The sequence below is a fragment of the Pelodiscus sinensis genome, chromosome 2 (genome assembly GCF_049634645.1).
Source record: "Pelodiscus sinensis isolate JC-2024 chromosome 2, ASM4963464v1, whole genome shotgun sequence".
Classification (NCBI taxonomy): Eukaryota; Metazoa; Chordata; order Testudines; family Trionychidae; genus Pelodiscus; species Pelodiscus sinensis.
In genome coordinates this window covers 37,666,418-37,798,636 of record NC_134712.1, presented here as the reverse complement: position 1 = coordinate 37,798,636, position 132,219 = coordinate 37,666,418, and the positions used below count along the sequence as shown (strand labels likewise).

The 132,219-nt window shown below is 44.2% G+C and overlaps 1 protein-coding gene across 1 annotated transcript; it reads right to left on the bottom strand.

Annotated features, from left to right (window-relative positions):
• Positions 1–35,601: 35,601 nt before the first annotated feature.
• NIPAL2 (NIPA like domain containing 2) lies at positions 35,602–105,149 on the bottom strand. Its single transcript, XM_006123921.4, has 11 exons — positions 104,745–105,149; positions 84,520–84,588; positions 78,001–78,172; positions 58,908–58,967; positions 55,615–55,736; positions 48,686–48,782; positions 47,018–47,153; positions 42,338–42,426; positions 39,998–40,061; positions 38,333–38,427; positions 35,602–38,005 (listed from the first exon to the last, which is right to left on the bottom strand). The coding sequence occupies exons 1-11, from the start codon at positions 104,847–104,849 to the stop codon at positions 37,893–37,895; spliced, it is 1,122 nt and encodes a 373-aa protein (XP_006123983.1). The 5' UTR covers positions 104,850–105,149; the 3' UTR covers positions 35,602–37,892.
• Between the last annotated feature and the right edge of the window lie 27,070 nt (positions 105,150–132,219).

Here is a 132,219-nt window from a genome sequence, read left to right as displayed (position 1 = left end):
AATAGGTAAATATACTTTCTAATGCAACAAATGAAAATAAGTTTGTTTTTTACTTGCCTGCCTAGGAAAGAGTTGTGTTATGCTTTTACATATAGCTTCAATAACACTTTAAATAGTTGAAGAACTGCTCTAAATGTATGGGGTATCAGCTGTTGCAGGAGAGAGAGAGAACCTTGAACTCAACTCTTGAAAGTTAGTCTTTAGTTCTTCTTTACCTCTAATGACAAATAATTATATCTTACAACTGTTTTCTTTTGCTAGTTTGAGATTTGAATGGTTCTTATTGTGAATTTAGTCCTTGTGAAATGTGCTGGAATCTGCAGTTTGTTTACAAGATTGGTACAGCAGGAGAAATTTGTAGTAAGAGCATCACTGTACAGTCCCAGTATCTCTCTGTCTCTCTCATTCATTACTGTTTACATTTAAAAATCTCTAAAGTTGCAGCCATTCTTGAGTTAAGGACCTTTGATAATTGTAAAATGGACAATCATGGGGAGTTTGCTAATACAATTTGTAGCTAACACAAAGAAGGAATGGAGTGTTGATACGGAGGAAGTGCAGAATATCACACGAACAGATTTGGATGTCCTTGAAAATTGGAGTAGTAGAAATGGGATGAAATGTAATAGTGCAAAGTCAGTCATGCACTTAGAGACTGCTAAGAACATTTGCTATAAACTGGGTATGTGTTACTTGGGAACAACAAGAGAAAGACCCATGTGTATTAATTGATCACAGTATGACTATGAATTGCCAGTGTGATGCAGCTGTGAAAAAGGTTAAGGCAATTCTAGAATGCATCAGGAGAGGTATTTCCAGTAGAAATAGGGAAATGTGTTCACAAGGCCCTTGTGAGACCTCACTGGAATTGTGTGCAATTCTGATCTCCTGTGTTGCAGAAACATTAATTCAAATTGGAACAGGTGCAGAGAAGGGCTAGGTGGATGATCATAAACCTGCTTTGTAAGAGAAGACCTAAAGAGTATGGCTTGTTTATTGAACAAAAAACAAGGGCTGAAGGGAGAAATGATTGGTCTCTAAATTTATCAGAGAGATGAACACCAGTCAGGGAGAAGAGATAAGTTCAGAGTCTGTAGTTTAATTTGGGAAATAAGTGGATATAAATTGGCCATCATTAGGCTTAGGCTTGATATCAGATGGAAGCTTCTAATCATCAGAAGAATGATGTTCAGCACAGCAGTGCTTCTTTAGAGGCTTTCACATTATCTTTAATTGGTTAACTGATTAATGGGGGAGCTGATACCATCGCAGTGGTTCTGGAGTAGGGACATGAATAGTTATCTGGGTGGGCTGGAGCAGCTCTCTGCCCGCCCTGGGCAGGAGCCTGCTCCAGCCCCGCAGTACAGGGGCTGCTCCAGCTGGTCCGGCCCCAGCACCTGTAACAGTGAAGCCTATTTCTGGATGAGAGTAATGTTCTATCAAGGACTTCCTTCCAGGCGGCTTTAGATGAGGCAGACTCATCTCACATAGGCTGTGTCTACACTGGCATGAATTTCCGGAAATGCTTAAAATGGAATACTATTCCGTTTTCAGTTTTTCCGGAAAAGGAGTGTCTACATTGGCAGGCTGCTTTTCCGGAAAAGCCCTTTTTCCGGAAAAGCGTCTGTGGCCAATGTAGACGCGCTTTTCCGGAAAAAAGCCCCGATCGCCATTTTTGCGATCGGGGCTTTTTTCCGGAAAAGACTACTGGGCTGTCTACACTGGCCCTTTTCCAGAACAGTGTTCCGGAATAAGGCCTTAAGCCCGAGCAGGAGCAGAATAGTTTTTCCGGAATAGCGGCTGATTTTGTACAGTAGAGCATCGTTGCTTTTCCGGAAATTCAAGGGCCCGTGTAGACAGCTCGCAGCTTATTCCGGAAAAGCGGCTGATTTTCCGGAATAAGTGGCCCAGTGTAGACACAGCCATAATGTTTAAAGGCATTGTGATGCACAGAACTTCCTGACTACAGGTCTCTGGACTTCCACCTTAAGTCCAGTAAACTGTCCCAGATCTTTCTTTCTATGCCTCAGGGTTTTCTGTGGAACAGACAAATTCCAGACTATGTAGCCTGATGGACGCCAGAACAACTTTAAAGTCCTTGGGATCCATTGGACTTGATAGTCACCAACACTCCTCACATCCTCACCTCGCTTCAGTGGTGGCTGAACCTTCAGAATGTCTGGGCTGGGGTCCCCTTCTCTACCCAGCGACCAACTCTAGTCCTAGTCAAGAACATGTCAGCAGTGGGCTGGGGCACTCACTTAGGCAATCTTAGGATGCAAGACCTTGGGACTCTTCAAAGGGTTATTCAGCCAGCAGAAGCCTCTATTCCTGTTGTACTGGACTATCTCCTTAATTTAAAGCAGCAAGGCGTGGCGGTAGCTTTCGTAAGAGTACACTTGGCTATCTCAGCCTTCCATTCCGGCTTAGCGGGCCAATCTGTGTTTATGGATCCGATGGCCGCCTGTTTTCTAAAGGGCTTGGACAGACTTTGTCCTCAAGTAAGTCAGCCTGTCCCCCAATGGGACCTTAATTTGGTACTGTCTAAATTAATGGGACTGCCCTTCGAACCTCTAACAACATGCTGCCTCTTGTATCTTGGAAAGTGGATTTCCTAGTGACTATCACATTGTCCAGGAGAGTTTCTGAACTCAGGGCATTGATGCAGAGCCTCTTTACACAGTCTTTTATAAGGACAGGGTCCAGCTAAGACCACACCCAGCCTTTTTACTTAAGATGGTTTCAGATTTTCATGCCAGCCAGAGTATTTTTCTACCGTTTTTTACCCGAAGCTACATAATTTCAACAAGGAACACGTGCTCCACTCCCTTGACATTTGGTGTGTCTTGGCCTTTTATCTGGAGCATACTAAATGGTTCAGGATGTCCACCCAGTTGTTTGTGTCCATCGCGGACAGGATGAAAAGCATCCCAACTACCTCTCAGAGAATCTATTCGTCACAACCTGCGTTGGGACCTGTTAGGATCTTGCCAAGATCCTGGCTCCTCCACTGACTGCCCATTCTGTACTAGGGATGTTGCAATGCATTTATTTTGATAACCTGTAACCACTGAAATTATGCCATTACCCACCTTCCAGAGTGGATGCAAACTTTGGAAGGGTGGATCTGAGATTTTATTTAGGTAGACTCTGAGTCCCATCTCCTGGGAGAAGTGCTGATTGGGTGTCACCTAAAAGGAACACGCTTCTGTATCATAGCTAAAAGAAACACCGTTACAGTCCATAACTATTTCTCTTTTTTTGAGTAGACCCACCCTCCGTCCCCTTTGCATTGAAGTCTCTATGGGCATTCAGGGCCCAGGAACCAAGAGGGGTCAGGGCAGTGCTGCTTCATATAGCCAGGGAAGGAGACACTGCCACAAGGTATGAATATCATGGATACTGCTATGCAAACTCTTTCACTCTGATGCACTGGGCATGCACATGCTTTAGTGGAACAACATCTGTATATCATCTTGAAGGGCCTCTGCTACAGTAATAATTTCTTTATGGAGGGGATGGTATGATGAGATTGCCTACAATCACATGTGGTCGATCCATGACTATGACTAGCAAATATTTCCAATGGCCGGAAATGGGACACTAAAGGCGGATGACTCTGAATTACTTCAGTGAACAATTTCCCAGATATCTGACTGGTAGGTATTACCCGCAAACTCAGGATCTAATTGATTACTACATTGGGGGCCAGGAAAGAATTTTCCCCCAGGTCACATTGGTGGAGACCCTGGATTTTTTTGCCTTCCTCTGCAGTATGGGGCATGGGTCACTTGCTAGTTAGAACTAGTATAAATGATGAATTCTCTATAATTTGAAGTCGTTAAACCAAGATTTGAGGACTTCAGTAACTCAGCCAGAAATATGGGCTTATTGGAGTGGTGAGTGAAGTTCTGTGGCTTGGGATGTGCAGAAGACTAGACTATATGATCATGGTGGATCCTTCTGGCCTTATAGTCTGTGTTAATGTACTGTAGCCTATATACAACATGACAAAACACACTTACCAACTAGTGGGAGTTATTCCTAATTGATATTTTTAAATAGCTGTACTCGCTCTTAATATAGAATTACATTAATTGAAGTTGATTCTTTAGATTAAAACTGAAAATCCAAACTGCTATTTTAGTGACTATTATACTTTCTCTACAGATGATATTTGTAAATGAATTCAAACATTTAAGTTGTAAATAAAAACTGCAAATGCAGGAATTGAAAATTTTTTCTGGAGCCTTTAAATATTTTAAGTTCACATTTTAAAGATTTCCTTTTTTACATTGCATTGCATAATTTATTTAGCCTTTACTTGCTTAAACTTAAACATAGTAATACTTTGTATTTTATAGGAAATCTCAGACTGTGGAAAAGGGGTTGCTTTTCCATAAGACTAATCAGTACATTTCTAGTAGTGATTAGATATTGATTTGTTAGAATTTTCCTTTAGGTATTGCCAATAATTACACACCCAGTGCACTAAGTATGAGGTGAATGAATTTTTTTATATGGTTCACCTGAGTATTGTATGCTCCACTTGTTCTTTAATGAATTACAGGCAGTCCCCAAGTTACGCGGCTCCGACTTATGTCGGATCCGCACTTACGAACGGGGCTTTCTCGCCCCGGAGCTCGCAGGCAGCGGGACCGCCCAGAGCGCTGGGGTAGAGCAGCTGGGGTGCTGCCGGGTGACCTACCTGGCAGCCCAGCTGTTCTGTCCCAGGCTCGAGATTCAGCCGCTGTTGAAATTGATCAGTGGCTGATTCCAGGAAGCTGGGGGCAGAGCAATTCTGCCTCCAGCTTCCTGTAGTCAGCCCCTGGTCAGTTTCAGCAGCAGCGGCTGAATCTGGAGCCAGTTCCGACTTACATACAAATTCAACTTAAGAACAAACCAATAGTCCCTATCTTGTACGTAACCCGGGGACTGCCTGTACACTGTTTGTATCACTTTGTCATCCCAGCTAGAATTCTGACAGTGTGGTGTTTACCTATGATACAAAGGAACAATAGGGTGAAATAGAAAACTCTCAAATTGTTTACAACTGTTTCTAGATCATGTGCATTAGAGACATCTGATTAAGTGGTCTTCATTATGACCATAAACTGAAACAGTAATTTCATTCAGAACATTCTGAAGATTTACTGTTATATAGCAACTGTGCACTAGATGGCCCCATAGGAAAAAGCTTTATTCTTCAGTTCTAGGCTTCATGTGCTCACCATGTCATTGTGAACACCATTACAGCATGTAGCTACGTACAAATAAACCCTTAAATATTACAGTCTGTGTGGCTGTGGTGATCAGGTGCACCCCTGGTAATGCTGGATTTAATGTACTTTTGCTGAGAGACCTCAACTGGATATTTCTAAGATAAGAATTTCCAGGCCTTTGGTTTTTGGAGGGATGAATTATTTCTTCCTATTTGTTTCTTCTATGTGAGTTTTCCTGCCTGGAAAGAACTTTTTTGTCAGGGTCTTTCCATCTTTTCTCCTGTTTATCTTTCTGCTAGTAGATCTTAGGTTCACTGAATCTCCCCAAAGCTTTTTTTTAACATCTGGAGTTTTTTTTTCCTTTCTCTCATACTGGTAATTCTTGCCAGGTTTTCATTTTGACACTTCCTTTTGCTTTTCTTTGATTTTCATGCTCTCTCTCTGATTTATGATTCCTTGTTATTGGTGAGCCAATGAGCAGAAAAGTAGTGTCCAAGTGCATCCTGTTCTGTGTATCTTGTAATATTGTTATACAGTTGGTTTCACGTTCTTACACAATTGTTTTTCTTTAAGCCCATGATTTATGTTTCTTTGGGACTTCACCCTCCCTGTAAAAATGTAGTTTAAGCCTGATCAGTTAAAAGTGCTTGAAACTCTGAGCCAAAGTTAATAAAAAATAGAAAGAAAGAAAAAATATTGTCATTCAGTGTTCCAAGGAAAAAATTTTATTAGCTGTGGTTGGGATTTCCAGACCTCAGTGCCATGAGGGTGACTTAGTCATAAAGACTGTGTCAACACTGGATAACTAAATCAATTACTTACACACACACACACACACACACACACACACACACACACACACACACACACACACACACACACACACACAATTATACACTATGTCCACACTAGCCCAGTTGACTCATAGGCAATTTTGTCACATGTCTATGCTTATGCTGTTTGTTCCATTGCAGTTACTGTCCTTTGGGCAAATGTCCACAGTTTCTAGCACTGAAGCAGTGACTTTGGGGACATTTGGAGAAATTCCTTGAGGAAACACCCCCAAAATCTTTGGATTTCCATGCCATTTCTTGACAACTTTCTCAAAATGGAGACCTAGATGAATGCCTAGTTCTTATTCCTTGTTTAGCAAGAAACTTTTGGCTGAAGAGTTTGAAAAGCAATTGAGCAGCAGCAGAGGGTATTATGGTAGGACCTGCAGTGTGTCAGAAACAGATACCAGCAATTTCTGCTGCAATGATTATGCACACACCCATCTCTGGAGCAGTTAGATGAATTCAGTACTTGAAGAGCTGAAGCTTATGGATCCCACTCTCTACATGCTGTTACTATACAGTCATATAATGAAAATAAAACCCACAGCTTACTCCCACCACCATGACTTGGCCCCTGCTAAATACCTTCTACATAAGCATTAGCATTATCAAACCTCATCCCCCCCAAAAGCACAAATCAACAGCTTTGCAGAGACTCGGACATCCTGCAAATCTGGGGACAGAAGAGGTGGGTGTTAAAAGTCTAAGAGGTCTTCAAGGGAGATGCTTGTAAATTAACTGGTCTAGGCTCGGTGCTTCTGCTGATCTCAGCTATAGCCACATGTTGGGGCAGAGAAAGAAACCCAAGTAAGTAAATCCCAAACCGTTTAGGCTTTGTAGCTCAATTCCAAGAGTCTAGATACTACCTAGGAACCAACAGGCAGCCAATACATGCCATAGAGCACTGATTTCAAGCTCTCACATAAGATAAGGTTCTTAAACATTGGGCTACAGTGTTCTGTACTAGATCAAATTTCTGGGCTGTCTTAGGTGTGGTGCCCTGCAGAGCATGCTGCAATAATTAGGTGTGTATGTGGAGTATACTCACAGTAGCATACTTGCACTATATGCTCTGGTAGGGACTATCTTTTTTGCTCTGTTTACATTGTGTCTAGCACAATGGGATCCCAGTCCATGAGTAGGGCTCCTCAGTATGATGGTAATAATAATATTACTAGCAACAGCTGCATCATCTGTAATCTCTTAGTCAAACGAAGAGTGGGGTGGAGGGGGGCCATTCCTAGGCACTGCTGGCAATGATCATTTCACAGTAACTAGGGATCCAGCAACACCTTCAGTTTGTGTGCTATGGTAACAAATAGCAGGCAGGCACCTTCCATAAATGGAGCAGAGGTCACCCTGGCCATATTTTATAGTTGCTCCTCAACCTACAAAGCTTACCTCAGTCTTATTGTATGTATGCTCGTTCTCATCCATGTGTCAGCCTCCGCAAACATTAGGCCAGCTGTTCAACAGCACAAGATAGTGAGACAGACAGGCCATAGAGAGCTGTGTTCCATTTGCACAGTGACAGATACATAATCCATAACTTCTCATGAATCCCTTGGCAGTCCTAATATACATGCTTTACTATTCAGGAGTAAGTGTTCATCAGTATTCTTAAATGGAGTAAATTCCTCTCTAATGTGTGATTCTTATTCAATTAATTAGGCTAATATGTCAAATAAGGTTAATAAATTAAAGGGCTCAATTGGAAGTGTTTTGGGTATGGGGCCCCTCGGGATTAAAGGGTTAACCACATATATTTTTTCCAGTAAGAAATTTTGTTATAAAAATCAATTGCATCCAGGTTTTCTGAATATTTTTACAATGCAATAATTCTTGTAAATTAGTTGGCAAATATATCAAGGGTCTCCAAATCTTTCCAGAGAGCAGATGAAAATAGGCATGAGTGCAGCAAGAAGAAAGTCCAAAAAGTCTGCAAAAAAGAGGAAAAAATAGAATCTGCAATCAGTTCATTTTTTAGGGCATGTCTGTTACACTACGGCCCTATAATGATCTATGTTAGCTAATTACTGTAGTGGTTGTCATCCGTGCTAACCTTCTGTCAGTGTTGTATGACCTCACCAGGAGTGCTTCCACCAGTTGAAGAGGAGCAGTGTATGTGTGTGGGGTGGGGGAGTTTGAGAGCCAGGGCTCTTACCTCCACACAGCTCTCCACCAGGAGCTCAGCTGTCCCTGGACTCTTGGCTCCCCACTCTTAATGGGGGGAGGGGAGAAGAGAGGAGAGGCAGCTGTCCAATTTCTCAGATCTCTGAGTGGAGAGCCAACAGCCAGTATAAGTAATGCAGTGTCAACATGGACACTATGTTGTCCTAACTACACCAGCGTAAGCTCTTGGCTTCTTGTGGAGGTGGAGATATGTGAGTGTGATAGGGAACTTTAGATCTATAGGACAAGGCTATAGTGTATATGCTGACATAACTAGGTTGACATAAGCTGTCTTACATCCACCTAATAGTGTAGAACAGACCAGGCCTTATAGCCTACTTTTATTCTTTAGGAAGTAGCCTCCAGAACCAGGGGTGGCCCGTCCATATAGGCAAAATAGGCTGTTGCCTAGGGCGCCAAGTTAAATGGGGCACCAAATGGTGGCGCAATATCATTGAGAGGTTTGGAGGTGGGGGGTGCCGATTGCTGGCAGCTAGTCTAGGACCGCCCCTGTCCAGAACTGTAACTGAAGATCATGGCAACCCACTAAAAGTCACCAGCAGCTGTCTTTTAATAAAAGGCTCTGTCCAATCTGTCTCAAGCAGATGTGCTCAGTAACCTGCCACAACTGGTGAACCTTCAATGAGAGGAGTACAGCTAATAACCCTGTGCACAGATTTGCACAGCATCCCTTCTGGATGTTGTGGGATGAAGGCATATAGTATGAGAAAAGGCTCATTAATCCTGACCTGCTTTTGTTTTTAAAATACATCAGCAATAATTGGTTAGGTTAGTAAATGTGTGGGCACATAGCCGTTCTTTGGTTCCATTTGAGTTGCCCAGTAAAATTGAAAGCATGGAAGAAGCAATAAGTCCCAGCTTAGGGCCTGATCCTCATTTCTCACAGGATATACCCTGTCCATTAGATGTCAGTTTACTATAAAACTGGACCTAATCATCACTGAAAGGTGCTAGTACATAGCTGTTTGCCTCTTGGCGCCACAAGCAATGCACATGCTAAAAGGGACCTGGATTCCTAATGTATGAACACTTAAATTGGCCTCTTCCATTGTAGGGGAAATAAGCAAATAACTTGCTTTATTTATACCTAGATGATGGTTCAGAAAACTTGCAAGTAGATTTACATTTTAAATCTCCAAAGGTCAGTAATGTTTTTAATGTAGTTTGGTAAAACACTGTAATTTGAAAACTATTTTTTTTAGAAGGGGAATTTTAATAGGTTGCCATATTTTATCTTGTAAAAATGCCTCCGTTGAGTTCCTTTTTATGTAGCATTATGGCCTGTGGGTGCATTGATGAAAAAACATTTCAGATGTAGTACACAGTAAAATAGATCACCTCAGAGATATGGCCATTACTCAAAGGAATCAGGAAATGCCTAGCTACACTATGGATTATCAGAACATTAAAATACTTGTTTACCCCAGATGTCAGTCGTTCCATATGACTCTGAAGGAAGGCATTTGAAAACATGATCTCTCACTCTGTCTCTTTCTCAAGGCTGTCAGAAGCAGCTAGCATTGTTTTCGGGCCAGGCTAAGATAGGTCATACCTCTTCCAGTGTTTATCATTAGAGATTGCCATGTGCATGTAATATTGGAATTATTTCAGTCAGAACTCATAGTAGGCAATGTGTACTTGCTGAGGAATTGGAGGGTACCTTCAAGAACTGTAACCAACTAAAGCGACGAGGAGTCCTGTGGCACTATATAGACTGACAGAATTATTGGAGCATAAGCTTTCATGGGCAAAGACCCACTTCGTCAGATGGGTCTTTGCCCACGAAAGCTTATGCTCCAATAAATCTGTTAGCCTATAAGGGGCACAGGACTTCTCGTCGCTTTTGCAGATTCAGACTAACATGGCTACCCCTCTGATACTTGTAACCAACTACAAAACTAGAGACCGGGCTTTCGTACTATTTTTTGGATTTGCAGTAAATCTGACTTTTGGACCAATGTGGATAAATAGGGGACAGTGAAAGCTATTTGTGTTGTGTTTTGATTCTTCTAGCTTAGTCCCTATGGTGATATTGAGCTACTTAATGTCTTCAAAATGGTAAGCTCTCTGGGACCTGGGACTATTTTGTTCAATTCCGTACGGTCCCTTGGAGGAACCCTCTTCAGTGCAACAGCCCTTCTCGGGGGTCCACTCTGTCTCTGGGTGAGGGGTAAGCCATAGGCCTCTCTGAGCATCTCTTAGGGAGTCCACTTGCTCTGGATCCCTGGGGTCTCCAGACCCAGAGGGCATAATGCATCCCTAATCTCTAGACTGGAGTGACTCTCAGCCAGAGTGAAACAGAAAGGTTTATTAAATGTCTGAACATAGCATAGGAAATGCTTCGGGCCTCAGGCCTAGCATTCCTTAACACAGTACTTCTAGGACTCTCTAGCCCTCAGGTAGGCTCTGTCTGCTCTCTCCCCAGGCCAGAAACCCCCTCTTTCAGCTGGGTATTTGATATCATTGTCTCCCCAAGTCCCACCTCTGCCCTTTGTCTTCTGTTCCAGCTAAACAGGTCACTTGGGTCTCCGCTCCTCTCAGCCTCTCCTCTCCTCCATCCTTTGTTTCCCCACTGGCTGGAACCGGCTGGCCAGGGTCCTCTCTCCGCAGCCCATTGTCTACATCCCACAGGCCAGAGCTGGCTGTGATTCCTGAACTAGGCCTCTGGGTCACCAGGTCACTGGTTATCGAAGTCCATTCTCCAGGCTATTTGTTGGCCCTCTGTAACAACAAACTCCCTCTCCCACGACTTCATTAAACCAGTAACACATAGGAAAACTGAGTCCTCACGCTCTCTGCATAGGGTTGCCAGGTGTCTGGTATTGACCCAGACAGTCCGGTATTTTCACCTCCTGTCCGGTAAAAAAAAAATGCAGAAAATAGCGGACACCTAAAATGTCTGGTATTTTCTGATTTTTTCCTGGGCAGGAGGTGAAAATACTGGACACCTGGCAACCCTACACACACTCAGCAACTGGGCCCAGCCCCCAGACCTCCCCCCCCCACAAATCCCCTTGAGCCCCCTAGACCCTCCCACTTACCTGCTTCTGCAGGGAAGCTGTCTTCTGGAAAACAAGATGGCTGCTGGCAAAAAGCTTCAAAGGCTTTTCTTAAAGGGGCCATGCTGGTTTTTTTAAAATTATTTTTATATTTTTTCTGCTTAATAACTCTTGGGATCCTTTTTTTTTTCTCAACAACTTTGGTCTCCCCCTTTTTTTTCTCAACAGAATTTTTCCCCAGGTTTTTTTTTTTTTTGGAGGGGGAAAGGGGTGTTCGGTATTTTTAGTTAAACAGTCTGGCAACCCTATCTCTGCATGCAAATAATTGAAAACAACAAGAAATCTCCCTGCTTCATCACACTACCAAAAATACTTTTAAAATTAGATGTTAACTCAGGTTTCTTAAAAAAATTTCTACAAAACAAGAGCTCAAGCTGATGTTTTTCTGTTAGATTCAATGCAGAGACTGCAAAAGCATCAGTCTAAGCAATAGGTCTCAATACACGTGGTCAGATTTCATTTTTGTCTTCAAAGGAGAGGGAAGAATGTATCAGACTCACCTTTTGGTACTGAACATAGCAAGGTCTTGTCAACTAGTTCTTAGGGAGTATTTGGAAGCAAGTTGCTTTATGTCAAAGATCATTTGACCTGTCTGATAAGAAAAGGTCTAAACTAGTAAATGATTGTCAGGTTATAAAATTAACTTTCATATTCTCAGAAATATAAACTAGCTTACAGGGATCTATAGGATAACACATATAGTCCAATCTCTCTCAGCTTTCCCAGTTGAGACCAATGTACATTTAACACTCCTGTCTTCCTTCCAAAATACAACTTCGATAGAAGCCTGAACCAGTTTTGTTTTCTGGTATTAAACCTTGCTTCTAAAGACATGTGAGCAAATTACAAGTTGCCCAACACAATTCCCACCTCTCTTCTACTCAACAATGGAATCCCTTTGTATCCCAAAGCACCGAACCAAAAATCATGTAATTATTCAGGGTTTCTCCCTTGAGTTTTGATTGGTAGCATCAAAAGATATTTTTTTCAAGGTGTGTTCTAACATTGGCAGATATTTCAAATGTTCATGTCACTACCCATTCCTCCCTCTATTTATTTCTATGATTCATAGGACCTCATCATTACGGTAAATACAGTTTTCTCCCATGTGATATTTCTTCATGCACAGAATATTTGGGAAAAATTTCAGACACAGGCATTTTATTATCCCTTCTAGGCATCTGGTAAACATTTTATCCAAATCTCAAGCAAAAACATCTCCTAGAAAACTCAGTTGGATTATGGTTCCCTAATACATTAAAAATGCTTCCTATTTGCATAAAGCTTTCCATTATAATTACATCTAACTTAATACTATTTTCAAAGCAAGAATGGCCCTCTAGTATCTCTGGCTTTACATCTAAGGTGCTTGCTCCTTCAAAATCCAATGTGTCGGGCAGAAGCACACATTCTGAACCGATTATTCTCCTCTAAAATATAAAAACCTCAATCTCTGTTTCTTGGCAATTCAAATCAAACCTAATGCTGAAAGAAGGAAAAAACTGAGAGGCAGAGCGTGGAATAGGAACCAGCAGTAATTCAGAATGCCAGCTCACCCAGCTGAAGAACCCACATGGATCTTTTCATGATCCAAAGAAACTGGACCAAAACTCTCACCATAAAATCAATCGCCTGGAAATAAAAACCATCAAGCCTTCTGGGCTTTTCCTATTTAATTGAGGGACAGGTGGTGCAAATAAAACTGGAAAACCCAACTGCAATAGTATGTATAAACATTGTCTCTCGATCAAGGAATCAAAGAAATATACTAGGTTTGGTTAATGAGAATTGATGACTCCCTAACAGGGAACAATGAATATTTTGTTCCCGACCAAATGACAATTTTTAAGATAAAAAAATTGGACTGAACTGAAACAGCAATGAGATTCTACAATATTTAGTTCTTCCAGGTTATATCATACAGGGCAGAAAAAGTGGTTGCCTAGAGTAGCAAAATATTAGGAATAACATGATATTTATTATGACTGTTCATTATGAGATTGACTGTGAACTGGGAGGTTTGTTCATGTGTTAGTTTGCTTAGTATAGCAGAAACCCTAGAGCTGAGTCAATCCTGAATGTTCTGTTTCTAGCCAACTTTCCAGCAACCACAAACCAATAGGACTCCTAGGGTTAAGATTTCTACCTTTTTGCCAATTGGTAAGGTCATGCTTTATTATTCTGCTAATGCAATTTACTTTTCTTGGATTTTCTCATGACCTTTTCCCTGTATTTGCCACATCATTTTTTATTCTTTCCTATGTCACCAGGCCTTTTCTATATTTCTCATATTGTTCACTTTCATGTTGTATTTTTGATGTATATGCCCATGTGAGTAGTCTTGCCAGGACTTCTTTATTCCCAACCAATACAATCCAAGTTTTAGTTGTTGATCCTGCACATAATGTCACAGGTGCATAACTTTAGACATGTATAGAATTACTCGTGTGTAATTCTCTGCAGGATTTAAATATTTATTTTGTATTTTATAGCAAAATTCTATATTAATAGACTGCTCAGCTTATACCGGTAAGCAATCAAGTCAGCAACTATCAGAATTTCAGTTTGCCTGATGCTCCCTCTATCAGACATTCACATTCCATTTCTCAAATCTGAAGGTATTGTATCAGCCAGTTTATCCCCAAGCAACTAAGGTCCTTGTGTAGTATCTTGTACTTTTCTTGTTATACCTACGCTAAGCACATTGTCATAATTGACAATTACACAGATAACGAGAACATCCTTAGTTATATTAGATAACATTAAACATGTAGAAGGGATCTGACACTTCTACTTATTAAGTTAAATAGGGTTGTTTCTCTGTTTTATTCACCCAGTGATGTTTCTTCACTTGTGCAGACTGTGAAACTCAGAGGTTGGGGCTGTCTTTTTATTATGGGTGTGTAAAAGGCTTAGCCCAGATCAGAGCCAGTAGCCCCTGCGATAACAATAAGCCTTCACATTTTAGTGCATAAGAAGTTAACTTCTAACTGGTGGGGCAAGAAATGTCTTCTTGTTAGGTTTGGATTCTTCCATAGTAGCCTACTACAGCATTTTTATACTGTTCTCTACCTAGAGTGTCTGGTTCTAGACAGTGTCAGTGACATGCTAATGGTAGGCTAGATCACCAGTCTTAACTCAAATGTAAATTTCTATGTTGATTCAATATCTTTTTATTGACCCACCCACTTTTTATGCTTCGTCATAAGGCCATGCAACTCTCAATGATGGATCTGGAAGTTTTGGTAGATTTTATTAGATAAATTCTCTTCTCGCTAAGGAATGTGTTTGAATGTTTTCCCTACTCATCTAGCAGGCTAGTATCTATATATATTTTGAAGATTTGTGTATCTGTTGGGCTGTGAGTCTATTTGCCTGCAAGTCCATTTGGTCAAGAATTCCTCCTAAACAATAAGAGCTAGGAAACCCAAATTTGGTATGCAGCTTCCTCTTATCCTAACTTAAAAGCAAGGTCAGAGTTTGGCTGTGCCAGGAAAGTGGGATATGCCTGGAATTCGATTGTTTTCCATAACATGGAAAGGGAGGGGGCTGACTGGAAGGATGCTATACTAACAGTCACCACTGGGAGCAGTGAGCACAGGGGATAATGATACTGCAAAGTGACCAGGAGTGGCCCTAGATGAGCTGCCGGCAATTGGAGCCCTAGGTGAAATGCGCGATCAATACATAATCAGCGCCCCCGCCTCCAAAGCCCTCAATGGCCGTTTATCTTGGCGCCCTAGGCGACCGCCTAGTTCGCTTGTATTGATGGGCTGCCACTGAGAGTGACCGCTGAAGGAAGTTGCACCACCAAGGGAGTGGCCTGCTGGGGATAAAGATCACCAACTTGCCTGCTACTGGCCCAGGTATGTGGCTCCCCTGCTCCAAATGCCTATTCCCCCAGCCCTCGGTCCCAGGGTCAGACTGAACGGCGAGGGGAAGCCCAGCTAGTTCCAATATTGCAGCCCCTCCTCAGGAACACTGCTGGGACTGGGGCTGGGCAGTGCAGCCCTGGTCCCCACCTCAGAAGCCACAGCCCACCCCACCCCAGCATCACTAGGCTGCCCAGCATGGCCACAGCCGGCCGACCTGCACAGCTACCCCCTGTCCCTGGGGAGTGCTGATGAAAGGCCTTCATGGCTTCCCTTGCACTGGCGGGAGGCCTGCACAGATATCCTCCAACCCCTGGAGAGCCTATGTGACCACCCCAGCCCCAGGAGGCCTGTGTCCCCCCCCCCCCCAGTCCCTGAGAGGCCTGTGTAGTCCCCCAACCCCTGGGAGACCCGGATGTCCCCCCTGGCTCCTGAGAGGCCTGAGTGGTCACCTTGGTCTCTGGGAGGCCTGCACACCTCCCGGTCCTTAGGAAGCCTATCTGGTCCCCCTAACCTCCAGGCAGCCTGCATGCCCCCACTATCCCACTGTTGGGCCAGACCCAGGCAATGTTGGCTAAGTTTCCTAGTTATTAATATATACTATTGGGCTGTGTCTACATTGGCAAGATTTTGCACAAAAGCACCTGCTTTTGCACAAAATCTTGCCACCTGTCTACACTGGCCGCGAGTATTTGCGCAAGAACACTGACGTTCTAATGTACGAAATCAGTGCTTCTTGCGCAAATATTCTGACGCTCCCGCTGAGGGATAAGCCCTCTTGCGCAAGTATTCTTGTGCAAGAGGCCAGTGTAGACAGGCCACATCAATTTATTGCGCAAGAAAGCCTGATGGCTAAAATGGCATTGGAGCTTTCTTGCGCAAGAGAGCGTCTACACTGGCACGGATGCTTTTTGCGCAAAAGCACATGCCAGTGTAGATGCAGCCTTGGTGTGATGGTGGCACCTATTTGACCTAGTCAAGATCATGACCCCATTATGCTTGTCAATACCCCGAGAACATTATTTTTGTATGTGTATACCTCTGAGGAATAATTAGTGTCAGTATTTATTGTTGTATCTCACTCATTTTTTCTCACAGAAATACACATAGAGAGAGGTATTTATTTGGTATGATTCCTTGGTTGACTCCAGTACTCATACAGAAGTATAACTAGTTTGCACTTTCCATGTGAGCAGATTCCACTCTGCCTGGAGCTAAGCTAAGCTCCAGCAGAACTCCTACAGAGCATAGCTATGGATGGCTTACTCTGTGGGCAGCAGTTTATCGGAATGCTTCAGTCATGCCATGGAACCATCTGCTCTGAAGAACTGATGCTATAGAGCACACTTCTGCACAGCTATGAAAGCCACAGAAACTTATCATAGTTTGGTCAGGGCTCGACAATTGCTGTTTCTACTCACCTGTGGCAAGTAGATTTCAGCCGGTCGCCCCATTCACCGGCAGCGCGTGCATGCGCAATGCAGGTCTTGTGCATGCGCAGTGTGAGGCTGATGAGTAGATTTCGCCGCCATTTGTCAAGCCCTGGCTATGGTATATAACCTTGCCTCTAAATCTTTGTTTCCTATGACCAGTTTGCAGCCATTCTGAAGCCAGTGTGACTCATCATACAACTGAATTGTTTGCACATGCAATCACCAGCTGTACATGCAAGGAGTTTAGTAAAGCAATAGCATTCTACTGCTGTCAGGGCTGATTGATTCCCACTCTGGCAACAGGAGGGCAGAAGGTAAAAGCCCACAAGAGACCTTAAATACATGGCCTCTATAGCCGTGGTGTCCAACCTTTTTAAGCACAAGATCATTTTTTGAATTTGTTAGTCCAGGATCTACCTCAAACCCAAATACTCCTGCTCCACTCCTTCTCCAAGGCTCTGCCCCACCCCTTTTCTGAGGCCCTGCCCTCCTCACTCTGTGAAGATGGATTACAGGGGCCGTGGACAGAGTGACATCAATGCACCCCTGCCTATGTCTCCCCAACTCCGCACAATAAGCAGGAAGCTCCCAGGGGGCAGCTCTGAGACTCTGGGCAGGAGCATCAGGGCAGTGGGGGGGAGGGGCAGCTGAAGTGCTGGCACTTGATAGTCTCTCAGCCAGCCAGTCAGGATCACCTGTCAGAGGCTCCAAGATCTGCCAGTAGACCCTGGTCTACTGGTTGGTGACCACTGCTCTATAGGCTCTGCTTACAAACACTCCCCAGATTCACTGACTTTGGGCAGTAGCTGCCACTACCAAGTGAAAGCCCTTTCTTCTTGAACCAAGGAAGGAAGCGCTTGGACTTCTGCCAGAGGGGTAGCCCCAAGCTCTTTTACCACAAGAGAGCTTGGGAAAAAAGAGAAACCAAGCTGCTGTTTCTGGTAGCTGTCTTCTCAGTCTGAGGCATGCATACACAGACACTGACCTGTTTTCTTCCAGGACACGAGAATCAAATTATCACCTTAAAAAGGTGATTTAATAACAAAAACAAAAAGATATGCTTGATAAAGCACACTTGGTTGATAGGTGTTACAGAACAACTGAGAAAAAAAAATTAAAAACACAGAGTACATATTCTAGTTAGAGCTTACATAGTGAATGGCGGGTGGGAGAACACAGGGATTTTGCATAGAGCTTAATCAAGTAACCAAAACAAAGAAAAATACTCTGATTGCAACAGAATAGACTTCCACCCCCTTATTTACTCATGATCCCTTCACTGTCCAGTCCACTCCCATGACCAATATTCCTTGTAGGCATGCTAATTCCGATTACTGCATGTTGCTCTCTTTAGCCCTTAATTTAGAAGACACACAAAGGAAGAGCAGACCAGGTATCTAAATACAATTCAAATTTCAGCACTGTATCCCATTGGTTTTTCTGGCCTCCTGCCAGCACCCTTTCTAGCTATGTGATGGTATGTCTACACAACTGAATTGTGTCGGAAAAACTTGCGGAACATCCACACCTCAATTGCGTTCTTCCAAAAGTAAATTGAAAGAACAGAGAGGTTTTCCCGACATTGGTACACCTCTTTCTACAAGGAAGAAACCTTTTTCCAAAAGAGGTTGTTCAGAAAAAGGTGTGTGTGGACGGGGAGAAGGGTTTTCTTTCGGAAGAAGAGGCCTTCAGGAAACAACACAGATGCCGTGGTGGACACTTCATCCAAAGTAATCACAACTCCATACTTCCTGTCTCCTGGCCCCTCTCAAAGCTGCAGGTACCCTGGACAAGCCTTGTGGCAGGAAGCCGGCTTTGGAGCAGAACCCTGATTGCGTGGCTCTCCCTGCCACAGACATTCGGTGCTATGTCCAAGCCACAAGCCCCCCGTGACCTCCCTGGACCTCGCAGGGAGCAGCCTCAGGGGTCCCAGGACCCACCCAGGGGGACCAAGAGGCAAGCACTTTCGTTGTCTGGAGCAGAGCTCTTGTCCCTCCTCAAGCTGTGGGGCAAGGAGGACACCAGGCAGGATCTCTGGTGAAATGCAGATGTAGTCGAGTGCATGGCTGGGTCCCTGGCACAGCGCGGACACCCAGCCTGGACCTAGGAACAGGTCCGATGTAAGATGAAAGAGCTCCATCAGGGATATGTCTGGACCAGAGAGTGCAGCTGGTGCTCAGGGGCAGGACCCCACATCTGCCTCTATTATCAGAAGTTGCACCAAATCTTCCCCACCCATCATTGTCAACTCCAGCCTCGAGACTCCCACGGTCGCCCAGTGGGAGAACACGGTGGCAGAGGAGGAGCAGGAGGAGAGGAGACTATCACCCTGTCCTTGCAGCCATTGCCAGTCAGCCAGCATGTCTCCCAGGCCTGCATGGACGTCGGGGAGGGATCTTCAAGTGAGTGCTCTCACTTTGTCTCACACACACAGGGTGGGGGAGGCAGGTGTACGGAGGGGGGTGGGAGTGTTGTTCAGGCTGCTCGGGCTGGACATCGGGCTATCTGCACACGTGCAACCACGTGCAGTGTTAGTGTGCGTCACGCGGACCCAGCAGGCAGCCCCTGAACATGGGTGGGATCCTGCTGCCAGGCTCAGGGGAGGCAACACACGTCTGACCATAGGGGAGAGGGGCCCTCCCAGCACATGTCACGGCTGGAAGCAGGCTAGCCACTAGGGCACAGGTATGACTCCATACATACCGAGGAGTGCCGCACACAGCACATGGGCATGTCTGCACGTGCAAGGCATCACCCGCTCCCGGGGGCAGCGCTGTGACCCCCAGATGTGTGTGTGGACCCCAGGGAGGGCCAGGCTGCTCCCAGCTCCTCTGCCCCACAGGGGGGATCCCACTGTAGCTGGACACTTCCCTTCCATGCTGGTCCATAAGGGGGTTGGGAAGTGGGCAGCACAGTTCGCTGGGCACCTCGGGGCCCCTGTGAGGCATGGCCCATTGTGGAGGCCACACATGGCCTTGCTCCTGGGACTTCCCCCTCCTCTGGCCCGAGGACTGTTGGTTGCTGCTCACAGAGGAGGGCCTGGCCCCAGGGACAGTCTCTGCATGGCTGACTGACCACTTCTCCCTCATTGTGTTCTCCACAGCCGGACCAGCTGGGACTGAGGAGCGCGCCACTCCACCACAGCCAGCCGCCAGGGCCTGGGGGACCCAAAAGCACGCCAGGGTTTATGAAGACCTCATGCTCCAGCATGTCAGCATCCTGCGCAACATGCAGCAGACCCTGGCACAGACGATCCAAGAGGACACTGAGTGGCAGAACCATGTATGGGACCAGCTCATGCAGCAGTGCGATAGCATGTGTGCCGTCATGTTGTGCATGATGGCACATCCACCTCATGCCATTGCTCCTGGCTTCCACCCTCCTGCCCCCTAACTATGCCCATTCCCCCTCTGCCTGCCCCCCATGCCATGTCCATGCCCCCTCCCCTGTTGATGCCCATGCCTCCTCCCCTAGCAATGCCCATGCCCCCTCCCTCTGCCCCTGTCCCACCTGCCCTCCCTGACCCTGCTCCAGCCCCCGCTCCTGCCCACACCCCTGTTGTCCCAAGACCCCACCAGTCCCAACTCCGACGAGGTCCCCGTACCCAAGGTGGGACATCTGGCTGCCCCCTCTCCCTCCAGATTATGAGCCCCCGTCCCCTCCAGGTTATGAGTCCCCCTTCTCCTTCACACCTTTGTTTAATGTTATATCAATACAGATTTTGTTGTGTTAAAAATCAAACAGGTGTTTTTATTGAGAGGTCAGGGAAGGGGTGAAAGGCGGGGTTGTAGAGGGGAAGTGATAGGGCAGCAAGCCAGAGGCCCCTATTGGGGAGGCCATGGACAGAGTTACTGGGGTGCTTGGGAGACCCTCTCCCTCAGGGCCTCCCGGATTCGCATGCTGGCCTGATGGGCCTGGTGGATGGCAGCTGTCCTCAGCTCCTCAAACGCTCACCCCTCATGACTGACGTCTGCTCCCCACCCCGGGAGGAAGCCCTCCCCCGTCTTCTCCACAATCTTGTGGAGGACATCCCTCGAGGATGCTGTGCTTCCCCACATCAAGGCATGTCAGCAGACACCTGAAACGTGCCTTGAGGTGGCTGAAGGTGCACTCCACCTGAATCCGGGCCCAGTTCAGGTGGCCATTAAATTGATCCCTGCTGGGATCCAGGTGGCCAGTACAGGGTTTCATTAGCCACGGCATGAGGGGGTAGCTTGAATCCCCCATGATGCACAATGGCATCTGCACGTCCCCAACTTCAAATTCACTGTGGGGGAAGAATGTGCCCACCTCCAGCTTCCCTGACAGGCTGGAATTATGAAACACGTGGGCATTGTGTGCCCTGCCCAACAACCTGACAAAAATGTCCATGGTGGTTGACCAGGGCCTGCAGCACCATAAAAAAGTAACCCTTCCTCTTAATGTAGTGGGCCGCTCGATGCTCTGGTGTGTGGATCAGGATGTGGGTCCCATCAATGGCTCCGGCAAAGTTTGGGAACCCAAGGGCAGCAAATCTGGCCACGATCAGATCCAGGTCTCCCAGACGGATGACCATCCGCAGCAGGATCGAGTTGATGGCCCTCACCACCTGCAGAAGGAGACAAACACACCAAACAGCGAATGAGAGAGGAAGTACCTGAGCCCTTAGAAGGTACCCATCTCCCTCCCACCTTGAAACACCCCAGGAGCTACCCCCTATGAGGCCGTCCCCTCCAGCAGCAGGGCTGTGTGAGGGTGGGATGGCACAACCCCCCGGAGATGAGGCTTCCTCCCAACCCCCACTCAACCCGGTATATCCCCAAACCTCCTTTTCCCAGAGTACCTTATCTCCATAAGGAGGGCCCCAACCGTGGATTTCCCACACCAAACTGGTTGCCCACCGACTGATAGCTGTCTGGGGTGGCGAGCTTCAAGAGGGAGATTGCGACCAGCTTCTCCAGAGGGATGACAGGCCTCAGGTGCATGTCGTGTCTCTAGAGAGTGGGAGTGAGACAGGCACACCGCTCCAAAAAGGTGACCTTCCATGTGTGGAAGTTTTGGATCCACTGCTGGTCATCCTTCCGCTCTATGACCAGCTGGTTCGAACTGGTGTCGTGCCTCCAGAAACACCTCTCCACAGTGAGGTGCAGTTGCTAGAGTGTAGATCCCACACCCAGGGAAAGGGTCCCCAGAATTAGGTCGGAGTCGAGCTCGTGCAGGACTAGGAAGGCAGCTGGCACAAAGTGCTGCAAAAACTTCAGCATGGCCATGTGGGCCCATCGCATGCCCAGAGGCAGCGCCGGCTCTATGGCTCAAAGGAAAACACTGTGGCATCCAAAAAACAAACAAACCCCAGGGCAACCACAGGAGGCACAGCGAGAGCTTTGCTGTCCCTGGAGGAGGTAGCAAGCAGGCAGCAGAAGTAAAGAAAGGGCTGTCCAGGGAGGTCCCTTTAAGCACGTGTCTCTGCAAGGCTCTGGTACCAGCACTCGGAAGCAACTGGTGACCTAAAGCCCTGGCTGAAGTGGTTCCGGGTGGCCTTTTATGTGAGAGAGAGCGTCCAATCAGTCTGGACGCTCTCTTTTGAAAAAGTAGATCCCTTTTTCACTGCACTTTTGTGTGGGGACACTCTCTTTCGGAAGATGTTTTTTCAGAAGATCTCTTCTGAAAAAGCTTCTTCTGAAAGAAGCCTGTGGTCTAGACATAGCCTGAGTGTAACCCTTTAGTCACTGAGTGCTGGCCAGCCCTCCTCCTACCCATCACAACTGCACATGAGTATTAGTTGATTTCCAAATGCCCAGACTTCTCTCAACTCCACCCCTTTTTCTCCAGAAGAAGGTGCCACTGTTACTCAGGAAGGGTTATTTCCATGTCAAATGGCAATGGCCAAATCTCTGCTGTTTTTGGCTGACAGGTTGATTGGGGTGTGGGTGGGAGGAATTACAAAGATATTTTTAATATAATGGGGAAAGTATTTTTTTCACTCTCCTCTCACTCAATAATCGCTGAAATTCTGTTGCTCAAACTTTCCGAGAAAACAAAAAAACACACAAGTTCAAGCAGCTTCCAAGCCTGGAAAATCTTAGCTCCAAAGGTGACAGTTTCATAGAGCTATGATGAATGAAAATGAGGTTATAATGGAACCCCCTTTCCAACCTTAACTTCTATGCCCATAATAGCTGTTCATACAAACTATTTCCCAAGTAAGTAATCGTTACAAGGTGAAATTTTTTTAAAATATAGCTGCAGAGAGAAATTGTTGTCTATACCCTAGGAAGAAAAGAGGTATCTTCAGATGAAAGGTGAACAGACAAAGCAGAGCAATACTGAAAGTCCAGTCTAGGTAAAATGTGGCAAAGTCGGTTCCTGCAACATGAATGGAAAGAATACATGGTGGGGCAGTGGCCCATGCTAGATGTGGGATGGGATGGGAGGGGAAGTGGGATGTCTGTGAGACAGACTTGCTGCTAGAAAACACAGGTTGGACCCCATGGGAGGACAGATTTAAGCTCAATACTGAAATCAATAGAGAAGAGAGATTTAGGTGTGGCTGAAAATTTCAACAGAGATTTTCAATGGAGACAGCAGCATACAAAATGTGCGGATTGCTAGATATGGAAAGAGAAGCAATGTTCAGGCCTAAATACCATAGCAAGGGTCAAGCTGTGGCATTAATGGAAGGCCTGAGCAGAAGAGGGAGTGTGAAGTGAATGAGCAGTGTCTGGGGCTGCCTTCCTGAAATTTAGCTGCAGCTGAAAACTCCCTTTTCCCAGGGAAACCAGCAGGGACTGGGAGCCACTCGCTACCTCTGAAAGTCAGATTGTAAATGTTTGAAAGTTATGTAATTCTAGCATGTTGGACAATAAAACCTCAAGAGGGTCCCCTTACAGAATTGCAGGCTTTCCTTAGGCCCCTCTGTTCCGTGTTTAGTCTCCTTGTGCTTCTACTTCTTTGAAGGCCATGGTTACTACTGAAGCTGTCTCTTTGGAAGAGGTGGAGCATAAGGGCATCTAGCAACAGTGTAGGAAGTAAGTTTATGTAATGGTTTGACATTTGTACCATGGAGAGACTCAGTTGTGAGTAATTGTCATGACTAGCCATGTCTGCATGTGCTCACAGCTATAGCAAAATGCACAATACTAAAGCACTTTTTTGTTCTCTGTGGCAAACTATTATACTTAATAGTTTTGTAAGTGCTGGTTTGGGTGGGTGGAGGCATTCTTACAGCTGTAGGGAGGGAGCAGCAGTGCTAACAAAGCAGAGATGGTACTCTTGTCTGTTTTTCAGAATACTTTTGGAGATAAGTCAACTTTGCATGTTATGTACACGGAGAAACAAGGTTGACTCTTTCCTAGATGTATTTTATATCTATTTTACAACTATATATAGAAAGTGATGGGAAGAGCGAGAACACAGCATGATTACTACACCTACTGACTATATTATTGGTTATGCTGTGCTGTCTGCTAACGCATGTGGGTGTTGATAGTTGACTTTGAGAAATTTAATGAAGGTTGCCAATGGAAATTTTGACATTCATGATGATAAATGTGCGGAGCCTTTAAAGGAAGTCAGACAGCTGGACCGATTATAAAAGCAAATCTTTTTTCTGAAAGAAAAGTTTAATCTTTCCCTTTCTTTTTTTCGTTCTTTGTTTTCTTTTCTTATACCTTTGGATAATGCCAGTCATTTCTGGGGGCCAGTAGTTGAATTGCTCTCCTACTGCTGACAAGATAAAAAAGAGTATTGTCATCTTTATAAGCTGAAATGCCTAGAAGGAGCAGTCAGGCAAAGCCTTTGCGAATATTGCAAATGGAATCCTTGACATCTGCACTCTAGTACCATTCACAGTTAAACTGAGAAAAAAGAGGCTGTATATCGATGAATTCTAGTCAGACTCTTGTTTTACAGCTTTTTCTGAGGCACCAAGCACTCTTAGCATCTTAGTTTGCGCAGCTTCTGTGGTCCTCCAAGCTTCTGGAGATGGGGATGAGCTCCCACTTTCAAATGGAAGCTGAAGCTGAAGAACACGTGAGAAAGGTGTAAGGTAGTAGACACATACCTGGGGACTCCCAGAGCTGTGAGCCACTGTTACCCCTCTGCCTCTGCAAAAGTGAGGTCTGCTGGTGATTAGATTGTATCACTAGTGCAAGGATGTGAATACAGAGATGTTTAGGGTCATAGTTAATGTGTAGGGTGTGAATACAGAAGGTGCCTAGCAACCTAGTGAGGGTATGAATAAGGGGAAACCTAGGATCACAGTAGTTCTCCATGCAGCCCCAATGATTTTGGAAACACTGCACTGGGATGTGTGTGGCTGGCTGACAATTTCATTGTGTGGTTGGCTTTTGTGCAAGTGTCCTACAGGAGAAATGCACTCTCATTTTTGTCAGTTGCAGAGGGGAAAATGTACCTCATGAGCGCTTCATAACACTTGTGCAGAGCAGAGCCATGACATAGTTTTCAATAAGGGTTGACCACTGGTAATTAACTTTTGCCTGCTACCAAATATTAATGTTGATTAAAATGGATTAGCTGTGGTAGTGGTACTTATAAAACCACTTGCATCTATCCAATCTCTGCTCCATCACTTGCTGCTGCTAAAATTGTGCCTGAATCTTTATTGCACCCGCAACAGTAGAAGCACACCTCAGGCTGAATTGACTTTTGCCTTGTAAATGCTGCTTGTGGATTGCAGAGGTTGCTATAGCACGCCAGCCCAGAACTGCCTCTCTCCCCGTCTCACAGTCCGGTCACAAAGAGCTGATGTGATTTCTGGTCAGTATGGAGAGGTTTGCTTTACAACTTTGGATGACTGTAAATCAAGACTGTGTGTAACAGAATAAACTGGACTATGGAATCACAATGAGACAGAGGTGGCTTCTCAGTGAAAGAGTCCCAGGAGGGAAATTCCCCTGACATGGGGCTCTGTGCCTCCCCTCCCGTGGACTGTGCATATTGCAGTAATCATGGATAAGGATCCTGTTGTGCTAGGCATTGTACAGACGCCCAGCAAACAGCAATTGAAAACTAAGTCAAGAGACAACAGGTGTGGATAACAGCGTCAAGGGCAACCTTGAGATGCCTGTGTACCTTGGCTGCCACAGCCCCCTGGAGCTCTTGCACTACTGGGGAATACACAGGATATAATCTTGCCTTTTTTGCCTGGCAGCTGCCACAAGAGACAGCGGAAGGCTTTATGGCTGCTGAGCATTCACTTTACATGGGTTTAGTCAGGGTGAAGTGACCACAGAGCAAACGCACATACATTTCCTCCTACAGCACAGGCTATACGTACCTGGCAGGACTGCTGTAGGCGCTGTCTGTTCTCTGTGCTAAGGCACTGAACTGTCTGTTATAACCTAATTGTTCTAAAGGCACATGGCTGAAAGGCTCACAATATTTCAAACAGCTTATACTAGCCATTTGATTGCTACAATGCAGCCAGCAGAAAACATCAGAATCGTGTTCTCTTGTCTGGTGTCTGTATTGCAAACATTACAATTGGTTGAACTATGATTACAGTTTCTAGTGTCTGATGGTCTGAAAATGGAGGTGCTTAAATTCAACTGTTTTGTTAGTTCTTTCTTTAGATCATCTGACCCCATTTTTAAATGGCAGTATGTGCTGTGGTGGGAGTTTCAGACCAGGATTATGGGCTCCACTATATCAGTGTTTCTCTCTACCTTTTTGATACCAGGGCCTGACTTGCTGTCTTACTAAACTGTCAGGGAGATCTCATGGACTGGTGCCAGCCCCGGACTGGTCATTGAGAAACAATGCTCATCTGACACTCCTGCAGTCTGCTTGCATAAATGTATTGGTGTATTTAAAGCCATTAAGTAGAATATCAAATGCTAATTAACAAGATTTGGAGGTTGGCCAATGATTTGTATTGACAAATTTTTAAGCTATGATTTCTTTTATGTTGGACGTATTATTCCTGCGTGCTGAATAAATATTATCTTCCCTATTAAGAGTATTGGTGTACGTTGCACAGCTGTCTGTCTACCAAAAAGGGAAAAAATGGTTATTCCAGCAATTAGTGGTGTGACATGTTATACACTAATGATTATGGCAAAAAAGGCATTTGCCGGATGCTAATATTGAAGTCAAATACCACCCAGTATCCAGTTAATCAGAGACAAAACTGCTACCAGATTTTACTGCTTCTCTTTTCTCTTTCCATACAATATGTAGTACAGCTGGTCCTGGAGCCACATGTTTGGGTAGCCCTGGGGTCAGTTGCACTGGCAGCCACAGAATCCACTTCTGCCACCTCCATAACAAATCTACTGATGAGATCTCAAGCCCCTCCCGAACCGGACATTGGCTGCACCATTCCTGAGTCTCAGTGTAACAGACAGACAGACAGACAGACTCTGGCTGCCCATATTCCCATCAGCAGCGCTCTGCTATCAGCAAATAGCTGTGAAACACAGTCATCTACCATGTCATGTTCCACTCAAGTGGGCTGATCCACATAGAAGACAACCTACCTACCAGATCTGTGGTGTGAATACAAAGGTTACAACCCTGCTGCTGATCCATGAATGAGTCCACATGTTGGAATATATTTTTTCAAAGTTGCTTTTTAAGAAGCCTATATATTTATATACAAAACTACTACAATAGAGGACTGTTAGGGTTGCAAAGTTAACCATTCAGCTTCTAGGAAATGTCAGAGAATCATAGAATAGTGGAACTGGAAGGGACCTCAAGAGGTCATCGAGTCCAGTCCCCTGCCCTCATGGCAGGACCCAGTGCCATCTAGACCAGCGGTTCTCAAACTTTTTGGGCTCCGGAGCCCTTTACATGTGTAAAAATTTATGCGGCGCCCCAGTGGTCCACTGATTGTATGTGTTGTGCTTATGTGGAGCCCCAGCGGTCCACTGATTGTATGTGTTGTACCTATTGATGTTTCCAGTTTTTCAATCTCATGGAGCCCCTGGAGATGTCTTGTGGAGCCCTGGGGCTCCGCAGAGCGCAGTTTGAAAAACACTGGTCTAGACCATCCCTGATAGATGTCAGCAGTAGTGTGGGCTATTCAGCCTTAGTTTTGGCACTTCCTAACTTTTGAGTGCTGGATGGTTTGCAGCCTGACTTATTTGTATGCATTTTATTGTTAATGTGATCACCTGGGCTTGTGAAAAACCAAGAAGGAACAAAGTCTTTGGCTGGCCTAACTTACAGCTTAGAGGTCTGCTTTAGCTGCCCCTTACTCATGTAGGAAGTTCCTACTCGCTTGAAGCACAGTGAGACTACCAGGCTCGGCATTATCTCTGAACACATGCCACTCCCAGCCTACGTCTAGACTGCAAGCTTCTTTTGGAAGAATCTTTTTTCAGAAGAGATCTTCTGAAAAAACTTTTTCTGAGAGCGTCCGCACACAAAAGCACATCAAAAAAGTGATGCACTTTTTCAAAAGAGAGCGTCCAGATTGATTGGACGCTCTCTCTCATAAAAGGCCACCTGGAACCACTTCAGGCAGGGCTTTAGGTAACCAGTTGCTTCTGAGTGCTGGTGCTGGAGCCTTGCAGAGAGGCGCTTAAAGGGACCCCCCTGGACAGCCTTTTCTCTGCTTCTGCTCAGTGCTTGCTACCTCTTTGAGGGACAGCAAAGTTCTCACAGTACCTGCTGTGGTTGCCCTGCTTTTGTAGATGCCACAGCTTTTTCCTTTGTGCAGTTTTTGCAGCACTTTGTGCCAGCTGCCTTTCTGGTCCTGAACGAGCTCATTCTGGGGAGCCTCTCTCTGGGTGCCGGAGCTACACTCTGGCAACCGCAACCCACTGTGAAGAGGGGTTTCTGGAGGCTTGACACCAATTCAGACCGGTGGGACCGGCTGGTCATGGAGCGGTGGGACAACCAGTAGTGGCTCCAAAACTTCCACATGCAGATGGCCACCTTTTTAGAGCTGTGTGCCTGGCTCACCCCCACCCTCTGGCGATGTGACACCCACCTGCGGCCTGCAACCCCCCTGGAGAAGCGGGTCAAAATCACCCTCTGGAAGTTCACCACCCCCAACAGCTACCAGTCAGTGGGCAACCAGTTTGGTGTGGAAAAGTCCATTGTTGGGGCCCTTCTCATGAAAGTAAGGCACTCCTGGGCTGCAGTTCCTGCACAGGGTGGGGGAGTCCTGGAAAAGGGGGATCCTCAGGAAAAGGGGTTTGGGGGTTGTGGGGGTGGAATGGGGATGGGGGGAAGCTCCATCCTCAGGCTGTTGTGCCGTCCCACCCTCACACATCCCTGCTACTGGGGGGGAAGCCTCATGGGGGGTGGCTTCTGGGGTGTTTGAAGGGGGGGGCTGGGTGTGGGAGGGGGATGGGCACCTTCTAAGGGCTCAAGCACTCCCTCTCTCATTCTGTTTTGTGTGTGTGTTTTTGTCGCCTTCTGCAGGTTTTGAGGGCCATAAACTCCATGCTGCTGCAGAGGGTCATCCATCTGGGAGACCTGGACATGACCATGGCTGGATTTACTGCCCTGGGGTTCCTAAATTGTGGTGGAGCAATTGATGGGACCCACATCCTCATCTGCACATTTTTGTCGGGTGGTCGGGCAGGGCACACGATGCCCATGTCTTCAGGAACTCTAGCCTGTGTGGGAAGCTGGAGGTGGGCACATTCTTCCCCCGCTGTGAATTTGCTGTTGGGGACGTGCAGATGCCACTGTGCATCGTCGGGGGACGTGGCTTACCCCTTGATGCCATGGCTAATGTAGCCATACATAGACCACCTGGACACCAGCAGGGACCAATTTAATGACCACCTCAGCCAGGCCCAAATCCAAGTTGTGTGCGCCTTTGGGTGAGCACACTCACAGTGTGCTGCCTGCTGACCTGTCTCGACATGGGGGAGTACAACATCCCTGAGATGGTTGCGGCACGTTGTGTCCTCCACAACATTGTGGAGAGGAAGGGGTTAGGGTATAGCATGTGAGAAATGCCATAGCAAGCTCATGAGGATGGCCAGGTTTTCTCTTCCTGCCTTCATCTAGATTGGTATGATTTTCCGGAAATGCTTTTAACAGAAAAGTTTTCTGTTAAAAGCATTTTCAGAACAGAGCGTCTAGGTTGGCACGGACGCTTTTCCGCAAAAGCACTTTTTGTGGAAAAGCGTCTGTGCCAATCTAGATGCGCTTTTCAGCAAAAAAGCCCCAATCGCCATTTTCGCGATCAGGGTTTTTTGCAGACAACAAATCTGAGCTGTCTACACTGGCCCTTTTGCACAAAAGTTTTGCGCAAAAGGGACTTTTGCCTGAAGGGGAGCAGAATAGTATTTCCGCAAGCAGCACTGATTTCTTACAATGCTTTTGCAGAAATTCAAGCAGCCAGTGTAAACAGCTGGCAAGTTTTTCCGGAAAAGCGGCTGATTTTCCGGAAAAACTAGCCAGTCTAGACACAGCCCCTGTGTCCTTCATCTTTGTACCTGTTCCTCTGCTTTTTCAAAGGTGTTCACTTTGGCTACATAGTGGTGACTTCGTAAATCACACTCAAAGAAAGCAGGAAACCAGGAATGTCTTTAATTTTGGTACAGCCTGCCCTTTTCTGGTTTCAGTGGAAAACTAAACTAAAGCCCACAGAGCTCTTTAGTGAGCAACAAATGGCACAACAACAAATGGAACTGAAAAAATGACAAGGTTGTCATTCCCCATCAGTGGTTTGGATGGAGTTCCTCCTCGGAGAAACGTTTAAAACGCTAGGGGGCTGAAGCCTAGCCAGGAAACAGGTGGTTTGCTTTACTAAGTGGCATGCGGAATGGTAAGTGAACTAGCACTGTGCCTGAGTCCAAACTGCAACAGATGTACTGCCACACACTCTGTGCTGCAGGAGGATATTTTTCATGTGATGCATGGAAAAGAGCAGTAACCCTTGTTTGTTATATAAGGTCTTGCAGGACTTCATTGGAAAACAGCCATTTTAACACACACACACAAAAAAGACATTCAAAATGAGTCACCATAGCCACAGTCAGAGTGCTGTAGCGTGGGCTTTCAGTTGCAAATACTCAGCTACACAGAAGAGACAAGAATTCGCTATTAAAATGCTAGTTTCTACCACTAAATCCTTGAACTGATGCTAATATTCAATAGTTAAAAATATTAATTTAGTCTTAGTACAGTGACAACACTAAAATAATCATGCCTGCTGTCGTGTATAACATTTCACAGTGTTTTCCAAAACCACCAAGATACTTTATTCAATGTGAGATGTTTTTAATCTCCTAGCGCAAGGTCCTTCACATAGACCTTAACGAGACAGCATAATTTAAGAAGCTAATTTTTTACTGCCACCTGATTAGGTAGTTTGCTATTATTTAGCTCTTTGTCTGTATTGAACATTTGTGTGTGCCTAAGGTCAAGTTCAGGTGTAGCTATTTCAAGTCATTTGAAGGAGGCTGATGGCGACTTCTTTCATCTCCACCCCCTAGAATCATAGAACTGGAAGAGACCTCAGAAGGTCATCAAGTCCAGCCCCCTGCTCTAGGCAGGACCAATTCCAACTAAATCAACCCGGCCAGGGCTTTGTCAAGCCGAGACTTAAACACCTCTAGGGATGGAGACTCCACTACTTCCCTAGGTAACCCATTCCAGTGCTTCACCACCAAATAGTTTTTCCTAATATCCAATGTGGACCTCTCCCACCACAACTTGAGACCATTGCTCCTTGTTCTGCCATCTGTCACTACTGAGAACAGCCTCTCTCCATCCTCTTTGGAACCTCCCTTCAGGAAGTTGAAGGCTGCTATCAAATCCCCCCTCACTCTTCGCTTCTGCAGACTAAACAGACCCAAGTCCCTCAGCCTCTCCTCATAAGTCATATGCTCCAGCCCCCTAATCATTTTGGTTGCCCTCCGCTGGACCCTCTCCAATGCATCCACATCCTTTTTGTAGTGGGGGGCCCAGAACTGGACACAATACTCCAGATGTGGCCTCACCAAAGCTTTGTGTAAGCTTCCTTTTTGTGCTTAAGTTCACCAAGGATTTCCCCTGTAAGCCAATCCGGTCTCCTACCATGTTTGCCTCTCTTGCTACGCATCGGGATGGTTTCTTTCTGTGCCTTCAATAAGGCTTCTTTAAAATACTGCCAGCTGTCCTGGACTACTTTCCTCTTCATGTTAGCATCCCAGGGGATTCTGCCCATCAGATCTCTGAGGGAGTCAAAATCTGCTTTTTTGAAGTCCAAGGTGTGTATTTTACTACTCTCTTTTCTTCCTTTGGTCAGGATCCTGAAATCTACCATCTCATGATTACTGCTTCCCAGGTTGTCACCCACCTCCACTTCCCCTATTAGTTCCTCCCTGTTTGTGAGCAGAAGGTCAAGCTGCGCACAGCCCGTAGTCGGATCCTTCAGCACTTGTGTCAAGAAGTTATCCTCAACATTCTCCAAAAACTTTCTGGATTGCCTGTGTACTGCCGTATTGGTTTCCCAACAGATGTCAGGGTGATTAAAGTCCCCCACAAGAACCAGGGCCTGCGATCTGGAAGCTTCGCTCAGTTGTCCAAAGAAAGCCTCGTCTACCTCATCCAACTGATTCGGTGGCCTGTAGCAGACACCAACCACAACATCACTGCTGTTGTTTGCTCCTTTAAACCTAACCCATAGACTTTCAACAGGTTTTTCTCCCTCTTTATACTGGAGTTCAGAGAAATCACAGTGCTCTCTTACATATAGTGCAACTCCTCCTCCTTTTCTCCCCTGCCTGTTCTTCCTGAACAGTCTATACCCGTCCATGACAGCGCTCCAGTCATGCGAGTCATCCCACCAAGTCTCTGTTATCCCAATTAAATCATATTTCTTGGTCTGGGCCAGGTCCTCCAGTTCTTCCTGTTTGTTGCCCAGGCTTCTCGCATTAGTGTACAAACACTTCAGGTAACCAGTTGATTGCTCTATTTTCTCCATTCGAAACAGGGGTCCTCCTTTCTTGCTCATTCCTCTCTGCATTTCTTCCCAGTATCCGACTTTCCCACTCCCCTCAGGGTTTTGGTCACCGTCCCCCGACAAACCTAGCTTAAAGCCCTCCTCACTAGGTTTGCAAGCCTGCCTGCAAAGATGCTCCTTCCTCTCTTTTTTAGGTGGATCCCATCTCTGAACTAAAGCTTTTTAGATTAGGATTTGGATGGTGCTAATGAACGTGTGTAAACAGTCTAGTGTGGACATGCATGTGTGATTTTTAACCTGTGCTAAACAGGTTCCAGTTGAATGGATATTTAAGTCACATTCCTTGTCTACACTAGGCTTCCAAATCCTAGCCTGTACAAAACCGTAAATACCTGGTGAGTTTAGAACTCATAGGGCACGTCTACAATACGTGGAAGATTGACAGTCCAGTTGTCAATCTTCTGGCATTTGATTTAGTGGATCAAATATAGAGCCACACATGAAATGCCGAGGGGAGCTCCAGTCAGCGACCAGTACCCCTCCTCTTGTGAAGAGTAAGGGATGCTGAGGGGAGTATTTATTTCTGTTGTCCTCCCGCTATGTGGATGGTGCAGAAATGTGAGCTAAGATATGTTGACTCCAGCTACATAATTAACATAGCAGGAATTGCAGATCTTATTTCGACCTTCAGCTGTAGTGTATACCAGGCCATAGAAGTTAACAGCTAGCATATCATGGCTGAATTTAACATGGATTCAAACCAGTTCAATCTATCTGGTAGAGGTGGGTAAATACATTTAAAAAAAATCCCACCCAAATCAACACGGCTTTCGGTCTGATCACATTTGGACCTGTTCTTCAAGCCGTCATGTGACCTTTGGCTTTCCACGAATGGTTGCAGAATAACTTTCTCTTCCTGCAGAAGCAGGAGCCAAGCATGTTCATGCTCTAACCAGCCATCTGCTATCAGGGCTGATGTCATGTCTCCTAGCCAAACAGGAAGTAGAAATCATACCATGTGACCAATTATACAGAATGCTTCATTGCAAATACTGAAATGCTTGCTATAATCAGTTAAGTGACCTCCTATGTCCATGAAACATACAGGCAGAGTAGCTTTGCATAGTGAACAAATATGGGAGAGTGATACTCTATTTGCAAAAACAAAATCCAATGCATAGGTAATTTGCAAACAACAGACCTGCTCTCCTCCAAGCCTTGAAAGTAGGAAGAGCACTAGACATCCTGGCATCTGAATGAAAAGTTCAACTGCTGATTAACTAGGATGAACCTTAGGCTTCCTTTATTACTATTACTTTGGGGCTGTAATTCTACAGGAGAGTCAGATGTAAGATTCAGGTAGCATGCTCATGGACAGCATCCTTGTCTGGCTTATAGGCCCAGAGAGTTGAGTTGCAGAGTCCCTATTTAGAAGATGCTTTGGACATAGTCAAAGAAAATGGTCAACCATTTTCAAATGGGAACTACTAAGAAAGTGATCAAACCTGTCCCTTAACACTGTTTTACATTAAATTACTGTATTATTGCAGGACATTGTGTTAATGCCTTAAACACGCATAGCTGCCCAGGGCCATGAATGATGAAACCAATTGTTATATGTTGCTAGGTCCCATTAGGGAAAATAGAATGGATTGATTTAAGCCTCCAGCACATGAACACACTGCCAACTCTCAGCTGGAGATTTCCAAGCCTGGAATAGGCATTGCCTCCCCTAGTTGCAATTTGCTGGAGACGGCCACCACTATGCTTGCCAGAATTGTTAAGCTTGTCAGAGGAACAGCACTGGCATTTATCCTTTGAGCGCTTGTTGATGTCTATAAATCCAAACCAGTGTTAACACAGGAACAGAACTTGTCTTTCCCCCACCTTCTTTTAATTTCCTTGAGGTTTAATAGTGTGTTTAACAGACTCAGTAGTATCCCTCATCCTCATTAACATAGCAAGCCAAGAATAAGACAAACACACCGAGGCAGTAAGCAGGCAATTCTACCTGCACGTCGAGGTTACTGTTATTGGTAATGTGTCACAAGGCAATAAAATACTTCAACCATTACAATACTTCAACTTCCGATGTTCCAAAATAGATGCTCTATAACTGTACAAGGGAACTGTAGTGAGGTATATAAAGAGAATTAATTTAATGGAAATACTGTCTAATTTCCCCATTTAATCTTGTTTTCTTTGGACAATGTGTAATTGTTATAATCAGCAGAAAAATCCTGACAAGCTACCGACTAATGACTATACACATGAACATACTTTAACAGTAATTTAGTAATATGAGTAATTGATGCATAGTTTTAAGGCCAGAAGAGACCAACAGATTATCCTGTTTGACCTTCTGATTAACATAAACCCTAGAATTTCAACCAGTTCTTCCTGGTGTGATTGCGCATGTCCATTCCACTTAAGGCATGTGCACATGCAGCCCACTGAAGATGTTTGCTCCTTAGTAGCAGCTGTTGTGGCACATTTTCCAGATCTGGAATCATTTATGGTTCCTTTCTGCACCCTGGATGGCTCCTTTGGTTTGCATCCTTTTAAAAATGAGGACACAGGTACAGTATGCAGAATCCCAGACTCAGTCTCAGCATGCCTTTTACATGTCTATTGATGCTACAGATGGATGATGCACTGTAATTTTGGAGTAAAATTATAAACAAACTTAGGTGGTTGAGCTTTACAATTGCATTCATGTGACTGCCCACCAATGTGTCCCTTGCATTTCTGAGAGACAGAAAGGCTAAGTAAATGCTCAAGTCCCATGCAGAACCAGTGGCAGAGCCATGATGATAATTCAGAAGAGCTTGTTTCCAGTCCCATAATCAAGATAAAAGTCTGGCTTTTATTCCAGTATTTATTAGCAGTGTAACAAGTGTTGAATCAATCCTGCTGGTTCTGGCTTGACAGACTTACTAGATAGACACTGCAGAAGTTATTCAGAGGGGCTGGTTTTGGGTCACTCTTCTATTTATTTCTTCAGATTTTATGACACACCTCTTCAGGCTCTACACAGATTCAACTTGCAGGACTGGTTTCAAATATCACATTTGGCTCAAAATGTTGATCTTGGGCGGTGGGGGAAAAGAAAGGCTCTTACAAAATTGAATATAATAATTTCTATGCTTTTAATTTGGGTCTAATGAAAAGGTTTATGTTTTAACAAACACTCCTCTCAAATGTTTGCAACCTGAACTTCACAAATGCAATCTGAAATTGACTAGAAGTTGATTCTAAACAAAGTGAAATTGACAAACTTATTTTTTTCAGGCATGAATGCCTATTACTATCTATTACTACAGTGTAATATGAACTTACATAGAATTGAAGTTTACCTAAATCTCTATATCAGGTCTGATGGTCATTGTTAATTGTGTAATTACACATCAAGTGTCTTCTATAACTTTTAATCAATGTATCAATTTCTATTACATTTACTTTTACACCAAAAGTTACCCTTCCCCAGCTACAGAACATGATTTTATTTTTATTCAACTGTTAGAAGGAGGTGAAGTGTCACACAGAACAACAGTACTTTTAAAATAAATAACAGATTGACCCAGAAATTTTCCATTCAATTCCCTACTGCCACTAGAAAATCTTGGGAGAATTTCTTCCTTCACCCCTCCCAAACTATGGAAACAGATTTTAGAAAAGCATCTGCTGCCAACACTTAAGAAAATATTTCTAGTAAATAATAGCAATGAAAGTTACAGATATCCTATTACCATCTTCAGTATACACATTTTCACTTGACAAATTAAAAGGGTGTTCAAAGTTGAGCAACAAAGGAAAGAAAAATTCAGTGAGTGCCCTTTTGACTCTTTAGGTATTTTTTTTCATCTGCATTTTCCCCATAGATAGATCAGCAATGGAAAATCTAGCCTTTTCTGATTTTGCTGGAGGACTCACTGGGCATCTGAGAGAGAAATATGGTAGGCTTCCTTGAGCCTTAACAAAAAGGAGGCTTGGTGGCATTGAATTCATGGACTCTGTCCCAATTTGAAAAGGCTTAGATAACAAAAAAAATCCCTTGAATCTTGGATGTAGGCAGATTAATGTATAGCAAAATGTACCATTTTCCAGGTACTTTCAACATGTCTAATAAACTAATCACAATGTTAAACTACTGACATCACTTTGACTGGGTCTCTTCTAAAACAGCATGTTTAAAAGGAGGCATTTCAGTAGATCCCATTAAAGCTAGCTGCGTATGACATGTACCCATTACTGAACTCATTTATAAAAGAGCAAAAGTATTTGCTGTCCCAAGTTCAAATAGCAACACTGAACATGTATAAAGTGCTTCTCTTTCCCTCCCAAAGCACTCAACTCACCCTCACAACACACCTGTGAGGTAGATCAGTTTTATCAAACAGAAGCAGAAACCTAGGCTGTGTAGCATCCTATGGCCATAAGTAACTTTCTCCTGTGAGTCAGCAGATGAAGTAGGATTACAGCTTTCTGAGAACCCCAAACTCATTCTGCACAACCTGGGCTGATGCCATTGCTGTCTATAGCTTAATTCAGGGAAGTCTCTTTATGAAGGAAATTAAAAAATAATTTTAGCTCAGTGGCTTACCTTTTGGGAAGCTGCCCTTACAGTCTTCTCCCCATACAGCATTTTCATTGACTTCTTGGACTGGGCCCCATATATTGAACTCCCTTTTTCTCCAGCTGAGCTTATTCAAAGTACAACAGCAGAGGAATTGTTTGCACCCTCTTCAAAATCCCCACCAAAACCTTGTATTTTCTAATGAAGGCTGGAGGCAAGGCTCAGGACAGACTGTACTGAGAATAGCTGCTTGCTATTCCAGTCTAGTAGGACAGAGACAAGCTCCCCTACTAGAGATCTCCTTTGGAGGAATTTATAATGCCAAGCCTTTTACCATATCTTATCATCCATATTTATGTACTGGAACAAATCCCACTCACTATACTCACATGCATATATCCATTTGAAGGTAATGGGACTAGCTGTATGAATAAGGCAAGCAGGATTTCTCCCAACAGATGCTTACATAAAAACACACTGTATTTTGATGACTGATTTTTAAAGGTATTAAGTACTTATAATGCAGACAGAGTGCTTTGAAAAATCCCTTTGTGTAACCAGTTGGATCTTTAGGTATCTAAAAACCTATACAAATGTGGCCCCAAATCACCAGTAAGAGGTATTTTACCAGGAAAATGTCTGGACCTATTAATGGATACTATCTTTTCTTCAAGTTTAATAGGCCTCCCCATTAATCGTAATACATTTCTAATAGTCAGGGGATAATCTAGGCTATTTAAATAACACTAACAGTTTTCAACATAAAATAAAACGACACACGCACTATATACATGCAATCAACATGGGTGCTGAATATGACGTCAATGAATAGGGAACTCTTCTTTTTAACTGGAATTTAAGCTGGTCTGAGCACTTGTCCAGTTACCTTCATCATGCAAAGTGCCATAGGATAATAAGCTGTTTGAATCCGGCTGTATGTTGCCAATCATTTTTTCCCCTGTGAGAACAGGAAAAAACAAACAAAAACAATGAAAAAATATCACAATCCTGCCATTCCATTATTTTTCTGTTAAAAGGATCCTCAGCCCATGTGTGTTTTGTTTTTCCTTTGCTACATTGTAGCAATAGTTCAGAAATAATTTACTGAATTTTTAAAGAAGAAATTGGAATAGCAATGAAGGGAAAAGTAAATTAATTAAATATGTTTGGAGGACATTTCTGTTTCAATTTTCTTCATTCATTCCCCATTCCATTACCAGATACTTTTAGACTTATAAACATAGATGGCAAATATTTGACAAAGAATTTCCAAAACCATGCTTACCAGGAATGTGTCCACAGTCAATATAAGGAACATGTAAAAGTTCCTCTTTTTGATTCTGTGTGATTATGAACACGCCAAGGAATGAAAGAAGACACCTACAAAGGCATTGTGAAAATAAGATTAGAAGCAGGTCATTGCATTTAAGTGTGGGTCTTGTCCTGGGTTTCCAGATTACTCTCAATAGTTTTCACATCCAAGCTGCCCAGTTTACAAGTAAAGAGAATTATTTGTTTCATGACTGGCAGTCCAGAAAACTCACCTGGTGATTAGAGGGCATTTATAAACAGCAAAGAAAAATTGCAGCTGACCCATCTCAGCCAACTAGGGCTCACATGGCTAAGTTTGCAGGGTTATTTTGTTGCTGCATAAGACGACTAAATTATACTCTCAGCAAACCCTTGGCTGTTCATGGACTCCTGTGGGTTTTCAAAGGCTGCTTGCCTTATCTCACGCATGTAGCCTCCCTGGAACTACTTATGTGAGAAAGGTGAGCTGATCCCCCAATCTGAGCTCCAACGAAAACACATCTGCATTGCTGAGCAATTGTTTGCAGAGTACCTAGACTAACATGCACAGTTAAACTAATTCTCAGTTAACTTGAGTTACAATCCAACCAAAAAAAATCTAGTTGAGACAGATCCTTTGTTTCACTCATATGACTTTTGTGTCTTAGATCCAGGCTTCTGGCCAGCAGTGATTTTCTATTGCTTGGTAAGTGTCTTCTGCCCATCCAAGGCTGTATACAACATCAATACTTCTTGCCTGCCAAGTGTGTGCATTTAATTTGCTTATTTTAATTTTCTATCACTTTCACTACAAACACTGCCTGTCACACAAGCCATTTATTAGTCTATGAGTTGGCTCAGTACTAGCTGCAGTGAGAGTGGTCACACACAACGGTCAGTTGGCTTTGTTTGACTACATGTGGACCATGCCTCTGATTAAGAATTTTGTGAACTCTTTTTCCACTTGTGCATTAAGTATCCCATTCCCATCAACCATGATCTCTCACCTATCACCTGAACCTTTAGTGTACTGGCAATTTCTGAGGGAGGTGGGGCTACTTCTCTCTCACTTGGCCGCATGCCAGGTAGACTGCCCTCCAAGCATTTACTGCTACCAGTTACTTAGCATGTAGCCCTATAATTATCAACAAGCATATTGTCCCTTCTTGTTGAAAAGTAACAAGAGAGAGGCAGGCTTTTACTAAAGTGAGCCTTCATTATAATTATTTATACGATTCCTCCATGGCTGTTAGCAGCAGAGAACAGCAGGACATGCAGGTAGAAAATAACATGGAGGGACTTTTCTAGCATTAATCAATACATACGCCATAATGTGATCTTTGATGGAAAAACAGCCAATGATTTGTCTCATTTACAAAGAGAACATGTGATATTAACTTTTCATTCCATTGGGGGGAGATAGGGACTCACAAATGGCTAACATTAATATTTTACAGGTTTGGATTCAAAGACAAGCTCTTACAACAAAACACAAATATTAGCCTTCACTATGGTTTTATTTTTTTAATCCTTCTGTAACAGCTGCTTCCTAACACATAGCAATGGTCTAGGCTTCTTCTTCAGGAGAAAAGGAAAACTTGTTTGCAAAGGTAACTGATGTTTTGATACTTTGTTATGGATTTTCAGTAGATAAACTTACCCGAATAGAAACATGAATACACTCAGGAAAGCTGCGCCTTGGAATTCCTGATAAAATATGATCCCTAGAATGTGACAGAAACAAGAACTGCAGATCTTAAGCAAATTCTAAGTGACGTGAATGACCGATAACAGGGTCAGAAGTTATGTTATGATGAAGTGGAGAAAAATCCCAAAGGTATCAGTACAAATTTTGGGTGGGTTCATATTATATGTCCACATTATATATCTATGCCTTTTAAAAAGCATAGTAATTGCATATAACCTAACAAGATCTCATTGTGCCAAGGAGTTCGTCACAACATTTAATTAACAAATTTTTTAAATGAACGTCATCAACATGGAATAGTGGCTGAAGCATGAAGAGGTATATGAATGTTTAGCATAGGTGGCGCATAAATACCTTGCAACACCAGCTACAAAAGTGATATGTGAATGCCTGTTCTCACTTTCAGGTGACTTTGTAAATAAGCATTTGAGCAAACTTGTTTGTCTGAGTGACTGGCTGAACAAGCTATTGGACTAAGTGGACTCGTAGGCTCTAAAGTTGTATATTGCTTTATTTTACAGTCATGGAAACAAAAAAAAATTCTACACTTTCAGGTTGCACTTTCATGAGAGAGAGATCACACTTCAGTACTTGTATGAGGTGAATTAAGAAAATAATGTTTCCTATCTTTTTTACCGTGTGAATATTTGTAATAAAATAATAATATAAAGTGAGCACCATACACTTTATATTTTGTGTTGTAATGGAAATCAATATATTTGAAAATGTAGAAAAACATACAAAATATTTATAATACATTTAAACTATCATTCTATTATTGTTTTACAGTGTGATTAAAATGCAGATTAATCGTGATTAAATTTTAATTGAGCTAATTTGTTTTCAGTTAATCACTTGAGTTAACTGCCATTAATTGGTATCCCTAAAAAAAGAAAAAGCCTGTGGCAGGGAGTCTTAGAGTCCAGGTTAACAGATTTGGGCTTGTGTTATGGGGCTTAAAATAGCAGTAAAGACATTTCTGATCATTTCAAAGCTTAGATTGCAGCTTGAGCCTGATTGTCTACACCAGTGGTTTTCAAACTATTTTTCTCACAACCCAGTAGAAGAAAATTGTTGATACCCATGACTCAACATAATTATATCTTTTGACCTAGAGTGTGGGGTCTGGGGTGGGGCCAGGAATGAGAGGTTTGGGGTACAGAAGGGGACTCGGACTGGGACAGGGGATTGGGGCAGGCTTACCTCTAGTGACTCACAGTCAGCAAAGCAGCAGGGATTCTAATCTGGAACTTCAGATCATGATATGCCCCGGAAGCAGCCAATAGCAGGTCTGAGTCCTAGGCAAAGGTGCACAAACAGCTCTGTGTGTTGCTCTTAAATGCAGGCACTGTCCTCCCCAGCTCCAATTGGCCAGAAAGCAGCCAATGGGAGTGTAGAGCTGGTACTCAGGTGGAGAGCAGCTGCATGAAGCCCCATGGCCCTCTGCCTAGGAAATGGACCCTTTGCTGGCCACTTCCAGGTTGTAGAGCGGTCCGTGGTGCCAGGACAGATGGATAGCTTGCCTTAGTAACTCCCATTGGTCATCAGGTCACCTTGCTAAGTGATCCAAAGCCTGGAATTCCACAACCCAGTACTGGGTCATGATCCGTACTTTGAAAACCACTGGTCTACAGTGCTATATTTAGCCCCACAAGTCTGAATCAATTGACCCAAACTCAGAGACTCACTACTGCAATTTTTTTTGTTTACTTTAGATGTCTTCATCTTTCTCTCGTTCTTTCAGTGCACTCTATTTCCAAGATTTTCAGTCTCTTTTTAATGACATCAAGTTCAAAGTTCTCACCCAAAATAAAATGTTACAAGGTTTAAAGGCCTTTGGAGTATTTTATTTCCTTCACTTAACCTAGAATTCAGCCTTCTGAAATATAATACACAAACTACTACAAAACACAGCTGTCTGTCATTTGAGTAGCTTGCCACACTATTAAAATTACTTTACCAGTTGGGATATGGTGACGCCAATGTACACATGGTAAGCACATTTATGCTACTTCCAGAAGAGGCGAATACTAATGACAGTACCTAATAAGCCAGTAAAACAGAATAAACTGTAGATGTCTTTGTTGTATTGGAAAAGCTAGACTCTGATGACATTTAATTTTATTTCAAAGCTCTGTACTTATGATCATTTTCAAAATATACACCTGATACATTACATAAAGATCTCTCCATGAAGATAAAAGTGATTTGTTTGCATTCCTGATTCAGAGAAGAGAATTCAATCTTGCTGTTTAGAAAGAACTTTTGTTTGGATAGAAAGTAATAACAAACCTGCAATGATGGCGCTGGTTGTGAAGAAGACAAAGTTAATCGGCACAACGACTGTTGCATTGTAGAGTTGCATAGCATGATTTAAGAACCTAAAAGACAAAAGTTATTACATTTCCTACCTACAAAGTGTGCTATGTACTAAATATAGTAATAGTTCTAATCCTTTCACATCAAAACAACTAACAGTGCAGCACAAATGGGCATCTGCAACACATATGCACATTGCGTTTGACCCTGCATAGTACAAATGTATAGTGCAAGATAAAAGATGATGAGCACAGAAACCCAATGAGAGTAATGTTGCATGACTGCCAAATTAATCATGCCTATTAACTAGAGTAACATCTAGCAGGAGGACACACAGTTAAATGCCAAGTAGCATGAGGAGGCTCAAATTTTGGTCTCTTCAAACACAGACTCTCTTCCCCTTTCAGAGCTTGATCCAAAGTCCAAGGAATCTTTCTACTAACTGGGCTTTGCATCAGGCCCTTATGTTCTGCACGTTTATGAGAAAGGAAGCAAGCAGGAGATTTGAGCTTAGTGCAGAGGAATAAGCCCATGGCACCATACACAAGTTAGTATAATTCTCCTTATTTTGGGGGTAGCTGGCTTGTGTCCATACACATCGCTCATCACAAGATCACTGGATTTCCTTTGATTTAATCAAGATATTTTGCAAATGCCACAACTCTATTTTGGAAGGTGTTAAATCAATTTAGTGTCAGTGGATGCATCCAACGTCTTAATGTAAAGATAACCAGGGCAAACAGTCCTCCCATTGCTGCACTAGTCACTGCAGCATTAACCTCTCTGCGCTCTGTTACCATGGGGTTAGTGTGCCTGGAAATCACTCCTCTGTTTAAACAGTTGTGGGAAACATACATGGGCATCCTTTGCAAGCCACTTTGATAGCACTGAAATGCCATTTCTCAGAGATGAAGAAAATTCCAAAGAGCCATTCGGCAAGCCTCACACATTTGCACAGGCCCTTCCAGATCTCCCTGCCTTCACACACAGGTGAGAGACCCATGAGCAATAACAGCTGGGAAACAGTCAGCCCAGAATGTCAAAGCAGACAAAGTGCCTGCTATCCCCTAAGACAAAAGTTAGCGTCAGGGCAGGAGACAGGAGCTCACGCAAACCTGCCAACATGTTAAGGACAAACAATGCTACCTCCAGTAAAGAATCAAAATCCTGCCCTTTTTGTGGCATTTAACTTGACTTGTGTCCACACTTATGACTGTCACCTCTGCTCCTGCTCCTGTATTCTGAATAAAGGGGCTTAAAAAGCCACAAGGCAGAATACCTCCTTCCCTGTGCCAGAGGTAAGCAGCACTGGGCTATCTGCTGAGGGCCCCCACTCAAGCATTGATGCAGGGGTGATGGTCAGGGTGGGATCACTGTACATAGAGTGGAGAGTTTGGGCAGCGTTGCCTCTCATAGGCAGATGGGGCAGGTTGCTGGCGTTAATTAACCTCGAAGGATCATTACATTTACACCATAGGCCATGCTGGCTTCCAGAGCAGCCCACAGGTAGGAAGGCACAAAAACATGATTTAAAGTCACCTTAGTCCCTCCTCCCTTGGGGCTACATGTTCAACGAGGTGCCTCTCAGAAGCACAACACAGAACCTCTCCCATAACTGCTGCTGTAGCACACCATCATTGTGCACTACACAAAGGCATGTAGGACAAGGCTTGGATGTATGTGTTCTTACACTAGTCTTCGTGGTCTATTTAATTTGGTGACAAAAACAAAGCAATTAATCACATTGAAGGAGAATGAAGGGCTCATGCAGAAATATTACAACTGGCCACATCCATATCTACCCATAGGATAATGAATCATGCCTGTGAACACTGGAATGTATCTTTGTAAATTCAGTGTCCCCGCACCCCCTCCCCACATACTATATCCTGCCAACAGTGCATCTGAAACAGAAAGAAATATAAAGAAATGGTAGAGTGTTTTAGAAACCTATAAAAAGAACTATGCTTAAAGGTTTCATTGGTACAATATATGTGAATAGTAAACCCAAACTCTGATCTGTTTTAGCCATTAAAGTAATTGCATGGTTATTTTAGCAACTGTTGAGCAGTCTCCATGGTGCTTTAAAAATAAAGAAATCCTGCATATCCACAGGATAGTCAGGATTTTGAAGTCACTAAGAACACCTCATTATTTTCTCCCATTCACAACAATCTCATTCTCAGGGACTGAAACATGGATGTTGATGCTTAGCAGCAAGCGCCAAAAAAATGTAAGAGAAGCTGTTCTGAGTTCTCACAAATTAGTTAAATAAACAAACCTGGTGACAGATCTAGGTAAAACAGGGGGAAAAGTCATGAGTACCAGCACCATCTGCTTTTGAGAAGTCTGCTCAGTTGGAATGGGAGAAGATGTTGGGCCCAGGAAGCGAAGTGGCCACATTTGGCCTTTTTTTTTTTTTTTTTTTTTTGGTTTGGAGTTTTGACCAAGTGAAGGAAGAAAAAAAAAATCTGTCAAAGGAGAAAAGAATCATTCAGCAGCTTCCTATTTACCAAGCTATATTTCCTCTCTTAAATGCCCTGAACACTTCTCCTCTCTCAGAGCTGGGCATAAACTACTCTGCAGTCTGTGACAGGGACTTCCAGAGTCCTTGCAGAATGATTCATGGGCTTTCTCCAAAGGAATTCTGATTCCCATATGCTAGCAAAATGTACTGGCTATTTTATTAAAAATAATGAAAACAAACACCCAGAATTAATATGGAGCAGCCTATATGAATGCATCGAATGGTGCAATCCATACCAGAAGCAGAGGGAGGAGGATAAAGGGAATAGACTCTCTGTTCAGCTAGGAATTATATTTTACAATGCTAATGGCAGCAGCAGTCTCCAGTGATGACAATAAAATGATCACTTAGCAGGGCCAGAGGCCAGCATAAAAAACCCTGATTTTGCCTAGTGCTCCCCAGAAGTTAACTATTTCCTAGAGAGGTTCAGCCATGCCTGGCTTGCATTTCAGACTCAAATTTCTCCCAGGCAAAACACACTGTGCCGATTTAGCTGAAGGGGAATGAGATATAATGTATAGCTTCCACCTTTGGACATTAGGGTGAACATAAAAGTAAGGGCAGATCTACACTTAAAATGCTTTATTGATGAAGCTGTGGCACTTTAATGAAGACACTCTTAATTGATGAGAGAGTGGTTGTCCTGTCGGCTTAGTTAATCCATCTCTGTGGGAGGTGGTAGCTTTGTCAGCAGGAGAAGTTCTCCCATTGACATAACGTAGTTCCTCTGGTGCTCAGGTTGGTATAAGTACATTCCTTAGGGTGCGGATCATACACACCCCTGAGCAAGGTAGTTATACTGAAGTAATTTTGTAGCGTCAACCAGGGCTAAAGGGGAAAAAAAAAATCTCTTTCTAAAAAAGTTACTGCAAGTATATGGGCTATGGGCACATCTACGCTGCAGCATTATTTCGAATAACTGGCATTATTTTGAAATAAAGTGCACGTCTGCACAGTAAGCCGTTATTACAAAATAATTTCAAGATGGAGGACTTCTTGCATTGACTTCTGTAACCATCATTTCACGAGGAGTAAGAGAAGTTGAAGAGTGTTCTTCCTTTGTCTTCCTGCTGTGTAGACAGCACCTAAAGCTGAGTTAAACTATTTCGACTTCAGCTACACAATTGACATGGCTGAAGTTGCGTATCTTAACTCAACTTTTGCCTTGCGGTGCAGATGTGTCCTATGTAATTAGCTGGGTACCAGCAAAGAATCTAAAAGCAGCATGACAAAATAACAGAAAGAAAAAAATCATGAAAATAATAGATTTCGCTTCACAATTGTGTTTAAGACTGTGGGGAAAATAAGATTGTCTTTCGAATGAACCTGAGTTGTTTATTAAGATCAGAAGAAGGCACCAGCATCATAAATCCAAATGAAATCATGTGATGAGAAATAAAGTTATCAGACACTCAATCAGTGAATGTAATTGGTGAGTTTAACTGTCATTCACACCAGGAGTCAATAAGCACCAGTAATTAACCATACTACAGGCTGGACCTGTCTGGTCTGGCAACATCGGGACCTGACCGGTCCTGAACAAGAGAATTGGCCAGACGAGGGGAGGTCTCCTGCCATTGGCCTCCAAGCCCATCTCCTGCTGCTGACAGGCTGCCCCAGTATGCATCCTGGTCTCACCCTCTGCCCCCCGCAACCTGCCTGGGCTGCTTGCCCAGCTACTGCTGGCTCCCTGGGCAGCACAGGCTCCAAGCTCCTGCCATGGGGCTCTGCTCCTGTGCAGCTGAGAGGAGCTGCGGGACTGCGGCTTCAACTCCAGCCCTGCACAGTCCCAGTCCTAGCCCCGCACAGCCAGGGGAAGCTGCGGGGCCCTGACCCTGGTCCTGCACTGCTGGGGGAAGCCACGAGGCTCCATCCCCGGCCCCACACAGCCCCAGACACAACCCCAGGCTCTGGTCCCACACTCCTCAGGACTGCTGGAGGGTTCCAGCCCCGGTCCCACACTGCCCCCAACTGAGCTGCCAACTCTGATGTCCCGCCCAGCTGACCCTTCTGCCCTTAAGCTCCTGGGCTCTCTGCTCCAGGAGCATTCATGGTCCTGCCGGGGATTTTGAAGGTACAATCTGTAGCAGATAAATAAGTGGAAAAGTTGGTAAAAACTAACTTACTTCACTTGGAAAACACATGATGTCACCATTATAATGAACATGATATAGAAAATGGGGTATGTTAGCTGTATTTTGCCCTTTGCCGAGAATGTTATCATGCCTGCCACGGCCTTTACTGAAATGATAGTCGGTGATGCTGAAATTGAGAGAAAGAGATGTTAACAAGATAGAATTATAAGGCTTTACCTCAGTGTGAGAGTGCTGCAGAAAGACAAAGACATATTCCTTAAAGTACCTCTCAGTTCACATGGGGCTTAACTAGCACATAGGTCTTGTAGTAGCCTATTTGAATTTCACCATTAGGGCCAAATTAAAGAATTCCCTTTGCTTCCCTTGAGCTGTTCCTTACTTCTCGAATGGTTCTGTTCCTTACTTCTCGAATGGGATTGTCCAAGGCTGTACTCAAGGTGAACAAAGGATATCAGATTCTGGCTGATAAGAAGTATGAAGCCAAAATGAACAAACAAACAAACATACATGCATTATGGTGACGTGTGTGATTAAAAACCTCAGTAAGTTACAGGGTACCCTGTAGAAGTTGGGAGTTATATATGAAAATATAATGTTGCGGTAAAAATTGATAGTTCTGACCTTCCAGCTGAGGGCTAGATTGCTGAAAGGTGAAGAGTTTTGTCATGATAGTGTGACAGATATGACAATATCCTACCCCATCCTTAGGACACTTGATCAAATTATGTTTAAGTACCTTGGAAGTCCACTGTATTAAATGAATGATTTATGTATTCTTGTATGTAAACTCTCCAAGGGATACATAAGGCCTGGACATTCAAAGAACTATACTGAAAATGTACAAGACAGGAATGAATTTTTGGCACAATAAGTGTTGAGTGGATTTTCTAAGGAATATCTAGGGATGGGAGAAGTTAATGCAAATGGCAATGTCTAATTATGTTTAGCAGACTGATGAAGGCAGAATAGTAAAATGTGTTACATTTGTTGAGGCTTCTGTGCTGGGGGAAAATATATGCATACATAGGAGGGAGTCCTGGGATGCAGCAGAAAGTCTCAGGCAGTTACACTGAAGAACTTCACACAAGCAGAGTGGTTAAGAGGTTTTCTGGTTTTGTTTTTATTTTAGTGATTTGTTTTCCTCCGCCAGTCCCGTCACACACTATGTTCTAGCCATATGGAGTTTTAACAGGCTCAGTAGTAACTCATTCTTCAGAGATCTAATGATAAAGGACTATTTCAGATGGCAGAGGCAAAAAGCCTTGGAATAGCCATGCATCAACCAGTCAGCTTTGCACAGACTAGAACTGCAAATCTGTAAACCCAAACAGTACTAGCAATAGGTATGTACTGTTTGTTGAGTAACCGGCTTTGCTTGTTAGAAAGAGATTTCACTGAAATCAGAGGTGAAAGTAAGCGGGTGTGCCCTGGCACGTAGCTCCAGTAAGAGCTGGCTGAGCTGCGGCAAAAGCCAGCAGGGAGCTATTTAAAGAGCTAGCAGGGACCCGGGTTGCAATAAGACAGTACCTGTAAGAAATGTTAAGTTAGTTTCAATCAGCGGTAAAAGCACGAAAAACCTAAGGATTCGCCTTCAGCTTGTCATTTAAACACTGCGTTACATGGGGGCACCAAATGATAGAGAGTGATTAAACAAGTATGAGAGATGAATCTTATACCAACAGAATAATATGGTCTTACCTAGTAGGGCTACCATCATTAACAAAACCACAATGTGCGTCAAATCCTTTCTTTTGTAGAAATACAGAAGAATGCAGAATATTATTATTTCTAAAATCTGGAGGAAAAAAGGCAAGAAAGGTTAAGCTGTGTAACCAATATAACAAATGCTTCATTCAAAGTCTTTAAAAATGTAATATTGATCTACTCTGATCAAACAACTCACTCGGGAGAGGAGATTGTATTATTAAGCATCTTCTACTAAAAAGTAATCTTCTCTCCAATCAATTAAGTTAACAAATAATTGTTCTTATCAATATTTCCTGCTCCTAAGATAGGTTTTCAAGTTAACTTTCTCATCTCTTTGTTTTTCTTTTGCTCTTAATGAGTCTGTTTGCTTTCACATCATTGAGAAGATTAAAACAAAGATTGCTTTTCTGTGATAGCAAAGGTACTCACATCTGCTAGGGATAATCAATACAGGCACCCCTGGGGCTAAGGAGTAGCGAGCTAGCCTGAAGCAGAACATTATCAATGTTAGCTTAATTTTTCTACAGTGACCATCACCAGACTATCTGACTACGTTAGTTTCTTTCCCCTTGGCCCTTTTCATCTCTATGTTAGATGGGTCAGATCCAGCCTACTGGCCGTATTCTACCTCCCTCACCCCCGCAGCCTCAGTCTACAAAATCTTAGCTAGTACTGTCTTCATGGCCACACTTCCTGCCATGTCTATCATGGGGGAATGTATTCAGTTTCGATTATAGCTATGTAATGACCCCTAGTCACAAGCTACCGTACCAGGAGGGTATATGACAGAAGATCCACTCGCAAAGCTCAATGACACACTGACAGAGACTGACCTGCTGGCCATCTGTAGATACTGAGACACTATTCACGGTACACAGTCCAGACTCACTCCATCTAGGTCATCACCATCTTTCACACTGACAATTAAATTTACTGGCTTCGCTACTAGCTCTTACATGTTCTCACAGTAACACTTGCTCCTTTGCCAGTACTGTGACACTTCGGTAACATCACCAGCTGCAGAAAAGAGCCTTGCTATTGTCAGCAACAGAATTTGTAGTCACCTGTCAACGTTGGACTTTCTTTTGGGACTGAACAATCAGGCAATGAGTGAAACAGCTCTTGGGAATACCAGAATGGGGCAGGCAGCCAACAGCTCATCTATAAACAAGTCATTGTTCTACTGTCAGTGTAGATGAGGGCCAGACTCACAGGTGGAAATGCAGGCCTAGATCCTGACTTGCATTAGGAGTTTCTGTAGAGCTGAAACTTGGCCTACAGCCAGTTTATACCAGCTACGGGAGTAGGGGAATAGTCAGGGAATAGGAGCTGCTATAGTGGCTCTTTCTCCCTTTCCTGCACTGCTGCTGGTGCAAGGGTGTGGCCAGAGCTTCTTCAGCCCCAGTAATACTTGGAGGCCAGAAGAGCTCCTCAGGGCTGCTGGCAGCAGGTATAAATTCATGTAGCCGTTGGGGCAGTGGTCCCCAAACTGTGGGGAGAGCCTGCTATGGGAGAATGGAAGAATGCTCAGTGGAGTGTAGCGGGGTCTGGGCTAGACCCCATGGGAGGGGCTCCACTCTGGCTCTGCCTCAGCCTCAGCCTTAACAGTGGCCCAGCTCTTGGTCATGGCCTCTGGCTCCGCTCCCAGCCACAGCTCTGGTCCGACCTTGGTCTTGGGTCCAACCTTGGGCTTGGTTCCTCTCTCGGTCTTAGCTGCTGACTGCAATATGATTAACCAAGAAGCCCAGGCTTATTAGTTAATCAATTTATTTTTCCCTAATAGAAGGACTGGTTCATCCCACCTTTTAGGTACCTTCTCCCATTAATATTTTTTAAAATGTGGTTTCACCTTTGCCCCAAGCGTTCTCAAGTGATAACGTTACATTCTAGAGGAACATAATGCCTAAGCAAAATGCAGGACAATGTAGCACTTTAAAGACTAACAAGATGGTTTATTAGATGATGAGTTTATTAGATGATGGTTTATTAGATGATGATGTCTTCCACTATTTGATCTGAGGAAGTGGGTCTGGCCCACGATAGCTCATCATCAAATAAACCATCTTGTTAGTCTTTAAAGTGCTACATTGTCCTGCATTTTGCTTCAGCTACCCCAGACTAACACGGCTACATTTCTATCACTATAATGCCTAAGGCTACTGATTGAAGATTTAGGGGTTGTGGTTGCAGTTTTAAGTCATTCACTAGTCACGTGAAGACAGATGGCATTAGTAAGCACATCTGTCTGCGAGATTAATTTTTCTATATTGCAAACCACAGTTTGCTTGAATCATTTTTTCAGCTGGACATCACACTTATCTCTTGCTCCCACAGGCAATGGAAAGATAATTCAATCTCACAGAATTGGTCATACTACAAATATGGCAGCCTTTTCCCTTCACGTGAAGAAAATAGCTAATACAGGAAAACATTTAAAAAGTGCGATTTCATGCACATTGTTTCAAGTGTAAAGTGCTTTGAATATGAAAAGGACAAGCATTGCTTTACTGCACTGATCATGGTCTACATTTACACAATTCATCATCAGAGATGACTGGACATCTCTCTACTTGAAAATTCCCCACCACATCATACAGACTTTGATTTAACCATGCAGGTGAAGTCTGGGACAACCAATAATAGAAAATAGGCTTGATCCTTTATTCCATTGGTTCAAATGAGTTGCCCCCATTTTTTTCCATCAGTGTAGCAGAATTAACAAGAAAGATTAAGGTCATGTAGTGGCTAGCAGATGCTTCATATCTCCAGTCTCCCCATCGCAAGCCATAAAAGCATGTTGAGAGAAACAGGTGACAGCATTAGTAAAATTAGCCACTTTGCAATACCCTCCACTGCCTCCTTTTAGACCAGTTTAAATGAAAACATCAGGCCTTCGGGCTGCAGCAGTAACAGACTTCAAAACAATTCTCATTTTGACACCAAGTCATTGCTAACAGAATGGAAGAAGAAACTTAAGATTTATGGAACACAGTAGGAAGGGAGTTTTTTAGATCACAAATCTGTAGCATCTGTCACCCTAATTTTATATGAGGCAAAAAGCAGCACCCAACAAAACAAACTCCATGTGTGTCCTTTCCTACTTAGGCAGTGACATACTCCACCCCAATTCTGTTTCCATGTATACTGCCTCTCTGCGTGTAAAAGTAAATTCCACTCACCCCTCACTACTAACACCATTATAAAAGAGTTCAAAGTACGATCAACCTATACAGAGCTTTATCACCATTACTGGTACCTTCTTAACTGGTACCTTCTTAACTATTCCTTCTGGTGACCCAAACACCTGTAACCATAACAATGGGTGCTCTTTTTCCTTCTTTTCTCACTGAGGGACACCCAGTAGCCCCTTACAGTATCTCTTTGTTTAAAAAACAAACAAACATTACGTTAAGGAACAGAAAAGTATGGCAGAGTACAGGACCTAGTTTAGGGATGCTGGGCTCTTCCATTAAGTCATCCTGAGATCATGTTTAGATACTACATGCAGGTGGAGAGGAATTGATGTTAGCAGCATTACTTCATAATCTGGTAAAAGATAATAGGAAGGGCTGTGATGTTTCTCGGAGGGAAAAGAAACTCGGGCCTGTGACCGATGAAGTCCTGTGGGAAAATCCTAGGAATAATGAAGCTTGAGGCAAGAGAACTTAGGTTGATGTTTTGATGCTGTTATTTAAGTTAACATTACACATAAATGCCAGGAATCGAGGAAATCTGGACTACATCCAGTGTTCAAATAGTCTGTTCAAAAGCAGTGCAGGATCTCCACCTGCTTAAAATTATGTATGTAAATAATCCATATAAAAATCTCTTTGAGCCTACAACTAGCCAATGTTTAGAATTATGTTCTCCATTTCACCAGCAGCTCCCTCTCAGAAGGCATCAGGTCATGCTGATTCCCAGAACTGTTCTTCAGTAGAATGACAGGGCCATCCATCAGAAGGATGCTTATTCCTCTAGTCACTCTGTGAGAAGAGCTGCAAAGCTTTGACTCTGCTACCCCAGGGATTAAATATTAACCACTCCGATGTTCGCTAGATTTCTGTTAAATTTAAGAGATCCATCCATAATTGATGTTTTCTGTAGCAACCCAAGGTGCATAGGAGCAAAAGAAACCATCCATCCTTTAAAACAGGAGATTAGTACTGACTCGAGTAAGGTTATATTACTGCAATGTCTTAGGTGGGGATTTTTGGGGTCCAGTATGGATTGTTGTTTTATGTGGGAAAACCACCCTGCTTGTACAGAGCTGCATTCATGTCAGAAAGGCATTACATGGGGGCAAGCTTTCCACCTTCCCACATGAAACAAGTTGAAGGATGGAAATGTCAGATTTTTCAGTGGTTCATACCTTGTGACTACTTTTAGAAAAGCTGTCTTTCTATTGCATTACTGGCATGACTGTATTATACTGTGATACTGACTTGAATCTAAAGACAACTATATTGGAAGCTCAACAACTCTTGCTAAGTTATATATATATAACACCAGTAAACTTGTGCTATACAATTTGCAAACAAATAAGGAGGCAAGGTCCCCATCTCAAAGAGAGTATAGATTGGACCTCCTGGTCCAGCACCCTTGGGACCGGACTGCTCCTGGCTCTATACTGGCTCCCCTGACACTGTCTCTCCCCTGCCAACTCCCTACCTGCTGCTGGCCCTGAGGCTCTGCTGACCCTGCTAGGCAGCTGTTGCTGAGGTGACTCCCAGCCCCACCAGGCAGCCACGTGCCGGGTCTCCCAGTCTCACCAGGCTGCTGCTGCCATGGCAGCTGCTCCTAGCACTGCCGGGCAGCCATGTGCCAGATCTCCTGGCCTCACTGGGCAGCCCCAATGCCATGCGCTGGTGGCCCTGCCGGCAGCTCACTGTGGGCAGCCCGATGTCCTGCCAGACCTGCAGGGCTCCCTGCTGCTGGCCCTCCACTGGGACTCTCTGGTCCTGCAACATCTATGCCAGACCATGGATATTGCCAGATCAGAGAGTCCCAGAGTAGAGAGTTTCAACCTTATTTGTATTCAAGTTCTGTATCAGCAGTTATCATTGCAGCACCTGCATACTTCCCAGGTCGATTACATTTACATGTCCTTTCATCACCTCAAGCTGTCAGAGTAGAAGCTGGTATTTGGGAGCAAGGAAGAAAATGAGTTAGTAGGAAGAAGTGAGTTTTAAGGCGAGAGTGTAATGGGGTCATGGTTGAATAGGGCATGGAAGGGGCTTCAGGCATCATGGGATGTGAATTTGAAAGAATACAGCGAGGCAAATGTAGGAGAAGGAAATCAAGCGGTGCTAGCTAATCATGGCGTTTGGACAGAATGAAGGAAACAAAGGGCCAAGTGAAAGGAGAAAGGAGGGTGAGTTGCTGGATGATAAGCATCCATGGATATTGATGGGGGTGACTCAGTATAAGTGAGCACTAAGCAGACACCACAGTGTCATTTTTAAAATGACAAAACATTAATAAACTTTGGGGAAGGAGGGAGAAGAAAAAAACCTCTGGAGTATAGAAGGGAGCTTGGGGTAGGGGACTGGGGTGCAGGAGGTGGTGTGGGGTTTGGAAGGGAGTTTGGGTGAAGGAGGGGGTTATGGCCTGGGTCAGGTGATTGGGATGCAAGGTCCAGGAGGGGATGCAGGACCTAGGAGGGAGTTGTGATTGAGGATAGGGATTTGGGTGGCGACCTGGGGCAGGAGGGACTGCAGAGTGTGAGAGGAGGTAGGGGTGCAGGAGAGGATTCTGACCTGGAGGGGGTGTATGGGAGGGGGTGCAGGGTTTGGGAGGGGGTTATGATCTGGGACAGGGTATTGGGGGGCAGTGCCAGGTGCAGGCTTTGGCTGGAAAGTGCTTACCTTAGGTGGCTCCCAGCCAGCAGCCCAGTGGGACCATGGGGCAGGCTCCCTGCCTGCCACACCCCCACATGCCACTCAGAACAGCCAGATATGGAGGCCATGTGTGTTTCTGCATGTCCCTGGGATGCTACCGGCACTTCCATGCACTGCAAGCATGACTCAGGCAGCTCCCATTGGCCAGTTTCTGACCAACAGGAGCTGCAAGATTGTGCTAGGAGTGGGGACAGCATGCAAATCTCCTCACCCCAAGGGGCACAGGTTCACGGAGATGCACATGGCCCTGCAGCTGGCCGCTTTGAGCAACATGCGTGGGTGTGGGCAGACAGGGAGCCTACCCAAAAGTCCCATTAAGTCATGGGACATTGGCAGACTGAATCAGAAGGCTTGGGGGAGGAGGGCTGGATTCAGCCTGCAGCCTATATTTTGCCTGCTCTTAAGCTAATTAGAATACATCAAAGAGCAAGGATGGATTTTGAAGGTTTATATATAGAGACTCTCTAATCCAAGTAGCATTTTGATATTTGAATTCAAATTTGGATGTTGATTAACAGCTAATGGCAACAGTGAAGAGTCATTCACTCAGTCAATCAATCAGTAGAATAAGGAGCCATTTGACTACGCTGGGCAACACAGGGAACACAATTGAGCCATCTATGCAAGAATAGGGCCCCATCTTCAAAACCACTGTTATTTCAGTTGTTAAATAAATACATTTAGATGTCTGCGCAGAAAATGTGGAATAAATTCATTCAAATCACGTACAACCAGTGCCAATAGTTACTCCCTCTCAAGCCACTAACATTTAAATTTTCTCTATGCAAATTCCCACCCCTTTTTCAGCTTACCTTCTGCTTTGCTCAAATTCAACATATTTCAGGCTCTGTTGGACCCAAGGGATGGAGAGGAGAAAAGCACTTGAGGAGCTGATCTGCAGCACATGGCTATGGCTGTGGCACTGGGAACAATTTGTTTCAGGGGCAGCTGTTTGACATTGTGACTTGTGATGCAAAAATCAAGATATTTTGACTTACAGAGAATTATAAACAAGAAACTTACCGCATAGATCAGAAACTGCCAGCTAACTAAATAATTCTGTATTTTAGTTGCCGTGAGCTCCTGGGTTACATTTGGAGCGAATGTCACCAACAAATATGTTCCTGCAATTGCCAGGGTTCCACCTTTAAATAAAAACATACATTACTTCACAAAGGATATTATTGTCTCATTCACCCTTCAAGGCCCTTTGGAAGTAGTTTCTAGCATAAAGTTAAGTCCCACTTAATTAGACATACGATATATGGAGTTTTTAAATAAAATCCAGAAGATTCCTGGGGAACTCCTTCAGATATCAGCTCTGCTTCATAGTCTTCTGAAACAGGACCGTGGTTCAGCAAAGCATTTAAGAACATGCTTGACTAACACCAAAGGCAAGACAATGAAGAATCAGGTCCCTGTTAATCATGACCATGTCACAAATTACTGTCAATTAAAAGGACATGATGTTTATTGAGGCAGGGGCAGATTCTCTGCTGATGTAAATTAGCATACATCCTCTTAAGTCAAAGTAGCTACACAGACTTAGGCTACATCTACAATGCAATCCAGAATGATGCTCTCAGATCAATCCACTGGCGGTCGATTTAGCAGCTTTAGTGAAGACTTGCCAAATTGACTGCAGATCGCTCTCCTGTCAACCCTGTTACTCTACTCCAGAAGAATAGAGTAAGGAAAGTCGACAGGAAAGTTTCTCCCGTCGTTCCCTCCATGGCGTAGACCCTGCAGTAACTTGACTTGAGGTACATCGACTCCAGCTACGTTATTCATGTAGTTGGAGGTGCGTAGCTTAAGTCAACTTTCTGCTGTAGTATTGATGTAGATACAGCTAACGCTCTGGCCTGGAATCTCTAAGGGTATGTTCACACTAGCCCCCTAGTTTGAACTAGGGAGGCTAACGAGGGCGACTGAAATTGCAAATGAAGCATGGGATTTAAATATCCCATGCTTCATTAGCATGTTCATGTTTGGAAATTGACTAGCCCGGAATAACTGCCCGTGTCTACACGCAGCAGTGAAACGGGAGTTCGAAGTAAAGCCCTAACTTGAATTAGCTGTTATTCCTCCTGGAATGAGGTTTACCAGCTAATTCAAATTAAGGGCTTTACTTCAAACTCCCGTTTCACTGCCGTGTGTAGACGTGGACAGTTATTCCGGGCTAGTAAATTTCCAAAATGGCGATCGCCCAGGAACATGCTAATGAAGCACAGGACAGTTAAATCCCGCGCTTCATTTGCAATTTCGGTCACCCTCATTAGCCTCCCTAGTTTGAACTAGGGGGCTAGTGTAGACATACTCTAAGAGCAATAGATGTGTGCCAGCTCCATAGCTAAGTGTGAAGCTGATATGAAGTCAGCCCTTTTGCCATACCCTTCCATCCTTGCAGATTAGTTCCATAAAAGGGCAGAGTTGATTTGCAAGAGGCTATTCAGTTATCTGGTTGCAGAGGCCCCTTTTCAAGGTCAAACTTGTATTATTGTGTTTTTAATAAAAATCTGGAACTTCTGCCCTGTGAATAGCCAGCTGACAAACACAGATGTTCCTGGGGATATCTAGATGTAACAGGGCTGATTATTGAGCTCAGAAGCTCCATTGATTAGCTAATATCTTACCTAATCCAATGTAGCTGTTTTTAAATGATCATTACACATTCTTGGGAACCAATAAATCAATATGGAACATGAGGTTTAAAAATACAAAACAAAGCACATCAGCAGGACATTGTTGGCGCTGCTACAGCACGGGGGTTTCTTTGGAAAAGCAGAACTGTTCTAAATTTATGTGCCTGCCAAAATATCACCATATTTCCCATTACACAACTCATTCCTATGGAATGCAGCAACATTGTTAAATCCTTCCTGAAAAGTCAAACTAACAGAACTAAAATAAATCAGTGTTGAATGTGAGCTAAAGCAATGTTCAGTGTAAAAGGCAATGATCAGTTGAGGGATGTAGTCTCAGTGTATCAGTTGAGTTGGCAGATTAGGATCCAAAACCTAAGTAAATAGTCTAGGTTGTTGGAGCAACACTGCTTTCTCCAAAATGTGCACAGCAACAGCTGTGCTATTGTTATCACACTATGGACTAAATCCTGCTCAGCATGCCACGTGAGTTACATGTCCTTGCAAATATCAATGGCACTGCTCACTTGGGTAATTCATCTGGGAAAGCACGATATAAAAAGCAAAAACTGAAATGTGCATGCCTCTTAACTATTAAAATGCCCAATTCCTTCAAAGGCTATAACAAAAGAATGCAGAGCAAGACAATGTTGAAAAACAACTAAAATTTTTGACACAGCAAGAAAGCTCTGGAGCCAAAGGGGGCTGCAGGAAACAGTGTGGGCCAGGCATGCCACTTCTCATGGCTCCCCTTGGCTGCAAATAGCAAATCGGAGCCAACGGGAGCTGTGAGGCTCTGTGGCTGCAGAACTGGTAAATAACCAAACCAGAGTGGCCGGTTAGCAGGTTTCTCAGAGTGGATCCATAGACCACTTTGAGAAACACTGGCATAAAGTAGCAAATAGTTGTCATTTTTAAAATGAAGATTTAAATTTTTGTGTAATACAGATTGCACCTCTATAAACCAGAACTCTGGTCCAGCAACATCCATGGTCCAGGAGGATCACGGATGTTCCAGGATCAGAGTGTCCTGGTATGCTGTGGGAGGTGGGGAGAGATGAGAGCCCGGTACAATGCAGGGTAGGGGGGGATGCAGGGCCCAGCTGGGCTGTGGGAGTGGCTCAGCTGGGCTACAGGGGGAGCCAAGAAGCCCAAGGAGGGGCAGGATACGGGGGGGGGGGGGGTGAGGAGGAAGGGGTGGCATCAGGGAGACCAGAAATGACCTCCCCTTGTCCAGAAAAATCCCTCATACAGAACCAGTCAGGTCCCAAGGGTTCTGGATCAGGGAGGTCCAACCTGTACCTACAATGGAAAAATAAGCACCTTTAATTTGAAAGAACAATTAATTACTTCATGGTTTTTACTGAACTTGCATCATGTTCATAAAATACTAAATACCATCTCAGAGTTAAAAATATGCAATGAAAGAGTGAACTTCAGTAAATAATTTCTACCACATGTAAACTTTTACGGTATAGCTCTAAGGGTAGAGGATTTTGAATCACTAATTTTCATATGTAAATAAGATTTTCCCTCATACTGTGACATGGGCCCAATTTTTAAAGTATATGCCTTTGAGCATTTGCTTGGGCAAGTGGGGGAGTTTGCCTTTGAGATTTCCAGCTTGCTAAGCATATGGAACCACATATGTTGCGTTAGCAACTGCTTACTTACCTAACATATTGGCAGCCCTCATGGCTTCTTTTAGGAATAAGACAGAAATAAATGCACTACCTGAAAAACAATTATATATACAGCGCTGTATTACAATGGCATGGGTCAGGCATAAAACACATCATAATAATTGTGATGGCTGTAGCATGCTTTTTCATGCAGACACTGAGGCTCAGTACAGTTGTAATATGATCAAGGGACTGGGAATAGGGGATTCTGCCGTCAAACTGAGCTGTCACAATGGTACACGTTGGAAGTATACGTTTATTGACTTTGGAAGAGCCTCCATTTTTGCTCTGGTGAAACAGAGCAGAATTTAGCCTTTAAGGTTGGTCTACTCTGCTTTTAAACCATTTTCATTGTATCCATTTGAAACAGATGCAGTTCAAGAATTGCAAACCCCAGTGTGGGCACTGCTTATATCACTGTACCTTATTAATCAGAAACAATTAAAGCAGCATAAAAACTGAATAGAGATCAGTTTTCTTAGGTTCTGGGCCCAGCTGCACCCTCTTCATGGCCATGCATTGCTCCAAATCTCTCTGAGCCTCAGTTCATTCATCTGCATAGGGGCTTACTAATACTTCCTTGCACGTAAAGTATGCAATATTTGCAGAAGTACCTTGGAATCTGTAGATGAAAGCCATTGGACAGGCAAACTATATGACAAACTTTCTAATTTCATTATTGACTAGGAGACTGGGGGTGATTTGCTGAAATTTGAAAAGTAACAAACAAGTAACACGCCTTCAGAACTAAGTCCTTTTTTAAGGTCTTCCAAGGGGCCCTGTGATAAGTAGCAGGGAGAGTCTTGCGGCTTCTGAGAAGAAAGCCAAGTCAGGAGTCCTGGGAGAAGTTTTCCCAACCCACTGCAACCCACATCCATTTTTCTGACAACCACTCCTTTCCTTGGCCAGCACTCTCATTTTATCCCTCTTTTCCTGATGCCTGCTCTCAGCCTGGCTTTATCTGGGGAAAAGGCAGCAGGTGAGCAGTTCAGAACAGAAGCAGTGGCTGAAGGCAAAGACTTTATGGCAAGGAATCTACAATGGACCCATTCAGAAGAGTCAGATGGCTGGATGAGCCAATGCCAGGAAAAGAACGACATTGTTGAAAGCCCAAGAAGGGGGGTTCTATTCTAGTATACAGATGGAGTGTGGGTCTGTAGAGGTGAGAACTTAATGGAAACCTCTCACTTAAGAGGAAGAAGTAGAGAATTCCCTCTCATTGGGATTGGTCCATTCCATTCATTCTTTTCTGGTTGGGATTGCTCCTGCTTTGGGCAAGGGGCTGGACTCGATGACCTCCTGAGGTCACTTCCAGCCCTAGGATTCTAGAAAGAGACTTGAGAGAAGAAGGCAGAACTGATGTAGAGAGGAGACAGATGGGATATGACTATGAGCACACTTGGATATTCCAAGCACGATTACATAGAGAGGGGATGGAAGGATGAACTTGAGTCTAGAGCTCAGGACTGTGATTCAAAAGACCTGGGCTCTATGCCATGAACTTCAAGTTTGACCCTTGAAATCACCTAATCTCTCGGCCTTAGTATCTCCATTTCATGGAAGGCAAGAGAAACCACCTGTGCCTGGCTGCCAAGTATGTTCTGAGCATTTGCAAAACACTGCACAATGTTTGGCTAAAGAAATGCAAAATATTGTAATTGTCTCTGCTATTGTGCTTTTCCTTGTGATTGCAAAATGTAATGTCTGCATATCCTCAAATGCAGAAGACAAGGGAAAAAAATCCAGCCAGCAACCTGCTGCATGGGAGATACGCACATGCAGGACAAAGAAGGTACCACTGAGTTCATGAGGTGCAAATCATTTGTTTAAAAAATTCAGTGTGATGCTTCCATGAACATCAGGAGATTGACAGACATTCAGCAGCACTTCTGCACTTGCCCATACCACAGACAGTCTCCCAACAGACAGACAACATTTCCAATGGTCTTAAATGTAAATGGTACCAAGCGTTATGGAGGTTGAGGTAAAACATTAATAATGATAAAATAAACTATTTCTGAAAGTAAATCTCCAAGATGTACGTACTTAGCTGCTTAGGTTTCCTTTGCACAACATTAAGATGACAGCTTTGCTGAGCAAAAAAACTTTGGTATCTAAGCAACACTCTGTAAAATGAGAGCTAACCAACCAGCTCCCAACTCCCTCCCACAAAAAAAAAAAAAAAAGATGGGATGGAGCCTCCAACTCTCCACCCCCAGAAACTGAATTACTGCTCTTTTCCTCTCCTGCAATCACAGCTCTTACAAATTTCTTATCATGCCAGCTACTTAGACAGTTTCTATAACAACAAAGAACCATTGCTTAATGAACTGATGCTTTGGTAATAGAAGGGTTTTTTTGAGCCTGTGATCTTGTCATACAAGTTAATGAATATGTTAAATGAAAGAACAAAAAGATTTGTGATCTATCCCTACAAGGTACAGAGTTCTTTTTGGAAGATGCCACATGCCCTCAGTTCCCATGGAGTGAATGAGGAACAGAGGAACTCCACACCACATATGGTAATAAAGGTTAGGCCCTTATTCTTTGAACACACGAGTAACTTTACGCACACGAGCATCCCTATTGACTCCAGTGGGACTACTCAGATGGAGAGTTGTCAGCTCTTGCAATTTTATCAAGAGTTTTATAAAATCTGATGTTTTTCTTAAAGCCTCACCTCTGGGCAACGTGAGAATCCCAGTTGTTTTTTTAAACTAAGTTTCTAGTCCCTGAGGGTACATCTACACTGCAATCAATAGGGTGACTACAGCATGTGCAGACGTACCTGGGCTCGCTTTGATCTAACTAATTCAAATAAAAGTAACAAGGAAGCTGAGGCAATATGGTCTCTACACAGCTGACCATGCCCACCCAAGACCCAGGGTACATACTTGAGCACCTGCCATCCATGCTGCCACAACGTAACAGCTATTGTTAGTTAAGCTAGTTTTGATCTAGGTAGATCAAATCTAGCTTAGGTTCACCTACACATACTGCCATCAATCCTCCTGGCTGCAGTACCTATACCCATTAGGCACTTCTGAAGACTTTGTCCTAATGCTCAGCACCTAGTAGAATTTGGCTTGGACAAAGCAAGATCTTATATATTTAAAAAAAATATCTAATGGAGTCTTTGAGCTCTTCTCTACCCTGGGTTAGACATTTGTACAGGGGTGGCCAACCCCTGGCTCCAGAGCCACATGCAGCTCTTCAGAAGTTAACATGCGGCTTCTTGCATAGGTACCAAATCCAGGGCTGGAGCTACAGGTGCCAACTTTACACTGGGCCGGAGGGTGCTCACTGTTCAACCCCCAGCTCTGCCCTAAGCCCTTTCCTCCTCAGATCCTGCCACTTCCTTACCTTCTCCACTGAGCCTGTCACACCCATGCTTGCCCCCTTGAGTATCTCTCTGGGTATGTCTACACTACCCCGCTAGTGCGAACTAGCGGGGTAATGTATGCATACTGAACGTGCAAATGAAGCCCGGGATTTGAATTTCCCAGGCTTTATTTGCATAAGCCGGCCGGCACCATTTTTAAATGCCGGCTTGTTCGAACCCCGTGCCGCGCGGCTACACGCGGCACGGGCTAGATAGTTCGGACTAGCAAGCCGTTCCGAACTATCTGTACTCCTCGTTCCACACCTCGTTCGGAATAGCTTGCTAGTCCGAACTATCTAGCCCGTGCCGCGTGTAGCCGCGCGGCACGGGGTTCGAACAAGCCGGCATTTAAAAATGGTGCCGGCCGGCTTATGCAAATAAAGCCCGGGAAATTCAAATCCCGGGCTTCATTTGCACGTTCGGTATGCCTACATTACCCCGCTAGTTCGCACTAGCGGGGTAGTGTAGACATACCCTCACTGAGAAAGAGCTGAGCTCAGTGGGCAGGAGGAAAAGGAGAAGGAGGCACCGACTGGTGGGGCTGCCAGTGGGCGGGATGTACTGAGAGTGGTGGTGGGGAGATGATCGAGGCTGGTGACATAGAACTGCTGCTCTTTGGCAATGTGCATTGGTGAACTCTAGCTCCTTCTCAGGTTTAGGCTGGCCACCCCTGCATTAGTAGGAGCTGCATACAAAATGGAGAAGACAGGCCCCATGAAGAAAATGGCCCTTTTCTAAAGCCTTAAAAACCCAAGACTGAGTCTTCAAAACCAGAATTGCTACTGCACAGTAAGACTTATGATTTGCTGAAATATTAAAGTCATGCTAGACAGAACTACTGCATACAAATGAAAAAAGAATCTTAATTCAGGGGTTTAATTGTTCTGTTGAAACAACCTTGTCTTCTCATGCATCAACAAAATATAGGCTGTTTTGTATTCATTATCAGTGTACTGCCATGGCATACAAATTTCAGTTCCCTGAAAGAAACATCTGGAAGACTCTTTATCCCACATGATGTACAATAAGGGCAGGTCTATACTACAAGGCAAAGTTGATGTAAGCTATGCAATTTTTTTTGAGAAGGGATGCAGTAGAGTAACTCAAATCAACATAGCTATCTACCATAAGATCCACATAAACTCTCCCATTGGTTCCCCTTACTCATCTCATTGTGGTGGAGTACCACAGTCAATGGGACACTGTTCTGTGGTATATTTAGTGGGTTCACTAGTTCCCTGGTGGATTGATTGCCACAGTGTCAATCCCGGCTGTAGTGGAGACAAACCTTTAGACCAGGACTGTTCAATTTTGGAAGCCCTGGGGGCCACAATGATACTCACAGCACGTGCCAAGGGCCACAACTCAAATGTGGTTGCACATACATGCAAATATATGCAAATATCTCTTTTCACACTGACCAGCATGAATTCAAAGATTAAGCCGTAAGCTGCAGTGTGGGAACCCAAACGTGTCCAGTGTGAGCCAGTCAGCACCTCTCAGTCTCTGTCCACAAGACTAAGCAGCCAGCACTTCCCACAATGCCCTGGCGCTCCAATACCTCCTCCCTTAGGGCTAGAAACACTGACACCCTGAACCAGTCTGTTCCAGCCAGTCCGTACGCTTGCGTCTTTCAATGCTTACCCCACCTAGGAGACACCTCGCCGTTGTGGAGTGTTCCCAGTGGAGGCCATGTTCAAAGGATTCCACCCGCAGGCCACATGTAGAGCACTGTGTAAACCCAAACCACATCGTAGGCCACAAACAATGGGCCGCAGGCTGCATGCAGCCCATGGGCCATGTGTTGAGTAGCCCTGCTTTAGACATTTAACTAGGAAAAAATGTAGATTCATTCATTTAGACGGTTGCTGATTTTTCCCAGGATTTTTCTGTGTCTGGTTATCTTCAATTATAGGTGTTCTATAGCACAAGTAAAAATGGAGAATAATTTAAAATTTGATGTCTATTACTAAAACATAATTAATAGTCTGAGCAGCAATTGAAAAACACCTGTCATCTCACAGATGTGGGGTCTGTAATTAGGTTTTGTTTTGTTTCACTTTTAAAAAGTAATTATGTGTAAACACAGAAGGTGGTGACAGAAAACACATTAGAATGTCCAATCCATCCCTTTGCCAATGAAGGATAGAGTCCTACAGTACCTTTTCTAGTGTTTTGACCAACCTAATCTTAAAAAAAAAATCAAGTGATGAGATTTCCACCACTTTTCCTCCTTGGAGATTATTCCGCAGTGCAATATTTCCTTGTTAAAGGGAGAAAAATTCCTGGAGCCAGAGAATAACTAGAAACAGAGAAAAAAATTAGACTACTGAGTTATTATGGTTCATTTTGATGAGGGATACTTAGATGCTATGGTGATGGATGCTCTTATGTGCATTTGGCTAGACAGATTAAATAAAGTCCTGGATCTCAAATTGTGTCAAGACATATCACAAGAGAAAGAAAATGAAACAAGGGATTGCATGCCTGCACAAAATCAAACAAGAAGTGAGATGTAATTTCTTAGTGTCAGTACCATTCTGCCCAAGAAGCATGAAACGTTAATTGACCATGTTTCTATCATGCACGATCGATATTAATGACCCGAACACAAGAGAAAGGTCAGAGTTACAAAAGTAAGTCATTCAAATAGTGACCTATCCCAACCATTACATACTGAAGCTCTAGCGTGACAAGTGACAGAGACAGAGAGGGAAAGATGGTGGAGAAGCTGTCAGAACAAGATCTATTCCATACCTAGTTTTTTCTTCCCACAAAACAGTAACCAAAATATTTGAGGCTGATACACAATTTTCAGTTGTTTATCTCAGTTAATTCATAATGCTGAGTTACAGTGGGCCCCTAGCATATACTGGGAATGTGTTCTTAAAAAGGGTGACAGATACAGCATATACCAGGGACCTCCCTGTACAGTGCAGTACTGTACTCATGGAGACCCCCCCTTCCTGCACCCCTGCCCCACCTCTTTCAGACTAGTTTGGCTCCTTCCTTCAAGTGCACCCCATCCCCACTCCTCCCTCTCCTATAGAATCATAGAATCATAGAATAATAGGACTGGAAGGGACCTCAAGAGGTCATCGAGTCCAGCCCCCCACCCTCAAGGCAGGACCAAGCTCCGTCTACACCATCCCTGACAGATGTCTATCTAATCTGTTCTTAAATATCTCCAGAGAGGGAGATTCCACCACCTCCCTTGGAAATTTATTCCAATATTTGACCACCCTGACAGTTAGGAATTTTTTCCTAATGTCCAATCTAAACCTCCCCTGCTGCACTTTAAGCCCATTACTCCTTGTCCTGTCCTCAGAAACCAAGAGGAACAAATTTTCTCCTTCCTCCTTAGATATGGAACTAGAGGAGTGTTGGGGGGTAGTGATGCAGCACCCCTAGATTTTACATGGGGCCACCAGCCCTGCACCCTGACCTCCACTTCTCAGCTCAGGGCTTGAGTCCTAGTTGTCAGCCCTGTTTCCAGCCCTGCGCCTGGGCCCTGTGTCTAGGACTCTGCTCCCCAGGCCTGTGCCCTGGACTTGGGTCCCAGCCACTGGCCCTGCTTCCCAGCCACTGGCCCTGCTTCCCAGCCACCAGCCCTGCATCTATGGTTCCATGCCTGGGGCTCAGGTCCTAGCTGCCAGCCCTGCTTCCCAGTTGCTGGTCCTGTGCCTGGAACTCCATGCTCATGGGTCTGTTCTAGGCGTGCTGGCCCTCTTCTCTATGCCCATGGCCTCACACTCAGTCCTGTCCATAAGCTCTGCTCCTGGGGTTCTGTGGCTGAAGCTCTGCTACTGGCCTTTCATGCCGGGCCCCAACTGCAGGCCCCATTCTTGGGACTCTGCTTTTGGTCCTGTACCCACCCCCAGCCTTGTCCCCCTTACCCCATCTGGGTCCCCCCCCCCTTCCTGGAGACATGGCACAGCTTCTGGAAGCAGCTGGGAGCAGGGCACGGACAAATGTCAGGGACTATCTGTCATCATCTACACTAAAGGGTCCCAGTATCACCACACTGTCCCACCCCCCTCCCCTGCTGCTCCTGAATGCTGCTAAACAGCTGATTGTGGGAGGCAGGAAGCACTGGGAGGGAGGGGGAAGGAGTTGATCAGTGACCCTGTGGGCCACCGGTGGATGCAAGTACTATACTACACAAAAGGAGAACTTGTCCCGATTCACATTGGTCCTCATCCACGTATCCCTCATTTGCAACTTATAGTCTAGCACTGCACATGACAGATATGCAGATTGGGACCGAGGTGAATCAGAACACTTCCCCTACTAATAAGCAACAGACATGCAAAATAACAGATAAGGGAGAGATGTGTCATGGGGATCCACTGTAAAAACAAGCAAGCCTGCACGTAAACAAACAAGACGGGAAGGACACAGAAAACCATAGCATCCAGCTCTGTGGTCTCTCAGAATGAGGAGAATAAATTAATTTTTAAAAATGTCTGAAATAAAACTTTGCAGTGGCTATTTCAGGGCTGCTCTTAGCTTAGTTCTCAGAACTGCAGGTCTTCAGTTATCACAAGGATGTTACATGATAATGACTGGGAAAGGAAGTGGACCTTGTGACACAGTTCCACTCTACGAGTAGGTCTGAGGACCTATTCCCTAAAGAACTTTATTTTCAAGTACACCATCTTTAAAGTAGCAGAAATAACTGTGACCCAAAGCCATTGGGAAATGGATATATGAAAATGCAAAAGCATCTCAAGCATGCCAAGCTGAGTGGATTATGCATAAACCACCTTTTTTCATAGAGTGATAGGACCTGTATAAAAGATGGTCTCCGATACCACATCCCTCTCCTCATTTCCAGACAACTTATTCAAGCAAGCCTAAAGAAAAAAAAATCACCTATTATAGATTTAAACACAATTTTTAAACCCACAAAAATGATATGTTAAGATCTGTTTTTAATAATACATTATTTAAAATGCATTCTTTTCTTTCCTTAGAGAAGAGAACAGCTGTCTGCTCAAACTATTTAAAACTCTGAGCAGATGTAACAGTTCACATTATTGCAACTGTTCAAAGAATATTGTCACTGTGCCATTCAAAAATATGGTCTGGTCTTGGACTGAGTCTATTAAAAATTACTATTATAGGGCCAACTCTAGGCACACATCTTCACAGCATTGGATGCTGCACACAAAACTCACTAATGTCACCAACTCATAGGATCATGCACAGATTTTTTCACTTTAATTCAGAACAAGATACAGCATGGTAGGTAACACACTGCATATCCAGTTCTAGGAGCAAGTCCATTATAACTATTGTAAGAATATAAGAAATGCCAGATTCGTGACAGAAGGATGATATTTTGAAAAATACACAGAAAGACAGCACAGTCAAGGTTGTCTCTTTCAATAGGCTTAGGACATTTTAGTTTGAGTGCTTAATTTCTAAACCTTAACACTGAATTATGGCCTATGGAAAGAAGTTTCAGTGCAAAATTGAAATCAATTTTGCAGTTTCAGTGCCAAATTGAAACCAACTCAAGTATGATCCTCTCCTTCCTGAACAAACTGAAATGTAATAAGAAAAATATTTCTTCTATTGAAAGACCTGCTATGTAAGTTACTATTGCCCAGTTATTAGCAGAAGGTGATATTTGACTTGATCAGTCTATCACATCTTGAAAGGATGTCCTAACATTCACAAAATAATGTTTCCATATCTGTACTTTTATTAAGAAAACATCTAATGAGAGAAAACATTACTGGACATGTTGATTTCATCAGCACACTGAATCTGGTAGTTTATTTCTTCTTTCTTGATATTTGAAGTTTACTTTCTCTTCTTTAACATCTTTGGTGGTTATTTAACTAAAATTGTTTTTGCTCAAACTAAAGTACTGGAGAAACAGGTAAAGTAAGGTACAATGTTGCTACATGAATGTTGGCTGGACAATATATAATTTCATAGCTCTACATTGCTTAAGAAAATGGTATTTGGAGTGGGTAGAAGGGAATGGAATATAAAGTGTTGAAAGGATATTCATATTTTAAAACCAAATTTTGGTTTGGTTAAAAAGAGAGTGGCAGGCAGGGCACTAAGAATAAATACATGTTTATGGAAATGTTTTCCATAACTGTTTGGAAGTAGAAGGAGTAGGAGAAGCAACAGAGAGAGTGTTTAACAGAGACATCTTCCCACAACGGTAGGTGGAGAAAGAGATACAAAGAAAGTGAAATTGATCAGATTTACTTTTGTTGTCCAAACTGAATAAAGTGCAAAAAGTAAACACAATATAACGTAGAAGGAAAAAATGAACATTTAAAAATCTAACAGGTCAGTTGGATTTTTTAATTTTGATTTTTATCTGCACAATGCTTTTTTAGTATGCTGAGGCATCTGGAACCTGCAAGATTTGCAGTTACTAAAGTTATAATTATTGCCATCACAAAGCACATCTGTACGTGTCAGCCAAACATTTTGTTTCACCCTCGGGTAAATATTTCATTTCCATCTATGGTAAATCCTTCCAAGGACTGTGTGTTCTGATTTACAACTGGATTTGTTGCCTAAACTCGGGGGCATTTTAATGTTAAAGGGTACAGTAAAATGCCTACACCTTCCATTTTTACACACATGCATGAATGAATCCTTCTACTGCAGCCAAGAAGTCTGCAGAGAAGAGAACTGAGCCTTTCTGAAGAAAGACTGCAGGATGTAGCATTGTTTTCAGAAGTGAATCCAGGACAACTGATAGAAAGAGACAGACCATGAAATATGCTGTTGTAGTGTCAAGATGAACTCCAATGTATGAGACCATCTTGAGATAGTTGTACTGCATACTTGGGAAGCAACATTATTAATGGATGCAGTTGTACCAGTGAATTCTTATTTCCACAGCTTCCATGCTATGCTATCCTATCTACTGTATTTTCTACTGTTACAGAGGAAGCAGAACTGTTTACAAACACATTTATCAGAAAAGAAGAAACAGAACATGAGAATGACCACACTGGGTCAGATCAAAGGTTCATCTAGCACAGTACCTGTCCTCCAACGGTGGCCAATGCCAGGTGCCCCCGAGGGAGTGAACAGAACAGGGCATTATCAAGTGATCCCTCTCCTCTCATCCATTTCTAGCCTCTGACAAACAGAGGCTAAGGACACTATTCCAACCCATCCTGGCTAATAAGTATTGATGGACCTAACCTCCATGAATTTATCTTGTTCTTTTTTTAACCCTGTTAAAGTCCTGGTCTTCACAACATCCTCTGGCAAGGAGTTCCACAGGTTGACAGTGCGCTGCGTGAAGAAAAACTTCTTTGTTTGTTTTATACCTGCTATAAATTTAATTTTGTGACCCCCTAGTTCTTATATTATGGGAACAAGTAAATAACTTTTCCTTTTTCACTTTTTCCACATTAGTCATGATTTTATAGACCTCTATCATGTCCACCCTCAGGCTACGTCTACACTACAGGGTTTTTGCACAAAAACCTGTGGAGTGTCCACACCTCAAGCACGTTTTTGCACAAGAAAATGTACAGTGAATTGACAGAACAGAGGGGTTTTTGCGGTATAGGAATTCCTCTTTCTACGACAAATAACTCCTTTGCTGTGTGTGGATGGGTGTTAGGGTTGACCGTCAGTTATCTTTGCATCTTATCGCAGACAGTCTGGCTGGAGACAGCGGTGAGCCGGTTCTAACCGGTGATGAGCTGACTCAAGGCCTCCTTAGCTGCATAAACAAATTGTGAGATAATTAGGCTCAAGGATATGTGTGGAAATTGGATAGCAGTGGTGTTCTTGCTAGAATCTGCCAGTGGACGTTTATGCCCCTAAAAGAGGAATAATTATAAAACAGCCAAAAGGCACTGCTTAAATGGACAGTCCCACCTGTGGAACTAGGTCGTGTGGAAGCCCAAAAATTCCCCATGCTGAAACAGTGCCCGCTACCAGCTCTCGAAAGCACAGATAGAGGACCCGACATTGTCGGTAATAGAAGGGGCATACGCACTGGATCCTTGCTTGCCTGCTCGCTTGCTTAATTGCCTGCTTCTCTGTGGTGAGAAGCATATATTTAGTAATGTGTAAAGGCTGTAAGGCGTAATATGCTTTGGCAATAAAACCTCTCGGCTGTGTCTACACTGGCACCCTTTTCCGTAAAAGGGATGCTAATGAGACACTTCGGAATTGCAAATTCCGCAGGGGCTTTAAATATCCCCCGCGGCATTTGCATGAACATGGCTGCCGCTTTTTTCCGGCTCGGGGTTTTGCTGGAAAGTAGGAATTTGCTGGGGTTTTGAAAGTAGGAATAAGGGATCTTGCGGAAAAGGGCTTATTTTCCGCAAGATCCCGTCTACACTGGCGCTTTTCTCCGGCAAAACCCCGAGCCGGAAAAAAGCGGCAGCCATGTTCATGCAAATGCTGCGGGGGATATTTAAATCCCCTGCGGAATTTGCAATTCCGAAGAGTCTCATTAGCATCCCTTTTACGGAAAAGGGTGACAGTGTAGACACAGCCCTAATGTTTATGCACCTGTTGTGGCTTCGCTAAGTGTATCCAAGTCTCCTAATAGAGCAACAATGGGAAACAGGGGGGTTTGTGCAAAAACAGCCTTTTGGAAGAAGCATAGGTGCCCTGGTGGCCATTCTGTTAATGGCAATCCGAGATGCCTTGTGAGAGAGTGTCCATGCAGTCTGGACGCTCTCTTGTGCAAAAGCACATTGCTTTTCCGACGCGCTTTTGCCGTGTGGACACGCTCTTGGGCAAGACATTTTTGCAGAAAATCTCTTCCGCAAAAAACTTTTTGTGCAGGAAGTCTGCAGTCTAGACGTAGCCTCAGTCTCCTCTTTTCTAAGATGAAAAGTCCCAGTTTTTTTAATCTCTCTTCATATGGGACCCATTCCAAACCCCTAATAATTTTTGTTGCCCTTTTTTGAACCTTTTCCAATGCCAATATATCTTTTTTGCAATGAGGTGTCCACATCTGTACTCAATATTCAAGATTACCATGCATTTATATAAAGGCAATAAGATATTCTCTGTCTTATTCTCTATCTCCTTTTTAATGATTTCTAACATTCTGTTTACTTTTTTGTCTGCTGCTGCACTATCCATAATGACTCCAAGATCTCTCGAGTGATCATAGATAAATTAGTCCCCATCCTTTTGTATGTATAGTTGGGATTATTTTTTTCCAACGTGCATTACTTTGCATTTAACAACATTAAAGTTCACTTGCCATTTTGTTGCCCTGTTACCTAATTTTGTGAAATCCTTTTGAAGCTCTTCACAGTCTGCTTTGTTCTTAACTATCTTGAGCAGTTTAGTATCATCTGCAAATTTTGCCACCTCACTGTTTACCCCTTTCTTCAGATCATTTATAAATGGGTTAAATAGGATTGGTCCCAGCATGGACCCTTGGGTGGACATCTTTCCATTCTGAAAACCGACCATTTATTCATACCCTTTGTTTCCTGTCTTTTAACCCAATGGTTCCCAACTGCCAGGCCGCAGACTGCTGCTGGGCCAGGACCCACAGGGTGCCAGGCCGCAGCGGCTGCTGAAGCTTAAACCAGCTGTTCATGGCGGCTCAACTCTGGCACCCATGGTGGCTGAGGCATAGCAGCAGGAGACAGAGCAGGAGGTGCCTCCCCACTCCACACTTTGGGAGGTAAGCGGCGTGAAGGAGGAGAGAGCGGGCATGCCACCATTGGCTACTCCCCCTGTCCATGTTGCTGCTTTTGCTGGTGGCAGCACTAGGGCTGAGGCAGCTGTAGGAGGAGGCGGAGGAGAAGCTAGAGCTGAGGCGGCAGTAGGAGAAGGTAGAGGAGGAGCTAGAGCTGAGGTGGTGGGAGGAGGAAACACCTCCCTCCCTCCGTGGTAACGGCAGCCAGCCAGAGCTCCGCACTCTGCCTGAATAGCTGCTTTTGCTGGCGGCGGTGCTGGGGCAGCAGCAGGAGGAGGCACCACCCTCCCTTGTCTGCAATAGCAGCTTGGCTAGGGCTCCATGCTCCCTACCCTCGGGAGACAGATGCACTTGAAGAGGGGGGGGGCTGAAGGAGGAGGGAGCAGAACAGCCAACAGCCACTCCCCCTTTCCACGCAGCAGTTACAGCCACACTCCGTAAGGGGACAGCCTTGCTCAGGGGAGTGTTGGAGTGGAAGGGCAAAGGGGTCTTGGGTGAGGGCATAGTGGGATCACGGGGCAAGAGAGTGTTGGCATGGGCGATAGGGGTCAGAGGTTAAGAACATAAGAATGGCCGTACTGGGTCAGACCAAAGATCCATCCAGCCCAGTATCCTGTCTGCCAACAGTAGCCAATGCCAGATTCCCCAGAGGAAGTGAACCAAACAGGTAATGATCAAGCGATCTCTCTCCTGCCATCCATCCATCCTCTGACAAATAGAGGCTAGGGTCACCATTCCTTACCATTCTGGCTAATAGCCATAAAGGACTTAATCTCCATGAATTTATCTAGTTCTCTTTGAAACCCTGTTATAGTCCTAGCCTTCACAACCTCCTCTGTCAAGGAGTTCCACAGTTTCACAATTCGCTGTGTGAAGAAGAACTTCCTTTTATTTGTTTTAAACCTTCTGCCCGTTAATTTCATTTGGTGGCCCCTAGTTCTTATATTATGGGAACAAGTAAATAACTTTTCCTTATTCACTTTCTCCACACCACTCATGATTTTATATATCTCTATCATATCCCCCTTAGTCTCTTCTTTTCCAAGCTGAAAACTCCTAGTCTTTTCAATCTCTCCTCATATGGGACTGGTTCCAAACCTCTAATCATTTTAGTTGCTCTTCTCTGAACCTTCTTTAATGCCAGTATATCTTTTTTGAGATGAGGAGACCACATCTGTATGCAGTATTCAAGATGTGGGAGTACGATGGATTTATATAAGGGCAATAAGATATTCTCCGTCTTACTCTCTATCCCTTTTTTAATGATTCCTAACATTCTGTTTGCTTTTTTGACTGCCAGTACAGTCAAATGTTAAAAGATTAAGGACACGGGGTGTAGCAATGGGAGTCAAAGGATGTTAGGGGCTGAGGAGCAAGGGGCTGGGTTGGAGGTAGGCAGTCAGGTAACACTGTAGTCACACATTTGCATATTCATTATTTAAATAATGAATATGCAAATATGTGAATAAAATGTCACCAGTCTGACAAAGGTTTATGAATGAGTTTGCCAGTCCCTGGCATAAAACCCCCCACTGTTTTAAGAAGTTATCAATCAATGAGAGGACCTTCCCTCTTATCCCATAACAACTTACTTTACTGAAGAGCCTTTGGTGAGGAACCCTGTTAAAGGCTTTCCGGAAATCTAAATACACTGGATCCTCCTCGTCCACCTCCTTGTTGACTCCCTTAAAGAACAGATTAGTAAGGCATGATTTCCCTTTACAGAAACCATGCTGACTTTCCCCAACAAATTATGTTGACTTATGTGTCTGGTAATTCTATTCTTAACTATGGGTGTATCTAGATTACAGGGTTTTTTCAAAAAAAGTAGCCTTTTTTCGAAAAAACTTCACCTGTGTCTAGACCGCAGCCATGTTCTTTTGAAAGGAAATTGAAAGAACTCAGCAGTTTTTTCGATCACGGTAAACCTCATTTTAAAAGGAATAACACCTTTTTTTGAAAGTACTCTTTTGAAAAAAGGCGCTATTGAACGCAAACTGTGCTTTTTCGAAAGAGAGTGTCTAGACTCTTTCAAAAAAGTGGCTCGCTTTTTCAAAAAATCTGCTTGTAATCTAGATGCTCTCTTTCGCAAGAGGCTTTTTCAAAAGATTCTAGACGTAGCCTTACGTTTCAACTTATCTGCCCAATCTGTAATTGTCTGGATCATCTCTAGAGCCCTTTTTAAACATTGGCATCATATTAATTATCTTCCAGTCATTAGGTACAGAAGCTGATTTAAAGGATGGGTACAAACAACAGTTAATAGTTCCACAATTTCACATTTGGATGAATGCCATCTGGTCCCAGTGACATGTTACTGTTAAGTTTATCAATTTATGAGACCTCAATGTGGGACAATTCCTCAGATTTGTCACCTAAAAAGAATGGCTCAGGTTTGGGAATCTCCTCAATATCCTCAGCCATGAAAACTGAAGCAAAGAATTCATTTAGTTTCTCCGCAATTACCTTATTGTCCTTGAAGGCTACTTTAGCATCTCGATTGTCCAGTGGCCCACTGGTTGTTTAGTCACCTTCTGACTTCTGATATACAAAAAAAAATTGCTACTATTTTTTGAGTGTTTGGCTAACTGTTCTTGAAACTCCTTTTTGTTTTTTCTTATTCTATTTTGACACTTAATTGGACAGTTTGTGCTCCTTTCTATTTTCCTCACTAGGATTTAACTTGTACTTTTTAAAGGATGCCTTTTTCTCCCTCACTGCTGCTTTTACTTCATGGTTAAGCCTCGGTGGCATTGTTTTGGTTTTCTTAGTGTGTGTTGTAATTTGCCTAAGGCAAAATTGATCCAGACAATTACAGATTGGGCAGATAAGTTGAAACATAAGGCTACGTCTAGAATCTTTTGAAAAAGTCTCTTGCGAAAGAGAGCATCTAGATTACAAGCAGATTTTTTGAAAAAGCGAGCCACTCTTTTGAAAGAGTCTAGACACTCTCTTTCGAAAAAGCACAGTTTGCATTCAATAGCGCCTTTTTTCAAAAGAGTACTTTCAAAAAAAGGTGTTATTCCTTTTAAAATGAGGTTTACCGTGATCGAAAAAACTGCTGAGTTCTTTCAATTCACTTTCGAAAGAACATGGCTGCAGGTACAACACACACTAAGTGTGCCTCTCTTACAGTGTCTTTGAAAAGCTTCCATGCAGCTTGCAGGGATTTTCCTTTACACAATGTATCTTTTAATTTCTGTTTAAGAAACCTCCTAATTTTTGTGTACTTCTCCTTTCTGAAATTAAATGCCACAGAGCTGGGCTGCTGAGGTGTTTTTTCCACCACAGGGATGTTAAATTTGATTACATTATGATCACTATTTCCAAGAGGTTCAGCTATATTCACCTGTGCTCCACTTAGGACTAAATCAATAGCCTCTCCCATTGTGGATCCCAGAACTAGCTGCTCCAAGAAGCAGTCATTTAAGGTATCAAGAAACTTTACCTCTGCATCCCATCATGAGGTGATGTGTACCCAGTAAATATAGGAATAGTTGAAATACCCTCTATTATTGAGGTTTTTTTATTTTTATAGCTTCTCTAATCTCCTTTAGCATTTCATAGTCACTATCACTGTCCTGATCAGGTTGTCGATAATATATTCCTACTGCTATATTCTTATTATTAGAGTATGGAATTACTACCCAAAGGGATTCTATGGAACATTTTGGTTTATTTAAGATTTTTACTTCAATTCTACATCTTCTTTCACGCATAGTGCCACACCCCTTTCTGTCCTTCCGATATATTTAGTACCCTAGTATGACTGTGTCCCATTGATTGTCCTCATTCCACCAAGTTTCTGTGATGCCTATTATATCTATACCCTCCTTTAATATAAGGCAAACTAGTTAACCCATTCTATTATTTAGACTTTTAGCATTTGTGTACAAGCACTTTAAAAATTTGTCACTACTTAGCTGTCTGCCATTTCCTGATGTGTCTGAATGGCATTTTTTCATTTGACTGTTTCTCATCTGATTGTAACCATATTCAATCATCTGATTTTAACCATGTTTAGTCATCTTCCATCCTCTCCTCCTTACCAGAACATAAAGAATATACATGAAATATCACCACCATAATAAAAATTATTAAAATGTTTTGGTCCTGTTGTGATTGGGTGCTTAAATGCCTTAACAATAAAAGGTCCTGGTATGAACAATTATTTGAAAGGTCTGTTCATTTGTCCTATGAAAGCACAAGATGGCAGCATTTGTAATGTCCCAGAATAAAGTGGAGGTTTCTGGAATTCTGTAACCCTCTCTAATCACACAGGCCTTCTATCAGAAGAAATAGAACAGTTTACACCCTTAGTAAGCTTCCTAAAAGATAGGAGGAACCAAAGATGCTAATTTGAGGAGAAGCACAATTTGGCATTCACTGTGGAGCAAGGGCTCAGCAGTGTTTAACCATTGTAGTGCAGCTGTGCTTGGGAAGCCAACAGTAGAGCATAGAGCAGTGGTCACCAACCAGTAGATCAGGATCTACTGGTAGATCTTACAGCCTCTGACAGGTGATCCTAACTGGTTTGGCCCCATGGCTATCAACTGCTGGCATTTCAGCTGTGCATCTCTGGCCCTTTGCCTTGGAGCTGTTCCCCCAGAAGCCTCCTGCTTGATGCGCAGGGCAGGAGAGGGAGAGGAAGGTGCTGATGTCAAGGTGCCCCCTTCTTCCACCCTGTATCCCATCACCACAGATCAGAGAGGGGGCACAACAGGACTAGAGGTAGAGCAAGTTGGCTGGCTGCTTTTGAGAGTGAGGCAGGGCTAGGGAAGCGGTGAGCCTGCCTTAGCCCTCCTGCACCATCACCCAGGAGCCACCTGAGGTAAGCAGTGCCCAGCTGGAGTCCACATCCTGAACTCTTTCCCCAATCACGAACCCTCTCCTATACCTTAAGCCCCTGCCCTAGCCCTGAGCCCCCATGCATCCAAACACCCTTCCAGGGCATGCACCTAGAACCAACCCCCTCGTGCAAGCCAACTGCTTTCCCTAAGCTCAGCTCAGAGTCCCTCACACTCTAAATCCCTTACTCTAAGACCGGAGCCTGCACCCCAAACCTCTGCTCCACCCTGGTGAAAGTGAGTGAGGATGGGGGAGGGAGAGAGAATGGAGTGAGCAGGGGTGGGGCCTCAGAGAGAGGAAGGGCAAGGAGCACAAAGGAGATGGAACAAGGATATTTGAGTTTGAGGTAGATCTTGGATTGCACTTAAATTCAAAAAGTGATCTTGTGTTTAAAAAGGTTGGAGACCATTGGCATAGAGAGGATGGTGAGGGACAGCAGGGGAAAGCTACCTGATGCCACGGTGAGAGGCAACTGTATGGGTATGTGTAGACTACATGGCTCCGTCGACAGAGCCATGTAGATGAGGCAGGATGACAAAGGGAAATGAAGCGGCGATTTAAATAATAGCAGCTTCATTTCAACCAAAATGGCCGCCATGCTGTGCTGATCAGCTGTTTGTTGGCACAGCGCCGCAGTCTAGACGGAGATCTGCCGACCCCAGAATGCTTTGTCAGCAGATCCTGTAAGCCTCGTTTCACGCCTTGTGGATCTGCTGAAATGAGGCTTACAGGGTCTGCCGACTACAGAGCCATGTAGTCTAGACGTACCCTATAGGACAGACAGAGAAAAGTAGTTAAGCACAAAAGGCTGAATCCAAAGCTCACTGAAGTCAAAGGAACAACTTTTGTCGATGTCAATGGGCATTGCTCAGGCCCCAAGTATGAGGTACCTCAAACACGTGGTTATTGACCTTTTCCCAGTGTAGTTCTGCACAGAATTATCCCAGATCACTAAGCCAAACTACGGGCTAGATTAACATGGAATCTTTTGTATTGGTCAAGGAGCTTATTTTAAATTTTCATCCTATTTAATTGTAAAATTAATTCACTTCCATACTGTAATGCGCTATTTCCTGTCAATTTCTCTCTTTTCTCTCCAATTCCTTTTGTATTTTTTTTAATACTTCCCACTAACAAGTGTTCTGTGAAATAGCTACATTAATAAAACATGGAAAACGAGCTCACCTATGACGGATACGCATCCTAATGGAGCTATAAGGGCGGCTGGAGCGAATCCATAAGCTGCAGCATTCCCCAGTTCTCCAAGACCCATGAGGCTAATTCCACACCACCACAGTGTGCTTGTGTAATACGGCTTTTGATCTGCTTGACATGCCAGTTGGAGATGAGCATATTTCTGGAAATTAATTATTAGGAACAGATGAAAAAGAAGCTTTCATTGTATTAATACATAGAATACAATTTGAGTAATTATGGGGCCTGTCAACTTCAAATTCCAGGTATGTCAAGATTTTCTCTTTTTTTCCCTCTCTCTCTTTCTCTCTCTAATTAGTTTCAGTTTGGTGTTGCAGACATAGTGCTTTGTACTAATACAATGCTACTTTAGCTTGATGTTTCCTTAACCAAATAACCTGGTATGAAATGATGAAAAATCTAGCCCATTAAATAAATTCACCTGAAAAAATATCAAAGGACTCTGAGGTTATATATAGTCTGGTGACTAGCATTATATGCCTCTGATGTTATTTCAAAGGGCGTTTCAGGAAGAAAAAAAAAAGATTTCCTAAGTAGCAATGCAAATGTATGAAGCTAAAACCACAAACCAGGTGAAGTTGGCCAGAGAAGAATGTCTTTCTTCTAGCTGATCCATGAAGTAGATTCAAAGACAATGTCAGAATAAAACAGTGCCCAATGAAGCCTGGCTAGTATCAGGAGGAACTAATTCTGCCTGCCAAACTCATGCATGTCTTTAGTAGGATTACACACTTCAGTAAAGCAAACAGGATTTGGGCCATGATCACCTTCTATACAAAAAATAAACAGTGCATTATAAAATATAATCTGGATTGATTTAGTCTCAGTACAATAAAGTTTGTCAACACTCTCTGCGTTCCAAATATCTTAATCATATTTCTGTTTCAACAGTACAGTAAGAACATAGGCAAATAACAGTTTGTCAACAACCATTTCTATAGGGCAAAAGTACTATTTACTTGCATGGTGATTGTTTTCTATTTGGTTTTCTAGCTAGAACTGTCCCGTGACAGGACGTTTTGACCATCTTGGTCATTCAAGTCTTCTAAAATACAGCTCCAGCTGCACTGAAATTATTAAAAGAAGTGAGTAGGTGATAGTTAAGAATGCATCATTATTGGGTTGTTATGCAATTTTCACTAAGCTAGTCTTGCTAGTACATGATAACCTGCCTATCATCATGCCTAATATTGTCTGAGTTTCTGTGTAATCTCCCATTGGTCTGTATCCATGTATCATCTCGTTTTATATTTAGATTATAAATTGTTTGAAGCAGGAGCCATTTTTTGTTCTGTGTTTGTACTAGGGATGTAAGTGACTAGTAGACCATCCAATAAGCATAAGCTTATCGGATGGTCGACTAGTGATGCGACTAGTCATTCCCCCCCCCCCCCCCCCTCCCCTGGCTGTTTCTATCAGAGAGAAGTAGGAAGGGGGAGAAGCAGGAGCCGGTGCTGGGGGGAGCTGTCTTAAAAGCCAGTTCCCCTCAGCACTGTCACCATGGGGGTTGGGCGGAGGTTGGAGAGGTAGAGGCAAAGCAGGAAACAGCATGAGTGGGGACTGAAGCCATCTCTGCTCACACCAGTTCTTTGAAATACACAAGACCTCCATTGGGGCTCTTGAACATTTCAAATGCTGAGATACCGCAGGGAGCGTGGGGCCAGCAGGGGAGTCCCCACTGGTGCCGTGCTCCCTGTGGGGCTTCTGCTTTTGAAACGTACAAGAGCCCCAATGGAGGTCTTGTGTATTTCAAAGGCTCAGGTGCTGCAGGGAGCACAAGGCCAGTCCCCCAATGGCCTCACACTCCCTGCAGGGCTCTTGCTACAGTGCAAAGGCTGAGGTGCTCTTATTAACTAATCGAGTAGTTGATGGAAAGCCCATTGACTACAGGCAGTCCCTGGGTTACGTACAAGATAGGGAATGTAGGTTTGTTCTTAAGTTGAATTTGTATGTAAGTCAGAACTGGTACATATTGCAGGGGAAACTCTAGCCATACATTTCTCCAGAGCTCAGTTTTATTCTCCCACACCTCACTTCCCTCAGTCCTTTATTCTCAAGCTGAGGTGTCTGCTGAGAAAAGCTGCTCTGCGTCTCCCTGGTCTGCTGGCGGGGGGGCGCTAGCTTCGCGTCTCCCTGGTCTGCTGGGGGGAAGCAGCTAGTGTGGGGTTGCCTCACCCTGTTTGTAAGTAGGGATCCAATGTAAGTCGGATCCATGTAACCCGGGGACTGCCTGTATTTGATTACTTAATCAATCTAAATTTAACATCCCTAGTTTGTATATCATCTAGTACAATGTGGTCCTGGTCTATGACGAAGGCTCCCAGGTACCATGTTACTACAAATACATATATAAATAGTAATCTATACAGTCCCACATATAAAGCCAAATTTCTCACCAGCCCTTCTGCATAGCATAAGAGGTAGTAACCAAGAGGTTCCAATTGGTTGGAAAAATGCCTTTTTCCTAGTGGAAAATTAAATTTTTTTGGGGAAAAAAACTAAAACCAAAACATTTTGATTTGAAAATGCTAATTTATGGGAGTTGTAGTTCAGGTGTCTCATGCTCCCATTCTCTTCTAGAGGCTGGGCTCTCATGATGCATCATGGCAGTGAAGGGTAAGTTAGGCTAGCAAGTGAGCCACATGAGTGGCCTTCCTTCATCTCAGCGGGCCACAAGATTGTCATAATTAAGAAGTTCTCCCTGGATAGCGCTTGCATACCTAAAATTTGAGAGGGGTGCTGACTGAACCATAGCCGTACTTTGATCATCTCCAGAGGGAGTGCATGGCTCTCCCAATGTTGTGTGCAAACAGCGCACACCTCACTTTACATGTGCTTGGTTTAAATGTATGTCACTTTTGTAATATCAGTTGGGGAAAAAACCCTCCATGGATGGAAACCAACAAAATCTGGCAACTTTGTGTGTGGGCAATGGTAAACAAAATATGTTATGGGCCACACATAGAACCCCAGTAGGCCACATGCTGCCCACCATTGCATTGTATCTCTCCTCTTGATGAGGGAAGGAAGTGCAGCATAGCAACAGCACGGCCACAGTGTTCCCTGTGGAATGTCATCCAGCAATGAAGTCCTGGCCATGAAGCAGAATGGGAGGATGAGGCAACTGAACTACAACTCTCATGAGATACCCAAGTGGCATTTCACAAGCAACAAGGTTTGTATTTTATCTCAGGTATTTCAATTTTTGGGCTTCAGTTTAAAAAAGTAATCCACAGCAAACTGACACATTTGGTGAGAAATTCCATTTAGTCAAAAACCTAGTTTTCTATTAAAAACAGTTACCAAGGAAATTTCTGATGAGCTCTGATTGTGCCCGCATTTGTCACTCCCCCCCTTCCCAAAAAACCACATAGAATCCTTGAGAAGAACTCTAGAGTGCATCAAGAGACACCTTCAATATATTTGATCATACAACCTCAATTCACTGGCAACTCTTACACATCCTCCTCTATTCAATTGCTCATGCTCAAGTATTTTTTGCCCACATGGGAGTTCTTAGGGTATTTTCATAAAGTCACAAATTTGTGTTGTGTTTATTTGCAGACTGCTTTTTGGAAGGGATAAGAGAGAAGACAAGAAGGACTCGTTTAGTGGTTGGGATAGCGAAGAGTAACAAAATTTGGCCTATTTCTCATTAAAATTAATAGGAAAATAAATGTTGGGGTTTAAGGAAGTCAAGTGACCATTTAAAAAACAATGCATTATCAAGGGGTAATGTCATTTTTATAGGACAATAAAAGTTTCTGCTGCAATTGTTTTATCCGTGGAGAGAGGGAGTAAGCCTTCATTAGGTTTGTACACAATGTTTAGAGGAAAAAAAAAAAGATGCTTCAGTTCAAATCCAGGCCATGCTTTTAATAAATACAAGATAATGGTTGTTTGCAGGCCTGTGTATTCTCAATGTATTTCCTAGCAAAGGTTCACCTTACAAACCCCACTTTAAATGAATCTATGGACAAAGACTCGGAATTATGTGTTCATCCTGGCCTTGATCAGACTTTCATTGTAATCAGCAGGGAGATTTTTCTCATTGTCAGAGAGATCCTAGTCTCCAACCAGAACTGAGGAACACTGGCAGTGTCTCAGGGCAATGATAAAGTACAAGGGGTCTGAGGCTACACAGAGTACAGTACTTCTGTTTCTAGGGCTGTCAATCTAGATAATTCTAAAGCCTTAAAATCCACTTAAGAAAATAGGAGTGGGCTGGTGAAGAAGTTCCCTGTTTGAATAAAAAGGTATATTAGTGAATTTTATACTCCACGACTTCTATGAAAAACTGTGTAAATGAGATTTTTGTCAGAGAAAGCTTTGCAGTTGCATCCTTAATATACAAAGTCAGTTTTATACTAAGGGGGCTGGATACAATATTGCCTAAGTAATTTTGTGAGCATTTTTTTTTGGGGGGGGGGGTTAAATATTCAAAGACGCAAACATGGATTCTGTCAGTAAACACTCATTGGTAAGACTACTGACAATATTTAAAGGAATATTTTGAAAATAAAAAACACTATAAAATTGCTATTGTTTGACTAGTAGCAAATTATTAAAACAAAAGAGATTTTAAAAATTCACATCTGTAATCCTTAATCCTACCAACAGCCCAAGTGGGCTCGGGAGATTATTTTTGAAGAAAAAGTTGCAAAGATATTCTTAGTTTGCTATTTTGTCATTTATGCTATTTAATATTAGTGTTTCCGTCAGCTTGCACAATGAAACTAGGCTGGTTAGAACTGCTTTCAGCCCCAACCTTGCAAACATTTAAGTAAGGCTTCGCCTACACTGCAGTGCTATTTCAGGATACCAGAGCTATCCCAAAATAGCAACTGCGCATATTTTGAGTGCACCTGTTATTTCGAAATATAGCGGGCTTGCTATTCCAACGTTCCTGTAAACCTCATTCCACGAGGAGTAAGGGACGTTCTAGAATAGCAATTTATTTCGAAACAAGTGCTACATAGACAGCACCAAATTTCAAAATTGACTCAAAAAATAAGCTGCGTAGCTCAAATTGCATAAATTATTTGAGCTATGGGTTCAGTAAAGATGCACACTGTGTGTTAAATCATGTACAAGGCCACAGGTTGGACCTTCCTGGTCCAGTACCCTCGAGACCTGAGCTGTCCTGGACCAGGGAATTTGCTGGACCAGGGGAGGTCAGTGCTCCACTGCTGGGTACCTGGGCTCCTCTCCTTGAGGCTCCATTCCCTGCTGCTGGCCCCGCTAAAGTTGTCCGCCACAGCTCCCCATTTTGCTGCCTGCCTGCTCGCTGCTTCAGGATTCCCAGCGGAGACCACTTGACTGCTGCCGGTCCCACTGCCTCAGGGTGTTCCCCGGGATTCCTTGCTGGGGCCACCTGACACTGCTGGCCTGGCTGCCACTGAGGGCTCCCCAACCAGAGCCACCCAGCCACCCCACCCTGCTGCTGCTGGGGATTCTGGCCACCTGCATCCACCAGCCCCGCTTCAGCCAGGGTTCCCTGGCCAACGCTGCCCAGTCATTCCAGCCCCACTGGCACCAGGGGTTTCTTGGGGTTCCTGACCAAGGCTGCCTGGCTGCAGGCAGCCCAGCTGCAGACGGGGGGGGGGGGGGGGCGGTATTCCCCAGCCACATGACCCTGGTAACACTGAGGGTTCCCTGGACCAGGCAGGAGCTCCCTGGCCGTCACCTGGCCCCGCTGACACCGGGAGTTCTGGGCCAGGGCCGAGGCTCCCTAGATGCTGCCTGGCCTACCTTGGGTTTCCCAGCCCCTGCATTGCTCCAGGGCTATTTGGTCAAGCAACATCCCTGGTCCTGCTGGACCACAGATGTTGCCGGACCAGAGAATCCCTGATTTGGGAGGTTCAATCTGTAGTTCTAACAAACAGGCCTTTGTTTATGGGCAGCTTCACTTTGGGATTTGCACACACTAACACACTGGTACTCAAGTGGAGGGTCATAATTAAGGATGTAAAATCCTATTTAATTGGTTAACTGGTTAACCAATTAAAAGGAGGAATGGGTGGAGGGGCTGTCTGGGCCCAACCGCAGGAAGGGCCAGTTCAGGCCGGCCGGAGCAGCCACGTCTGCTACAGCCCCCTGCGGGGTTGGGCCAGCCTCCTGCCCATCGCAGGTAGGGAGCTGCTCCAGCCCCCATCGTTTAACTGATTAACCAGTTAAACACTCTCATCCCTGGTCATAATCACCCGTTGGGGTCATGAAGAGGTCTAAAGGTGTAGCAATCTGATTGTCTGTTTTTATGGCTGGTTGGAAGGAAGAACCCAAAAACTTTCTTCTGTTGCATCATAGGTCACAATATAGAAAAAGCAGAAAACCATTTTACTATCAGAGAGTTACTGGGATAGGGGAGCCTAAGTTTCAGTAGACTATTAAAATTATTTTTTCTAAAAGCACTTTTATTAAATAAATAAAACAGTCATCATTTACTAAAATTTAAATAAATCTCAATAATTAGAAAAAAATATTTCATACCTGGATATTCAAAGAGATACTAATCAGAAAATTTCCAATGATTGCCAACAAAACACCCAAGAGCTGAGTCTGCAAAATTTAATTAAAAAACAAAATTAAAAAAAATGCTGCTTATAAATTTATATAGGCATAATAGAACAGAAGACTCTTGCTAACACTTTTGTGAAAGAATAAATCAACAATTAAAAAACCCACATAATTAACATTTCTAGTTATTGAATTCATGCATCACTAAGTAAATCAATGAGGAATGTCTCAAATTGAATAGCTATAAGGATAATGAAGATGGTGCATTTCACCTGGGTCTTGAACAGTAAACAACTATAAACTGAAAGGTTATTCCAATGTACATTTTGCCATCCTTTGATAGAACACACTGTGGGTGGGCAATAATACTGGGGGGAGGGAATTTTTGATGGGAGGGCAATGACAAGGTTTTAGTAAGTGATCAAAAGCCACACTTTTCTGTGGAGGAGGTATGGGGTCTGGGACAGAGGTTGGGTGCAGAAGGGAGCTCAGGGTAGGGGACTGTGGTGCAAGAGAGGGTGTTTGGGTGAAGGAGGGGTTGTGACCTGGGGCAGGAGGGGAGGAGTGTACAGAGGGTTTGAGTGATGACCTGGGGCAGGGGATTGGGGTGCAGGGACTGGGAGGAGGTATGGATGCAGGAGAGGATTCTGCCCTGGGGAAAGGGTGTAAGAGGGGCTGCAGGGTCTGGGAGGGAGCTGGGGTATGGAAAAGGGTGGGGTGCCAGAGGCAGGCTCTGTCTGGGAGACACTTACCTAAGCAGCTCCTGGCTAGCAGCCCAGCAGGACTCTCAGGCAGGCTCCCCTGCCTGCCAACAGCTCTAGGCCACTCAAACTAGCTGCTGTTCCACATGTCTCTCTGCATTGGAGGGAGAGAGGAGACGTCGCACACTGCGTCCATCCCCAGCACAATCTCAGCTTCTATTGAGTGGCAACTGACCAATGGGAGCTGAGGTTGTGCTGTAATACGCCCACCCCAAGCACATCTCTCAGCTCCCATTGGTCCGCTTTCTGGACAATAAGACCTGAGATACTGTACTGGGGCAGTGCACAAAGCTCCTCCTCCCCCATGCATGTGGCACAGAGAGCCACAGGGAGCAGCCAGCCACTTTGAGCAGCATGGAACTGCTCTGTACTGCAGGAGCAAACCGAATTAAAAGGCGTGACAGGACAGATCTGGCCTGCAGGCCATATCTTCTCCTCCCATTATAGAGGCTAGAAGCTAAGTTAACAATCAGATGGTGCACGCCATAGCACAGCCATTTGTGTGCTAATATATTCACTGTATGACACAAGGCATCCAGCAACACAGTTATTCCAATAATTTCATTAATGTATTTTGTTATTTCACCACACTCTGTCTGAATTAGGATATCTCCTTTTCAATAAACTTCCCCATCTTTATGTAAGGTTTGCAAATTAAAATATTGAAAATAGCATTCATTATTTTGGGATAAAAGAACTTAAAATGGTATTTCAACATGCTCAATGGCCAGGCTACACTATATAGTTACCTGCATGGGGGCACCATGTTATAACAGTTGTGTTTTCTGATCATGGTATAAGAGTTTGGTCTTAGATGGGTAGAAACCATGTTCTAATACCACGTGTCACTGTTCAGGGCAACTACACCTATGTCCCCTGCCACTCTATAGCTCAGCAAGGGCCTCATTCTCAGCAGGGCTCCTAAGCAGTTGTCTTTCTCCCATCTGAGTTGGGTATTCCCACACCTTCACTGTTATTCCCATCAAAAGACAGTCTGTCTAAGCAGGCCTGCTTGCTTTTTCTTCAGAGACTAATAAGGGTAGTTGCCCACACCATAACATTCTACCTAAGCAAGCCTATTTTATTGTTAAGGAAAAAACATTAGAGAGAAAATATATTAAAAAAACCAAAAGAACCTACACACGAGGATAAACTTACACTATATTACCTCCTACATTACAACATGGGCTCTGGCAGAAGCTGTCCTTCAAACCCCCCCCCCCCCCCCCCCCGCGGTTTTTCCTTTGGTTTCAAGATCATCATACTTTTTGTTCAGCACAAGAACACAGCTGTATGGCGCTCAGTAGGCCAAAGTCCTTCCAACCCACTGCTAAGACCTCCCATGGACTAGAGAGCCTGCCAATTGGCTGGACCAGAACAAAAGCCCAAGTCAGTTATTTACCGCAGAATCCTTTGTGTGGCTGTTACTCTCTGGAGAATCCAGCCTGAACTTCTGAAGAGATCCTGAATAAATAATCAATCAGACAATGGGTCCCCTTCCCAGTGCAAAGCCTCAAAAAGGGTGATAACTGAAGGAATTAGATTAGCATGTCCCCTCCTCCTCAAGAAGTTACATTAATAACTTACAACAACACAAACACTGCATCAAGTGGATCCCACAGGTAGTAATCTTATTGTAATAAGGTTTCATTTTTATTTAGGATATTGCTGACCAGACTAGACCAGTTAACATGCTAACACATTTCAGTAGAGGGCAGACAAGGCAGCATACACTATGCTGATTCAGCTGAAGCTTGGGCTCAAGTCTAGCCTCTCGGGTTATGTCTCCGGGAGGTGTAATTTCCAACTTGGGTAGATGTATTTATAGGCACCGACTTCCCTTCTAGCCAGGGGGTGCTCAACAGCCCACACTATGCCCAGGTCTTGCCCCCATTCCATCTCTTCCCACAAGCCTTGCCCCTTCTCTGCCTCTACCCCATTCCACCCCTTGCCCCAAGTTCCCACCCTTGCTCCATCCTCCCCTGAGCATGCCCCATCCCCATTCCTCTTTCTCACTCCAAGAGCTCCTTGAATTCCACAAATCAGCTGTTCACAGTGCTCCAGAAGAGCTGGAAGGGCAGGGGAGGAGTTGGTCAGTGAGGCCACCAGCAGGCAAGAGGTGCAGGGGAGAGAGGTGTAAAGGGGGAGAGCTGGGCTGCTGGTGGGTGCTCAGCACCTACTAATTTTCCCCCATGGGTGTTCCAGAGTTGGCGCCCATGCATGTGCATGTCCTAGCTTGGCTCAAGTTAGTGTGCTAAAATGTCAATGTGGCCACGTGAGCAGTTAGCACTGGGGTTGCCAGGTGCCCAGTTTTCTACCAGAAAGTACAGTCAAAAAGGGGGCCTGGCAGTGTCCTGTCCAATGTAGTGACTGAGTACCCAAGATCCAGGTACTGCAGCCCAGAGAAGGGGGGAAGCGACACTGGGTTATCGACCAGTACCAGACCCTGCTCTGCCATCACTGACTACTACTTGCATCTCATGGTCAGGGAGGCAGCAGGCTCTGTGACCCGAAAGGAAGAGGGAAGAGAGGAGCAAATGAGGGGAAAGAGGCAGGTGCAGGAAGGGGGGTGCTGAAGGAAGAGATGGAACGGGGGTAGAACATTAGAGGAAGAGGCATGGCAGGGAGGCACAGTTGTCAACAGTTAGAAAGCTGACCCCTCCCCCCCAGTTAGGACTAAATAGCAACGGAGTACGGGAGCAGCTCAGGCTAGCCACCTGAGTACGTTCCTAGGATTTCAGGATGGGCTTGTGTGGCGTAGTGGGGGTGCTGTCTGCTCTGTAACCCAGGGTTCCCCTGCACTGTGATGTGAGATTCTCACTGACTCTCCGAAATGTGTATTAACCCAGACACCCAGGCTCAGCCTCCCAGGGAGAGAGACAAAGGGAGGAAGGCGGAGACCAGCACTTGGCTGGGGGGCAGGGCTGGGAGGAAGGGTCAGTTGCTGTTAGAGAAGCATGGAGAGAAGAGGCTAAGTGGGGGGCCTAGGGGCGATGGACCCCTAACCCTAGGGTCTGAGGCATCCTGGTTCTGGGCTCTGTAGCCACATCACATATGTGCTGTGCTGTATCCTGAAGGAACAATAAACCCCTCTCTATTCTACGACTGGCAGAGTCTGTTCTTGCTGCTACCGGGCTGCAGGAACTGGGGAACCCTGACTGCATCATCACAGCTTGTACTTGAGAGCTACTCAAAGCTGCTTCATACTTGCTATTTTAAGCCTACTATCTTGATCAGAGCTAGAATGCATACATCCCCAAGTTGGTAATTACACCTTCCAGCTGTTGCATAGACATACCCTTACTCGACCAGCCCAACACCTGCACCACAGTGAAAGGTGCTAGCTAGCTACACAGCTTTAAATCCTACTAAAAACACTAACGCTCAAGGATATAGCATGGTGTTAGAATGGATCAAAAGAGCATTTGTTCCTGTTCACTGAAACAAGACTAAATTAGAATAAAACATGCAACTCTGACTAGGGATGTTAAATTTAATCAACTAATTGACTGGTTCATGGATTTTCCATAGACTAGTGGATTAGGCAATAAGGACATAGGATAAATCCAGGCCCATAGGTAAATTTTTGTATTCATTCTGATACATTTATCCCTCAGCCTGAAATTTGCATCAGAAATTCAGCTCTATGATAAAGCAGATAGTTTAACTGTTGCATGTAAAGATTTTGGGGGTTGGTTTTGTTTTTCTAATGTACATTGAGTTGTAGCTTTGCCAGGACTTAAAAATCAAAACCCAGAAGGACTATATTATTTGCATTGAATAAAGGTTTTATAATGGATATTTATGGAAACCTTCTATTATAAGTTAAACTGATGAATGGAAAAAAATTGCCAATGCACTCATCAGGCTTGTTAAGCTGTTCCATCTATTTTTTATTCTAACATTGTTTTCAACAAACTTAATGACATATATTATATATATTGCTGCAAACACTACATTTGGTTTCCAGTAACTAAAACTATGCCAGATTTCTGTGGACTTTATAAAAATGTAGGTTTTGGAAAACATGCCTCCTAAACATCTAATTCTGAGTAACTATGAAGTATAAGGGAATTCAGAGTCGTTAAGAAAAAATGTATTTTTGAAAACAGCTGCCATCTGAAATCAGAGATTTATCATTTAATTATTATTATTATTATTTAGAGAGCTCTATCTGTGCTCGGTGTATCACAATGATGTACTAGGACCCCATTGGACTAATCTTTGTGCAAACATAGCAAAAAAAAGGGGGGGGGATTACAGGAAATAATGAGAGAATAATGATCAATGTGACAGAATAGTTTAGCTTTGGTCATGGAGATATGAAAGATGAGAAGTCATTTGGTGTGTGAGAAGAGCAAAAGAATTCCAAATATGGCATTATCCTCGCTACAATGTGTGTTTACTTCTCCATTGCTGCTGGAGATGGGTGCCGGGCCAGTAGCCACCACTCTCTGCAATGCCTTCAGAGCTGGGCGGACAGAGAGAAACATCTGCTAAGTGGTGGCTATGGCAAATTCTGGGGTGTCTATAATGCCTGCAAGCCCCCTCAGCACCTTCCCTGAAAGTCTTCCCATTCCATTATACCAGTGACAAAGTCAATGTGCCACAAAACAATCAGGGTTCTTCCTGTTCTGAAATTTAACTTTCACAGAATAGGTGCTTTGCAATGGAAGTTAGCTTACTACGTTCCTTTCTGCATGTCACATGTTTGATTTTTTAAATTAATTTTTCAGACAATCAATTACAAAAAGTGTAATTACAAAGATGTTGGATGTCAATATTTAGAGCCTGCTGGACGGAAACACAGTCCATTTAAATGGAAATAAATAAGAACTGCTAGACTTTGATCAGCAAGAATTAATAAAAACAATTCATATTTCTCACATGTGCATGGCACACACCACTGTGCATCTTCTCATGTAAACCAATTTTTGTGAAAGTCCACCATAAGAGCTGCAGCAATGCAAGTATGCAGGGCCATTAATTGCCTCCTACTAAGAAGGACTAACTCCTGGTAAAGCACAGGAAATAATTGATGGCTTTGAGGCAATAGGATTCCTTAACTGTGGTGAGGTGATGACCTTCATATTTCTATTTTGAAACCAAGAGTTAAGAGATTATACAATTAAAAGTAGGCAGTAAACTTTTCAGAACAAAGATCAGGTCTGCTTGTGTCTTGTATGCAGCGCCAAGGAAATGGTTACCACTTAATAATAAAATGAAGGAAGGAACTCAAGCTTTTTCTAGCTCAGAGCAGTTTTTTCCAGAGCATCTTCTAGCAACAGTTATTTAGCCAAATATTTGAGGCCTAGCATTTGCTGATAATCTTTCAGAACTGTAAGCCTGTTCCTGAACACTTTGGTTGTGTCTACACTGATGCATGCTTGCACGAAAACAGCGCTCTTGCGCAAAAACATGCTGCCTGTCTACACTGGCCACGCGTTCTTGCGCAAGTAAACTGACATTGTACTGTAGAAAATCAGGGCTTCTTGTGCGAGAACTCTGACACTCCCTCTGAGGAAGAAGTCCTCTTGCGTAAGAGTTCTTCCAGAAGAGGCCATGTAGACAGGCAACATGAATTTCAAGAAGCCCCTATGGTTAAAATGGCCATCAGAGCTTTCTTGCACAAGAAAGCGTCTGCACGGACATGGATGATCTTGCGCAAAAGCACATGCCAGTGTAGACGCACTCTTGTGGAAGACTTTTTGCACAAGAACTTCCGCAAAAGAGTTCTTGCGCAAGAAGCTGCCAGTGTAGACATGGCCTTTAGTTTTAGCAACAGGTGTAAACTAGTAGACCAGTGGTGGACAACCTGCAGCGGGAGAGCTCTATGTAGCCCATTGGGGTTCTATGCGCAGCCAATGAGATATTTTGCTTACTGTTGCCCACACAGGGGGTTACCAGATTCTGCTGGTTTTCGTCCGTGTAGCTTTTTTCTTACCGGCATTACAAAAATGACACACACTTCAAGCAAGAGCATGTGAAATGAGGTGCATACTGACGGCATACATTCCATACAACATTTTGAAAGCGGTCCACTCTCTCTGCATCTAGTCAAAGTGCTGCTACCATTCAAATGACACATCCCGCAATTTCTACATATGCAAACTACCCTATCCTGGGAGATCAGTGATAGACACAAGTGTTGGTTACAACAATCTTGCCATCCACTGAGATGAAGGAGGGCTACTCATGCAGCCCACTCGTTAGCCTAGGTAGCCTTTCACTGTAATAGACTGTCTGATAGGTAGCACTGCAGACTTGCTACCAAGAGAAACAGCCTTCTCTCCCCTTCTAGAGCAGGGATGGGGAACCCTTTTTTGGGTCGGGGGCCATTGACCCATAGAAAAATTAGTCGGGGGCCGCACACAAGTGAAAAGCAAAAAAACAAACCAAAACAAAAAGCAACCCTCACTGTCATGGTCCCCAGCTGAGAAGGAGAAAGACACTCCCTACATTCCCATCACACACTAGAACCTAGGGGGACCAGGCTAGTAGATTTTGTGTGCTCCAGCTATGCGGTGGGGGTTTGGGCTGGAGTGCCGGGGCAGACTCCCCAATGTTGGGGAGGGGGAAGAAGCCCTGAGCTTCAGGGATCGGATTCAGGCAAGCTGGGGCCATATGCGACTCCCAGGCCTTAGGTTCCCTCCCCTGTTCTACAGCCTCCCCCAGCCCTGTACCCAAAAACAAAGCACAAACACAAAACTGAGTTCAGCACATTCCTGAGCTACTTGCTGCTTATTCAGAAACGTTTCCAAGCTCTTGGAAACCCGTACTCCTCTTCAGTTTGTTCTAGTAGCCTCTGACATGCCAGTCAAGAGATGCTGCTAGAATCCTGACGAGATAAACGCTTTTAGTCTTTGCTTGACTGAGCTTTCTACAGACCTACAGGCTGCTTCACTGTCTATCATCTTGAGGAGAGGACTGAATCATTGCTGCATGATAACAAAGGCTCCAAATGATAACATTCATGGCAGGTTAGTCACTGCAGAGAAATACAGCTTATCAGAGAAAAGAGAAAAACAGGAAGCAAGAAGATTAATATTAACAAAAAAAGGAGTAGATAAATACAAGAACCCAGAGACAACCAAATCAAAAGCCAAAACAAAACAAAAAAAAAGTATGGAACGAAAGGGTTGAGAGTAAACAACTACTAATAGTCTGGTAGCACTTTAAAGACTAACAAAACATCTAGGCTACGTCTAGACTGGCCACATAAGACGGAATAGGCATGCAAAGCAGGCAAGTCAGAATAGGGAAATCCGCGGGGGATTTAAATAAACATGGCCGCCGCTTTTTTTCCGGCTTGGGGAAAAGCCAGAAAAGAGCGTCTAGACTGGCGCGATCCTCCGGAATAAAGCCCTTTTCCGGAGGATCTCTTTTTCCTACTTGCAAGTAGGAATAAGAGATCCTCGGAAAAGGGCTTTATTCCGGAGGATCGCACCAGTCTAGACCCTCTTTTCCGGCTTTTCCCCAAGCCGGAAAAAAAGCGGCGGCCATGTTTATTTAAATCCCGCAGGGGATATTTAAATCCCCCGCGGACTTCCCTATTCTGACTTGCCTGCTTTGCATGCCTATTCCGTCTTATGTGGCCAGTCTAGACGTAGCCGTAGATGGTATCATGAGCTTTCATGGGCACAGCCCACTTCTTCAGATGACCAGAAAATAAACTGGACTCACAGAACAAACTTAGTGGAGCCAGGACTTGTCTACACACATTCCGAAAGCAAAATAATTAAAATCCATTTTAATTCATACCCTCAATTATTTTGATAAAAGTGTGCATTTACATACATGCGCCCTTCTTTGCTGCAACTTTTATAATAAACATGCTGTAATGCAGATTTGCCTAACTGAGGTAGAAGTCTGATAAAAACAAACTGAAAAAATGTAGGCTACTATGCCTACACTTGCAGAGTTTTTTCGCTTACACTTTTGTCACTGACAGAAAAGTATTAAAAGAAAAATGGTGATTTGTGCTCACATGGTGTTTACATAGGCAGCATTTGCATCTAGGTTGAGAGGAGTGTGCTGTGGTAGCTATCCAACTATGTACTGCTCCAGGAGACAAAGCAAATCATTATTGTGGCAGGGGTGGATGTGTGTGACTGATAGCTGCTGGAAGCAACCAGTCCTGAGACCGGGGTAGGAGACCATCCTGACATCAGCCCGTCTGCCTCCCCTGACTCTATACAGCACATTTTGCCTGACTCTGTTCATATTGTGGGAGACATCAGGAGCATTTTACAAAATCAATTTGCTGTGTGTCCCAGAGCAGTGGCAGCACTGGCTGTCAGACCAGAACTAAAGGGCTCCTGCACATACCTGCACGCAGGACTGCTGAGTTTCAAAGAGCTCTGCATTCCTGCTCTGCATTGTGAGACGGGTAAAAGCAATCAAGAATCTTCACTGGTACATCAGTGCAAAAAGACTCTTTGGAATGGTTTTATTTTTGTGCTGAAATGCAGCCGTTTCAGTGCAAAATGTGGATTTCCAGTAAAGACACTAGCCTAGTTTTTGCGCAAAAACTTGACTTCTTGTGCTAAAATTGGCAAATGTAGACATAACTGTAAACTGAAATAATATAATCCACAATTGTTGTGACATTGAATTTGTCTTGACTAGGATAAAATATGTATATTTTGAATTGTGTTAGTTAAAATTCTAGTATAGACAAGGCAAAGTGTACTGTAACAAATGTTAAGTTGATTGACTTGAAGCACTGGAGTTTTAGCATGTGTTAGGACAGGTTGTTGATGCATTGTAATACCTTTCTAATCTAGACAAACCCTCCAAATCAAAAGGTCATTTGACTGCACATCCAGTAATTTGATCTATGCCACCAAATGCCAGTAATGCCCCACTGCTATATATATTGGACAAACTGGACAGCCCCTACGGGAAAGAATCAATGGACACAAATCAGATATATGTAAAGGGAACATACAGAAACCTGTTGGGGAACACTTTAATCTTCCTAATCACTGTTTAAAAGATCTTCAAGTGGCCGTCTTGTCACAAGCCAATTCTACTAGCCAAATACACAGAGAGGTGTTGGAATTACAGTTCATCTGCAAGTTCAATTCTCATGCTAATGGCCTCAGTCGTCATGAGGGATGGTTGGGACACTATCGACCTAACTTTCAATGAAGGTGCAAACAGCTCTTTGTGTAGATTCCTGTGTTAGGAAGGGTACTATCTATTGACTTTAATTCTTACCTGCTTCCTTTTAAGTACCCAATCTTCAGGTGCTCACTGATTCCCAGTTCTGCCTTCCTGTTTTTCCCTTTGATATACCCATACCCTCTGCTCCTTGTTTCTTGCCGCCCTCCTTTTTTTCCTCCCCCTCTCCCTTCTAGGGTTGCCAGATGGTTTAATCAAAAATACCGAATTCCTCCCCCCCCCCCCCAAAAAAAAAAAAACCTCACCAGGGAAAAAATTCTGTTGAGGAAAAAAAAAGTGGGAGATCAAAGTTGCTGAGGGGAAAAAAGGGGGACCCTGAGAGTTATTAAGCAATAAATAAATACATAAATAAACAAACCCAGCATGGCCCCTTTAAAAAATGTTTTTGAGGCTTTTTGGCCCTAACAGGCTGCCATCTTGTCTCCCTGCTCCAGGCCAGACAGCTCCCCTACTGGAACTGGGTAAGCACCCAGTATTTTTGCCTCCTGGCTGGGAAAAAAAATCAGAAAATACTATACATTTTAGATGTCCGGTATTTTCTGAATTTTTTTTACTGGATAGGAGGCAAAAATACCGGACGGTCCGGGTCAAGACCGGACACCTGGCAACCCTACTCCCTTCTCCCCTATTTATTTTGGTCTGCACATCCTAAACTCAAAACTCTGATCATCGGAAGAAGTGGGCTGTGCCCACGAAAGCTCATGATACCATCTACATGTTTTGTTAGTCTATAAAGTGCTACCAGACCATTCGTTGTTTTTTAAGTTTATCCTGTACAGACTAACTCAGCTACCCCCTGAAGCCTCTAAAACTAGATTTCTGACACCTTCTGCCTAGGAAACATGAGGCCTGATTCCCCTCTCACATTTTATGTAGTGTTTGGTGATGTTGTGACACTTCGCTTGTGTATACTGTATTAACATGTACATTTCACAAACTTCTGTTCTACAACACAAGTGTTGCTTATGGTGTTGGCCAACCCACTAGGTGAACCCAGGCCAGGAAAGGTTGTTTGTGAGGTTTCTGATCACCTCAGGTTCCTGCACGAATTGATAGCCAATTAAAATATATGTTACAACAAGACCAACAACTTTCTTCTCAATACTGTGAATGTAAATCAGCAGTAAACTCCAGATGGAGTGACTCACTTATAAAGCCAGTGAATTAAGTCCTGTTTGTTTTGTTAGATAGTGAATGCATTTGCTTTTGAAAGCTAGTTGACTTTCATTGCTCACTCCTATGACAATAGCAATGTTGCATTTCTTTAGATCTCATCATCTAAGTTACATACCAGCTGGCTATCTCCAAGTTTACTGTAGAACATTCCAAAGTCCAGATTAGTCACAAGAGAGAAGGAGTATACACCCAACTATTCATGTTAACAAGAATTATTCTTTTCAGGGGATCTACAGTGATATTATAAAGAACTAATGAACTAACAGTTATGTATGTCACCAAAATTCCAAGTGTAATAATTGCAGCCTTGTTGGCGCATAACAAAGCCAATTCCTCTTGCCATTAATATCTGCTTTTCCACATAAAAAGCGATGTATGGTACACATTCAGCCCACTTAATTAGTCTCATTAACACAGGTCCCACAACTGACAGGTACTACTTCGGCTGTTATATACATCTTGGTTTCTGTTATTTCCATGCCAATTCTTCTGATGAAGTGTGTTTTGCCCAGGAAAGCTCATGAGTCTATATACTTTGGTTAGTCTCTAAGGTGCCACAGGACCACTCATTGTTTTTAAAATTACAAACTAACATGGACTACCTCTCTGAGATTATTTATCAGGTTAATGAAAGATCTGTCACAGCCCTCAACACTATTGCACACCTGAGCTATGTCTTCACTGCCCCCATTTTGCGCAAAAAATATGCAAATGAGGCAAAGCGTGGAATATCGCCGTGCCTCGTTTGCATAATCAATTAGACTCTGTTTTTGCGCAAAAGGCATTTGTGCAAGAGTCGTTCTTCCTCATTTTTTCCAGGAAGAACAGCTCTTGTGCAAGAGGGGGGTTTTGTGCAAAAAGGAGCAGTGTTATTATGCAAATGAGGCGAGGTGAGGCGATATTCCACGCTTTACCTCGTTTGCATATTTTTAGCGCAAAACGGGGGCAGTATAGACATAGACCCCCTGTTTCCCTACAAATCCGAAACTCTGGTTTCTGAGCTTGAGCTAACTTCTGTTGGAGTTAATGGGTGTCTTTTAATTGACTCTAATGGGAGTTGAATCAGAACCCTTCTGAAGATTGGGACAGCCAAATCTTTTTGAAAAATAGAGTCTTCCAAACGCTACTGTTAAAGTTCTTTCTTTTTGCATGGTTCATAGTACATTATTTTTATTTTACAAGTTTTTCTTCATCTCATCTTCTGTGCTGCATTTCCCCTCCTGACAGAGAACAACAATTAATTTTAATTATTGTCTAGGAATTTCAACAATAATGTTCATCTTCTTACATAAACTAAATGACCACAACTATAAATCATTTGTTTAGCTCAGAATTGCATTTTGCACTAAGGAATCAAATGGGTAACGCCTTAAAACTCCTCAGATAAATCGACAAATACACAAGTCTATCATGGCAGAAAAGAGCCATTATAATTATTTGAGGGCTGGAGAAAATGCCTTAAAGATAGAGATACCTCTGTCCTGCACAGATACAAATATTTATATCTGTGGATATCGGCATGCACAGAATTGTATCCATGTATGCATCGATTCGTGGATATAAAGCAGATATCCACAGTGCTACAGGGAATACAGCAGTGAAAGCAGCAGCTTGTTGGGCCACTGCTCGCAGGAGCCAGTGCCTTACATTGGCAGCTCCTCTGGAGTGGCTGTACTATCCCCAGTTGTTCCTGGTCGCACTAGTGTGTGCAAATGGCTCGCTCTACTTACAAGGAAAGTCTCAGGACTATAGACTTAACTCTATAGATTTAGGTTATGTCGATGATCTTAAGCTGCTTTAACTCTATTGTCTATGCATGGCCATAAAATGCTCCTTCTTGGTGGAGCGTGTCCACAGTCATTACTCTAGCATCAGACAGAGCACTGCATTGTGGGTAGCTTTCCCACTCTGCAACTTGCCACCCTGTCACCCTCTGCCTCTGGGAATGTTAGGAATGGATTGCAGCGCACTGTGGGGCATCCTCGCTGTCCCGTGATACGGTTCTTTCCATCCCATTATTCCGTGGGCTTCTGACTTCGTCTAAACCATTTTTCAACAGGCATTGTAAACTGTGCACCATCTCTGCCTGACTGCGTGGATCCTGAGCTACTGACTAATCTGGTGATGAACTTTATGAACACAATGCGTCTAGTCCTAGAGTATTTCATAAGTGACATAACAGAAAGTTAATCAGTGATGCTTTCCCTGCCTTGGAAACAAATAATTCAAGATTGCTGCTGGCATTCACAGAATAGCAATTCACAGTGGACTGTCCGTACTGGGCTTGGGAAAGAAACAAGCACTGAGTGGTGGGATAGCCTTGTGATGCCCATATGGGATGATAAGCAGTGGCTGCAGAACTTTTGGATGCACAAATCCACTTTCCTGGAACTGTATGTGGAGCTCACCACAGCACTGCGGCACAGGGACACCTGAATAAGAGTTGTCCTCACTGTGGAAGAGTGAGTGATGATCACTGTGTGGAAGCTGGCAACTCCAGACTGTTACCAGTCAGTAATGAATCAGTTTGGGAAGGGAAAGTCCATCATGGAGGTTGCAGCAATGAAAGAGTGCAGGGACATTAGTTGCCTCCTGCTAAAAGAACTGTGACTCTTGTTAAAGTACAGGAAATAATTGCTGGCTTTGAGGCAATGGGATTCCCTAATGGTGGCGAGGTGATAGATAGTCCTCATATCCCAATTTTGCCCCAGAGCTCTCCACTGGTGGATCACTGGTGGAGCCATTTCACTGACAACAATAGGGGGAAGTTAGGGCAGGTGCATGATGCATGCTTCTTTTGGAACACTAGACAGTATAGAAAGCTGCACACTGGGACTTTCTTTACAGACTCAAAAGATTCCAAAGGGGGTTGTGGAAATGCCCCTAGTGATCCTAGGAGACCCTGCCTGCCCTTTGCTCCCACAGCTCTTAAAACCTTACACCAGGAACCTATACAGCAGCAAGAAGTGCTTCAACTTCTTAGCAGGTGCTGAATGTCTGTTCAAAGTACCTTTGGCCAATTAAAAGGTTACTGGCACTCTCTTTTTGGCTGGTTAGACTGCAACAAGGAAAATATTCCAACAGTCATTGAGGTCTGTTGCATTCTACAAATTATTTGCAAAGCAAAGGGAGAAAAGTTTCCTTGGGGTGGACTGCTGAGGCTGATTAGCTGACAGCTGATTCTGAGCAGCCAGATGCCAGGACAATTAGGGTACGTCTACACTACAAGCTTCTTTCGGAATAAGGTTTTTTGGATATGTTCCGGAATTGCTTATTTCGAAATAGAGCGTCCACGCTACAGGGAAGCCTCAAAATTAGTCTGAGGCAGGCTCTCCTATTTTGCAGGCTCACGCTATCTTGACCTAGAGCCCCAGGAGGCACTGGGGAGGAATAACTTTAGAATAGCCCTAGTGATGAGCTAATTCGACATAGCAGAAGTGGAGCGTCTACACACACCATCTTCTGAAAAGCTTTTTCGGAGAAGGGCTTATACCTTGTGAAATGAGGTTTACCATTGTCGGAAAAAGCTGTCCGTTATTTCAACTTTCTGTTGAAATAACGCAATTTCAGTAGGGACGCTAGTATGGTTTTTCCAGAATAACAGCTGTTATTCCAGAAAAATGGTGCAGTGTAGACACACCCTTAGAAGGGCACCATGGAAGTTATTCAAATTAGGGGTGATTTGAAGGAGCATTTTGACAATTATTCCTAGTAAATGCCTTATGTGATGCATTTGGCCAGGCAATGTTTACTTGCTACCTTGAATTACTACTGTAGTACCACTGCTTGCTTTCCAAATATTGATCTTTGCATAACACTGCTGCGTGTTCCTTTCCTGAACCTTCTCATCCATGCCACTAGCAATCAGCCCAGAAATATCAAGGTTCCTATGGCCAGAGCAAAGCTGTGACCACACAGCATCCTCCCCATGTATATCCAACAGTTTCAGAGTTCTCCACATGGGACAGCATCTACTGCAATCAGCCAGCGTTGTCAGCTGGGAAGAAGCTGTGAGAGCTGTGCACGCTGAGCAAACAGGAAAAGTAATTTCATACATTCTCTAGCCACTGAACAGGGAGGGGGCACATACCGGTGTACTCTCAGGGCAGCAAAATTCAAATTGTTGACCAGAGCAGTCACGATAGACATTGTGCTACACCTCCAGGAGGCCAATTAGGTTAACATAGCCATGTCCAGTGTCTACACTGATGCTACGTTACTCTGTCACAAAAACTCTATATCACTTCTTGAAGTGGTTTTATTATGTCAATGTAGCAGGGGAGTTACATCAACAGAAGGAACATTTCAGTTTTGTGGTGAAAGCCAACTTTTTTCAACAAAACTCTGTTGGGTAGACAAAGCCATAGAGAGCACCATCTGTTTAGCTTGTCAAAAGCAAGACTGAGAGGTAACTTGATTACAGTGTATAAGGACCTTCACAGGGAGAAAATACCAGGTAGTAAAAAGCTTTTGATCTAGCAGAGAACTGTGTAATAAGAACCAGTGCCTGGAAGCTGAAGCCAGACAAATTCAATTTAAAAATAATAGGCATGTTTTTAACAGTGTTGGTGATTAGTGTTTGAGACAAACTATCAAGGGAATTAGTGGATTCTCCATCTCCTGATGTCTTCAAATCAAAACTAGTTGCCTTTCTGGAAGTGATACTTCAACCAAATAAGTGATGCATTAGTCAAACAGTAAGTGAAATTTAAAGCTCTGTGAGACAAGCTAATAGTCCCTTCGGGCCTTAAACTCTACGAGTGGGTTCAAAGATCACTCAAGTAATAATTAGAGATGGTCAACATTTTGTGAATGAAAGTTTTTAATGCCAGATCCTTTTCACTGTAAAACATCCTTTATTGAAATGGGAAGGACTTTGGGGGGAGAGGGAGAAGGTTAATTTTCTTCAAAAAGATCTTTTCCCCAATAATCCCCCAAATTTCCCCACTTCTCTCTTCCCTCTTTTGCCTCTCCTCACACATGGAAAAAGGGGGAAAAGGAAGAAAATGAAAACAATTATAAAAAATTAACACGGCTGTGAAAAATTTTCAGTAAATGTAGAATTGTTCCTTTTTAAACCTGTGGCGCTAATATTTGTAATTTTTTCATATGGTCATAAAACTACCATTTTCAGTCAACTCTATGATAGCTTTGTTATGTCTTTTTTCTCCCAACACCCAAGGAACATTCACATGCTTTAAATCCCAGTGGTTTGTTTTAGATCAAGAATGAACAAAAGTAAAATCGCCAAGCGAGAGCACAGAACGTGCATTCTCTGTAACATGCTGCATCACTTCTGCCTCAAACTGCTCTAAAAAATGTAACAGTTCAATGAAGAGAAAAGACTCATATCACATACACCACAGACTCCGATTTAAGAATGAAAGATGAACTACAGCAATATAGGCTATTACAGTTTTAGAAAAATATTGTTAGGATAAGCATAAAAGGAAATAAGACTGGAGAGCAAGATCTTTATCCCAGCTCCTGCACCTGCTCCTGCTCCTTTGTTGGGTATGAAAAGGTTGCTGCAGCATAAAAAGGTCCCCAAAAGCTCCATATTCAGTTGTGGAAGAGTCCCTGGTATGGGCAATGTAGAGAACAGTTATCAGACTACCACCTGAGGACCACTGGTAACCTCTAGCATAAGGGGTGTACAGATGATGTGGCTGGGGATAGGATGCCTTGGACTGGAAAGCAACATGCGGTGCTGCATATATTTTGGGTAGGGTTGTAGTCCAGGCAGCTAGGCTACAAAATTATCTAAATTTTGGTGGTGGTGGTCGGGGGGTTTGCAGTTCCCAGAGCAGCAGGAAGGGGGGCACTTTCAGGGTTGCCAGATGGTTTAACAAAAAATACCGAGCCCCACTCCCCCAAAAAAACACCAGGAAAAAATTCTGTTGAGAGAAAAAAAAAGGGGGGAGACCAAAATTGTTAAGAAAAAAAAATCAGCAGTGTGACCCCTTTAAGAAACACTTTGTTTTTGAGGCTTTTTGGCCCTAACAAGCTGCCGGCGACTGCCTGTCATCTTGCCTCCCTGTGCTGGGCCAGACAGCTTCCATGCAGAACCCGGTAAGCACCCGGGATTTTCACCTCCTGGCCAGGAAAAAAAAAATCAGAAAATACCTTTTAGGCATCTGGTATTTTCTGAATTTTTTTTTTACCAGACAGGAGGCGAAAATACCAGACTGTCCAGTTCAGTACCAGACACCTGGCAACCCTAGGCACTGTAGACTATCATTCTTCAGGATTATGAATTCTGTATCTTACCAGTAACACACAACTCTCTTAAATGTGCAATCCAGCATTTCCATATCAAGTGCCAATGATAAGCCCACAGATGATCTTGTTCTTGAAAACAGCATCACCTCTTCGTCTGGACCCCTGTAGATTTCAGTGAGGCTCCACCTGGGTATGCAAGGTCCAAGTCTTTTGGCAGAACCTGAAAGATCATCTAGAAGCCTGTCTGACTCCTGGTCCTGCATTTATAAACTGCAGGCCATACTTTCTTGTTAGGCAATTTTAATTACATGGCAGATAAGCAGCACAGTCCCCTTTCATTCAGAATGGTGGTCACAAGGCAATAAAGAAATGAGTGATATATGTCAACACTGGTAGTAATGGCGGTACTGAAGACTGCAAAACTCTTCCATTATAAATCAGCTTTTACATTCCTAATTTTAAATCACCTTTTGCATTCAGATTCCCCACCAAAGATCCCAAAAGGCAAATTTGTTTTGCTTTTTTAAAGCCTGAGTATATTTTTGTATTTGGAGAGTTGGGAAATACGGTACTTAAGGAAATTCTGTCTACTCCCCTCCAAGCAAAGAACTAAAAGTGTCACATATAAAGTTTCATAGTTCAGACATGTGAGGAGCTGGGGAGGAATGAGGAGGGCATACATTGCAAAGCATGGTTTAATTCATTTTTACTAGATATTTTTCCCTGGGGAGAAAGGAGAACATCCCCATTTTCCTGAAAACTCACATCAGCTTCAATCCTGCCATGTGTCCTGGAGGAAAACCCTTGGACTTCACTGAGGCTGTATTCAAGTGCATGAGTGTACCTCATGAAGTGCAGCAGTCCCAGTTCTGCAACTGGGACAGTGACAATATTCCTTGCATTCCATGAAATAAACCACAAACGCTTGCATACTGCAGTAAGCATCTGGGGAGTATGCAGAGGAGGCTTTACAAATATTAATTCCTTTATGTTAACTGGCAATCAATTAACTGAGAGTAAAAAAAGGACATACCTAGGGCCAAATTCATTGGGGGACCAAACCTGAGCTCCAGGTACTGCTGCTGGGTCTGGCCCACCAGCATCAGTGAAGAGGAACATCTATGGGTGTCCCACTATATACTCACAGTTGGCCCCAGAGTCATTTGCTATGATGGAGGGACTCCAGGGGCAAACCTAAGCAGTGCTTTGACCCTCATGCACCAGGTAGCAATGCCCCTCACTCAATTTGGCCCAGTTGTCCTCCATCACAAGGCAGGGCCATGAGGCCAAACCCGAGTGGGAAGTGGGGTGATCAGCACTGTTCTTGCTTCCTGCTGCCATTGGGTCAAATCCTGCACAAGGCTCCCTCCTGGGGGCCTTTTTGGCCTCACCTTGCTTCCAGTACCCCATGCTGCTTCTGCTCTCCTTGCAGGACTTGCTCAGTGACAGCCTTAAGACCTGCTACAAGTATCTTAGAATCACAGAATAATAGAATTGGAAAGAACCTTGAGAGGTCATCAAGTCTAGTGCCCTGTACCAGGGGCAGGAGCAATCACCATCTACCATCCCTGACAGACATTTGTCTAACCTGTTCTTAAAAATCTCCAATGCCGGACATTCCATATCTTCCCTAGCCCATTTATGCCAGTGCTTAACCACTCTGACAGTTAGGAAGCTTTTCCTAATGTCCAACCTAAATCTCCCTTGCTGCAATTTAAGCCCATTGCTTCTCGTCCTATCATCAGAGGTTAAGGAGAATACTTTTTTCTCCCTCCTTCTTTCAGAACTCTTAGCTACTTGAAAGCTGTTATCATGTCTCCTCAGTCTTCTCCCCAAGTATGGGGAGCTATAGTGAGCGCCCACAGAAGGAAACTCGCCCCCTGTTCCATAAAGGTGTAGTCCCCCATATGGCTGGTCTATGGCATTCCAGATGTTCATCATATTTGCCATCACTTCAGTTCTGGCTGGCTCTTAGGTGCCCAGGTCCGAGGCAAGCACTGCAGTCTTGCAACAAGCAAGCCCAGGCACAGGCCAGCTCTGTGCGCAGGGGGCTAGTGACTCACAGGAGAAGTGTGGAGGCTTCATTGTCTCTCTCTAGTGGGAATAGAGACTGTATTTGTTTGGCACATGCCTCTATCTTAACGGCTACCAGGATACCTGCCCAATAGGTGAATGCAGAACCAGACCGGGGGAGGGGTCGCTGGGATCCTCCAGGGGAGCATGACCTAATGTTGGGATATTTCGTGGGGAGGGGAAGGTGAAGTAGCTCTAAGGACTATCTTCTGTAATTATTAAGTACTTGGCATTACACAAAAAGGAGCTTGGTTTTCACCCGAACAGGACAGCGTGTGGGTGTAACAGAGGTTAATCAACTGTCCATGAATCTGTTAAAAGGGAGGCAGCCGAGGTATATAATCAGCCTCCAAAGTTGTTTTATTTTTAGCAGATGTACAAACAAGTTGTCAGCTCTAAAATGCAGGGCCAGGCTCCATGTTGTGACTTAGGTAGCACCAAGCTCAGGGCTGACACTATAGCTGCACCCTGACCAGTGCCAGGAGAACACTGGTTTGCCAGTCCTCGAGAGGGCCAGCGTGTGCTTGTTTCTTGCACCTTTCCCTTTCCGTGTCCTAAGCGCTGGGGCTAGGGGGCTGCCCAGAGCGGACTGAACCGGGGCTGACGGCTCATGAACTGAGGAATGAGACGCACCCAGGTGTAAACTGCCCAAGCGAATAACAGGAAACAGTAATAAGAAACTTCCCGTGAAACTGGTAACAAACGCCAGTGGGGCTCCCCTTCCCCGCTGCCTTGCACTCCCACTGCTCAGCCCCCCGGGCCAGGCACGCCCCGACTTACCTTGTTTGTGTTGTACCACGAGTTGGCGTGGGAGCCATTGCTGGCCCCTTGCTCCGCTAAGGCGGCGTTCCAGGGCAGCTGGTCCAAAGTGGTCGGGAGAGCCATGTCTGCAGCCTCACTTGTGCCCCCGGGGGGACTCCGCCGCAGGCAGTGCCATGAGCTGCAGGGGACGTGTGGCTCCCAGGAGAGGAGCGGGAAGACTTTACAGTCACTTCCTGGTTTGGGACGGTTTGGGAGTAGGCAAGTCTACTTGCATGACAGCCCTCTGCACTGACTGAGGCTGGGACGCTGCACAGGTGTATGAAGACGTGGGGGAACGTGGAGGTGTATTGCAGGATGCGGGAACGATGGTTTGTTTTGTTTCCTATACTAATTTGTAATGGGTAGCATAACCTTAACAGCAAAAACAGTTGCAGGGACTTTTCGGCTAGCTTTACTGCTCCTGTTCTGGAGCAGCTGCCTGACCCTGAAAGCTTAACTCTTTCACAACCCACTAAGTACTGACTAACTGGTAACTCAGACTGGTTAGATTGTCCACTGCAAATAAACTAGCCATTGAATTTAGGTGTTTTTTTTTTTTAGTATTAACTCATTTGCATAAACATTTTTGTGAGCATATTTTCTATTTGTAAATATTTGCCGAATAATTTATGTGAACAGATTTCAGCCAATGGGTCTGTTTTCAAGATGTTGCTCGACCTGTTCGCAATTTCTGATTAGTCATCCATACTGTATGGTATTATTTCTCAACAGTGACTGATTAGATCAATGAAACTTTTTCAACAGGATAGTAAGTAATAATCAAGTGTAGATACTCTACATCATGCATGTAAACCACGGTGGATCAATTTAAATCAAGCGGATTTAAATCATTGATTTAAATCACCAAAAATCATTGATGTAACCAAGTTTTCCCACTAATAGATCTTCACATATTTCTTAACAATAGTGTAAATCTGATCACTAAAAAGTAAAATGTACATTGTAAATTAATATTACCTGTGTCAAGTTGCAGATGCAGAAGCAGTACATTAGCAATAGTTAGAACTAAATCACACACACAAACACAATAGCACTTGTATTTATTAAATGAAATGTTAAATGTTTTATTACATGTTTCACATTTGCAATTGCAGCAGTATCCTGAATGGTGTCTTTAAACCTTTTTTTCAATTTTCAAATTCTATTAATTCTAACAGTCAAGTCTTCAGAACACTAAATATCTGGTGTCATTAACACTTCTCCAACTAGCTCTTATCTTCCCCACTCCCACTGTCATTTTGATTCATAGACAAACTGAAATATGAGTTTCCCTGCTTTTTCAACTCTGTCAATATTTTAGCTTTGAGTGAATAATACCAAACAATGGCAATATTCTTCCTTTGCCTACAGAGGAAGCTACTGCTGTGAAAAGTTGGGTTAGCAACTGTTTCAAGGTGCCTAGCTAATGATTCCCATTGATTCAGTTTGTTCAAAACATCATCAGTCAATATTTACTGATTATATGGTTTTGCTCACACCCCTTTCATATATTCTGCCTAGCATAACTGAGGAGCAATTTTGAGATGCTCATGCCACAGCAGCAGCGGTATCTACCTTTATACCTGGGATTAAGGATGCTCACAAGAAAGTGAGATGGAGTTAGTGTTTGATCCATCTGCTTCTTTATTGTCCACAGTTTAACTTTCTGGTGAGGTATTTCAATGTCTCTTGAAATGCCTTCCACATTTTGATAGTGTCAGCAATGCAGCCACAATTTCTCTGAAGTTGTTTAAGGCTTAGGGGTTCAAGTATAGATTTTAGTACACTGAGCATGTCATAGAATTCTAGAGCTGGAAGAGACCTCAGGAGGTCATCGAGTCCAGCCCCTCCCCAAAGCAGGATCAATCCAACTAAATGTCCCCGACATTCCTCTTTAGTCCAATGTTAGATACTTTCTATTTAATCTACTACTGTCTATTTAATCATGATTTTCTTCACAAAGTTTTATGAGAATAGGCCAATTCTTAATAAATTCAAAACAATCAACCACGGAATGCCACTGAACATTTTGCGGGAGAATTAGTTTGGATCCTCCTGTTCTCTTCAGTGAAGCTAATGCAAAATGGTTGTTAGGGAAGTATTTTGTGACTTCAACATTTTATTTTATTCTGGTGAAGACATACTTTGGATGTCTTGGGCTAAGTCTTCTGTTAAAAGATGCGCTAAATGGGCACTGCAGCCATGTTGTTCGGGAGCATACTTCTGTTTTTTCTTCTGAGTCTTTTCTCACCTTTGCCATGTTTGCAGCTTTGTCTCACACAACTTTGCACATGACAGTTGAATTTTTGTTCACAGTTTAATATAGCTTTCACTGTCACTTTGAAATATTCTGTTGAGTAGGCATTTCCTAATGTAGCTATTTTTTCTGAAAGATATGCAAGCCCATCTTCTATTATCACACAAGCACAAATTACTGAATCTTTGTGTACATTGCTCCACCCATGGAGGCTTAAACTTGCAAATTTCCCCTCAGTATTTCTTGCACGCTGTTCGAGTTCCTTCTCATACACTGCATCTAGCAATCTTCCACCAAAGTCTGCTCTACCAGGTGGTTTGTAGCCTAGTTGTAAGGACTCATACTAGTCAATGAAGGTGTTTATTGTTAACAATGCCAAAAAGAGAATTTGTGGCATAAATGAACTGAGGAATTTTTTCATCTCTTGTGTCTTGCTGGTATTTGCTGGTCCTTACTACAACCCAATCCATAGTGGTGATTTTATTGTATGATTGAAATCTTTTGCTTGCTACCCACCCACTTCGTTGTCTGAAATATGTTTAGTTGCATCACTGCTGCTTAAAGTACCAACAGATGATTCTGAAGTTATTGCAGCTAACCAGTCCTTTTTGCTTAAATGGGATTCTGAAACAAAATTCAAAAATTATTTTGAATAGTTGTTCTTCTCAGTTCTTCTCACTCTACTGATTAGTTATTCATTTACATTTTTTTCAACAAGGATGCAGATCTGATTCCAAGTTACCAAAAAAAACCCTAAGACTGACTGCACTTAATTTTGGAATAAGTCTTCGTGAACTCACTGGCACTTCTGTTTTTTTGAAAAAACAAGTATAATATGTGGTTCCCTTAGGAAAGATGAGTTATGCTGAAGTAAACTAGGGAATAGATTATGACATCACCACTATGGTCTGTTCCAAAATAGAGAGCACATATTATGTAACATAAAATAAGAAAATGACACTCAGCGGCAACTGGCAACTCTAGATTTCTCTTACTGAAGGTTTCTGTATTGTGTATTTGGGTAATAACTAAATTTAGAATCTAACTAATTAAACAAACCATAAGGATTACTAAATAAAACTTTTTTTTCTATCAACATCCAACATAGCAAACAGCCTGGGAATTTACTTACGAAATCACACTTATATTAAAAGTCATAGAGAGATTCTTGAAGAATGATGCATTGCAAAGTGAATTATTTAAGTTACTAATCAGCTGATCCACTCAACCATATTCACATATTCATCCACATCATGTTCTCTCAAGAAGCACTTTTTCTTCTGATGTTTTATTCTGGCAACTAGGCCCTGCATCATCTTCTTGCATTGCTTACACCTGACCCATTTTCCTTTCTTACCCAGGGAATGAATTTCTTCTAAATATTCCCAGATAGAGTCTCTCTTACACCCAGAAGACACAACAGATTTCTGTGGCAAAATTGTAAGGGAATACAGGAAGCTTTGTGTGTGCTGCTGAATAATCTTTTCCTTTTTTCTTTCCAGTCCACTCCACTGTTCCTTTCTATGCTGCCTCTGTCCTTTCCTATATCGTCTCTTTGTTTTTAAGACAATGTCTTAACAAACTCCTCCGTCTTTGGCCAAGGCCCACCACCACATAAGCAAAGAACAGGAACAGTCCTATTTGGCTTGTGTCCTGCTTTGCACATGCTACTCTTTAGTCTGCTTAGAAACAGAAATTGAAAACCCAGAACTTTCAAGAAAAGCTGGTAGTTAGGCTGGACAGATTAGAGCCATAAATTCATTTTTATGGGACTGTACGGCTATGTCTAGACTACATCCCTTTTTCGGAAAAGGGATGTAAATTAGACATATCGCAATTGCTAATGAAGTGGGGATTTAAATCTCCCGCGCTTCATTAGCATAAAAATGGCTGCCGCTTTTTTTCGGCACGGAGCTTTGCCGGAGAAAATCGCCAGTCTAGACGCTGATCTTTCGAAAAATAAAGCCTTTTCCGAAAGATCCCTTATCCCTATTTCAAGAGGGATAAGGGATCTTTCGGAAAAGGCTTTATTTTTCAAAAGATCAGCGTCTAGACTGGTGCTTTTCTCCAGCAAAGCTCAGTGCCGAAAAAAAGCAGCAGCCATTTTTATGCTAATGAAGCGCGGGAGATTTAAATCCCCGCTTCATTAGCAATTGCGATACGTCTAATTTACATCCCTTTTCCGAAAAAGGGATGTAGTCTAGACGTAGCCTACGTGTAGGTGTAGCATGTTTGTGATGAGATTTAATAGTAACTTATTTTTAAATCAGAATTTTAGTATTTCCTTGATGATTTAAAAAAAATTAAAGTCTGATTTAAATTTAAAAAATAATTTTTATCCAGCCAGATGTAAGCCTTTGTTCATAGGTTCATCCCCTTTTTTCTCTTGAAGAGCTGCTTGCTTTCAGCAGGACAGTTTTGTACATCAATTAATGAGTTTAAATTGGTGTGTGTATATGAAGAGTGCACAAAATGTAAATATCTCTGGTTTTTAAAAGGGAAAGTAGTTGGATTTTAAAGATGAAGTCAAATTTCTCTGGACAAATTTTTCTCACTGTAGTGGGAAAAGGGAATAGAAGGACAGTTAAAAGGTTGAGAGGGTATTTAAGGAGGTCACCACATTTGGGTCTCAGGAAGAAAGACGGGCTTGCGGGGAGGACTATCACAGGAGGATAGACTGTTTCACAGAGTAGTAGAGAGGGCTCTAAACTGAGAACAAAAGACAGAGCTGTTTCATCCTAGGATTTATAGCGTCTGCCAGAAGCTGCAAGCTGGGACTTTATTCCCTGACTGACACATCAGGGTTGGGGATGTGGTCTATCCCCTACAGCCATGGCTCATGAAGCCCTACATCAGCCACCTCAATCCTTCACAACAGGCATTTAATGCCAGGATGAGCAGGTCCAAAACTTTATAATTTATATCTCTGTAATTAATAAAATAAATAATTCATTAAACAATAAATATCCTAAGAGGTAGATTATTTACAGTGGTATAGTGAGGGGGGGAGGGGAAGTGGCCCCTGGGTGCTACACCAATGAGGTGCCAGTATAGTTCCTTCTACACTCCCCCTGTCATCCCTCTGCTCACCTGCTCCTCCTCTGCCTGCCGCCACCAGCTGGAGCTACCTCCTCCCTGCCTCTCTGCCCCCAGCCCAACCCCGTCCACCCCTGCCAGAAGGTTAGTGCATGCGGGACCCAGCCTCAAATTAGAGGGGATCAGGTAAGATGCGGTACAAGTTCCCCCCACTCCTCCCATGGTTGAGCTCAGCTGTGCTTCAGGTTCAGGGCCCCACCATTTGGTGAGGGAGGGGAGGGGCACCAATTCTGCCCTTGCCCCATGGCGCATAACAGCTTCGCTACACCTGTGCCTGAGGGAGAACTGTGTCCATCCCAGTGGGGGCTTCTGCCTCACTCCTCACTGCCATTTTTCCCCTTACCCCTCCCTTTCCTCCATTCCAGATGAACAAATAAACACAAGCTTGGCCAAGAAAAAACAAAGTTTCTTTATTTTACAGAACTGGGGAGTCAATGCAACTGGGGAGAGAGAGGGCAAAGAACCTGGGAGAGGGGAGGAGAGAGGGTGCAAGAAGAGGGAGGGTGGGAACCTTGGAGAACGGAGCTGAAAGAAGAAGGGCTGGTAGTGGCGCCGGCCTCTGTGGCTCCCACCACCGCAAGTGCGGGGGCCTCTGCATCCATGCGGGGGTGGAGAGGGTGCAGAGGGAGAAATGGGAGAGGGAGTGGGAGGAGGAGCAATACCTGGAAAGGGAGCAGAGGCTGGAGCGGGTAGAGGCAGCATGCTCTGCACCAGGGCAAGCACCTCCTGCCAGCTCTCCCGCCATAGCTGCAGGCGGTTGATGGTCCTGTGCAGGGCTTGCAATGTCACCAGGCGCTGTCGCTGGTATTCATCCATTGGACGTGCGCGACTGCGGAAGTCTCAGGAGTGGGAGGATGTCCCAGGTGGTGTGGGCCACCCTCCACTCGCAGCTGGTCCAGCTGTGGAGAACAAAGAAAGCTGGACAGTCATCCCAGGGGACACAGTACCTGAAGCCCAGCACCCCTCTGCCAATGTGCTTGGAGCCAGGCCATGTGTGCTATGGCCAGTGGCCCCTGATGTCCCCGGGACTGGGAGCTGCCCAGAGACTGTGGCCATGCCCATGTGTGGGAGTGCTCTGTGTGTGGGGGACGGGGCGCGGGGGGGGGGGGGGGGAATGTCCCCTGCCTCTTTCCAGAGGGGGTTTGTGGAGGGAGGATGTCCCACCCTGGGGTAAGGAACATGGCAGGTCTCTCCAGACACCCTGTGGCCAATAGCCCCAGGCTTGTGTTTCACAGCCTGCTGCAGCCATGTACCCAGGAGTGGCATGGCACATGCTCCCACGTGCACAGGTTGCTGCATGATCCGTAGCCAGCAAGGCCCAAGCATGGAGAGCCTAGTTCACCCCCTTCCCTGCATGGCGGGAAAGTGACAGCACTCACACGATGTTCCTTCCTTGGCCTTGGACGATGCATGGGAGATGTCCGCAGGGAGGATTCGGGGCTCCTGGGTCAACTCGGTGGTCAGGCTGGCCTCTTCCAGGTCCTGGGCTGCCTCCTCCTCCTCGTTGCTGTCCTCTGGGCCCCCAGCGAGGATGACGACAGGCGTCTCCACCCCTGAGTCTATCACTACGGGGAAGAGGAGGGGAGAAACAGACTGCCCTGCCCCCCAGGATGTGGTTCAGCTCATTATAATATGGGCCAGTGTGAGGCTCTGCCCCAGATCGGGAGCTGCCTTCCTTGACCCTTAGACTCCAGAGCACAAGCCGGACAGAGCTCCTTCATCTTCATCTGCACCTGTTCTTGGGTGCGGATGTGGCCTTTGCTCCCCGAGCTGTCTGCCATGCGCCCATACACATCCACGTTCCTGCATCTGGTGTGGAGATCCTGGAGGTTTGTCTCATCCCCCCCAAACCTCAATAAGGTCCAGGGCCTCCACACCAGACCAGGAAGGCACACAGCATTTGCAGCCCTTGGCAGGCTCCTGGGAGCTGGCTGAATGTGCCCAGGGAGCAGTGAAGGGCTGGCTGGCACTATCTGGCTGGCTCATCTCGGGCCAAAATTGAGTCAGGGCAGCTGCAGGGTGGCTCAGGGCTGTCAGGCCTGCTGAGAGCCACAAACCCTGCTTGCAGAGGCTGCAGCTTTAAGCACTCGGGGGAGGGGGAAGGGGATAGAGTTTTCATGTGTGTGGCCAGAGTGGCCATCAGGGTACCCTGGGAAGGGCTGGAGGCCCCCTATTTTGAAATAGCCCCTATTCCCTGGCTACACTGCCCCTATTCCAAAATAGCTATTTCAGAATAGGTGCTATTCCTCATAGAATGAGGTTACAGAACTCGAAATAAGCTGTCCGCTATTTTGAAATTATTTTGCTGTGTAGACATACCCTATGGCTGTGTCTACACTGGCAACCTTTTCCGTAAAAGGGATGCTAATGAGACACTTCAGAATTGCAAATGTCGCGGGGGATTTAAATATCCCCCGCGGCATTTGCATGAACATGACTGCCGCTTTTTTCCAGCTCGGGGTTTTGCCGGAGAAAAGCGCCAGTCTAGACGGGATCTTGCGGAAAATAAGCCCTTTTCTGCAAGATCCCTTATTCCTACTTTCAAGGGATATAGGAATAAGGGATCTTGCGGAAAAGGGCTTATTTTCCGCAAGATCCCGTCTAGACTGGCGCTTTTCTCCGGCAAAACCCCGAGCTGGAAAAAAGCGGCAGCCATGTTCATGCAAATGCCGCGGGGGATATTTAAATCCCCTGTAGCATTTGCAATTCCGACTTGTCTCATTAGCATCACTTTTCCGGAAAGGGATGCCAATGTAGACACAGCCCCAGTGAATGGCTGCGTAATTGCAGATTATTTTTAAAATGTTGTATAATTGTGCTCTGGAGTCTAAGGTTGCATTTAAAAAAGTTGTCTGTAAGTAGTTTGGTCTATGGTTGCAAAGGATCATTCAAAATTGCTAAGGAGTATAAACTGATGCAACTGATGTTTGCCTGAGTTTAGAACGAGTTGAAATAATATCTGTGGGAGAACAGACCCAAACATATTTCAGTGTGCTGAATATGGACACCTGGTAAAATTACTTGTACTCAGGCAAAGTCAAAGGCAATCAATCAAATCTATGCAGTCCAACCATTCAAATTAACATCTAGTTAACTGAGCCCACTTAAAAGTAATATTGGGTAGTTGGATTATTTTTATTTAAGATTTAAGGTTCACACGATGAGACGTGACACATTCAAACTCCCATACACCTCTCTCACAGGGTGTGTGTGTGACTGACTGACTGACCCTCCCCTCCCAGCTCTCAGTGTTCCATGCCTGGCCAGACTCTCAGGATGGACCCACCTCTCCTGGTACCGGGGGGGTGGTGGTGGTGGTTGTGCAGCATCAACTCTCCCCCCGGCTCCTGATTTTTGTCAGGGTTCACATCAGCGCAAGGCCAGCTGCAGCCTTTCGACAATGTGCAGAAGGGAGGGGATGGGAACTGCTTCCAGCTGGGGGGGGAGAAGGGGAGCGGGAAGAGATGACCTGGCCTGTGTTTTTCAAACCTCTTTTCTCCTCCTTTTCCCCCACTCCAAAGCTTAGCTGAGGGGAGGAGAAGCTTCCCCATGCTAGCACTCTGCCGGGCTTTGGCACATGCAGGGCTTGGTTCCTCCTGCCCAGTGCCAGAGGGTTGTGAGTTTTCCTGGGGTGCCAGCCCAGGTCGAGGCAGTGGGAGAAGGGAGGAGCCTTCCAGCTGGGCTGTTTGTGAGTTGAATGATCTTTGCACAGTGCTGAGAATGGGATGCACCCCACAAGGGAGATATGGAGGAGCAGCTGGGCTTCGGGGATGACAGGGCAAAGCAGAGAGGGGACAACATGAGGTATTGCACATAGAGCATCAGTGGGTGAGCAGCAGAGGGGATGTGTAACTAGCTGTCACCAGGAACCTGCCCACACTCACCAGCCAGTGCAGCTCACAGTGCACAGCCAGTGTTGGTGAGAACAGGGGGTGGGTGGTGAGCCGTGGGGGAGTGGCTGGTCCTGTGGGCTGTGTCTCCATTTCACCACCAGCCATGCATGCCCACCCCTATTGGCTACTGGACTCCCCCACTCACTGCTGGTGGCTGGGAAGCAGAGAGTGGCAAGGAGCAGGGCTGCCAGAACTGATGGGAGAAGACAGAAAATAAGGGACAATTTGCCTGCAGGAAAGCTTAAATACTGGACTGTCCCTTTAAAAATGGGACATCTGGTCACCCTTTGGGAGAACTCTGAATGGCATCTGAAGAAGTGGGTTGTGCCCACAAAAGCTCATGATACTATTTATATATTTTTTGGTTAGTCTCTAAGGAAATCCGGGATCATTGTTGTTGTTTAGGGGTTTTTTTTAGTTACAGACTAACACAGCCTCCCCTCTGAGATTTTCCTCCATTTTTCTGTTAACATAGAAGTGGTTTAGTTGGGGTTGATCCTGCTTTAAGCAGGGGGTTGGGCTGGATGACCTCCAGAGGTCTCTTCCTATCCGAATTGTCTATGATTCTAGGCTGGGGACAATTTAAATGTCAACATTAGCTACTTCAAGGCAGGTTGTTATAGTACAAACATCCAGCTAATGTTCTTATTTGTCATTCTCAATTTGTAGTTGTTAGATGTAATGCCTGATACAGGGCTAGAGAACAGTGGGAACAGCTGCTGGGGGTGAGAACACAAATTCAAATCTTGCTCTGGTCTCATATTTAAATTCATCTCTGTCCCTGCCCAAAGTGGGAAAGGAAAGATTTGATGATGCCCTTGCTTTTGTGCTCATCTGGTTGGATAACCAAAACCACCTCTAATCCCCTCTTAGGCACCAAAAGTTCCCATCTCAGCTACCAAAAACTTTCTGCAATGCAGTGCTCCATTTTCAAAAATGCACAAATTGGCAGCAGAATGAAAATTTGGAGAAGGCATAAATATATTGAATTGAACCTCAAAAGAAACCTGCAAGGCACAGGCCCGTTGTCATAGATCACTCATTTCTCATCTGCTTATTACTTGAAACCAAAATGTGACTCCCATCTTCCTTTTGTTTGAACAGGTGTAGGGCAGGCTCTCTGCAGCTGAGCATTTTCTGAATTTCCCAGGTTATTTGCTACCGTTCAATGCTAGTAGCGATGGAAGCAATATTCTGGGGTCCAGCCATTTTACTACATCTTGTCTAAGTTCTAACACAACATAGATTTTTGTAATTGAAGATGGCATTGGATTTTTTGGCATTTTTAAAATATTGTGAACAGAATCAGCTTCCAGTCTGAGGAAGGGTCAAATTCATGTGAATAATGTTGAACTGTTTCTGTTCATTTGCCATCTCACAATAGCAGAAAGTCTCCACTTCCCGCAGCTGCATTTGACTAATGTCAAATGTCAAATTTAATAATTTGTAAAAGTTCATGCCACTGAGGGTATGTCTACACTACAAAGTTAGTTCGAACTAACGGACGTAACTAACTTTCATAGGTGCTACACTAGCTCTCCGTTAGTTCGAAATTAATTCGAACTAACGGAGCGCTTAGTTCGAACTAGGTAATCCTCATTCCACGAGGATTAAGCCTAGTTCGAACTTACTAGTTCGAATTAAGGGGTGTGTAGACCCTTAATTCGAACTAGTGGGAGGCTAGCCTTTCCCAGCTTGCCCTGGTGGCCACTCTGGCCAACACCAGGCAAACTCTACTGCCCCCCTCCCAGCCCCGGAGCCCTTAAAGGGCCACGGGCTGGCTACACAGTTTGTGCCAGTTGCAAGGCTGCCAACACCCGTGCCAGCACACCCAGCAGCTGACACCCATGAGCCAGCCACCCGATGCCCCCCAGCCCTCCCCCTCTTCCCGGGACCAGCCTGGAGGCTCCCAGGACCCTGCCCGGGGCCGCAAGAGGCGGGCGCCCGCGTGGTCTAGTGCGGAGATCGTGGACCTCATCGAGGTTTGGGGGGAAGCCTCCAATGTCCATGATCTCCGCACTAGCCACAGGAACACGGCAGTCTATGGCCGCATGGCTGCCAGCCTCGCCTCCAGGGGCCACCAGCGCAGCCGGGAGCAGGTGCGCTGGAAAATAAAGGACCTGCGGCAGTCCTACTCCCGGGCTTGCCTTCCAAGGCCCAACCCGGAGGCATGCCCCCACTTCCAGGCTCTGGACCACCTCCTGGGGGCTCATGCCGTCCCTGCCCCCGGGACGTGATAGGCCCCGGGGCAGAGGAACCGCTCCAAGAGACGGAAGAGGAGGAAGAGGAGGAGGGCTCCGAGAGCCAGGAGCCTGCCGGCAGCCTGCCCAGGACCCGGGACCCCCGAGGCACCCCACAGAGCTGCTCGCCTGTGTCGTCCGAGGCCGGGGAGGCGTCCACCTGTGAGTACCATCATGCTCCCCTTATGTGTACGGGGGGCTGGGGCGAGAGGGAGCCCCGGGACCGTGCGCCTGGGCCTTGCCCACCATGGAGCAGCAGCTGGGGATCCTGCAGGGGCCCTGGCCTTGCAGAGGGGAGCTGGGTTTCACACACCTGGGCCCCTGGGGTAATTGACTGCTGTTCTTGTTTCACCACAGCCGCAGCACCTGGGACTGCAGGGCACACCACCCCGCCTGCAGCAGCTGCCCGTGCCCGGGCAAGCAAGAGAGCCAGGAACCAGGAGGAGTACCAGAGGTGGCACCTCCGGTTCCTGGAGTAACAGCTCCGTCTCCAGGACCACTGGGTCCAGGAGGACCTGAGGCTGCGCTGGAGGAGCTTGGAGGCACTGGAGGAGCAGGGCCGTGCCCTGCGAGGCCACCTCCAGAGCTTGCTCGACCGCTTCCCAATTCCTCCTGCTCCCCCTGCTTCCCCTGCTCCTCCTCCCCTGCTCCCCCTGCTCCCCCTCCTGCTCCCGCTCCTGCTTCCTCCACACCCCCCGTCCCTCCTGCCCCACCCTCCACAACCATTCCCCACCAATGCCCCCAGACCCGCAGTGTTGCGAGACAGGAGAGGCAGCCGGACCCCCACCCCTGAGCTTTCCTTTCCCTTCCTCCCTTCCCTCCCCTTCCAGCTCCCTCGTCCCAGGTTTCCCCCTCCCCTCTCCCACCCTCCTTCCTCCCTCCCTTCCCCCACCCCAGTTATGTAAAATAAAAAGACGTTTTTGTTTGAAAAACAGGTGTCTTTATTTGACAGTAGGTAGGGAGGGGAAAGGGGAAGGAGGGGGGGGGGAGGGTGGAAGAAGGCCCCAGTGGGGCATGCAGGGAGAGGTCAGTCCTCCTCCTCCACCAGGAAGCTCTCCCGCAGGGCTTCCCGGATACGGACGGCCCCCGCTGGGCTTCCCGGATGGCGGCGGTGCTGGGCTGACCGTAGTGGCCTGCCATGCAGTCAGCCTCAGCCATCCAGGCTGGCAGGAAAGCCTCCCCCTTTCGCTCACATAAATTGTGGAGCACACAACATGCTTCCACCACAGGAGGGATGTTGTGCTCGGCCAGGTCCAGACGGGTGAGGAGGCATCGAAAGCGGGCTTTCAGTCGCCCGAAGGCCCCCTCCACCACGATGCAGGCCCTGGTCAGCCTGGCATTGAAGGACTGGCGGGAGGGATTGAGGTGCCCCGTGTAGGGCTTCATCAGCCACGGCTGCAGTGGGTAGGCGGCATCCCCCACCAGGCAGACGGGCATGTCCACATCCTGGACCCTGATGTGGCGGTCGGGGAAGAAGGTCCCGGCCTGCAGCCGCTGGCACACGGAGGAGTTGCGGTACACCCGGGCATCGTGTGCTTTGCCGGACCAGCCCACATTAATGTCCGTGAACTGTCCCTGGTGGTCACACACGGCCCGCAGGAGGATGGAGAAGTACCCCTTGCGGTTGACGTACCGGGATGCCTGGTGTTCCGGGGCATGGATGGGGATGTGCGTCCCGTCAATGGCCCCCCCACAGTTGGGGAAACCGAGGGCGCTGAATCCCCGGATGACGGTGTCCGGGTCGGCGAGGCAGACCACCCTGCGGAGCAGTACCTGGTTGATGGCCTTGACCACCTGCAGAGAGAGACACAGCAAAGCGCCAATCAGTGGGGCGCCCGGGTGGCTGGGAGCATTCGTGCCCTGGCAGTGCCCCGCGCCCCACTCCCAGAAGCAACCCCCCTGGCGGCTTGTAGTACGGCCGGGACAGACCGACCGCTCCGGTGCGGGGCGCTTTCGCCTCCTCCCGCCCCCCGTTTGTCCCTGGGGCGGCCCATCCCCTCCTTGCAGCCCCGCTCCCCCTCCGGCGCAGTGGCCAACGAGTGCCATACCTGCATGAGCACCGCTCCGACGGTGGATCTCCCCACGCCGAACTGGTTCCCAACGGATCGGTAGCTGTCCGGCGTGGAGATCTTCCAGAGGGCGATGACCACCCGCTTCTGGAGGGGGATGGCGGGCCTCATGCGAGTGTCCCTTCTGCGCAGGGCAGAGGTGAGCCACTCGCAGAGCTCCAGGAAGGTGTCCCTCCTCATCCTGAAGTTCTGGGTCCACTGTCGGTCTTCCCAGCGCTCCAGGACGATGCGGTCCCACCAGTCGGTGCTGGTGTCCAGATGCCAGACGCGGCGGGGCACGCCGGTGCCGGGGCGCTGCCGCGGCTCCTCCACGGCCCCCAGGCGGAGAGGCAGGGGGCTGACGTGCACCAGGTGGTGCCAGGCAGCCTCGAGCCATTGCTGGCAGGCTTGCAGCAGCAAGTCCAGAAAGTGCACCAGAAGGTGCAGGGCGAGCTCTGGCTCCATGTTGCCACCTGCGGCGGTGTCCCCGAAGGGAAGCACTGACACAGACGGGCACAGAGACCAACGCTTTGCTGTCCCTCGGCAAGGTTGGCAAGCAAGCAGGAAAAGCTGAGAACCGGCTGTCCGGGGGGGTCCCTATAAGCACGAGCCTCAGATAGCCTCAGACAGCAGCCACACAACGCAACTACTGACCTGATGCCCTGCCAGAACCAGTTTCAGCCGCCCATAAATGCGCCCCTGCGTCCAATCAGTGTGGACGTGCTAGTTCGAATTAGCAAAACACTAATTCGAACTAGTTTTTAGTTCTAGATGCGTTAGTTCGAATTAGCTTAGTTAGTTCGAATTAGTGCTGTAGTGTAGACGTACCCTTAGGGACTCGAGTTATATGTTCTGAGAAACATCCTACACTGAACGCAAGTGTTCTACGGGACGTTTCAAAGAATAATGGTCTTTGAAATCTGCAGTGCAGTTCATCAGTGCTGTACTTCTGCCTGGCTTATGTTTGGTAACTGCAGTTAGTCTAATCATTTTGGGAAGAATCTCTTTGATTTCAACTACAGTATTGACTGCAAGCTGCTCTCCTGTGGGATGTCTATTAATATAAGAAAAAAAGAACATTGGAGTGGAGATATGTTTTACAGACCTCAGAGCAGACTTTTGCCCTTTACTCTCTAGATTGTGCGGAAAAGAGATTTAGGTCCTTTGCATTTTCATTTTTATCTTCTCCATTCTCTCTATTTAGATTTAATCCTGATCTGCTTAAAGCCAATGGCAAAGATCGGGCTCTCAAGTGCTCAACATGTTTTCTGCAAATGTAAACGTTACCTGGGAGTTAGTGATGTGGTTTTTATTATTTCTGTAGTAGACTACAACATCATGCAGATATTTCATACATACTTCTGTACTTAGGAGTTAAACATAGCTATGTAAGGTGATCACCTTGTTTACAATAGACCCTATGGCTTGCTATCAAATTAGTGGTAAATCAGTATTATAGTAAACAAAGGTCAAAGATCAAACCTACAATTTCCCATAAAATTCCAGACCATGTACACAAAATATAAAATGCAAAACCTGCAAGGCACAAGACCATCAACTGCTCTTAAACCTAATCAAAAGCAGGATAAGATCAGAGGAAATGAAATTTAAACATGATTTTAATCCAAATTGTAATGTAAAAGTCACATAATGTATCTCTTTTAAACCATGACAACTGACTAAATACTACTTATTTAAATGTGAAATAGAACAAACTTTCATTTGTTAACATAGCCAACAGTCTACTCATGCTAATGTGTTTTTAAATGACAGCAGATATAGCAATGTGGTGATACCCATTAATCCTAAAAAAAGTAATTGAATCGGTAACTCCTACTCTCACTGAAACCAAGGATAATTTCCCACTAGCTCAGTAGAAGCAAGATTGGGCCCAGAACTTTATTGACTATGGAAACTAATTGGACATATTCATTTCATTTTATAATGGAATACTTGCTTCTGACATTACAATACTCTGTTAGCATGAAAATAATTCTCCAGACAAACATTCCTTAACACACTACTAGCAATATCTAGCTACACTGTGCATGTGCATTCTGCTGAAAGCTTAAACTCAAACATTCACAAAATACAACAGGAAAATGAAACAATTTGAAACCAAAGGTGGAAAATAAGCATTGTTAATGAAGATTTGATTACTCAGTACCACCAGATGTCAGCATACACTATATCATTGAGAGCAAGTACTTAAGACCTTTCAGAACTGGACTGGAATAAAACTAACTTCCTGCAAATGAAAATTATGCAGTGGTTAAATAACTGAGATCCCAATCCGAGCCTCTTGTGGGAAAGTCTGTGGCAATGACAAAGAATTCTCTATGACGATTTCCTCAAGAAGACTTCTCCTCAATTGTTCCATTAGATTTGCACTCTAATCCCCCCACAATACAAGACCATACGTCCTGCTCTCCCCAAAGTCCCGCAGATCTTTCAGAATCCATGTGGAACACAGCAGAACCAGGAAACAAAGGAAGTACCATTTATGCCTAATTAATAATGGCTCCTTCCATACATCTTGCTCTCCTGGGATTATTACAGCTGCCAACTGCCCAAGAAACCTTCTTAAGGGAGGAACCCCCAGCAATGGGGAAAGGGTAAATTTGGAAAGTTAATAGTGATTGGGACTAAAGACTCGCCCCAGCGTTAGCAGGCCCATATGCAAGAATTTCTGGGGTGGGAGAGGGTGCACTTATTTGATAAATATGGACTGCAATTTTTTTTAAATATAAAGTCATGCAATGAGTGTGCATAAGAGAAGTTAATGAAAAATGTTAGTGGAATCCAGTGATTGGTAAAATGATTTTGTTATAATATACTAAACATTTACATAGTAATAAAGGTTTTATAGAAATTACCTTCTGGGATCATGCTGGGTAGCATGGCTGCCAGGCCCCCCACTCCCTTGGCTGCCTCTGTCAGCTGTCTGCTCAGCAAGGCCAGCGCCGGGTAAGCGCAGGCGGAGCCGGGCCCAGGCCGCTCATCACGGGTGGTGTGTACCATTCCCCTGGCCCTGCCTTGCTGCCACTGGCCCCATCCGCCCATCCCCCAGCAACACAGTGCTCTCCCATCCCCCTAACACAGTGCTTCTCAAACTTTCTGGCCCATGGCCCACCTTACTCAATGCAAACCTTTCCGTGGACAACCAGTTGCTAATGGAAACTTGCCATTAATTACATAATTACAACCAAGCCATTTTGCTAGTGCTGCAGCTAGGAAGAATAGTTAATTTAACCAGCGAGAAAGGAAATACTAATACTATTACATAGATTAAGTGCTTTAACTTTCTCATGTTAGTTTATCAAACTTCATTTCAAATAAAGTAAAATATTAATTTATGTCCAACACAAAAGGTTCCCATGTTTTCTATATTTATGGGGTGGGGAACCTTTTTTGGGTTGGGGGCCACAGACCCACAGAAAAATCAGTTGGGGACCACACAAGTGAGAAGCAAAAAAAACTCCTCCAAAACCCCCCAACACTCACTGAAGTGGCCCCCAAATGAGATGCTTAACTCTGGCACTCCAGCCCCACCAGGGGAGAGACAAGGAGGACTGAGGTTCAGGGCTTCCCATAGACTAGATTTACACTTCTAGGGTTTCAGGGCTGGTGGATTTTTGTGGACCCCCTTGGCTCTGGCGTTGGGACAAAAATGGAAGGTTCAGTATGTGGGACAGGGCTGCCAGCGAGAGGAATGGGGTTGCAGAATCTTAGCAGGAGGTGAAATGCAGGAGGGGGTGAGGTCAGGATGGGAGGTAGTTTGCAGAAGCAGGCTGGGAGTAGGGTGTCTGGCCAGGTGGAGGGGGAAAGAGCAAGGGAAGGTGCAGTATGTGGCCAGGAGGGAGGGTGCAGGTCTCAGTGAAGGGGCTGCATGAGGAGGCTGTGGGTGTGGGGGTTCCCACATGAGGAGGTGGGGGACACTTACTTGTCTTTGTACCCCACACCAGTCCCAGGCATGGCTTCCTGCTGCTCCCATTGGCCAGATTCTGGCCAATAGGAGCAGTGGGGAAAGCCTCCAAGCAGTGTGCCTGCATGCTGCTGTTCCCCCAGTCAGGGGAGGAGGAGCGCTTTTTCCTTGTGAGCCGAATCGAGCAGCAAGGACTCAGGGCCTTCTCCCTTTCCCCAGAGGGAAGCCGATGCTGGTGCTCCAACCACATGTGTATGTGTGGGGCAGGGGGAGGAGTGAGGGAGGGCATGTCTGAAGCACCAGTGCAGGTTCCCTGCTGCGGGGGGAAGGAGGGCAGCTGAGCTTGAGCCGGGGACCCATTGCCTTAACAGAGCCCCTTTGTACTTACTTGAGGGATCATGAGGGTAGGTGCGCATTTGCATTCATTGCATCCCCCCTACATACAGGCCTGACTAGTGAAAAGATGATTGTACATCCTCCACATACCCCACTTGAGTCTCAAAATTTGACTCATCCAGTCAGAGAAAATCAGGTGTTTGTTCACCTGCTTTTTAAAAACTCTGCTGATGGGAATTCCACAACCTCCTTTGAAAGCCCAGCTCAGAACTTAACAAACTTGATAGGCAGTGTTTGAAAACCCCCAGCCCTGCCTGCTCCAAGGGCTGCAGAGACCAGTCAGCTCTTCCAAGAGGGGGGCAGGGCCAGGGCACGGGGAAGTCTGCCTTCACCCTACTGCATTGCCAAACTGTTAGTGGCCAGTCTCTTTATTTGGATGCAGGAGCCTCATGGATCAAGCTCAAGTCCAGGAGACTCTTGGCCTGTGTTTTGCACATGGATAGAAAAATGAGAAAATTTTGTTTTATCCACCAATAGCAAAGTAATGTGCAGATGTGCACCACCAACTGAAACTAAAAGCTTATATATATATATATATATATATATATATATATATTGATTTAAAGTGCCATAGGGATAGTTACTCCAGCCATAACAGGTTAGGCATTTTAGAAATCAGTCCACAATTAATTAAATTTAAGCATAAGAGAGAAATAAAAATTATGAAAGGCACAGACCAATCAAAAACCGAAAATAAAGTAGGAGATGAGTGTGAAAGACTGTGTTTGTGTGAGAGACAGAGACACACAGTGTGTGTGAGTGGGACAGAAATTCGCATTGTCCTTTAAATATGCTGAGCACATTCAAACATAAGAACAGCTGCCAGCAAGCTCCCTCCATCCAGAGCATTATCATGTCTTTGTACAGCTGGAGGTATAGGTGTGGGGGACACCCTGACATCAGGACCCTGCTCCTTGTCCTCCCACGCCCTACACAGCAAGCAGGAGACTCCTGAGAAGCAGCTCCAATGCAGACAGCAGGAGAATCATGGTACTTGATAGCCTCCCAGCCAAAGCAGTCAGGATTACCCGTCAGAAGCTCCAAGACCTACTGGTTGCTGACTACTCATCTAGTGCAAGGATCTGTGCAGCTTTTCCAATCTTCCAACTGAAAAGAACGCCTGTGCACATTCCAGTAGAGGGCGCCAAAGCAGCAACAACACTTGGGAATAGTCTGTCAGCTGCTCTAAAGCAGGCCAGAGCCCTTTCAAAATGCCTTAATTAATATGCACATGTAGAGTTGAGGCATAGTGACCTAAATTTGCCATTGTCTGTCTGTACATGTACAAATAAGTAAAATAACAGTGGCCTATTAGAGAGTAAAAACCTAATGAGGAGTTCATAAGAGATGGCTAGATCCTCAGTTAAAGTCAAGTGCATTTGAACTGAGGGCAAAAATGGTCCATGGTATAAATTAGAGCAACCTCAGGACAATGGGAATCATGAGGTGTCTAAATAAACTGGTTTTAAGTGGAGCATGGGGAGGATGTTTCAAGACCCTTTGTAATCTTACTTAATGCTGCTGACTTCAAAGGAAGGAAACTACGTAAACTGTCTCACATGTTACAAAACCCATACTCAAAAACCACAGTGAAACCCGTCTTTGAGGCAGGTACATGATGTATCATAGCTTTGGCAACACTTACATGTGGTGTCAGTGATCTGAAACCACATGAGAGGGTCTAGTCTGGTTTGGGACTTCTTGAAAATTTGTGAGTTAAAAAATGAAAATTGTGGTATTTTGATAAATCCATAAAATCCCTGGTATATGAAACATAAAAATAACCAGAGGCAACATCCAATATGACTAGCTGGAAAATCTACTCTAGTTTTTTCTCTCCAGAAAACAAAATGGTAACATGAATATGTGTGTGTTTTGCAAGGAGTGATAAATGGTGAATTAATATAATTAGCCGTGTGTGTGCAGAATTACCAGTTACAATATTTAGGGTTTTGTGGAACAATATTTTCTGCATAATAAAATATTAGTAGAGTTTTGCATTTTGTTTATGTTTAAATTGAGCTTTCAAAAGATTTTTTTTCTTTGGAAAATGTGTAAGTTTAAAATATGCTTCCCAGTCATAAGTATAGCTAAAAACATAAACACATTCACAACACTGTTTTGTGAATGCTGCTTTCATTCTTGTAATGGAACCAATTTTTTTTTGAAAAAAGCAACAACAATTTTTTTTTATCTGTTCAGCTCCTTTGAGCACTGAGAATACTGTCCGGATATAATTAATAATAAATCAGGGAAATGATTACTTATGACTTTCACAGCAAGCATCCTATTCAAGACACGTTGACACAGATGTTTCCTGAAATAGCAAATAGTGATCCCTGAATCACTTCATAGACACTTGTGGATTTTTAGATCTGTGATGGATAATATATTTTATTAGATTTAAGCAGACAAAATTCTGAGACTTTGCAGGTGTAGTTGCTTTTTAGGGGGGCTGGGGTGGTTGGGAGAAACAAGACTTATTTGAGGGGAGGACCTAGAGTTTTTACTTTTTTGCTTTGAAACAGAATGTTTTTAAAGCCTCACTTAAGATATACTGGGTGGGTGTATTCTTTATGCCTGTGATTTGGCTTTTTGTAGGCCAAATAGTTTTGTGAAAAAAAAAATCAGTAAAGCCTTTAAAAAACAATCCATATATGAAATAAATACTACAGGGATTTACCTTCTGTTGGGGAAGGCAGATATTTTCTTGGTTGTGTATTTAGAATCTGCAGAACATTCCTCACTGTACTTATTATTTTTTACCATATAACAATTTGTAGGTATAAATATTTGTTTTTTAATTCAGTCTATATGGTAATGTCCCTTTTTCTTTTATGCGTCGACATGAGGAATTGATCTTTCATTTGAAAAAATATATCTATATAAAGGCTGTATACAGAGTTTACAGACCTTCTTGTGATGGGTTTGAACATGAAGGAAAAAAGAAAAAGGCAATGTAAATTAAAATTAAAGTATCAGACTAGGGCTCTTATAAGGAAAAGATTTACAGGATTTCAATCAAGAGTGGCTTATGGATATAACACATGGAGAGGTCTGAGTTTGGTTGTTGTGGTTCATCCACTTATATGTCCAGTTTTGCACATATGGAATAAATAGATTCCACCCAAATTCCAAGGCTGCAAGGTTTTCTTTAGTGCTGTAATTTACTCTTACAAGAATTTTTTTTTTAATATATAAAAAAGGTTTGTAATCCAACCCCATGTGCATGTGGGGGTGGGTCAGGGAGACTCCATTTGCCAGTTAACTGTGATTCTTTTTTGAACTGTTAACAGAGCCACATAGAGAAACCTACAATGTGTCTATCTAAATCTAGGGCAACATTTTGTGTTGCATAAAGTAGGCACAGTTTGCAAGGATCAGTATAGCATTCAATAGTTTGCTAGTTCAGAACATGTGAAAATAATGAAGACTTCATGGTAATTGGCTTCCAAGTGCAAGAGCTACAGATAGTGGGTGGCAATGGGAATCTGGGGCTTCTGGCCATTTGAATTTTCTTTTGTTTAGGGAAAAATTTGTTCTTTGTGAAAAATTGTATTCTTAAGTATATTGGTTTATACAGATTTGATTTACATTTTCTATTGAATACAAACTTTCTTAGACTCCATGCATCCCAGGTCCTATCAGGCGTTCTCTTCCCCTGCTGAAGATGTTGGCATTTTGATGTTTCTCAGCTAGTCCTCTGAGGCTTTGTCTACACTACAAGGTTTTTGCGCAAGAAGCTTTTTGCAGAAGAGATCTTCCACAAAAACTTCTTGCGCAAAAGCGCATCTACACCTCAAAAGCGCATTGCAAAAGTGATGTGCTTTTGCGTAAGAGAGCATCCACACTGCATGGACACTTGCACAAGAAAGTTCTGATGGCCATTTTGTGAATGGCAATCAGAGCAGCTGTGCTTTTTCAGATAGGCTCTTTTTGCGCAAGAAACCCCTGCAGAGCGTCCACACGTGCCTTTTTGCTCAAGAGCTGTAGTGCAAAATGGAATTATTCCTCATGGGGAGAGGAATAACTCTCTCGGCAAAAGCCCTCTGTCCTGTCAATTTACTGTAATTTTTTTTGCACAAAATCACGCTTGAGGTGTGGACGCTCTGCTGGTGTTTGTGCAAAAACGGCTGTTTTTGTGCAAAAACCTTGTAGTGTAGACGTAGCCTAAGGGTATAGAGAACCAGGAGAACTTACCAATTCTTTATGCCTGTATTCTTTATGCCTGTGAGAACTTACCAATTTGGACCCTACTGATCAGTTAAGAATGCTTGCCTGCTCCATCAGGGGAAGTGGTAGGTGAGGAGGGGACAGGAGAACTCAATATTAACTCAGAATCCCTAGGCCAGGCTTTGCTTAAAAGTCTGGAAGAAGCGGTTACCAAGCCAAATTCAAAGTTGTTATTCTTTAACCATTACAAAGATTGGTGCCAAAATCACAACTTTTTCCAGACCCTGCATCCCCTCTCATGCCTCTACTAGGTCAGAATCCTCTCCTGCACCCAAAACTCCTCTGAGACCGCAGTTCCATGTCCCAAGCTACAACCTGCTCCTTAACCCAACCTTTGTCTCAGCCCACACACCCTCCTACCCCCCAATATCCTACCCCAAGCTCCTTTCTGCATCCAACCTCTGTCCCAAACTCTGTGCCCCCTCCATTAACATCACAGAAAACGTGGCCTTTGACTACTTACCAAATTCTTGGAATTGCCCTGCCATCCAAAATTATTGCTCACCCCTATACTAGGTACTGTGCAAACAAAGCCAGAACAAAAAGACTATGCCTGCCACTAATTTTCATTCTGAGACCTGCAGCAACTTCTGGAGGTGTCTTTTATCTCTACATGCAGTAGTCAGTCAAGAGAGTAGCCGTACTTGGGAGTGAGCCTTACCCAGTGATTTTGTCTGTCTGTTTTGGGCTCCCTGTATACAATATTGCATCTTGTAATAAGTAATGATTTTCCCATACGTGTTAGTATTGAACCACAAGAGATAAGATTACATTTGTGGAGAAAGAGACTATCTTTGAAGTGGGTCTTGAGGAGATTCTGCTTGGTTAAAACTGGTTATGATATTAACCACAAAGAAAAAACTATCCATTAATTGAAAGGAAGACTTCGGAAGAAAAAAAAAGAGTCAAAAGTGGCTATATGGTATGGATATACTAAAAAACTTGTCATCACTTTCATGCTGTTTAGTCTTGCAGTACAGAAAGGCCAAGATATTTTGAAGTGACTGGTAATTTGGCACCCACATGGAGACACTGTAAGAGGTTGTGACTTTCAGAAAGCACGGACCCTCAAAAGTGGGCTACTGGAAGATGTCTGCAGTTGGCATCCCAGACACCAAAGAAATCCAAAATCATTAGTTGCTTCTGAAAATCTTGTACCCAATTTTTTCAAGGCTTTGATTTGATTTTAAATCTTTTTGTTCAGTTTTGCCAAGAGGATTGCATTAAAATAATATAAAGGACATGGGAATCCGAGTTCAGCTGGGATGAAATCATAACTGGTTAGCTGTATCTTGTAGAATCTATACTACTGCCCCTTTGGACTCATGGCACTGTTTAAAAGATATCTATTGCTAAATATGTCAGTTAAGACTGGTTAAATCTGTTTCTGTCAAAAGTGGACTCTGGCAGAAATTTGAGTTTTTGATTGCATGACATATTTTGCTAAAAGTACCCGCTTTTTACAGAAAACTTTGACTTTTCATTAAAAAAAACAAAAAAGAAAAAATGTGATGTCAACACAGAGGCTCAGGTCCCAGTTTCTATGGGCTGGAGCCCCCAGCTTAGCTAAATCATTCATGATGCACTCCAGTAGCTCATCAAGAATGGAAAGGATGGTGCATAGTGGGAGATATATTCTGGCCAGGAGGAAAGCCTGCAACAGAGGCATCAACTCACTACAACTTTGATGAGGCACCAACACAGTTGAAAGTTTTCAACTAAAATTATTCAGTTTTCAAGTGACTTTTTTGGGTATCAATTTTTCCATCAAAAGCTGAAACATTCTAATGATTATTTTTACATTCCACCTCCCCCATTTTTGTTGACATTTTCCATGGGTGGATAGGGGGAATCCAAAGAGCTCTAGTGTTCATTTTTATGGACACTTATACTAGGATAAGTAGTTAGTAGCAACTGTAATTATGCTTATTTTCTGTAGTCTTCAAATATGTGATGAAAGTAAACACTCTGAATGGAGATGAATTTAGGGTAGTACAAGTAGGAATACATAAGAAAAGTAGATTGAAAACAAGAAAGGGAGAATGTTTATTGGGAATAAAGGGGAGGGGGGAAAGATCTCACAGTGAGCCGTAGAAGAATATGGAATACAGGCCATCCTCACTGTAAGTCCAAGATACGTTCCTAAAAACTTGGACTCCGAGCGAAACAACTTTTTTCCCCATGGCTGACTTCCATTTGCGCAAACTGGAGGGTTTTTTTCCCCCACTACTTTAGAGAGGGAAATGGGAGGACTTCTAATGCATCAGTTCCTACGAATGTCAATGACTAGTGCAGAATGGATGTATACTGGGATGACTTATAGCAGGGACGCCCTGTATTCTAAAGAAAATGGTAGAGGTTTCATCACTTTGATGTAGGGCTTAGATTATTGACAATGACTGGTGCTGAGAAACCCTGAATACAGACTTGTAACAATGCAGGACTGGCAGAGTATTGGGCTACCCTCCCAACACAAATTTCTGTGATTGTGCCTGCCTCTTGACCCTTTCATATTTCAACAATTTCATTAATATTTATTATATATTGCTGGATTTTCTCACTTTCAGTATTCTCAAACAAGATATATTACTGCAGGATGTAACTTAGGCATTTTGGATAAATAAAAAAGCAAAAATGATATTTTGTTGGAAAATATTTGTTTCTCTCTCTCACATTTTAAACATCTACAGCTTCCTCAACATAGCAAAGTACTTAAACCCACATGTAACTTAAAGCATGTATGTAGTAATCACTTAAGACTTGATGGAACCATTGACTTCAATGGAGCCACTCACGTGCTCAAAAAGTTAAGCACTTGCTTATGTGCTTTGGTGCATGAGTCATAGTCTTTAACAGCTTTTTGTGGCTTAGACATTCATATCTTCATCCAAAATCTTTAGCTTTTACCTTTTCAGTTATGTGGAGACTACGGCATGTGAAAAGAATGTGTTACTTCATGGAGCCCTATGTCTCTGGAGTGAGAAGTCTCATGAAGACAGCCCTGTCCCAACATGCTGCAGAGCAGCTTTGTAGTTTGTACACAAGATGACAGGGGAAATGGGCAGAGCCAGTACATCATCATATGCATTCGAAATAACTTAATCCAACATACAGATCAATAGTCCTTTAATTACATTATTTCCCCTTATGCATACTAAACCATGGGATGCCATTACAATGATCAGTGCTTGTATATACTATTTTATTTTTCTTCACAGCTGCCAGATGGTGTGGAGCAGATGACTGTTGCTCCTCAGAGTGGCTGAATTTTAAACAGTTGAGCATAGCAATCTGCATGGTATTTTGCCTTTTTTAAGCTTGGCTAAAAGCATTGGCTGCCCATTTGATCCCAGCACAGAACAAACACAACCTGTTGTTCAACATTTTCCTATTCTGATCTTTCTTCATGGTTGCCAAAATTGTTGCTAGTGGAGAGGAGCTTTTGTTGTTTTTTTTTTCAAACTGAAGAAAATTACCAGCTAGTTCCCTGGAAATTAATTTTAAAAGAAACCTTAGAGAGGAAAGCCACCATGAATAGTTCAGTAAACAAAAACAAACAGCGAGTTCTCGCTCCAGTAGTGAAACAGAATGACACTGAGCTGTGGAGCTTGATTCAGCCCCTTGTTACACCAGTATAATTCCGTTGCATTCAGTTGAGTTATGTGCTGTAAAACTAGTGGTGAGAGCAAACTCAGGCCCAGGATGTTGACACAGTGCCTCCCAATTGCTGCATCACGGGTTTGTTTATATTAGGAAATTACACTGTAGTGGTTGCCATGACTCCTGAGGGTGCTGTTCCAGCATGGTATAATCTTCCAGTATCAACAAGCCTATTGATGTTGCTTCAGAGTTGTAAGGGCCAACAAACAGGAAGATGAATACAAGTTGGATCTCCCTGATCCAGCACCCTCGGGACCTGACTGGTCCCAGATGAGGGAATTTCCCGAACCAGGGGAGGTCATATCTGGCTTGTCTGCTACTAGTTCCCCCCATCTCTGGACTAAGGATGTTAAATTGTGGTTTCCTGGATAATCTTATAGTCAATACAATTTGTAGTCAATACAATTATAGTCAATACAATTTGAGCCCAGCTGCCAGCCCTCCACCAGGACTCTAGTCCTGAAACAGCTGTGGTCCTGCTGGACAATAGATATTGTTGGACCGGGGAGTCCCGGATTACAGAGGTTCAACCTGTAGTATCAGATTTTAGTGATATGGAGGAAGTGTCCAATGACACCAACCTGGCTTGGGGCCCAATTGTGCTAAGTAAATCCAGTCCCTTCCCTGAAATGCTTAGAAGATCTAATTTTAAGACAAGATGCAATATAAGACAGTCCCGTCAGTTTAACTAATGGTGTCATTTTTAAATAGATTTAGTTAAACCAGTTCACGGGAGCCAACAGCTGGAAGGGGCAGGGCTGAGGGCAGAAGGGGTGGGGCTGAGAGGAGCTGGCCCTCAACACCACTTGGACCATGGCACCTTCCCACTCGGTGTCTGGAATGTGCCATGCAGTGCCCACGCATACCCAGGTTGGACTAAGAGCTACCCAGAAGATGCTGCATGGCACTCCAGCGGCAATTTAAAGGCTTGGGACTCTGGGTGCTGCTGCTGCCATGGCCCTGGCCCTTTGAATCACTGGGCCCCAGAGCAATTGCCCTCTTTGCCCTCCCCCATCAGCCAGCCTGAACCAGTGCATACTTATTTTAGACCAGTCCCACTAGAAAGGTCATACCTGTTTAGTTAAATTCATGCAACTTCTATAGATAGAGCAAACAAGAGGAGATAGGAAGGACAGAAAACAGGGCTGGACTATACTGGGAACTTACATTGGCATAGCTTCATGTCTCTGGGGTGTGAAAAATCCACACCCCCAACAGAGACATATATGGCAACCTAACTAACACCTGAGTTTAGGCAGTACTAGATCAATACTAGATCTTCTGATGACCCTGGCTACTACCTTTCAGGGAGGTGGATTACTTATGCTGACAGAAAAACCACTCTCATTGGTACAGGTGGTGTTTACACTGAAGCACTACAGCTATACTGCTTTAGTGATTTAAGTGTAGACATATCCTCAGTAAAAAGAACATGTACATATCTAGTCTAGCTACATGCACACCTCAAAGGTTCTAAATTAGTTTTTCAAAGCTATACATTAATATAGCTCCCCAGTGGCCCTCAACTCAGCCATTATAAGTTAGTGGTTCCCTATGGGTAAATGCAGATATTTGTCACAAAAATCTCAGCTTCAAATACAATTTGATATGTGTGCATGGCAAGTATGTTGTGGTGAGGAACAAGAAAGCAGCTTGTGTGTCATCGGAAAAAAACACTAACATTGCTTTATTAAAGCATCGTTCCT

What these genes read in the sequence shown, in the direction of transcription:
- NIPAL2 (XM_006123921.4), bottom strand. Translation starts at nt 104,849, where the DNA reads ATGGCTCTCCCGACCACTTTGGACCAGCTGCCCTGGAACGCCGCCTTA. An exon ending in CGTGGTACAACACAAACAAG is followed by an intron (nt 84,589 to 104,744) that starts GTAAGTCGGGGC and finishes TAAATTTTGCAG; the next exon opens with ACTCAGCTCTTGGGTGTTTT. An exon ending in GTATCTCTTTGAATATCCAG is followed by an intron (nt 78,173 to 84,519) that starts GTATGAAATATT and finishes ATTAATTTCCAG; the next exon opens with AAATATGCTCATCTCCAACT.